At 59.6% G+C, this 138,976-nt stretch overlaps 3 protein-coding genes and 1 long non-coding RNA gene across 5 annotated transcripts; 1 reads left to right on the plus strand and 3 right to left on the minus strand.

The window, feature by feature from the left end:
• Positions 1-5,396: 5,396 nt before the first annotated feature.
• On the minus strand, positions 5,397-15,594 carry C14H8orf90 (chromosome 14 C8orf90 homolog). Its single transcript, XM_052652045.1, is given in 5 exon segments — positions 5,397-5,519; positions 5,668-5,827; positions 10,258-10,577; positions 10,579-10,934; positions 15,510-15,594. Coding segments are annotated over 5 exon segments (1,044 nt in total).
• A 13,083-nt stretch (positions 15,595-28,677) lies between these two features.
• On the plus strand, positions 28,678-81,849 carry LOC128059643 (maestro heat-like repeat family member 5). Its single transcript, XM_052652046.1, has 32 exons — positions 28,678-28,816; positions 30,507-30,652; positions 31,525-31,653; positions 33,954-34,113; positions 35,601-35,653; positions 43,009-43,116; positions 43,398-43,514; positions 44,108-44,227; positions 45,204-45,350; positions 45,966-46,088; positions 46,892-46,971; positions 47,182-47,323; positions 48,246-48,276; positions 48,383-48,416; positions 48,859-48,970; positions 50,410-50,514; positions 52,027-52,162; positions 52,479-52,645; positions 57,573-57,722; positions 58,622-58,776; positions 69,280-69,436; positions 70,638-70,819; positions 71,342-71,344; positions 76,664-76,804; positions 77,265-77,379; positions 78,078-78,221; positions 79,155-79,331; positions 80,120-80,275; positions 80,811-80,933; positions 81,021-81,123; positions 81,443-81,517; positions 81,752-81,849. The coding sequence occupies exons 1-32, from the start codon at positions 28,678-28,680 to the stop codon at positions 81,847-81,849; spliced, it is 3,828 nt and encodes a 1,275-aa protein (XP_052508006.1).
• A 2,407-nt stretch (positions 81,850-84,256) lies between these two features.
• On the minus strand, positions 84,257-94,645 carry PTP4A3 (protein tyrosine phosphatase 4A3). Its single transcript, XM_052651486.1, has 6 exons — positions 94,507-94,645; positions 91,095-92,032; positions 88,503-88,595; positions 87,231-87,361; positions 86,619-86,693; positions 84,257-84,914 (listed from the first exon to the last, which is right to left on the minus strand). The coding sequence occupies exons 2-6, from the start codon at positions 91,197-91,199 to the stop codon at positions 84,797-84,799; spliced, it is 522 nt and encodes a 173-aa protein (XP_052507446.1). The 5' UTR covers positions 91,200-92,032; positions 94,507-94,645; the 3' UTR covers positions 84,257-84,796.
• A 12,420-nt stretch (positions 94,646-107,065) lies between these two features.
• On the minus strand, positions 107,066-109,274 carry LOC128059531 (uncharacterized). Of its 2 annotated transcripts, none has more exons than XR_008200597.1 (3): positions 109,129-109,274; positions 108,855-109,013; positions 107,066-107,459 (listed from the first exon to the last, which is right to left on the minus strand). It is a non-coding gene; the product is annotated as an uncharacterized LOC128059531 (long non-coding RNA). The 2 variants fall into 2 exon arrangements; XR_008200596.1 differs by having other exon boundaries at positions 107,066-107,783.
• Between the last annotated feature and the right edge of the window lie 29,702 nt (positions 109,275-138,976).

The following is a 138,976-nucleotide window of genomic DNA, read 5'->3' on the forward strand; positions in this document are numbered from 1 at the left end:
GCTACCGACATGCATTTGCTCATTAAGCAGGAATTTTTTTTTATGGCGACAACACTGCAAATAGCTCTTATTAAAATGCTCAAAACACCATCTGGTCCTTCGCTGAGACTCCAAAGCGTTGCGGAGGTGGCCCCACACGCCTGGAGACCTGGAGATTCCCAGCAGGGATGGGGGCAGGACCAGTTCCAGCTCCCAGAGTTCTCTGGGGTCCCAGTCGGCAGTCTCAGATCCCTGCCTCTCTTGGTCCCACACCACTCTCGTCTCACAGAGGCTCGGCGGCCGGGAGACCTCGCCCAGATGGCGCAGCTAGTAAGGGACACAGCTGGGTGTGAGCCTGAGTCTCTCTGAGGCTGGGGCTCCGTGCGGGAGGCAGGAGGTGAGGAAGGAGCCGGGCCACCCCAGCAGCACGTGGACCAGGGGCAGGGGAGGATGGAGGCGGAAAAGCTGGGCCATCATCAGGCTGCAAGGCATTTAAGAAGGGACACGACCGCCTGGGGCCTGAGGCCTCATGACCATGGGCTGATTGTCCACACCGGGTGCCCCAGCACGGAGAGGGCTGCCGGGCCTCTGGAGTGGCCCTGGGGGTCTGGGACCTGGGCCATGCCTGGCGGGCTCTGCTGGGTGCCCAGGCAGGAGGTTTTGCATTTTCATCCTACCTGGCGGCTCTCTGGCTCCAGAATGGCTGGGGCCGGGGCACCGTTGCCAGGAGAGCCAAGCATTGCAGGGCCCGCTAGGGGGCCACCCGCGTCCCAGCACGCCAGCTGGAGAAGGAGCAGGGAGCCAGGTGAAACCAGCCCAGGTGGGAGCGGGGCTGGCTGCCCGCCCTCTCACCCTTGGGGCCAGCCCCTGCGGCCCTCCTTGGCCTGCTCCCTCCTCCCTCTGCCCTGCCCAGCCCACCTCTCCAGCCTCTGTCAGCCACTAGGCCAGCTCCCGGCTCCAGGCCCCGTGCCAGAGTTACAGACGTGAGAGCCACTCCCGAGCTTACCCCCAGGACTCAGCCTTCAGGTGGTGTCCAGGGGGTGCAGGCCACCGCCTCCCCACCCACACCCACAGCAGACATTGCCAAGCCACCAGGGCACACGTCTGGCTGCACAGAGCACTTGCTTCAGGATCTCAACACGTCAGCAGAGCAGGCCTGCACCCATGGGCAGCATCAGCCACGGTGAGGAACCTGCCTGCAATCCCCCCAGGGACGGGGCATGGGTCAGCGTTGAGGGCAGAGGGGCTCCGACCTGGGCCTGAGGTTCTAGTCCAATGTAGGAAACCTCAGAGCATTTGTTTCGGCCTCATGCACGCAGACACGCAGCACCCAGCCTTGCCAGGAGCAGACAGCCATGGGGGAGCAGATCCCTCAGAGTGACAACAGTCCCGGGGATCCCAACCTGGACTTCAGGAGGATCCACGGAGGCTTCCTGGAGGAGGTGTGCAAAGTGAGCAAGTGCAACGGGGAGACCACCTGTGCCCGAGAGGTGGACAGGACTGAGGTGCTGGGTGCCCAGTGGGGGTGTGGGGGTGAGAGATGAGTCACCAACCCCCCAGGGCCCTCAGTAGACGGGGGCCAGGAGGACAACAGCTGCCCTTCGCCTTTGAGCCTTGGTGGTCTCCGAGTTGCTCACCCAGGAGCACAGGCTCAGAGTGGGGAAGACAGACCTGGGTGGGGCTGGTGAGAGGTTCTGGGACCAGCCAGGAGGGAAGGGGGAGACGGGAGGGGAGGATGCAGGAAGGGCCACAGAGCCTGTGTCCTGGCCCCCAGCCCCCAGCCCCTCCAAGCAGCAACTTCCGTACCTTCAAGGGGGTCTTGTGGACACAGTCCCAGCTGGGCTCGTTCTCAGCTCAGGAACCTCAGGAGAGCCCTTTAAGCCCGCACAGTCTCAGTGTCCTCATCAATAAAATGGGCCTAAAATCACAGAGCTCAGAGAGTTTGGGGGGTGGGCAGAGGGAGTAGGGGGGCTTCAGGAACTTTGAAGATCTTTGTGTTATTTGTGTACAATGACCACAGACACTCAGACAAAAGCCTGCATACGCACAGAGGCATGTGCACACACACATACACGAGCACGCACACGGGCCCACATCTGCACACACACACACGGGCACAGACACGCGGGTACGTGTGTGTTCAGCCTGTGCCCACCTGTTCTCACGCCCCAGTCTTCACAGGTGTGGCCTCAGGCAGGATTAACAAACATCAGACGCTGTACTCTAAGAAAATACCGATCAAATATTTCAGTTAATAAGCTGATTTCAGGCCCAATAAGAATGAAAACACAGAAACAACGTTCAACACGTGAGACGTGCAGAAAGCCCTCAGTGCATCCTCTGGATCCGGGGAGCCCTGGAGCCCACAGCTGAGGCCCACCCCTCTCCTCCCAGATACACCGCCCAGCCCAACCTTCCCAGTAGTGAACCTGGAACAGGCTGGTCCTGGTGGGCAAGCTCCGAGCTGGGCCTGGGGGGTCAGCGACCAGGGATCTCCCTCCTCTGCTCCCTCCCCAAGCAAGAAGCAGCAGTTTTTAGAAAGTGTCAACTTATTCCCAGCTGTTGTTGCCAAAAAGGGAAAAAAAAAACTCTCTTTGGTTTCAAGGAAACTCACAACAACTTCAGAAAACCGCGTGAACATGATGGATGCGTTCATTCCCCTGAATATTCAGCAGAGGCCAGAGGCCCGCATTTGTCACACGCGGTTTGGAGCCGCTGGAAGTGGGCCGGGCGGGCCAGGGCCCTCGTTGGGGCCTGGCGTTGTTCCCCCGGGGCCAACGCCAGGCTTCCTGGAAGGCAGCGTCTATTCTCCCTCTTCATTCCCAGGAATAATGGCTCTTGACATAAACGACTCCCGCTAGCAATTAGCGATGATTAATGTAGAACTCGCTGCAGAAGTGGAGGAAGTTCGCCCGGAGGGGGTGGGCGAAGATGGCATATTCATGGGTTTGTGACAAACGCATGTGGAATGGGAGGCAGGTGCACCTGAGGGCTTCTTCCAGTGCTCTCGGGCCTGGGAACCAACGGAGGCCAGTGTGTCCAGGGACTGATGACCGGGCTGGGGTCAGAGGACGCAGGCGCCTTCCAGGAACGCTCGCCCACCACAGACCCAGCTGCCCAGGGCTCCAGGTGGGAGCCCTCAGTGGCCAGGAGAGACCAGCCGTCCTGCAGCCAGAGCCCAGCTAAGCTCGGACGCATGCCCACCCTTGCCTGCAGTTACAAGCTGACCCCACACAATGCACCATCCCTCGGTCCCACAGACGAGGAGACCAGGGACCAGAGAGGTCAGCGAGCTTGGCTGGCCTCGGCTCAGGGCCATGAGGGGAAGCACAGACACTGAACCAGGAACCTGCTGGTTGCTCTGCCCGCCATGGTGGCAGACCTGAGTCTCCCCAGCTGGGAGACTGGGGGACGATGGGTCTGGCCTGGTCTGGGGCTGGAACGCTCTGGGGCGGGCCCTGCCCTCTCTCCTTGGGCCACAGGAGCCGGCAGAATGACCTGAACCTGAATGTCAGAACACCCTGCAAACTTCTGGCCCCCTTGCCCTCATTAACACCACCCCTCCGTCCTGGCCTATCCCCAGGATCCCCATTAACTCCATCACGCCGGGGGAGAAGGGATGCTGGCGGTCAGCTCCTCTTCTTAATTTAATTTCAGGGCTCGTTAGCATTCAGTAATTAAAGGCCATGAGAACACTCAACACCCCGGCAACAGCCCAGCACTGGGGCCTCAAACAGGCCTCAGCATCTCCTGCTGGAGACAGTCCCTGCCCCACAGAGATAAACCAGCCTCAGGCCAAGTGACAGAGTGCCCATTTCACAGATGAGAAGCCTGAGGGCATACCAAGCCAAGGGACTCCAAGTGCTCCAAGTGCACACTTCCTCGGGCATTCAAACATCTCAGCCAGCACCAGGCAGGTCCTCCTCCTGTGCTGAGCCTGGGTCCCCAACACAGCCATCTGAGTCCTCCACTGAGCTGAGGCTGCTGCCACCATTGGGGTCCCCCAGGTTCCCCAGACGGCCTCCTCTCCAGCCTCCCTATCCCAGAGCATAGAAGCTCCAGCTCTCCCTCTGCCCCCGCCCAAACTTTGGGCCTCCTTGACACCTCTCCTTCTCTAACCTTCAGGAAATTGCGCTGGAGCCGCACCCCTCTCCCAGGCTCCTCTCGGATTTCCAGCGCGGCTCATCTGGATTACTGCAATTGCCTCCAGCTCTCATGGGCTTCCCTGGTGCCTCAGATGATAAAGAACCCACCTGAAATGCGGGAGACCTGGGTTCAGTATCTGAGTCGGGAAGATCCCCTGGAGGAGGGGATGGCATGGCAACCCACTCCAGTGTTCTTGCCTGGAGAATCCCTTGGAGAGAGGGGCCTGGCGAGTCGGACACACCAGGCGATTAACGCTTCCACTTTTCAGTGCCTCTGTGGGACCCACGCCCAAAGCTATTTTCAACCCATTGCAGCACAGTGATCCTTCTAGACCAGTACTTCTCAACCTTTCTTTCACTTTCTGCCCCTCAGCACCTAAGGAGTCTTTCGAGACATGTTTTCCTAGTTTGCCCCCCATGAAATTTTAAGACCACAGATGAACTGTGCAGCTCTGTGTGAGTACTTTATGCGTAGCTGTGCTTCAAACCTAACAAGTAAGATTTCTTCACTGAAATCTTAAGAACCAGATTAAGAACCACCCCCCAAGAACCAGATTTTCCCCTTGGGGGTGAAATCAACACCACCCCTATGAATGCATGCTTTAAAGAATTAATAAGATGCTGCCATTGCTCAGATCCAAGCCCACCATGGAACAAGCCAAAGTTCTGTTAATTCTGTCCTGACCCCACACAAGAAGCCGGTGTCCTTCACCTCCTGGGCTCCGCTCCTCAGAGTCTGCCCCCCACCCTTCTTCCCTGGGGGCTCTGATCTAGTGCCTCCCTCCGCCACCTGCCTGACACCCCTCGAGCCTCTCGGCAGCCCTGGATGGCAGCACTCCCAGCCCCACACGCCCAGGGCAGGTGGCAGAGCGGACAGCCCATCTGAAAAGGAGCAACAGCAGCTCAGGACCTCCACGGAAAGCAGCACAGGCGACTGAGGAAGGGCCGGGAGGACAGCAGTCCCTGAAGGAGGGCAGCGGACAGCGAGGGTGGCCCACGCCCTTCCCCTGCCACGGGCCCCACAGAACCTGCCTCCACGAGGCCTGCTCACAGCTCCCTCATCTTGTTCTACAGGGTCTGGGGCCGGTGACCTAGGCAGTCACACTCCAGGCCCGGTTTAATGCTCCACTGTCATCATCTTGCCATTTTCCTGATTTTGAACAAGGGCCCCGGGTCTCATTGGCTCTGGGCCTGCAGTCTCGCCTGCAGAGGCTGCATCGGTCAGGAGGCGCTAGACCATGCTGCAGAGGTGGGGCAACAATGGGCGATTTCTCATGCTTGCTGCAGGTGCCTCCGGGACGCAGGACGGTGGAGGAGGCACTGTCTCCGGAGCCGCGGGTCATGGGGCAGAGGAAGGAAGGACTCTATGAGGGTCTTGTCCCGGCAGGAAGGCTTCTGGCCGAAGAGACGCATGTCACGATGACCAGGACTCCCTGGCCAGCACTAGTCACAGCCCCCACCTAAACACAGGGGGCTGAGGGAGCAGCCCCCACACAGGGAAATTCCAGAGGCAAGAGCAGGACACACTGGGTGAAGTGCATACACCAGGGACCGCAGGGAGCCGCTCGGCCAGCCCACGGCCCCGCTCCGGAGCCAGGGCCAAGGCGGCCCTGACCTGGGCTGGGAGCTCTTCATCAGGCTGGCTCCCGCCAGCCTCCACCCGGCCCTCTTCATTGTCATTCCAGGCTGAGCACAGGCCGCATCTAAGGGGGAGGGACGCAAAGTGGTCCTCGCAGCAACTCAATTAATCCTCCATCGGAAATTCTAACACGATCAATTTGGGGAGCCGGCCGACATCGCAACACAGTAATTAGGAACAAGTTTCAACTCCCAGCTTCCTTTGAAGATTGTAATTGCAATTAATTAAACATTCTCACTGTTCCTCAGAGTCTGTTCCCGAGGAAACTGGAGCAGACGCAGGGGGTGGAAGGACCCTGACCCCTGTTCCCAGCAGTGCAGGGATCAAACGGGAGCCCTCTCCTTGGAATATGGAAGGACATGGCGTCTCCAGTCTCCCTGGGAATGCTGTGTTGGCAAGGTTAGAGGGAACCTGCCTCGGGTTCTGAGCTGACACCCCGACTCCTGTCCTCCCCCAGGGACCCCCAGGATGCCCAGCCTCCCTGCTCAGCAAGCTGAGAGCCCCCAGCACATTCATAACATTCAGAGCAGCCCCGACAAGCAGGTTCTAGGGACAGAGTTCCCTCGTGACCACTGACAAGGTCACACCCTGCCCGCGTGCTGCTGCACCAGCGGTGATGTGAATGAGCTGGCAAGGCTGCTGGTGCCCCGAGGGAGATGTGAAGAGGAGGTGTGCGCTGGGCTCCAGGGTGGAGAGGCAGGACAGAGGAGGAGCAGCCACCCTGGGTTAAGACAAGGGGACAAGGCTAGCTGAAAGAGAGTGCACAGTCCCAGTGGAAACAGCTGGCCTCTGTGGGCTGTTGCTGCATGCCAGGCCGAGCCAGGGGCCTGAACAATGAGCCCTCCCACCTCACCCCCAGCGGCCTGCCTGGAAGCACCGTGATCGTTGCCCCCACCTACCACTGAGGACCTGAGACCCTGGAGAAGAGGACCCAGCTTTCTAGCAGAGGTACGTTGTCTCCCGGAGCCTGGGAGGCAGCCACTGCCCACCCCAGCAAGCACCAGGGCCCAATGTCACAGCAGTCAGCCCCTGACACAACACCCACAATATTCAGTGCAGACCACCAGGCTTGGTTCTTAGAATACAGCGGAATCTTCCGGCAAGTCAGAGGGGGTGAAAGGGTCTGCAACATTCAAAAGAAGGTGTTTCTCTCCAATTTTCAAAAATAATTGGAAGCATCATTTTTAAGATTTTATCCCCTCAGCCTAAGACTCGAAAGCCAGTCCAGGATAGAACAGTGAGGCCAGAAGGCACAGGCACAGCACCTGGGAGATCACACCCAAGGAAAGCTAGGGCAGAGAGGCACAAGTGGGCTTTGGGCACCCTAGCAGCCAGAGCAAAAAGGCCCGGGGAGGGCTCCATGGCGCTGTCTGCAAGGAAGGCGGCAGGACGCCCTGCGTCCGGGAGGGGCTGCCCAGACACTCATCCAAGCAGAGGTTCTGGGTCTCCCAAGGCCCCACCCACAGGTTTCTTGATGCAGGAAGTCTTCCCACACTGAGTGGGTGGTCAGGAGACAAATCAGATGATCACTCTTGCTTCACATGAAAGAGTAGAGGTCCCGCTGTGGCCATTTCTGACCCAAGCTTCTCTCCAGTAGCAGCGTACTTAATTGGAAGAGAAAATGTGTGATTTAGCAAAAAAACGTCTGCCCAAGGACCATACCCCAGGGCTCACACCTCCTGGCTGTGATGGACATAGGAGCCATCTCCCCTACATCGCTTCCATTCCCCTCAAGCTGATCCACCATGCTGTTCCTGGCCTTATTCTTAGAATCCAGTCAGGGTAACCCCACCCCTGGTCATAGGGATTGGTTCAGGAAACACATGCCTAGGTCAGTCAGTACAGGATACTCTCTGATTTAGGACTAGACACGTGACCCTACTGGACCAATAGGCCATTCAGGGAAGCTTCTGGGGGCTTGAGATGGATCCTTTCTCCCATGAGAGCTCTGGGAAGTCAGTGGCCTCTCTCCTTGTCAGTGGCCAGGCAGACTGAAAAGTCAGGAGGTGCATCCGGCATGGTGCCATCATTAAGGAAGCTAGTCTGAGGGCTAGATCCAACCTTGAGCTCCTGGATCAAACTACCTGAATCTCAGTTTATTTCTGGATCTTCCGGTTACATGAACCATTCTTTTTAACTTTCTGCCATTTAAGCCCGTTGAAGCCAGGCCTTTTGTGGCTATAATGTGGAGTTCTAGTAACATGCTGGCTTATGCTCTTGAGCATGTCCCTTCCCCTCTCTAGGCCCCAGGGCCCTCTTCCACCCACTGACCTCATGGAACCACAGGGAGAATGAAGATGCAGTATCCATGAAAGGGCTTTGGGACCCTAGAGTCTTGTGGGGAAGATTCTAGAGTCTGCCCCATAAGGGGAAGGCTATTCATCAATGAGAGCCTCTTCTTGCTCATTGTGCTATGGCCTTGCACTCCCTGCTTCCAGTCCTGTGACCTTTGAAGCTTTTATTTTTAATTGCTCAGCCTTTGCAGTCTGTCCCCTCTGCCTGGAGCCCGCTCCCCAAATGTTCAAGTGATGGGTGCTCCTCACTCTTCCAATCTCAGATGTCACCTCCTCCGAGAGGCCCTCATGACCACTGTGTTTGAAACGGGACCTATCCTTACTCATTTGCTTCATAGTACTTGCTGCTGTTTTTATTTTTTTTAATCATGTTTGTTTTTAGTAGGTTACTTATTGGGTTACTTATCTTTCTCCCCTAGGTCAGTACTTCTCAAACTAGCGGTGGTAAACAGCCACATTTTTATTTCCAACATGTCATAGACAAATACTTCCGTGTGTGTGTGCTCAGCTGCCCAGTCGTGTCTGACTGTTTGCAGCCCCATGGACTGTAGCCCACCAGGCTCCTCCGTCCATGGGATTCTTCGGGCAAGAACACTGGAGTGGGTTGCCATGCCCTCCTCCAGGGGAGCTTCTGGACCCAGGGATCGAACCCGCGTCTCTGATGTCTCCTGCATTGGCAGGCGGGTTCTTCACCTCTAGTGCCACCTGGGAAGCCCCGATACTTCCATAAACTACATTAAAAATACATTTCTAGAAAATTTTCTATTTAAGGAATATACTAAATATAAAGTCCAAATTCTTATCACACTTCACACTTATAAAGCTACTCTGGCACCTTATAAAAGTTTCTAAACAGTTCCTCCCCACGTATGCTGTTTTTGGGTGAAGTGCAGGCTTGGTCCCCTCACCACAAGGGAGGCAGAGCTTAAACACTGGCTTCCCCGTCCCGGAGGCAGGATGGCGGTGTGGCGGTCCCCACGCTGCCTCCCAGGGTTCTCAGAGGGACTTCCATCCACCTGCAGGCCTACCTAGCTACACAGCACGCCCCTCACTGGCTTCCTTCCCTTCTCTGTCTCACCTCCTCACTCCCCTACCTATGTTTCCAATGGTCACCTCCTGCATCAGTCACCTGCGCCCAAATCCATGTTTAGGGCCTGCTTGTGGGGAAATCCGAACAATTAGTATTCAACATAGGGATACTGATAGAATCCCTACCCCGTCAGGATTCACACACATGAGGATTGCGGTATAACCACCATACATCTCTATAAAATTAGAGAGATGGCCCACAAGTAGAAAGGAATCTGGAACAGGGTCAGAGGTCTTGAAGAGGGAGGCTGAGGACCCCTCTTGCAGAGCCTGAGCCCCTGTCCTCCAGAGCTGAGCATTTCTTGTCACTGGTTCTCCTGCACACCAAGCAAGACTTTGGAAAAACCATCTCTGCCCACCACCAGGAAGCTATAAATAACTCCTGGATTAGAAGAAAGGGGGAAAAAAAATGCTCTGATTCCATCTGTACTTGAGTAAGAAGGTGCCCTCCAGCCCCCTGCCTCGTGCTCGCCTGGGATCCAAGCCCCCAAAAAGAGGAAGGCTGGGCCTTGGCTGGCAGGTGGGAGGAGAAGGTCACCCGGGTCCTGCGTCCAGCGGCTCTGCCCAGCACCAGGAGCCCACGATAGACTGGCCTCTGCCAGAGCTTCTCACCTACAGTGGGAGACACCCAGGATGAGGCCAGGTCACCAACGGCCTCAGCCGATCTCTCAGCCCCATAAGAGGGGTGGGGGTGGGAGTGGGGGCAGGAGGACCCTCTTCTCTTCAGAGCCCGCACAGAGGGCCGGTAGGAAAGCAGCAGCCTGGGGACTGGGCTCCCGGTGTGATGTTTGTGTCCTGCACCTGTTTCCCCATCACATCCTCCCTGCCCCTCCCCCACCCTGCGCTCCAACTCCTGTGTCCCTTCCCTCCCATCTCTCCATCCAGGCCCCACCCCCGACCCTGATGCCCCTCTGTCCCAGAAGACAGGACCCCTGCTGAACTTGCAGCCACACAGGAAACAAATCGCAGCTGCTCCCGGAAGCGCTGGGACCCAGGGTCCTCACCTGCAGCATGAGGGTGCTAATGCCCACCAAGAGGCTGTGACCCGGGTCCCAGAGGGCCATCCACCCCCACTATCCCAGGTCCTCTCCCCCGCGCAGCCGCTCCCGGCCTGGCCAGCCCATCCTGGCTGTCCGACTTCCCGCCTTGATTCATTATCCACTTGGGACAAAGTGGACATCCCACACCACCGCGGACCCGGCCCCCGGGGATCTGCCTGGCACCAGATGTCCGCCCAGGTGTGTCTGGCAAATAGCCTCGGGGCGGGAGAAGCAGAAGCTCTGCACACTTTATTGACAAGCTCGGGGCCGCGCTAGCCCAGCCGGGGGGCGCCCCCGCAGGGGGAGGCGCCCTCGGGCCCCGGGAAGGCGCTGCCTGCGGCGGCGGGCACGGGCGCCAGCAGCACCAGGCCGGGCCGGGGGCCGGCGCCCGCGTGCGCGTAGCTCAGCGCCAGCTGCTCCAGGCGCCGCTTGCGCAGCGCCGCCTGCGCCGTGCTGTGCAGGGGCCGCAGCAGCGCGGGGGGCAGCGCGCCAGGGCCCCGCAGCAGGAAGTCGAAGCCCGTGCGGTCGTGCGGGTCGTAGAACAGCGGCCCACGGGCCGGGTCGGGCCCCGGCGGCCAAGCGAACGGGAAGGGCAGCGTGAAGTCCTCGGTGAGCACGCGGATGGCGAAGTCGTCCTCCTTGCCCAGAGCGCGATAGGCGCGCCCGATGCCGCGGAAGTGCGCCTCCCACAGCTGCGCGTCCCCGCCGTAGATGTCCGGGAACGGGGGCTCCTGGGGCGCGGCGGGGCCTGCAGGCAGGGATCGCGTAGCGGTGGGGGATAAGCGACTCCCACAGCCACCCGCGCTGAGCCAGAGAGGCCAAGGGGGGCCACGTGGAGACAGAGAGGGGAGGGGTACCGGAGAGGGAGGCTAATTTCCAAGGACAGCGCTAAGGAGCTGTGAGAGGCAGAAAGGCCCGGAGGGGTGTGTTAGAATATAGCCACTACATACTGCTACTGCTGCAGCTAAGTCGCTCCAGTCGTGTCCGACTCTGTGCGACCCCATAGAGGGCAGCCCACCAGGCTCCCCCGTCCCTGGGATTCTCCAGGCAAGAACACGGGAGTGGGTTGCCGTTTCCTTGGGCGGAAAGTTCCAGAAGGGGAGGAGTCTGGATAGCTTGACCGGGACCACGCAGAGCCTGCTGTGGACCTGGGGTCATCCCCAGAGAGCAAGGGTGACCTGATGACTCTTAGTGGAAAGTGGATCCTGGGCCTGGGCAGAGGATGAACCACGGGGGAGGCGGAGTGGGGACAGAGCCAGGTGAGGGTGAATTCAAAAGAGGACTCAGCAAGGCGAGCACGGAGGGGCCAGAGCTGGCCTTGTGTCAACAGATGGAGGGAGGGGGGAGCCCTGCCTGGGCAACAGGGATCTGGGACCCAGGGGGCCGACCAGCTTGACCATCTTCACTGGGGAGAAGGATCCGGTTGGAAGCTGGGCTGGTGCTGTGTCCGTGGGACACCGCCCTCCCCCCTCACTCCAGGAGCACATTTCAGGAGAAATGGGGACATGTCTGATCGCTGACTCACACATGGATTCCCAGGAGGCGGGGGTCTGGTGAAATCCAGGGGCCCGCTCTCAGATATCACCTGTGTTGCACCCGTGAGGCCCATCCATCCATGGCCCCAGGCAGCAGCCCAAGCCGCCACTCCAAGCCCACACCTTCTATGAGCTGCTAGGAGAGACCCTTCCCCCCTGCCCTCTTCCTTCCTTCAGCAGAGTGCTTAGCTCTGGGGGTCCCGAACTCAACAATGCAACCATGGGCCCTCCCTGGGTATAGATAAGCCTCTGGGGACACAGGACCAACTGGGCAGCCTCCTTGGAGACAAGGCAAGACTCGGGGGGGAGGAGGGGATGGATGAACCCATACAAGGCTCTGAACGTGAGTTCTCAGGTCCTCCCCTTGCACCCCTGTGAGGGGCAACAGCACTCAGAGTGTTTCCCTGGTGGGAATGCAGACACAGAGAGACCCGCCCTGAACTGATGGCCGTAGGTGCGCTCCACCGTGCCACACCCTCCTGCTAGGAGCCCCTGGACCATGACTCTCCTCCCTTGTAAGTACCCTGGGGCATCTACTGTGTGCCAGGCTCTGCCACAGCTGTGTACAACACACACTCGGCTTCTCCCAGGCCAGGGACAGGAGCCAGCAGACCTGGGTCAGAGGTCCTTCCTTCACCTGGGAGAGCCTGGTCTGGGTTCTGGATTCCCTGAGCCTCAGTTTCCCCATCTGAAGAATGGAAACAGTTGAGCCTGTTCTGCCATCCTTGTGGATGAGAAGGTCATGAACCTTTGTGAACCTCTTTGTCAGTGGGAAGTGCCTTCCTAGCTCAGCACCAAAGCGGTTGCTTCCAGAGCCACAGCCCCAGGTAGGAGAGGCCGTGGACCAGCTCTGAGCAGGGTGTGAGGCCAGAGGGGCCGGGTCAGGGCCCACTGCACTCAGCACCTTGGACAGGTCTGAGGCAGCCCTGCAGGAGCCTCAGGTTCTGATGGGCAGCATGGCGGTGCCCCCACCCCAGTAGCCTGTCCTGTCCACCGGGACACCTCCTCCCTGGAGGCCTCCAGGGTGAGTGGCTGGAGGCACGGCACTGCAGTGGTGCCCACACCACTGGCCCGGCCTCACACTTAGTACCAACAGGCGGGTGGGCTGTGGGCAGAAGCTTTGGGGTTTGCTATGCACCCGGGGTGAGGAGAGGAGAGTTGTGGAGAAGAGGGGAGGGCCCCGGGGGGGCAGGAGAGGACTGACCACCCCGACTGGCATTTAGCCAGGTGGGTCTGGTGGTTGCGGAGCAGACAGGTGAGGGGTAAGGGCCACCACGCAGACCACAAGGCAGCCAGGGCAGCAATCCAGGCAGAGGGGCTGGGGCTCAGCAGAGAGAAGTGCTCGTCTACATGTGTCTTGAGGGTGGAGCCCACAGGCTCCTGATGGAGGGGCTGGTGGGGGAAGGGAAGGGGAGCAAAGGGAAGGCACATGGTTTCTGGCCTGAGCCACTGGAGGAAAGGAAGCCCCATGTACTGAGAGGAGCAACTTGGGGCTAGGGGCTCAAGAGTCTAATTCTGGACCAGCGATGCCTTCAGACAGACCGGGGAAGAGGTGCAGAGCTTGGGCTTGAGTCTGGGCTTGAGGTAGAGTGGCTCCAGGCTGAAGACAGACAGACCAACTCCTGGAAGATGATGGCATTTAAAGCCTGGTGGTCCGGTAGTTGGGACCCATGCTCTCACTGCCACAGAACTGGGTGTGATCATGCGAATAGAGAGGGAAGAAGCCTGAGAAGCCGGCCTGGGCAGGTCAGGGAGAGGAGCTGGAGCGGCAATGATGCGAGAGGAGAAGGGGAGCCTGGGGCTCCGGGAGTGAGCCGGGAGGGGGTCCTGAGCCCCGAGCTGCCCCTTCGAATACACTGCATGTAAGTCTCTCAGTCGTGTCCAACTCTCTGCCACCCCAATGGACCGTTGCCCACCAGGCTCCTCTGTCCATGGGATTCTCCAGGCAAGAATACTGGAGTGGGTTGCCATGCCCTCCTCCAGGGGATCTTCACAATCCAGCGATCAAACCCACGTTTCCTATGTCTCCTGCATTGGCAGGTGCGTTCTTTACCACTGGCACCACTTGGGAAGCCCCTGAGCTGCCGATGGGTCATGTCAAAGGGCACCTGAGAACTGACCTCAGGTTCAGCAGTGTGGAGGTCACCCCCAACCCTGACCAGAGCTGCTGTGGCCAAGCCCAGGAAGGAGGGACTGGGTCCACTGCATTTCAAAGCAAACGGGAGGGAAAGACCGGGAGGCAGCATGTATAAATAACCTTTTCCAGGATTTTTGCTAAAAATGGGGAGCAGAGAAATAGGGCGGTAGCTACAAGGGAAGTGGGGTCAGGAGACAGGATGTGTAGCTGCGTGCTTTTATGTCAGTGAGAAAGATCTCGTAAAGAAAAAATGTCAGGATGCAGGAGAGGAGGCTGGAGAGGTGCTGGAGTGATGGCCGCGGGCAGGAGGCCAGGCTGGGCCTCGGCTGGGAGTGGGTGCTTCATGCAGGGGGCAGGCGGGGGAGCACGGGGCCCGCGGGCCCAGGTGCAGGTGGGCGGCCGCCATGCCCAGAGCCTGTGGGGGTCCTCTTTCTCCGTGAGAGCAGGAGCAAGGCCAGCAGCTGAGTGTGCAGAGGGAAGGAGGGTGGGCGCTGGGAGTGGGGGTGCAAGGCGGTTGCTGGGAGAGAGATGCCGTGGAACCCTGGCGCAGAGCCCCCCCTGCAGCCAGGAATGTAATGGGAGCGTCAGCCTGGTTGACTTGATCCCCAGCTCCGCTCAAGCTCAGCTGTGCGGGTGCCCGCAAGGAGTAGGCAGAGAGCTGGGGCGGGGGGGTGCCATCAAATGAGAGAGGGCCCAGGGCAGGAGGGTGTGGTGCAGGTGTGATGATCACTGCAGAGCTGGATGGGGGCATGAGGGGGGGACAGGGCGGGGAGGAGACAGGAACTGGCTGCAAACAGTGGACTACGGTTCTGCCCACAGAGTGCTGGAGTCCTGGTCCCCAGATCAGGGTCAGCACCGGGCTACAGTTTGGATGCTGGCAAGGCACGACCACCGCGTGGGTGGCTGAGGGACACGTTTCTCAGAGAGGCATCTGGGGGGCTGAGGGTCCAGGAGAAGGGAGAGATCGCCCATGCCATGGCAGCAGAGGTGGAGAGAGGGTCAGCGTCCAGGCCCCCAAATCCAGGGGGTGAAAAGGGCTAAGGGCCCTCCCTGTGTGGGCAGTGGGCGGGTACCTCCTTTAGTTATTGCCGACCACGTGGCATGTGGGGTCTAGTTCCCTGACCAGGGATAGAACGCACGCCCCCTGCATTGGGAGCGCAGACTCTTAGCCCCTGGTCCACCAGGGAGGTCCAAGAGTTTGTACTTCTGAGGACCTGGGACTCGCCCTGGGCTTTTAGGGAGGTGGGGGAGGGGCCGGAGAATGAACTGCAAGGGCTTCGGGGAGTGAGGAGGACCCCGGCCCACGTCCCAGCTCAGGGTCCATGGGCTGCAGGACAACAAGAAGGAGAACGGTCAGGGGATGAGGTGCTCGCCTGCCCTGCCCTGCCCTGCCCTGGACCCTGGGGAAGCCCCCAGGAAGAGGTGGGGTGCCCTGCCCTGCTGTGTGACCCTGCAGAAAGCCCCTAGGAAGAGGTGGGGTGCCCTGCCCTGCTGTGTGACCCTGGGGAAAGCCCCCAGGAAGAGGTGGGGTGCCCTGCCCTGCTGTGTGACCCTGGGGAAACCTCCCCCAGGAAGAGGTGGGGGCGCTGCCTTCTCTCCCACATTCTCAGAGCCCAGCTGCCATGAGCACCCCCTTCTCCTCTATCCCGACCCCCTCCGCGTGTCTCACCTGGAGTGGCTACAGGACACGGGGGTAGACCTGCCGGGCTGGGGTCCCCGGAACAGGGGGAAGCCATGTCAGCAGCCTGGGGTCAGGCTTGTTTACCTGGCTGCCCAGGAGACTGGGGGAGGGGCCTTCTGGGGAGGAGAGAACCTTGCATTTAAAGTGACCCCACCCGGAAGTGCCCTGGGGCTCGGGGGAGGGTCAGCAGGCACGGGGGCCTCTCCCCTGACCCCCCACACCTCACCTGGCCCTTCTCAGGAGCCGTGGGGAACCCCACCGTGGTGCTTGGAGACCTCCACCCTCACCCCAGTGGCCCGCCCGGGCTAATCCCTCCCTACTGGCTCTGAACCTTGGAGGACAGCCTCCAGCCCTCCTCTGGAAGCCCTGGGGAGCGCGTTTTAGATCCACTAACAAAACGACGGGGCCACGCAGGACACAGAGAATCCCCCTGTGTTCCTCAAGCTGGCGAGAGGGGAGTGCACGGCTCCCTCCTGCTTGCTCCCGTGTGAGCCCACAGCCCAGCTCCTGACCCTCGACAGCCAGGTGCTCTGGGCACAGGCAGCTGGGGACCGTTTCCTCCATCAGGGAGCCCTGGGTCCCGAGTGCCGGTGGCGGCCCTGAGAAGCGGTGACCGGGAGCCCAGGTGGCACTAGTGGTAAAGAGGTAAAGAGTGGTAAAGGGTCCTCCTGCCAATGCAGGGGACGCAAGAGACGGACGTGGGCTGGATCCCTGGGTGTGGAAGAGCCCCTGGAGTAGGAACTGGCAACCTGCTCCAGCGTTCTTGCCTGGGAAATCCCATGGACAGGGGAGCCTGGCGGGCTACAGTCCATGAGGTCACAAAGAGTCTGGCACAGCTGAGCACACACACAGAGCCCCGCCTCCCACCCACCGGTGCATCTGGAGCCCCTGGCCAGGAAGGCGCGGCCTGGGACGTGGGGGTGGCCCGGTGGGCGGGAGCACGGCCAGCCCTTGGGCCTCAAAGGCAGCCGAGGGATGCCTGTGTCTCACAGACCGGCCTGCTTCCCAAGGTCCTGTGCTGCAGCCACACGGGCCACCGGACGCCAGCTGTCAGGGCAGACGTCATACCAGCTCAGCCCAGCCCGGTGACCCTGGGCGGCCGCTTGCTATCCGCATGGTGGGGACAACACAGGAGAAAAACCAGACGCTGACATTCTACAAATGGTCACTGAACACTGCGGACAAGACAGGCCTGTTAATAGCCACTCAAGCCCTGCGTAATAGGGTAACTGCCAAACCATGGTAACAGAGAGCACCTTCAATAAGGTGGTGCCGTCCAACCGTCCAGGCCCACCTGCCGCCATCCAGCCCGTCCAGGGCCCCAGGGCAGGCCAGGCTCCTTCCAGCTGTGGCTCCGCCCCTTGAGGCGTGGTCTCATCCACTGTCCTTCCTCAACCAGGAAGAGGGTGGAGGACCCTCTCCCGCCAGCAGTTTCCCTGGTAGCTCAGCTGGTAAAGATTCCTCCTTCAACGGGAGAGACCCTGGTTTGATTCCTGCGTCGGGAAGATCCCCTGGAGAAAGGATAGGCTACCCACTCCCACTCCAGTAGCCTCGGGCTTTCCCTGGTGGCTCAGATGGTAAAGAATCTGCCTGCAGTGCAGGGGACCTGGGTTGGGAAGATCCCATGGAGGAGGGCATGGCAACCCACTCCAGTATTCTTGCCTGGAGAAGCCCATAGACAGAGGAACCTGGCGTTCTGCAGGCAGAACCTGGTGACCATGGGGTCGCAAACAGTCGGATACGACTAAGCAACTAAGCACAGAAACTGTACTTCACTTCTCAAGTGCCCGGGAGAGAATGAAGTCACCTGGTTGCTCCTGGCTGCAAGGGAGGCTGGGGAATGTAGTCGCAGCTGGGCAGCTGGGCGCTCAGCGTTCAAAGGGACAGCTGCTGGCCGGCCTGCCTCCCTGTTTAGGACAGACCCAGCGCGCAGTAGTCCAGGCTCCCCCTGAAGCACGTTGTACTGTTTGCTAGTGCTGCTGTGAAAATCACCATAACGTCAGTGGTTTAAGATAGCATCACAGGGATGCTACCCCCACGGCTCCCGGGGGGAACCGGCCCCTCCCTCTCCCTGCTCCTGGGGGCTGCCAGCATCCCTTGGCACCCACCCCCCCAACCCCCACCCTTGCCCCTGTGGGCACAAGGCCTCCTGTTCTGTCTGTGATAAAACTCCCCCTACCCCTCTCCATAACTATGCATGTGGTTGCTTTAAGGGACCACCCAGATAATCCGGATAATCTCCTCATCGGAGGATTCTTAACTTAATCACAGCCACAAAGCCCTTTTTCTTTGCCATATAAGGTAACAATTACAGGTTCCAAGGACTGGAACATAGCTCTCTTTGAAAGGCTATTATTCAGCCTAGCTCCAGGCCCTAAGGAACAGGGCCTGTTCCTGAGCCCCAGAGGCTCCCAGAGATGACCACTTAACCTGAATCACCCTGAGTCACCCAGGGCTGGGAACTGAGGGGGTTGGCATGGAGAGGGGAAGAAAGAAGCAGCCTGCGTAGCAGGACAGGAGCTGGGCTGCTGGGCCCTGGGTCAGGCTCCCGGGACAGGAAGAGCCCAGCGCATGGGAGTGGGGCAAACCCATAGTTCCCCAGCCCCCACCTCAGGGAGCTCACAGCCTAACTGCACAGAGGGTAAAGGTCAAGTCCATGAAACAGACACCGGTTGGGATGAGGATGAGAGAGGAAACTGTCAGGGACCCGTGGGGTGGCAGCGGCCGGGGTAACTCCCGGAGACCATCCCGTGGTCAAGGTCAGCCTCTTGGAGAAATGACACTGACGCTGAGTCAAGACGGATGTCACGTGGAGGGAGGGAAGGAGGGTCTGAGGACGGGCCCCTGCAGACACCCTGGGGCGGCAACGAGCACAGTACCCCGGAGCTGAGAAGCTGCCCGGAGGGGCCAGGCAGCTGCTGAACAGTGAGTCAAGGGAGGGACACTGAGGGACACTGGGGGCCTTCTGCAGCCTGGGGTCCCCACCCAAGCATTTCTGCCTCCTCCATCTCCACGGTCACCTCCCTTCTCAGCAGCTTGGCGCCACCCCCCACCCCCCTCCTCGCCGGTTCCTCCACTGCACAGAGGGAAGGGCAGAGTGAGGGGGCCAGGCTGAGCGTGGCGTGGGCACAGGCTGCTGGCTGTGGGCAGGGCACCCGTCGAGGAGGAGGGGCGGGCAGGCCCCCGCAGCCCAGGCTCCCCACATAATCCCCTCCTGGCGCTGCACCGCCTCTTGGTTATTTTTAAAATCTCATTTTCAGAAAGTGGAGAAGAAAACCTCTTTCTTTGGCCTTTTTCCCCCCTTTTTTTCTGTGAAAGATTAGGAGAGGGGTGTGGAGGGAGGAGGGAGCCTGGAAGAGCGGGAGGCACCTCTGGCAGCACGCCCACTTGGGCGCCAGGGCCTCTGCTGACTGCCCCCCAACCCCGGCAGCCCTGGAGACATGAGGCAGGACCCCTCCTTGGGCGGCCAGGTCTCAGCTGCTGCCTTCGCCCAGTGGGCGCGTTGTCGGAGCCGACTTTACACTGGAGCAGAGCAGGGTGGAGGCTCCGGGTGTCCACCCTCATGGGGTGCAGGGCCTGTGGGGAGAGAGGGCAACAGAGATCCGCCCCTGGGCTGGGAGGCTGGGGAGGGGCAGGAACTGCCTGGAGCAGGGCCGAGTGAAGGGCAGGGAGGGTTCTAGAGGCAAGGACTGCACACATGGGCAGAGCCCGGTGAGCCTGTGTGGGCTGGCAGGACATGGGCTGACCTCAGGGACAAGGGAGCCCGAGGGCCCGTCAGGCAGGCAGCCTCACTGATGTCCCACAGGACACTCCGCAGGGGAGGACCTCCCTGAGCCTGGAGCCCAGGACTGGACTCCCAGCTCTGCTCCTGAGGCTGGGCCAGCTGTCTGCCAGCCTGCTAAGTCGCTCCCAGTTCTAATCCTATGGACTGAAACCCACCAGGCTCCTCTGTCCATGGGATTCTCCAGGCAAGGAGACTGGAGCGGGTTGCCATTTCCTCCTCCAGGGGATCTTCCCAACCCAGGGATCAAACCCGCATCTCCTACACTGCAGGTGGATTCTTTGCCCCTGAGTCGCCTGGGGAGCCCTGAGCCTGCTATGTGGTGGCTTAAACACCTCGGGAGGGTGTCAGGTGGTCTGATGGAGCCACTGTGCTCCTGGGAACCCATCCTCAGGGGCGAGAATTTGTCTGCTGGTCACCTCCCATCAGAACCCCAGCCGGCACCACTCCACCTCCCAGAACTCAAGAGTTCCTGTTGAACCAACCTCTTCAGGGAGGATAAATGCTCTGGGAGCCCAGAGAAGTCAGGAGTGGTGTCTCAGAGGAGGTGACTTGGGCTGGGGTCCCCAAGGGCGAATAGGAAAGTGCAGGATTTTCTTTAGGAAAGCAGGGGTGTGGAGGGGAGGAAGTGACACCAGGTGAAGACCAGATTCATGTGCGTGCAGTTATGGCTGCAGGTGCAGGGATGGGCCGTGCAGGGGGAGAGACCGGGCTCAGCTCTTGATGCAGTGGGGATTTACAGCCAAGGAGCAGGACGGAGGGGGTGGGGGCAGTCAGTGGGTGGAAAATAACTAGCAGGAGGTATCAGGAGTAGGGAGAGTCTAGCTAGATCCACCTACCAGGGTTCTCAGTGGAGGCAGGCCAGGTGCTCACACCTCACCTGGGAGAGAACAGAGGATGAGGACCCTGAACAGAGGCAGGGGGCGCGGGACAGGGGACAAGGAAGGGGGGGGGGGAGGGTTGTTCTTGCTAGAACTGCACTTTATGAGTAAGGATGGGCCCAGGAGAAGTTTCCGGAGGCTGGCTAAAGTTTGGTCTAGCAAAGACTCTTTGTCAAGGGCATTCCAGGAGGAAGGCATTGCAGAGCCTCAGAGGGCTGGCCTGGCTGTGGCTGGGAACTGAGGGGGTTGGCATGGAGGAGGGCAGAAAGAAGCAGCCTGGGAAGCAGGGCAGGGGCTGGGCTGCCGGGCCCTGGGTCAGGCCGGTCCTCTCTGGGGCAGTAGCAGCAGCCTCCTCCCCTAAGGGTCCAGGCTGGAGCCCGCGAGCCGGAGTGTGCCAGGGGCCTGGGCGGTGAGATGCTGAGGCCCTCTCCCCCTGAGTTGCCATCTGCGCTCAGAAGGGCTGTGGCCCCAGGCGAGCCCATCTCTGCGGGAACGCCCCACCGGCCCGCCCCTCGGGTCCCCCGTCTCGAGTCCTGCCTGGGCCCGCAGCGCCATCTGCCGGCGGGACGGAAAGGCTCGGGCGAAACTGGCCCAAGGCCCCTGGGGACGGGGACGGGGACGGGTATAACCCTAACCCTAACCCTAACCCTGCTGAGTCGCTAAGAGTCGGACACGACTGAGCGACTTCACTTTCACTTTCACAAACCTGGCGGAGGCGAGTGCGCGATGGTCCACAGGCCTCGTGCTCACCCTGGTGTGAGCTGTGAGGGCCTGGTTTTGAACCTGGCTTCAGCGTTGGCTGCTGGGTGACCTCCAGCCAGTTCCTGACCCTTTCTGAGCATCATCCCGATCGCAGGGAGGTGAGCACACCCAGCCTCCAGATTACTATGAAAAGTGGCCATGAGGCTGGGAGCACACACGCGGCAGAGGTGGTTCCCCCTGGCGCTGAAGGTGCTCCCCAGTTCCTGACAGGTTCATGGGGAAAGCAGGCGGGCGGCATGACCCAGCCGGAGACCTGCAGCCCTGACATCGCACCGTTTTCAAACGTGGTGAAGGGTAGCACGAGATGGACAAGGATCAGACCCCAGGTCACAGTGTCCCCTGGGGCTGGCACCTGTCCCCACAGGAGGCTCATCCACTCCCACCCTAACATCCAGGCCCCCTTGGACCCTGCAGGAACAGGAGTGACCCCCACCAAGCAGCTCATCCATTGTCCATCTGGGGCTTGCTGGAAAACCTGCCTGTGGAAAACCTGCCTCCTTGTAATCCAGGTACATTCCAAGAGCCCAGAAAGTCCATGGAGAAGTTCTGGGGCCAGGACCCAGGAACCGACCCCCCCACCCTGGCTCATCCCCTGGGGGCCAGCCTCTCTCTGTACCCTACTTTCTCCTCCCTTCTGCCTGGAGCCCTAAGGAGGGGTGGGCAGCTATAGAGAACCCCAACCCGATGCTTCCCTCTTGGCCCCAATTCCAAATTCCTAAGGGGAGGAACTGGTTGGCCCACCTTGCCCGGTCAGCCTGGTCAGTGTCCAACAATGGTTCACCAAAAAAGAAAGAAACCAAAGGCCCTGATTGCAGCATTGCCCACAACCGTGGTGTAAAGCCTCCCACCATGGCTGGTCCGCTGCTGCTCCTGTGATGGACAGCACACAGAGTCTGGCAGAGATGCGCGATACCGCCCCATATACAGACAGAGACACATAGATAACCTCTAGGACACAGGTGAGAGTAAAATGTATGCAATAAGCAAGAAGTGATGAGCTTGGGGCACGTATTACCTCTGTTTTCATTAGCGTCCCTTCCACTGTAGGCTGCTATGGTGGTATTCAACAAGTAACCCTCAACATTGCTGTGCATTTAAGCACTAATCACACAAGTCTGTAGGCCACCAGACAGAGTGGCTATAGGGGGCCACCCTGGAGGCGTGGGGGCCCAGCCCTGAGAAGGGTCACTGTGACAGCTGTTCTGGGAGCTTTGTGGGATCCAGTCTCCCAGGGACCCTCTGTCATGATTCATGGACCCAGTTTTCAACAGTCCCTTTCACAGTGCTGGAGGATGGGAGAGGGCGGACCGGGCTACGAACAAGACTGCCCCACATGCCCCCATCAGAGTGAGCTGAGCCAAAGGCTTGGGGGAAACCCCATCCCCCAGCTACCTGGATGAGCAGGACCCTGCCCGCCCCTCACTCTCAGCCTCAGGCTCCTCCCCACACAGGGTGCATTTCCAGGAGCCCCATCTCATGGGACATCCTGAAGTTAAGCTGCAGTTAGCCCTGGTGCAGCTGCCCACCGAGTCAGACAGCCATGCTGTGTTGAGCACCCATCTCTTACCAAGTCCCTTTCAGGGAAAAGTGATTTAAGTCTCAGAACCAGCTGGGGAGGGGGCATCATCATCCCCTGTTTCTAGAGGTCACAGCCTCGGAAAGGTCATCTGCCTGGCAGAGCCAGAGTGGTGGGGCTGACCTCCGGAGCAGCTGCAACACCCCGAAGGCCTCGGCGGTAGGCGGTTGCTGTCTGTTGACTCTGGTTTCCTGTACATGGCCAGGGTCCCATACGTGTGTGTCTCCAGGACACAGGAGTTGTAGGCACAGCACAGCTGCGAGGACGCCTTGAGATCAGGGCCGGCTGGGCTGGGGGTGGGCACCCACCAGCAGGTCCAGACACCAACCGTCCGCTGCCTGGGGCCCCCTCGCCCCTCCACACAGGAGGACCCTGGGGCCTCCAGCAGCAGACTCTGCTGACAAGGGTCCCTGTTGGGAGCCCTGGTCTGTCTTCACGACCCAGCTCCCCTGTAGCCATGCGATTGGACCAGGGGACCACAAGCAGGCAGCCGGCCGCGGACCTGCCCAGAGGGCTTCCCCTGGGAGGCCATTCAGTCCCAGCTCTGCCTGCTTCCGGCACGGAGCACACAGTAAGTTATCCGTCACTGTGGAACAACTGCAGGCTCGGGGATTTAAGACTCCACGCGTTTACTGCCTTGCAGCCTCTTGGGTCGGGAATCCAGGCGGGCTTTAGCTGGGCCTCCTGCCTCGGGGGGTCTCCAGGGTGCAGCATGGTGTCAGCTGGATCCACAGGTGTCCGGAAGGAGACAACTAAGAACCAGAGGTGGAGGGGCACGCCGAGGACATAGGTGTACACACACGTGCGCACACACACACACGGGCTGTGCCCAGGACACAGTGCTCGATTCCACAGCCCTGTCTTTGGCAAGGTGCCGTGGGTGCTGCAAGCATTGTGACCTCAGGGGTGAGGTCAGGGCTGGCTGGGGCGGGGGAGGGGGAGCCCAGAGATAGAGCTGCTCAGCCGGGCATGAGGAGGGAGTGGGCAGCACCTCCAGACTGCACCCCAACATGGACGCGCAGCATCCAGAAAAGCCACACAGCCATGCGAGCACAGACAGGACCTCCTCAGCCAGGTCCCAGAACCCCAGGTCAGCCCAGCGCCGGGCAGGGGCCCCCCGCAGGGCAGGGCAGCAAGGGGCGGGCCCCAGGACGGAGGGGTCCTGCAGCGTGCTGGCAGCCGCCTGGAGTGGGAGTTGGGGGTGGACTCCCACCTGGCAGCCCTCAACGTGGTGGAGAGGAGGCTGGGGGCGGCAGGGCAGGGCAGGGCAATGGGGTGCAGGGAGAAGGGGGGCTCGAGTTCCAGCACGGCCTTTGCCATTACACTGCCTGTGGCTGCCGATGCTTGTGGGGACCAGCGGTGTGAGATGGAGTGGACGGATGGACAGACAGTGGGCACGCTGTCCCTCTGCTGCCCGGAACCTCAACCTCGTCGAGAGGGCGCAGCAGCCTGTTTCCTAACAGACTTGAGGGATATGCACAAAGGGAAGGTCCTCTGTGGCCTTTGGTCCAGGGTCCCCCGCGCCCCAGGTAGGCGCAAGGGCAGCTCCGTCTCCTGAGTCCAGCGGCAGGTCGGAAGCTGGCGGGCAGCCTCCCTCTCCTGGTCCCCAGCCCCCCAGGCCCACGGTGTGCTGCGTGGGGACTGGGGCACATCGGCTCTCCAGGCTATCCCTGGGGGGGGGGTTCCCAGGTGAGGTTCTGGCCTGTGCTTCCGTGGTCGTGTCTGTCCCCGAGGGAGCTGCCCGACCCGCCTCGGAACGCAGCTCTTCTGTTCTGCACCGTCACTTCTGCCCACGTGCTCAGGCTGGTCTCCCCTCTGCCGCATCTCGCTTCATGTCCAGGGCGAGAAAGCACTCCCCCTGCAGCTGTCTGCTAACTGCGTTCCTATTCTCCTGTCTTTTAAATACACTCAGTCCTGGTCGCCGCGGGACTGGGAGGCAGGTTTGGAGTGAGACACAGATCTCGCTTGTGGCTGTGGTCAACCCTGACCGACCAAGCCCCCTCCAGGGTGCAGGAGGGGCCAGGCTCAGCGTGAAAGGCTGAGCCCTCCAGGAGCAGCATGGGGGTGGCTGGTTTTTTGAAAGGCCGTAGGAAGGAGGGGGCTTCCCAGGTGGCCCTGGTGGGTAAAGAACCCACCTGCCGATGGAGGAGACTTAAGAGACTCAGGTTCGATCCCTGGGTCAGGATGATCTCCTGGAGGAGGGCATGGCAACCCACTCCAGTGTTCTTGCCTGGAGAATCCCATGGACAGAGGAGCCTGGAGGGCTGCAGTCAATAGGGTCACAGCAAGTCAGACACAACTGAGAGATTCAGTACGCACGTAGGAAGGGGGACCTTCCAGGAGGGGCCGTGCGTGTACTGAGCCCCAGTGGTCACACCCCTGGGATGCAAACTTTGGAGTCGGAGCCGGTCTGAACAGACGCTGTCCTGCAGAGGCTGGGTCCTGGGGTGGGTCGCTGAGCCTCTCTGTGTCTCAGCACCTCGTGGGGTTGCTGTGAGGACACGGCAGACAGGATCAAGCTCCTGACACAAGCCCATCCTCGTTGGCAGCGGCGGGGGCTCTGGTGAGGTGGGCGGTGGGGCGAAGTACAGCCCGGGAGAACCCCCTGCTGACCACACAGTCACTGGTCCCCGGAGAGGCAGATGGCGGGGAGGGGCAGAGGGAACTCAGGCTGGACATGGCCAGGGAAGGGACAGGCCCCCACGCTCCAGGCGGGAAGGCCAGCTGGGAGGGAAGCTGAAGGTAGCAGCTCCAGGTAGACGGGAGGACGGTCCCGCTGTCCAAGGCTGACCTCGGCTCCTCCCAGGAGCACACCCCCAGCAGCATCCACTCAGTCGGTCAGGCACTGGGCCTTTGCCCAGGGCCTTCCCTGGGACACGCGGGGGACCCAGAGACAGGCAGCACACCTCCAGGGGGACTGGGAAGGAAAAGGCCCAGGGGTTGGTCAGTGGAGCCGCCAGGGTTCCTGTGAGTTCAGGGGGAGCCAAGGAGGGCCATCAGTCATCAGGGAGCCGGAGGACACACCCCCTACTCTAGGATGCGCTGGCCATGGAGAGCAGGCTGAAGGCGACTTCACGTGGCCCCCACAAGGGGTCAAGGAGGACGGGGAAGGGGAGGACACATGCCCTGGGCAGACAGGAGAGCGGAGGCCCAAGGTCAGCCGGAAGGACTCGGGCAGCTGGCCCGGTGCAGAGGCTGCAGAGGACAGACCGCCAGGATCCCAGTGAGCTGGAAGGGCTGGACCCAGAAGAGCCCGGCGGGGCTGATGGCTGCTCTGGACACGTCACTCCACCGTTCTTTCCACAAACATTTGCTGAGTCCCTGCGAGGAGTACCAGGCCCGGTTCCAGGTGTTGGGGACACAGCTGGAAATGAGACATGAAGAGCCCTGTCTCCTGGCTTGCATTCCGGTGGGGGAGACAGCAATAAACACTAGACAGGGCCCAGAGGATTATACAGGGCTACAAGGTGGAAAGGGCCGTGGGAGGAAATCGGCGGGTTAGGGAGTGGAGTGTGCGGGGCGAGGGCCAGATTTTAAAGAAGCTCATCGAGAAAAATGCAACTGAGCAAAGAAGTGAAGGGGGGCGAGGGGCTGAGCCGAGCAGTGCTCTGGAGGGAGGGTTTCGCCAAAAAGGAACGGCCAGTGCAAAGGTCCTGAGGTAGAAGTGTGCCCGGCGGGTTCAGAAGTAGCGGGAGCCCTCTGCACCTGGGGTGGGTGGAGTGAGCAAGAAAAAGCCAGTAAAAGGGACTTCCCTGGTGCTCCAGAAGTTAAGACTCCGAGCTTCCACTGCACGGGGCATGGGCTCGATCCCTGGTTGAGGAAGTAAGATCCTGAATGCCCCCAAAGATCCTGCATGCCACGGGGCATGGCCAAAAAGTAAATAAATATTTAAGAAAAAAGGAATAGAAGGAAATGAGATGAGGGATCATTTTTGTTATTTCTTTTGTTCTTGGTTTGTTTTTTTTTAGCTATGTTGTTGTTCAGTAGCTAAAGTATTTCTTTCTTATTTAAATGCAGTAAAAATTCACCCTTGTTAGTGTCCAGTTCTACACATTTTTTCTTTTCAATTAATTTAATTTTCTGGGGGCCATGCTGCACGGCATGTGGGATCTTAGTTCCCTGACCAGGGATCAAACCTGCGCCCCCTGCAGTGGAAGCTCCAAATCCCAACTGCTGGACAGCCAGGGAAGCCCCAGTTCTAGATTGGGACTCATCCAGTGATGTATCCACTACCACACACAAGCTACGAAACAGTTCCATCTCCCCCTGCAAATTCCCAGTGCCCCTTTTCATAATCAATCCTCCAGCAACCCCGCTATCCCCAGAAACCACTAATCTGTTTTCTGTCTGTATAGCTTCACCTTTTCAGAATGTCACAAAAATGGGACAAGGCAGCACATTGCTTTGGGGGTCTGGTTTTTTGCACACAGCGTAACGCGTGTAAACCTCCTCCATGTGGCCTCCTTCGTCAGTCCCTCCTCTCGTTACTGCTGAGTAGAATTCCTGTGGGTACTGAAATAAAGTGCAGTTTTTTTGTGCATTCACCAGTCGAAGGACATTTGGATTTTTTTCTGTTTGGGGTTATTATAAAGCCATGGTAAACGTCTGTGTACAGATTTTTGTGTGACGTTGTCATTTCAGTTCAGTAAATGCCTAGGAGTAGAACAGCTGAGTTGGATGGTAAATGTAGGTTTTACCTTCTCAGGAAGTACCAAACTACCCTCCGCGCTGGCTGTGCCATTTTGCATTTCCGCGGGCAACTATGGAAGCTCTAGTTACTCTGCCTTCCCACCAGCACTTGGTATTTTCTGGTTTTTCTTTGCTCCATTCCAGTAGGTGTGTACTGAGATCCCACTGTGGTTTTAATTTGTTTCCCCCGTGGGGAATGGTGTGGAGCAGTTTTTATGGGCTTATTTGCCATCTGCTTTTCTCCTTTAGTGGAATGTCATTTGAATCTTTTTACCTGTATTTTCTTAGGTGGTTTGTGTTTTGTTCATAAGGAATTTATATATTTCAGGCCTAGTCTTTTATCAGGTATGTGATTTGAACATTATTCCTCCAGGTCCAAAGCTTATCTTTTCATTTGTTGTAGCTGTCTTCCAAAAAGCAGAAATTCTTCATTTTGGTGAGCTTATTTACCAGTTTTTTATTTTATGGATGGTACCTTTGGTGTCGCACACGGGACTGCTTTGTGCAACTCAGGATCACAGAGATTTGCTCCTACATGTTCTAGAAGTTTTAGAATTGTAGGTTTCACTTTAAGTCTGTGATCAATTTTGAGTTAATTAATGTTTGTAGTGAGATATAAATTGGGGTTTATTTTTCACATGTGCTTATCCAGGTATTGCAGCAGTGTTTATTGAATAGACCATCCTTTCTTAATTGAATTACTTTTGCACCTTTACCATAATACACATGGGTCTTTTTCTAGACTCTGTAGTTTGCTCCGTTTGGTTATATTTCTGTGCTTTCATCAACACCACACTGCGCTGATTACTATAACTTTATAATAAACCTCCAAATCAGCAGTATCAGTGCCCCAATTCTTCTCTCGAAATTGTTTGGCTATCTTCATTCCTTTACTTTTCCGTATAAATTTTAGAAACAATTTGTTGGCTACTACAAAAAAAAAAATGCTTCTGGGATTTTGATGAAAATTGCATTGAATATTTAGATAAATTTAGAGAAAATAGACAACAATATTGAGCCTTCAATCTGTGAACATGGCATGTCGCTCCATTTATTAAAGTCTTTGTTTCTTTCAACAGTATTTTATATTTTACAGTATATAGATCTTACAATTATTTGATAATTTATACCTAAATATCTCATGATTTTTAGTGCTATTGTTTATAGTATCTTTTTATTTTAATTCCCAGTTCATTGCTGGTACACAGAAACATGACTGATTTTTGTATGCTGACTTTATATTTGCCAATTTGCTGAATTCACTTTTTAGTTCTGGTAGGGTGTTTTTTAGATTTTTGGAATTTTCTATTTAGATAATACCATCCTCTCGGCCTCTACAGCACCTCCCTCCGTAAACAAACGGGGCCATTCAGATGCATACACCCAAGACCTCTGTTCCCTTTCAGAATCTCCTCCCACATCTCTGAATTCACAAAGAACCAGTCCTACATGACGGGACCTCAGAATTCTGCCCATGGGGACAGACAGAGGCACCCCACCACCATCCTGCTCTGCAAGTCACAGAGCAGCCAGGCCGCCCTGATGCCCAAGGAGCACAGGACGTTCATCGAGGAAGCCTACAACGCAGGTGACCCCCGGCCCCGGGACTCCGTTCCAGCAGACCCCATCAGTCCCTCCACCTGAGGAAGTCCTGGGGACGAGGGCCAGAGCAAGCCCACCCTCTAGGACCTTGGGGTGTCTAGAGGCGTGGATCTGGTGCAGCTTTCAGCAGGGCCTCCCGCGCATCCTCTCTGGCCTCTTCGCACCTCCTGAGACACCATCGGAAGCCCAAAATGCCCTCTCTCAGCCCTTCCCTCCACCCTCCTCCAACACCTTTCCCACCCTGGAGCCTCAGCTCACACCTGGCCCTCTCACTGGAATGCTTCTCCCCTCCTTCAAAGGATGACCTGCCTTCATCCTTATAGGCAAAGCTAAAATGCCACCCTCTCTGGGAAGCCAGTCCTGACTGCCTCTCTGTCTTAGGATTTATCACCCCTCCACCCACTGTGTGCCCAGGGCCTTTCAGACAGCTTCCCCACAGAACGCAAGTCCGCTGATACTGGGTAGGGCTCTCCTGGGCCGGAGGCTCCTTCAGGACAGAGCCGGGCCCTGACTCCCCTTGAGCCGCACACAGTCTTACAATAAATGAACACCACTGCAGGTTGGGTGACTGGATGGAGGATGAAGGGGTGAGGAAAGAACAGATGGAGGGATGGAAGGATGAATGCTTAATTGATCAACAGATAAATTAAGGGTGGGTGGATGGGTAGATGAATTTTTAAATGGGTGAATAGTGAGTAGATGGATGGATAGATGGATTTAGGAATGGAAGGTCAGATGGACCAAAGGTGGATAGATGGATAAATTTATTAATGGATGGACTGATGAGTGAGCATAAGGATGAGCAGGCAAGGTGGGTGGACCGGTGGATTGATGGATAGAAAGACATTGATAAACGTATGGGTGGATGGACAGATCGACGGACACATGGATGATAGATGAATGGGTAAATGGATGGGTGAAAAGAAGAGTCAACCAGTGAATGAATCGAGTACCACACGAGCGAGCGAGGATGCATTCCCTGCTTGCTTTCTTGCTTGCGATCTTCCCTTGAACCTCAGAAGGATGGGCAGAGCGGTTAGGAGCCCCAAGATCTCCCAGTGTGTCCCCAGCCCCAGCCCTCCCTGCCCGCCCCAGCCCCAGCCCTCCCTGCCCGCCCCAGCCCCAGCCCTCCCTGCCCGCCCCAGCCCCAGCCCTCCCTGCCCGCCCCAGCCCCAGCCCTCCCTGCCCGCCCCAGCCCCAGCCCTCCCTGCCCGCCCCAGCCCCAGCCCTCCCTGCCCGCCCCAGCCCCAGCCCCAGCCCTCCCTGCCCGCCCCAGCCCCAGCCCCAGCCCTCCCTGCCCGCCCCAGCCCCAGCCCCAGCCCCAGCCCCAGCCCCAGCCCCAGCCCCCCGCCTGCCCGCCCCAGCCCCTGCCCGCCCCAGCCCCAGCCCCCGCCCCAGCCCCCGCCCCAGCCCCCGCCCCAGCCCTCCCTGCCCGCCCCAGCCCCAGCCCCCCCTGCCCGCCCCAGCCCCCCCTGCCCGCCCCAGCCCCAGCCCCCCCTGCCCGCCCCAGCCCCAGCCCCAGCCCCCCCTGCCCGCCCCAGCCCCAGCCCCAGCCCCCCCGCCTGCCCGCCCCAGACCCCGCCCCAGACCCCGCCCCAGCCCCGCCCAGCCCCGCCCTCCCCTGCGGGTGCACCGTGGCCCCCACTGCGCACCCACCCACACGCCTTTTGCCTCAGCCATCTGCTTCAAGCTGCTCCGGGACCTCAGTGGTTCAGACTCCCTCCACCTGAGGTACATCATCAAGAAAATCAAGAGCATGGCGTCCGGGGCCCCCAACCTGGTGCTAGAAACCATCCACGACTACTTTGTAAACAGCCAGCAGGTGAGGGCTGTTCGGGCTCTTCAGGCCGGGCGTGGAGAGGGGAGAGCAGGGATGGACCCAAAGCAGGCTCAGACCTTGGCTCCTCCAGACAGCAGAGCCATGATTTGAGGCAAGTCCGTCTCCCCATTGGAGAAGGCAGTGGCACCCCACTCCAGTACTCTTGCCTGGAAAATCCCATGGAAGGAGCAGCCTGGTGGGCTGCAGTCCATGGGGTTGCGAAGAGTTGGACACGACTGAGCAGCTTCACTTTCACTTTTCACTTTCATGCATTGGAGAAGGAAATGGCAACCCACTCCAGTGTTCTTGCCTGGAGAATCTCAGGGACGGGGGAGCCTGGAGGGCTGCCGTCTGTGGGGTCACACAGAGTCAGACACGGCTGAAGTGATTTAGCAGCAGCAGTCTCCCCATGTGTCCAGCGAGCCAGCAGCGGGTGGGTGGAAAGTAGACCAACATGTGTGGACCATCCTCTGAACAGGCTCTCGATAAACTATCATGATTCTCAGAGATGAGAATGCTGAAACTTAGAGGAGGGAAGTGATTCGCCTAAAGTCACAGGGGAGGGATGGTTGGGTGGATGACTAGGGGAAAGCTCTATCTGGATTTTTTAATGAATGGATGAACTGGTAGAATGCTCTTCAGACCCCCTGGCAGTTCCCTGAGGATGGGGGCAAGTATTTACTCATCTGTCTCTGCAGAACCTAGCTCAGGGCTGTTCACAAAGGTGTTGCTGCATGGATGGCCAAGTGCGTCCACTATGCTATCTCCTCGCTGGCCTCTTTACGCGCCCCCCCCCCCCCGCTGTTCCCATGGCGACTGCCCACTTAATCAGACCCAACTCGTCCCTGAGCCTGTGTCCACCCTGCCGCCCGCAGATCTCCACCCGGCACAAGTTCCGGCTCTTCCACGTCCTAGGGGCAGTCATTGGAGCCAGTGAGTCCCTGGAGGAGGCCTGGGAGAAGTCCTTCATGCAGCTGGCCCTGGAGAACATGACCAAGTCCACGGTGAGTCTCCCCCCACCACCCACCCCCAGCAAATAGGCCATTCCACAAAGGCTTCTGGGGTGCAGGCAGCTGCTCCAGGGACCCAAAGAATGCTGGGAATGCCCAGCCTTGTGGCTGACCAAGCGATTCTGCCCATTTTCTCATTTTCTTACCACCAGCCCCTTCAGAGGGACAGCCTCATGCACCCACTTTACAGCAGAGAAAGGTGAGTCTCAGAGAGTTCTTGGTGGTCTGTGCATCCCACCCATTCCGCAGGCAGTACCTCAGCCCTTGGCTGCCTGCCTCTGGGTCCCCGCCTATTGAAGACCACAGGTTTGGACCTGGACTACACATCCCCCAGCAGGTGGGGACAGGCGCTTCTCCAGGTGCACAAGCTGGTCCAGGACTCACAGGGAGAGCAAGTGCCTCCTGGCGCCTCCATCCTGCACAACGCCTAGCACGTGCCTGGCTCTGGGTCCAATTTAGCCTCTGTACTGGGCGGTCCTGCATCCTTTCAGTCCAGCTGCTTGGGTCCTTTGCTTCTGGAAGACGCTTCCCTGATTCCCCAGGACATCGTCCCCTGTGTTGCTCTGTACTAGGCTTCAGGAACGCCTGACTCTCAGACCCAGAGCTCTCCATAGTTCCTCATACTCTCATCCCACCTCTCTTTTTCCATCTCTCTGTCCTTCATTCTCCTCTCTGAGGAGCCATCATCTTCCAGATCTTTGACTGCATTTTCTATGTATATCCATGAGCCTTTAACTTTCGAGAGACCTTGGTCTTTGTCCTTAGAAAGTTCCCATTTCATCCTGTTAATAGCTTCACAGATTCAGTGTCTTCTCTTATCTCTCAGGATATTAACGGGACTGTTTTGCTTCAAGTTTTCTCTCTCTGTTTGGCCTCTGTTTCCTCTGAGTAGCTTTTCTCTGGGTTTCATCAGGTTTGTGGTTTTGGCTATGGTTTTGGTCCCTCCCGCATCCGTGGCCTTCTCTGTGTGGCCATCTGCCTGTGCTTAGGATCTGTTGAGGTGCTCTGGGCACACAGGTGGGTGGTGAGGTTGGGGGTCCACTGCAGAGTTATGAGGTGAGCCTTCTACTGTCCTCTGCGTTTCCCCTGTCCCCATATCAGCACCTCAGTGACATTCCTCTCGGGCCATCCAGATCTCCCAGGGAAGCCCTGATATGGGGCGCAGCCCCATGCAGCAGAGTGGAGAACCTGACCCAGGAAGCGTCTGTCCTCCGCACTTGCAGGCCTGGCCTCCCCGCCCAGAGACCCTCAGCCTGGCCTCCAGAGACCCTGCGGGTGTGCAGGGTGGGGGAGGGATCTGGGCGCTTGACTACTTCGCACACACTCCGCCCTCTCCCGGCCTCCCTAGCTGTAAGCATCTGGGAGACACACCCCCCAGGATTTCTACCAGATCACGTGTGGTGTCAGTGGAGGCCGGTACTCAGCTTGCCCTACCGCCAGCTTAGCACTCAGCCCAGTTACCTCAACCAGAGGGGTGGGCTATTGCCCTCGGTAAAAATCTCCTAAATGTAGAGTACTTGAGGTCCTTTCCTGAAAGAGCAAAATCAGATTCAACCCACCATCTTAACAAGAAGCCCTCATAGTCACCCTTTCAACAAATCATAAATGATGTAACGATTTCACATGATGACTCAGACAGCGCTGAGAAAAGCCCTGGGTGTGCAACACAGTGCCAGACGGTCTGAGGCTGCCCCCCGAGTAGAGCGTGGTGGGCCTGGCTGGGGTGCAGGGAGGGAGAGGTGGCTGGCCAGCTGGGCCTCTGCCCCCAAGATGCCGACACTGACTCCTCAGGCTGGAGATCTCGGGACAGAAGCAGAGACTCTGTTTCTGAATCCCTGGCTGTGGGATTCTAAGACTCCAAGGCTGTGATGTTGCCCTGAGCTCCCAGGAGTTCCGGAAAGAGGTGACATCGAGTAGAGCCTTCAGGATGCGTGTCCAGAGTGTAGGCATTGGAGCGAGCTTTCAAAATGGACTAGCGTTTGGATAGGCAGGGCAAGTGGGCAGTGTTCCAGGCGGGAGACACAGCATATGTGCAAAGGCTCAGCAGCAGGGACAATGACGATGGGTTTCTGGACCAGGAAGAGGCCCAGGGATGTGGACATTCACATGTGATCCTGAGTCCAGGGGATAAGCCTCACCTTCACCCGCCCACTCTGCGTGTCGGGTTTCCTCAGCTGGTTTTCCATCCAAAACCTGGGTTGACAGTAGCTGTCTTGCCCACCAAACCAGACCCCGTGTGTGAGATGTCAAGGCTCCATCTGACCACCCACTCTTCCTTTCCGCCCCCCACCCAGGAGCTGGAGGAGGCCTACCAGGACGCGGCCAGCAACGTGCTGGTGGCCATCTGCAGGCACTCGTGGCAGGTGGTGGCCCAGCACCTGGAGACCGAGGTCCTGTCGGGCGTCTTCCCGCACCGCAGTCTCTTCTACGTGATGGGCGTCATGACCTCTGACGGTATGTCCTGCCCTCAGGGCCTGGACCCGGCCACTGTCTGTCCGCAGGCCAGCAGGGGGTGGGGCAGGCCGTGCAGAGAGCAGGAGGGGGCCGGCAGGGCTGCTGACCGCAGGACACACTCGGGACCGAGCATCAGCTGCACAAGCCAGACGGCCACAGGCTGCGGCCGGACACCCCCACGGCCCATCTGTGCTGCCCGTCCTGACAAGGCCACGCTCCTGCCCTCGGCATTTCAGCCGCCCACCTGGACACAACCAGGGCGGAGTGAGGAGGCCCCAGGAGGAAGGCCTGCACTGCCTCGTGGTCCGTGGTCCTCTCCGTTGGTTCCCGGCAGACAGCCAGGCCGAGCTCACAGACTGTGCGACAGGCCTGGGCGCCCAGCTGCACGTCGCAGGCCCGGGAGGTCCATGTCTCTGTGCCTCCCCTGTGGCTGCTGCCTCTGAGCCACTGGAAGGGCCACCTTGGATAGTGGGGGGTCTCTGAGGACCCCTGGGGAGGACTCACAGGGGGAGGTCTTACCAGGATGAGGCTCAGCTAACACTCTGAGTTCCTGTCGTGTACCCAGCTCTGCCATCGGGAGCTCACAGCCTCACCAGGGAGGCAAACTCCACCTTTCATCAGTCCCTCACTCATTCATTCACAAGCATGAGCTGAACTCACTGCTGCCCAGCTGGGGAGGTACTTCTGCCCTGGTGGCCATCAGGGAGGACTTCCCGGAGGAGGCAGCCAACTCTGAGCCATGCCTTGCATGCCATGAGTAGGGGTTTGAGGAGGAAATGGTGTGAGTACACCTCCGGACCTCAGGGAGGAGCTAGTCAACAGCCTCAGTGAGGATGGGGGCAGGGGGTTGAGGTCAGGGGGAGAAATGGGTGTGGTGGGTCTGCTGTCTCCAGGGCGACCCAGAGGGGAGGCCTCAGAGGCTGTGCTTGGGAAGAAGGCTGGGAGGAGACAGGCCTCAGCTTGGCTCAGCTTGCCAAGCCACCTCCCCTGGAGCTGACAGGCTGGGTGGAGGTCCCTCTGTGCCTCGGGTCAACTCTGAGACTCCCCCAGAGCAATCCCCGGTGTGGCCCCTCTTTCTGAGGTTGGGTTTCCAAAGCTCCCTAAAGGCTTTCCAGCCCCACAGTGTGCCCCTCTCTGGGCCTTGTTTTCCCACCGTTGAGGAGATCCAAGGACATCCCAAGGGGCTATGCCCAGCAGGAACCCTCTATACCACTGTCAGTGAGCCTGAGGCCCAGAGAGGGAAGTTGACCCACCTGAGGTCACACAGCATGGATGGCAGGACCACGACTCCAGCCCAGCGCTCTGGACCCCCAGGTCCAGCTCACCATCCTCGGAGCTCACCCCTCAGGGAGCCAGACAAACACAGGACAATGTAGTCCTGACTCAGTCATGACCAAGGGATGGGGGACACGGAGCCCAAGACCCAGCCCTGGCCGTGGACCCAGGACCTGGCCTCCAGTGACCACCACCTCCACTCTCTCCCCCAGAGAATCTCTTCAAGGAGAGAGAGAAGGCTGGCTGGGAAGAGCAGTTGGCCAAGGTAGGGAGGGAGCCCAGCCACGGGGGCCTTCTGCGGGGATGATGGGGGGCGAGGGTGGGCACCCGCTCAGCCCTGGGAGGGCGGAGGAGGCTCAGGACGGGAGGCGGAGGGCGGGCAAGGCTGGAACCAAGGAGCAGCAGGGTCCCTGGGAGTCAGGATGTGAACCTGTCTGTAGACACCTGGCATAGAGCAAGTGTCCAACGCACATAAGGCCCTTCCCGCCCATCCTGGGGTCTGGGTCCATGGCTGAGGGGCCCAGGGAGGATGCGGAGGTCAGACGGGAGAGCAGAGGGGCAAGGAGGAGGGCGGTGGGGCTGAAGTTGTCACAGTGCGGACGGGTGTCACGCTCCAACCACGCACCACATGGCCAGGAGAGGGGACTCCGGGCCCTGGCAGGCCTGGATTCAAGTCCAGAATCAGCCAACCACAGCTGTGTGTCCTGGGTGACCTACTTTGCCTCTCTGTACCTTATTTCCTCCTCTATCAAATGGGGGTGAAAGTACCACCTCCAATGCTTGCTGTGAAATGACAGGAAATAATCTACACCATGTCTGGCTCTGTGCGTGGCAGACAGGAAGCCCTTACTCACTGCATTAGTTATTATTATCATATAGTAGCAGCAGAATGGTTGTAATTAAATAGCATTTAGTGGAAATAACACCACCAGCAGCAGCAATACAGGTAATTAATAGAAAAATAAGACAGAAAATCACTAAGTACATAGAAGACTTCAACAACATAATTAACCAAATTGATCTAATTGACGTTCTTTTCAAATATAAATGGAACATTCACCAAGACAAATCGTTTACTGGGCCATACATCAGGTTTCAATAAATTTAAAAGGACTGAAATCAAACAGAGTACATTCTCTGCCCAGAACGTCAATTAGAGATCAATACCAAAAATATATCTGGAGAAATTCCAAATATTTGGAAATTAGACAACACTCTTCTAAATAACCCACAAGCCATAGAAGAGATCACAAGGAAAATTAGAAAATATTTTGAAATGAATGGTAAAGAAAGCACAATATGAAAATTTGAAAATTTGTGGGGCTCAACAAAAAACAATGCTTAGAAGAAAATCATATTTGTAATGCCCATATTAGAAAAGAAAAAAGATAAAATCTACTATCTAAACTCTATTTTAAGGAGCCATCCCCCAAAGTGCAAATTAAGCCCAAAGTAGAAGAAAGAAAATAATAAAAAGTAGAGGAAAAATCAAAAATTTTTAAATGGACAATAGAGAGTGAATAAAATCAAAAGTGGGTTTTTCAAAAATATTAATAAAATGATAAGCTCTTTGATAAGCTGATCAAGAAAATAAAAAATATTCATTATCAGTAAAGATGGAATATCACTGAACAACCTTTAAACATGGAAGAGTAATAAAATATGATTCCAATAAATTAGGCAATTTAGGGTGAATAAACAAATTCCCTAGAAAACACAAACCACAAAATTGACAAGAGAAGAAACAGAGGATCCGAGTAGCCCTGGATAAAAGAAACTGGAGTCATATTTTATAAACCTTCCCACAGGCTTCGCTGGTTAATTCTATCACAAGTTAAAGTGTCAGTCGCTCAGTCATGTCTGACTCTTTGGGACCCCACGGACAGTAGCCTGCCAGGCTCCTCTGTCCACGGGATTCTCCAGGCAAGAATTCTGGAGTGGGTTGCCATTCCCTTCTCCAAAGCATCTTCCCAACCCAGGGATTCAACCTGGGTTTCCTGCTTTGCTGACAGATTCTCTACCATCTGAGTCACCAGGGAAGCTCATCACAAGTTAATGCAGAAATAATACCAATTCTGTCCAAATTCTCTCAGAAAATAGAGGAAGAAGGAACACTCTGGAAACCATCTGATGAGGCCAGCACAACTCAATACCAAAGCCAGAAGAAGACATTACAAGAAAGCTACAGACCAATATCTTTTATGAGGATGAACTCAAAAATATTTAGCAAAAGATTAGCAAGAAAAACCTGCCCTTTTGTCCACCCGCCTGGAATCTCTCGCATCCCAGAGACCTTGTCAATAGGTGTGATTCTCAAAACCGCTGACGCCTGATAATGAAAGTCCACCTGTCACCCTCTCTGAAGGTTCAGAGGTGGGTCAGAGTTCCAACCGTCGATCCAGCATTGGTTCTCTGGGCAACTCACCCTCATCCTGGGTGGAGAGCCAGGGGCTCTCGAGAAGTGGAACCAGGCTTCTTGTGAACAACAGAAGACACCCGTTACCGCTCTCCTCACCTAGGAAAGGGTCTCAGAAGCTCTGTGCCAGAAGAAGATGGAGACCACGTGTATATTTTTATTGTAAGTCCCAGTATCACATTGAGGAAGGCTCTTCACGGAGCAGGAAGAGGAGGAAACGAGCGTCTGTGGAAGCCCTGCCACTCGTGCACCTAATGATGAGTGAGTGACACCTTCCCACTAAGATCAGAATGAGGCAAAGAGGCCCACAGTCTCCACTCCTGGTCAACATTGCACAGAAGTCCTAACCGGGGCAGTAAGGCAAGAGACAGGCAAAAACAGATAGATGGATTACAATAGAAAATGAAAAACTATCTTTCTTTGCAGACAACATAATTGCATACACAGAAGATCTCACAGATTTTTAAATTCTGGAACTATTAATTACTAATAATTGAATTCAGCAAGATCTCAGGATATAGAATCAATATGCAAATGTCAGCTGAATTTCTGTGTACTAACAATAAACAATTGCAAAATTAACTTCTAAAAACCTATGACTCGGTCACATTAAAAACATGAAAGACTCAGACAAATTTAACAAACATATGGGCAAGATCTTTACAAAACACTGCGAAAAGAAATTAAATAAAACCTAAATAAATACAGATAAATGATCATGGATAACAAGAGTCAATAATCTTAAGATGTCAATTCTAAAAATTGATTTGTGTATTGCCAGTATGATGCCAACCAACTTCATTATAGAATTAAAATCCATCATTTAAAATTTTATATGGAAATTGCAAAAGGCCTGGAATAGCCAGAACAATCTTGAAAAAGAGCATAATTATAAGAATTACACTAGCTGACTTCAAGATTTCCTATATAGCTACAATCAACAAGATAGAATTGACAGAGATAGAATAGAAACACCAACATAAAACCACACTTACGTGATCGATTAATTTTTTTTTAATGGTACCAAAGCAATTCAATAGGGAAGGTCTTTTGAACAAATGGTTCTGCAACAATCACCTATCTGAGGGGTTAAAAAGAACTTTAATGCCTGCCTCGAACCATTCACAAAAGTTAATTTGAGATGGGCCCAAGGCCTAAATATTAAAAAACAAAAAAACTTCTTGAGGGAAACACAGGAGACAATCTTACGTTTATCTTGGGGCAGGTAAATATTTCTTGGAACCCAGAAATCACTCAGCATAAAAATATTTTTAAATGGATAAATTGGATTCCATCTGAATTAAAGTTTCTGCTCATCCCACAATACTATGAGGAAAGTGGAAAAAGGGAAATCAGAGACAAGAAGAAAATATTCACGAGACATATCTCTGACAAGGGATTGTATCCAGAATAAGTGAAGAACTCTTCCAAAACTCTGGGAGAAAAGACAAACAGCCCAACTGCAAAAGTGAACAGAAGATTTAAGTAGGCATGTCACAGAAGAAAGCAGATGAATGACCAAAAGCCAAAGACACAACGGTCAGCATCTTGAATCCTCAGGGAAATGTCAGTTAACATCCGGGAGCAGCCTCCACCCGCCCACAGACAGACTTCAAAGGAGAAAGAAAGGCTCGGCCAAATGCTGGTGGGGAAGTGCCCGCTGCAGATGGGACAGGGAAACCTGCTTGGAAAACTGACATTTTCTTATACAGTTAGGACTCGGGAGTTCCACTTTTAGGTACTAACCCCAGAAGCATGAAACACTCGTATACAAAATTACACACAGAAGCATGTTCCCAGCAGCCTTATTCCTAAGAGCCTCAGACTAGGAACAACCTGTACCAGGCAGACTCATCCCCTCCCAAAGACCTGAAATCAATTACTTACTCACCCACCTGAGGAAACTGGAGAAAGTTTTAGAGCGAGTTACACTGAAGCTGAGTGGCAGAAATGAAATAACGAAAGTCAGAGCAGAAACAGAGGGGTCACCTTGAACAAGCGTGCAACAGCACGGCGAATCTCAAACACACGCTGAGGGAAAAAAACACTAGACACGGGGCTTCCCCGGTGGGTCCGGTGGTTAAGAATTGCCTTGCAGTGCAAGGGACATTGGTTTGATCCCTGGTCTGGGCAGATTCCACATGCCCAGGAGCAACTAATCCCAAGTGCCACAATTACTGAGACTCCTCTCTGGAGCCGGCGGGCCGCAGCTATGGAATGAAGCCCATGCTTCTAGAGCCCAAGCCCCACAAGCAGAGAAGCATCTGCGGTGATAAGCCCATGCACCACAATTAAGAGGAGCCCTCAGCTAGAGAGAGCCCGCTCGCAGCAGTGAAGGCCACAGCCGAAAAGCGAATCGACACGTCTCTGTAAGAAATATCAGACACAGGAAAAGCACACACCGCACGATTCCAGTCATGCGAAATTCTAGACGAGGCAAAATTAACTTTATGGCAGGCGAACTAAGTCAAACCGGTCTTGTGGGGATGGAGATTAACTAGGAGTGAGCATGAGAGAGCTTTCTGGGGCAGTCAGAAGTGGTCCAGATATTGACAGGGTGAGACATTACTTTGCCGACAAAGGTCCGTCTAGTCAAAGCTATGGTTTTTCCAGTAGTCATGTATGGATGTGAGAGTTGGACCATAAACAAAGCTGAGCGCCAAAGAATTGATGCTTATGAACTGTGGTGTTGAAGAAGACTCCTGAGAGTCCTTTGGACTGCAAAGAGAGCCAACAAGTCCATCCTAAAGGAGATCCGTCCTGGATATTCATGGGAAGGACTGATGCTGAAGCTGAAGCTTCAATACTTTGGCCACCTGATGCGAAGAACTGACTCATTGGAAAAGACCCTGATGCTGGGCAAGATTGAATGCAGGAGAAGAAGGGGGTGACAGAGGATGAGATGGTTGGATGGCATCACCTACTCGATGGACATAACTTTGAATAAGCTCCAGGAGTTGGTGATGAACAGGGAGGCTTGGCGTGCTGCAGTCCACAGGGTCACAAAGAGTTGGACACAACTGAGCGACTGAACTGAACTGAGACAGACATACGTTTGTCAAAATTCATTGCACTACACACTGATGATACATGTGTCTCACTGTAAGTTAAATAGACCTCAATATTAAAATATTTAAAGCTTTAAAGAAAATTTTGGAAACATTCAAATTTCAAAATATTTCAAAATATAAAAAGAAATATGGGGCCCACCTTATATATTCTGTAAACATTCTTAGCAGAGTCTAGGACTGATGCAGAATCAGTTAGATGACTATCTCTGCTATGGAAACGTGCAGAATTCACACTAATTCCCATAAATAGTGTTGTAGCAGTTTGGGCTCCGCTTTGGCCACCAATTGCTGGTACATCCCGCCATGAAAAAAAGAGACACTGAAGGTTTGGAGGAGGGGACAGAAGACCCTGGTGCTTCCAGGAGGCTGGGGTTCCCTGGGCATTCAGCAGACACCTGTCCAGTGGGCGTATGGGAGAGCCACCCAGGTCCTGCTGCACCCCAACAAATGGACCAGGTGTGGGGCACGACTGGGGCAGACAGGCTCCTCTGGATTCTGCCCTGGGGTGCGTGCGTGCTAAATCGCTTCGGTCATGTACCTGACTCTCTGTGACCCTATGGACTGTAGCCCACCAACCTCCTCTGTCCATGGGATTCTCCAGGCAAGAAAGTGTAGGTTCCCATGCCCTTCTCCAGGGGATCTTCCCGACCCAGGGATCAAACCCGCATCTCATCCTTCCTGCATTGGCGGGCTGGTTCTTTACCACCAGCACCATCTGGACAAGCCTTGGAGGAGTGGAGATGGCCAATGTGCAGTGAAAGCATTAGTCACTCAGTTGTGTCCCACTCTTTGCGACCCCAGGGACTGTAGCCCGCCAGGCTCCTCTGTCCAGAGGAATTTCCAGGCAAAAGTACTGGAGTGGGTAGCCATTCCCTTCTCTAGGAGATCTTCCCCACCCAGGGACAGAGCTCAGGTCTCCTGCATTGTAGGCAGATTCTTTACCATCTGAGCCACAAGGGAAGCCCTAGGCTAGAGCAGTTTCCATTTCCAGGTCCAAGGGTGCATCACCAGAGGGCGTGCAGACAGTCCTGCCTGCAGAGGGCGCCCTTGTCTCCAAGTTGGCCCTGCTAGGGCTCCTTTAGGGTAGATCCCCAGAAACGGAATTAATTGGGGAAATGGATGAATTTCCATAAATATAAACTATAAATTTTAGTTAACATTGCCCAAACCTGCACTTTAATGTGATCCAACCACCTCCAAAATGTGGTGCTTTTACTATTTCTCAGTCTTGGCCAAAATGATACATCATCCTAATTTCCATTTCTTAAATATTAGTAAGGTTGAGTTTATATATCTCCATTTTTAAGCGGATTGTCATCTTTTTCTTATTGGTTTTAAAAAGTGCTCTTTATCAATGATATTAACTCTTGGCAACAAATCATAGAAAGAAAAAAAAACTACTGTGTCTTTCAACTTTATTTATGGTGATTTGGCTAAACAAACTTCTTGAAATGTTTATCTTCACATTTACCAATCCTTTTCTCTTTTAAGGTATTTGGGTTGGGAGCATAATTAAAAGGAGTCTCTCCATCAGAAAAAAATCTTAGGATCAAAATCTTAGACAACTTGTACTGTGGAAACCAGGAACACTGAAAACAGAGGGGCTGTGTATTTATCATCATAAAATGAGGCATTGTTAGGGCTTTTAGGACTTGATGTTTAAGAGGGACTTCTCATTCATTTGATCATTGGTTAATTCATTCCTTCATTCAAAAATACTAACAGAGTGTCAACTACTTGTCGGGCACTGTAAGGGGCTGGTGAGACAGCAATGGGCAAACAAGACCAACCTTGCCCCCCAGGCACCCACACACTGGTGCAGCCACCTTGAGGGGACACGCCACTGGGCCTCTATGACAGCCGAGCCCCGGCCCAGCCCTGGGGACATGGTCAGGCTCCTGGTTTCTAGCCCCTCCTTGACAATCTCCAGGGAGGAGCATCTTGAAGAATAGGTTTCTCGTCCCCAAGGGCGAGCAAACAAGTCAGAGAGTGGGCCCTGGAGCCTCAGGAGAGGGAAGCGGGGAGGAGGACGGCGGAGTCGGGACCCTGAGCGGGTGGGGGCGGGCCAGGCTGGGGGAGACTCACAGGGTGGGGACAGAGACCCTCTGTCCGCCCACCCCCATCTGCTCACAGATGGCCATCAAGTCGGTGCCGTTTCTGAACACGGAAGGGTGGTCCAAGGAGCTTCTGGGGGCACTCACCAGGCCCAACCGGACGCAGCAGGAGCAGCCCCCGGAGAAGGTGGGCCACTCCCACCCCTGGTGCCCACTGCAGAGGCCCAGGGCTCTGTCCCTGGGCCCCACGCCCAGAGCAAGCCCCAGGCCCCCGAAAAAAACAGAGGGCGGGGGCCAGGCGGTAGGACTTGCAGCCACACCCTTGATGCTTCACCACCAGGCCAGGGATTGCTGGTCACAAAGCAGAGGGGCGAGGGGGCCTGCACCAAGGAAGTGGCAGGCTGCACGGTGGACAGGGGTCCAGAGAGGGGGTTCAGGCTCAAGACAGGAAGCTGAACGCTTCCCCAGGCCTTCCTGTTCATCTACTATGGGCTGATGCTTCAAGCCGAAGAGAACGGCACCAACGTCAGGACACACCTGAAAACCCTGCTGGAAACGTCCCACCAGTGGCCCAAGCAGAGGGAGGTAAGGCTGTGGCGGCCACTCAGCCAACTGCCTGACCCTGACCACAGGGTTAGCCTGAACCTGGCCACACTCCAAGCCCTGACCTGAGCCCTGACCCTGGTCACTCTGAGCCGTGACCTGAGCCCTGACCCTGGTCCCACTCCGAGCCCTGACCTGGTCCCACACGGAGCCCTGACCCTAGTCACACAATGAGTCCTGACCCTGGTCCCACTCTGAGCCCTGACCTGGTCCCACACGGAGCCCTGACCCCGGTCCCACTCCGAGCCCATCACAGCTGTGTCCTCTTCTTGTCACCTGGACCCTCATTCCCCGCTCTGGCGCGGGGCTTGAGACCTGGGGGTGGGGAGGCAGCGGTAGCAGGGCTCCACAGTCACCTCTCCCCCCACCCTACCCTCACCTCCAGCCCTCATAAAGAGACACCCCACGAGGCTCAGCTCAGACGTGTGTGTCCTCCCAGGCTGGTGGGAGGCAGGTGCCCTGTGCCCTCGGACAAATTCCCTCCCTCCCTGGGCCTCAGTTTCCACACACCCAGGTGAGGAGTAGGCCGGATCCTACCAGCCCACCTCAGTGACCCCTGCCACCCGCCCCCACAGGGCATCGCGCTCACTGTGGGGCTGGCCGCCGCCCGCCACCTGGACCACGTCTGGGCTGTCCTGGAGCAGTTTGGCCGGAGCACACCCATCAAGTGGAGCCTGAACAGCTTCTCCCCCAAGGTGCTGGCTCTCTGGCGGCCGGAGTCCTGGATTGCTGACAGGGACGCTGAGCCTCCATGGGGTGGGGGTTCCTGGGGCCGATTAGGGGGAAAGGCTGTGGGCCGCGTCCCCCAGCCTCCAGCCCACCTCTGCAGCAGCGGCATGGCCCCCGCGCCACAATTTCCCCCTCCTCGATGGTGCTCCCTCTTTCCCATTGGGCTGCAGGGAGCCCAGCTGTGAGGCCAACACGGCAGGGGCTCCGGGACAGCTCCCACGTGGCTGCCTGCCTGCCGAGTGGTGGTCAGTGGCTCTTTGATCCTGGGCCTTGTCCAAAGCAGGAGACAAGGGCCCGAGGCCAGCCCCGGGGAGCTCCCAGAGCGGAAGCAGTGGCAGCAAGAGGCGAGCCAGGATAGGACAGAGGGGGGATGAGTGAGACCCAGGACCTCGGCCGAGGTCCTGCCTCCTCCTCGCAGTGCCGCACCTGGCGGGTGGTAGAGCAGTGGCTGGGGCCCGAGGCTCAGACCCTCAGAGAGGGTCTAGACACTGGTGGGCCGCAGGGTCATGGTGTTCTCAGGGGACGTCGAGGGCCCCCACTCTCTGGTCTCACCTGGAGCCAACACGCCGGGTGCCCCATCACTGTCTCTCTAGGTCCAGACAGGCCCCCTGCAGCCTGAGGTGGGACAGAAGAGGGCCAGGTCCTGGGCCCCTGGGGAGGGGCCACCCCAAGGCCAGAAGGGTGAGGGGCTGAGACTCCAGCCCATTCTGGCAGAGACAAGCACCCCCGGGTACACCTCCGAGTGACCCCATGAGACCCAGCCCACTGCCCCTAGGGAGACAGCCCCATCTCCCCTATTTCCTTGTGATATAAACTGCGGTCCGCCCTGCCTCCAGGCCCCTGCTAGTGCCTGGGGTACCTCCCATCACCACCCCCCCAGGGGAAGGCTCAGCAGGGCCCCCGTGCGCCTGACCTGCCCCGCCTCCACCCCACTGTGCCCAGAACTCGGGGGACCTGCAGTGGAAGTGGGCGAGCAGCACCATCCTCCTCGCCTACGGCCAGATGGCGGACAAGGCCAAGGCCCAGATCCTTCCATGGGTGGACAACATCCTGTCCCGGATGGTCTTCTTCTTCCACTACAGCTCCTGGGTACGACCCCCGGCCCACCCCAGAGCCCACCAGAGCGGGGTCAGGATTAGACTCCCAGGGCCCCGGAGCCCACCAGAGCCGGGTCAGGATTAGACCTCCCAGGGCCCTGGAGCCCACCTCCCCACCCCACCCCAGCGTGGGCCTGGCCTCCTCCTCATGCTTCCCGCCTAATGCTTCATGGGTTTTCGTGAGGATCCCAGCCCTCTGCCTCCCCCCAAAAGCAAGCCCTGGGTTCTCACTTGGGGGAACTGGATGCCCCGTGATGACAGTCCCCTGACCCTGCACCCTGGGAACAATGAAGGGCCAGGGAGCCCTATGAGGCCACTGCACACTTGATCCTTTGGGCCTGGGGTAGCCGCATATCATGAGAAGCTGGACACTGGGCTCCTTACGGCCACCTCCTGATGCTTAAGCATCATCAACTATTCACATTGTTAAACAAAATCACATGGGTCCCCCCCGTTCCGAGGCCTATGCAGCCCCAGCCGGAGGTCTCTGCTGTCCCCCCATCAGCAGCGGCCCTGCTGCCACATGTGACGGTGGCCCTCCTGCTCTCCCACCCCTCTGGTACTCCCACTCCCCGACCTGCCCCCTTGCTCCACTGTCTGACCCCAGGACGAGACCCTGAAGCAGAGCTTCCTCACGGCCATACTCATGCTGGTGGGGGCCATCAGCCGCAACGAGGGTGCCCAAAGCTACGAGTTCTTGCAGGTGTCCGAGCTCCTCGAGTGTCTGATGGTGAGTGCAAGGTCCTTGGGCAGGGGAAGGGCTTCCCGGGGATGGACCAGGCACCCCCCTCAAACAGCAGCACTCACAAGAGGCACCAGTGGAAGAGATGGGCCAGCTGGACTTCTAGAGCATGAGCAAGCCCCTCACAGGTTTTCACACCTAGAAGCACATCCACTGCCCTCATGTGACTCACTCCCTACAGTGACCCTAAGCTGGCCGAGGACATCCACCACACAGCTGACGTGGCTGAGACCCGGGAAGGCCAGCACCATCCGTTCTGCCAATACTGACCTAGCTTGCACCACTAGTTACTATGGGTTTGGGCCTCGCAGAACCTGTGGGATAGTGGAGGAAACTCACAAGTGATAAATAATTATGCAGTAGCAATAACAAAAATAACAGTCTCATTTGCTGAGCCCCTCCTGTGACCCAGACACACTGCTTTGCATGCCTTGCTTCCCACCTAACACAAGGGCAACGGCATCATGTTACTTGTGAATACACAAAGCTCAGAGCAGTTTGGAGGTGTGTCCAGGGTCATGCGAGCTCGTGTGTGGGTAGCTAGGATTCAGGCATAATCCATCTGATTCTGAAGTCTATTCTCTAATTGTCTAAGGTGGCCAGGGGGATGTGTGTGGGGGGAGGTGGTCAGATCACAGAGGCCCTCCTGTGAGGATCCAGAGCAGAAGCAGAATCCTGCAGGTTAGAGGGGTGCTGGGCACCCAGGCTTTTAGATGGGAAGGAGACTTGGTGTCAGAAGTGGAACAGGCCAAGGTATGTGGAAAGATTCAGCCTTCACCCGGGATTTGCAGCTTCTGATGGAGAAGGAGCCCCAGGACACGCTGTGCACCCCGACTCGCCAGCAGACCATTCACATCATCTCCAGTCTCTGGTAGGCTCCCTGGCCCCACACAGTGCTTTGCTCAGCATTCACCATCAGCCTCACAGCTCAGGCTTGGCGCCCCTCAGGACAACGAGGTGGGAGACATCAGGCGTCAAGGCCCTCCTGGGCAGGGCTAGGGACCTGAGCCAGCGCAGGCCACCGTGGGAGGCAGGTGGCTGTCTTATGGAGGCCCCCGCCCTCCCCGCCTTGTCCCCACAGTAAGCTGAGGCCACCGCTGGACTTGGAGAAGAAATCTCGGCTTCTGTCCATCAGCCTCCGCAGCGTGATGTCCCTGCCGCTGCTGGAGGTCCTGGAGAAACACACCTGCCTCTTTCTGGAGCCACCCAACATACAGGTGCAAGCCTGGCATCTGCACCCCTTCCGGAGGGGGCCCCCGGGGAAGAATGTCCAGTCCTGCATACTGCCCTAGGGTTAGGAGGGGGAAGCTGAGGCACCCGCCTCCCACTGTAGGCCAGGGCTGGGGGTTGCTTTTAACTGTTCTGAGCCCACCTGTAAAAAGGGGATGATGATCCAAGAGCTAGTGGTCCTTAGCACTGAGGCTGAAAGGAAACCCTGGGTGTCCCACGTGAGGAGCAAAGCAGCGCTCTGCACATAGAATGGGTGGCCCCCCTGCCTCTTGCCGGCACTGAGAGCGTGCGGCTCAGTGTCACCCACGCCGCTACTGCAGCTGGTCTGGTCCTACCCGCGCTAGTGGCTGCAAGAAGGAGCTCTGATGTGCGCTCCACGCCCCTGGCCGGCCGCGCACCCTCTCAAGTTCTGTGCAAGGGAAGCCGCACTGCGGGCAGATGCCGGCCATTGCGGGCAGCCGCCACCGGGGGGCGCGTGCAGCCTCACGCGGCCCCGCCCCCGCCAGGCGTCCCGCCCACTGCAAAGGGCAGGCAGCCGGTGCTAACTGAGCACCCGCCAGGCGCCAGGCCCACCCAGCATCTGCGTTAGCTCAGCTTCCCAGCAGCGACCCGTCCAGAGAGCGAGGGAACCAGCTCAGAGAAGTGGAGGTGTCGGGAGGGAGAGGCAGGGCTAATCTCCACCCCTTGCTCCTGGACCGGGCTCTTCAGGCCAGCTCACCAGGCGGAGTCCAGGATGCAGCCAGCAGACAGGCAGCTTGGGTGTGAGTGACAGTGAGGGGCCTCCTAGACCCAGGGCGACACCACTGCAGCGGCTCTCCAGAAGGGGGACGTCTGCCTAGACTCCAACCCTGTGGGAGTCCAGGGTGCCCGGGTTACCACGTGATGACCCCACGGCCAGACCCTCAGGGAGTGCAGCCAGGAGCCAGGCGCCGGGCTGGGGCTTCCTGTTCGTTCTCACCCTGTGTCCACGTCCACCCTGACAGGGGTCTGGCTCCAGCCCAGTTCTCAGGTGGCAAAGGTAGGCTCAGCGAGCTGAAGTGGCCCCCAGGGAGCTGACGGCCGGCGCCCCAGGGCTCTCCTCCAGTGGATACTCCCTGTGGCCCTTCCCTCCCTGGGCAAGCCTGATTCGCCAAGCTGCCAAGATTGAGGGTCTCCTGTGTTTGCAATGCAAAAGGAAAACAAGGGGCCTTTGTTTAAACCGTTTTTGAGAATTTCAAGATGGCAAAGGCAAAGCATTCAAGTAGACACGAGAGCCTTCCGGGCCAGGTCTTGAGTGGGTTACACGCTCGTGAATCTTCTCAGCCATCGAGAATCCTGTGCCCTGGGGCAGGCCCCAGACCACCCATGCTCCACGGCTGCCCATTGGGGGTCCTAGGAGCCCCTTCCTGGGCATGATGCGAGCTCGCTAGTGTGCAGCCCATCCTGGGGAGCGTGCAGGAAGCAGGCAATGGGAGGCTGATGCACATAGGCCCCCCAGGAGGCCTCAACCGTCCCTCTGGCCCTGGGGCTCAGCTGCCCCCTGACCTGCTCCCCGCCCCGCACAGACACTCTACAAGGAGACCGTGGGGGCCCTGGAGCAGATGCTGCAAACCTTCATCATGCAGAACCCCACAGCCGAGGAGCTGCACTTCCTGCTGTCGGTGAGGGCGCGGGGCAGTGCGGGGAGGAGACAGGGGGCAGAGAACGCAGGGCCTGAGCCAGGCATGGGACTGGTCTAGACGAGGGCTGTCCATCTCTAGGGATCACTGCAGTTTAGGACAAGTGGGGCGGGCAGGTGCAGTGAGCACAGCCTGGTGGCAAGTGAGCCAGGTAGGCCACAGCAAAGCAAGTTGGTGAGGGAAGAGGCCGTGGCCCTGCCCCAGAGGGACCTGCCTTCTTTCCTACTGAGAGAATTGCCCCTGCAGCAGGTTCCCAGCTTTGAGGGCGTCTCCCAAGCCTACCACCCCCACTCTGTCACTGCCCAACAGAGTCCTTCCCTGATGGGAGGGAGAGAAGCCAACAGAGTCAGGGGAGGCCCAGACAGGGGAGGCTGCCTCTGCCGGGAGGGTGGAGGTCAGGGCCAGCAGGCTTCTGCAGAGGAGGGGCGGAGAGGGCCACGGGGCAGACGGCATACAGGAGCAAAGCTGAGCAACCCCAGCAAGCATACTGGGCCAGAATGGAGGGAGGTTCTGCATGGCTGGAGCCTGGGGTGGGCGCAGAGGTGGGGGCAGTGGGTCAGAGTGAGGTTAGGTCAGCAGGGGCCAGGCCATCTCAGGCTGGGGCCCCAGTGGAGCTGAGGGGAGCTGCTGCAGCAGGGACTGCCTATCTGGGGTGCACAGATGGAAGTCGGGGTGGGGTGTGTGAGGCCGGCCAGGAGAAAACGTTGTCACAGGACACAACTGAGTCACAGAATCTCCCAGCACTTCATCCTCACGCAGCGTCAGATCATCCATCCCCGTAACAAAGAGGCTCAAATGCAGCTTAAGAAGTGTTCAACCTGTCTCAGTATGCGTTTGCATTTCTTTGTAACTCTGTGCCTTTATGGTGTGCACAGAAAAGCATTGTTCTGGAAAATATACATTGCAGAGAAACAGGTTAAGAACTTGGCGCCTCAAAAGACTTTCAGCAGGAGGGGCGTGTCAGCTACAAGAGAAAGAATTAACACCTCCTCTTGCTTGGTGGTTCAGACGGTAAATTGTCTGTCTACAATGCGAGAGGCCTGGGTTCGATCCCTGGGTTGGGAAGATTCCCTGGCGAAGGAAATGGCAACCCACTCCAGTACTCTTGCCTTGAAAATCCCATGGACGGAGGAGCTTGGTGCAGGCTACTGTCCATGGGGTCGCAAAGAGTCGGCAGACTGAGCGGCTTCACTTTCACTTTCACTTGGGAGAGGGATTAGCCGAGGCAGTGAAAAGAGACGAGGAAGCCTGGATAGGGGGAGTGGTAGACGCGAGGGGGTGGGACTGGGAGGGGCCTGAGCCGAGGGTGTGGCCTGGCCTTGAGTGGGTGTGGCTTAGGGTGTGGTCTGTGCTGGGGGCGGGGCCTGTCGGGAGCTGGGGTCCCAAGCGGCCATTCCCCTCCCTGCCTCCACCACCTGCAGCACCTGTATGTCTGGCTGGAGTCGGAGAAGGCCCACGAGCGGCAGCGGGCTGTCCACAGCTGCATGGCCCTCCTCAAATTCCTGAGCCATAACCTCTACCTGGACGTGAGTACCATCTCTCCAGCCCCAGGCCCACACCCACCAAGCCGCCCTTCTCCCCAAGCCTGCCAAGGCGCATGGGGTCCCTACCCCCAGGACAGGAAGGATCCCCGAGTCCCCTGTGGCCTGGCCAGGCCCTCCTCCTCCTCACACACAAGGAAACAGCCAGGGTTGGGGGTTGGGGGGGCCCCAGCTGAAGGCTGAACCCAGGCTCCCTGAAGCCTGACCCAGGACACTGGGCTTTTGCCAACGCAGCTTGAAGCCTCAGGCAGGTTGTCCACCCTGATCCTGTCCCTCAGGGAAATGGGAGGAAAGGAGTTCTCCTCGGAGGGACACAGTGGGCGTCAGATGGAGACTGTGAGAATGCCGCCCTGCCCCAGACTAGGGCAGGCAGCTTTGTGCGGAGCAACCACTGTCCCTCTGCCCTCGTCTATCACCATCTCCATCATTTCACGGATCACAGCTTAACCACCATCTGTCACTAACGCCCTTGGGTTGAGTGAACATCAGCACGCGTTCAGGGAGTGAGTGGTTCTGCATTTATCAGCCAAAATCAGCATCGATTCCTCAGGGAGACTCACAGGGAGATGAGGAAATTACTTCCTCAGCCTGGTGCCCAACGGGCGTGCCTTTCTGATGAAGGTGGACAGTCAGGCGGGCGGCTGGGAAACAGCCACGTTCTGCCAAAGGCAAGCTTCCAGTGTTCAGACCCCTCCAGCACTCCTTTGGTGGGGAGGACCCCTCTGCAGGGGTTCAAAGGGTCTTCCATTTACTCAAAATCAACTTCTGCAACATAAGACTGGGTCTGGGAGAGTCAAGTCAGGCACTTGGCTAGGGCACACTTGTGGAGGCGCCAAAACATTCTGCAAGCGAGATAAATATTTTAATAGGATGTTTTAAACAACCAAATCAGCAAACGGCGGCCCTTGGGCTGGCCACCTGTTGTTGTGAATAAAGCTTTATTGGAACCGGGGCTGGGATTAGGGTGAGGTGAGTGAGGCAAGGTCATGGACATGCAGGCTCAGATCCTGTCTTTATTTAAAATTTTGAAACTTTTTCATGACAGATTTTTTAGCATTCATTTGATTTTGATAAATATTGCATTAAGATAGTTTTCTCTTGTGTCCTGAGCTTTTTTTGGCATCCCCTAACATTTTGTCTGGGGAGCTTCCCCAGTGGCTCAGTGGTAAAGAATCCGCCTGCCAGTGTAGGAGACACAGGTTTGATCCTTGGGTTTGATCCCACAGGTTTGATCCTCTGTCCCTGGAGAAGGAAATGGCAACTCACTTCTGTATTCTTGCCTGGGAAATCCCAGGGACAGAAGAGCCTGGCGGACTCCAGTCCATGGGGCTGCAAAAGAGTTGGACACAACTGAGCAACTAAACAGAAACGTTTTGTCCAGACCTGAATCCCAGTCCTGCATAGAGTTTGAGGGGATCCTTTCTGACGCCAGCCATGCTGGGGTGAGTGTGTGGCTGCTAGGATCTGCATAAGTGGTTCTCTGCACTCTTACTACAGCCCAAAGAGGACTTCAAACGAATAGGGCAGCTGGTGGGCATGCTGGGGATTCTGTGCCAGGACCCGGACAAGACTACCCAGTGTTCCAGCCTGGAAGGGGTGGACCATCTCTACAAGCTCCTCATGCACCAGAGAGGTGAGCCTCTGAGGGTCCCCACAGAGGACCCGCTCCCACCACAGCCACAGCCTCAGCCCAACCCATGCCAGCACTCCTGAACCCAACTCCCGCCAGACCTCCCCCAGACCTCCCCCAGGCCCAGCCTCTAACCTCAGCCGTCAGCACAGTCATGGCTTTGTCCTGCCCTGCAGACCCACTGACTCCCCACCCTAAACTTGGACCCAGGCATGACCCTGACTTCAGCTGACCCCACTCCACCCACTGCAGGTCCCGCCCTAGACCCCAAGCCTGCCTTTGCCCACCCTCACCCCTGCCCCATCCCACCCCTGACCAGGAGGAGAAGCTTCACAGGAGCAAGCACCGGCCCCCCAGGAGTCTCCCCAGGCCAGCAAGGAAGGAGCCCTGCTCTGGAGCGGCGGGGACCAGGAGGCTGCTCCGCCCAGCCCCCAGGAGGTGGCACTCTTGAAGGACCACCAGCCCAGCAGCTCCCAAGTCATCAAGGTCAAAGCCTTTAAAATCCTGGGCAGATCTGGGTGGGGGGATGTGGCCATGCTCTGCTCCGACCCCTACCACTACCCCTCTGCTGGAGCTCCCCCTGGGGCCAGGGTGTGAGTATTAAAACTAAGGCCGGGATCTCACCTGCATCTCTGGTGATTAACTAGAGCTTTGGAGGACCATGTCTCCTGGGAAGGAGGAGTTGGGGGAGGAGGGGCTGGAGATAGACGCTGGAGTCAGCAGCGCAGGCTTGAGTCTCAGCTCTGTCTCTCACGGCTGTGCAATCTTGAACAAGCTCCTTCTGTCTGAGTCTCAGTCTTCCTCGTGAAATGGGCAGAGTGATGCCAACGAAGTTCCAGCCGCCAGGAATTCCTAATAGACGGTTCTGGCTGGCTAGCTCCCGAGGTGGGCATCCTCTGAGGCACCGAACAGTGTCCTTCTCGGTGACCCTCTGCAGATACAGCCTCGACTTCCTCACTTTCCCAAGGTTTCTCCCCATCCTCTGAGAGCCAAACCCTCCTCCTTTGAAGGCATAGCATGTCTCCCCTCTTCTGCTGTCATCTGACCTCCTGCAGCCAGGCCCTCCTTAGTCAGTGGCCTGGGGTGTCCAGCAGCTCCCCAGCTCCGTTTCGTCATCTCAGTGAGATCCCGAGTCTCTGGGACCGTCCGTATCTGTGTGAACCTTGCCTTTTCTGAAGATGAGCGAGGCTGGGACCCCGGGTGTGGGCTGGATGCTGGCATTGGCTGGACTGGCCGAGTTTCCTAGAGCCTCATGTTTGGAGTGGTCAGTTCATGATGTCTCTGCTATGGTGGCCCCTCTTGCTGTTGAACCCATGACTAATGAAGACCCCTGTACGGGGTGTGTCTGTCAGTCTCCCCATTAGACCTCCAGGCCAGAAGTGGAGTCCCACCTGGGCCCAGCACAGGCTCTGGTGGTAGAACCAGGCTTCAGTAAACACCCATTCAGTGGAGTCAGGCTGAACCAAATGATGAAGTGGCAGTACCTGGCTAGTAGGTGCCCAGTGGGTTTTGAATCCAGCCCTGTCTGACTCCAGAACTGTGCTCTCTGCAGCTGCAGTGGCTGTGAGCCCACTGAGGCCAATCCGGAAAAGTTCAGTAGGGAAAAACCTAAAGCCCTGGAGCCATCAGTTGTCCAGGGCCAGGATGGGGAAACCAGGCAGGGCTTCTGTTTACACCTGAGGACCTGGACTAGGGGAGGAGACAGGGCTAGAGGGAGGGTTCCTGGGGCCAGCTCAGAGGCGTCCAGGAGTTAAGGGGTCCCGGAGCACTGGGGCTCTCAGGTGGACGGAGTGATTAGGCATGTAAGAGTCCAGGACCTGGGAAGAGCAGTCTGCCCCACTCTGCATGGTCCCCAGCACACAGGGATGGGGCACTCGGCTCAGCTTCTCCTTGAACAGGAAGCAGTGATGGACAGAGCACCAAAAGGGGAGAGGATGGGAGGGTCTGCTGATAGAGGCATGATGGTTCTGAGAAGGTTTGGGGTGGAGAACAGACCTGGGTTCTTGTCCCAAGTCTGTCCTGCCTTCCCCATGTGGTCTTGTAAACACTATAACTTCATCGCTACCATGAGCCATCTCCACCTTCACCACCACCTCCAATAGCATTCCTGTCACCACCGTCACTACCACCACCACCATCCCCACCAACAGCACCAGCACCACCACCACCATCACTAACAGCACCACCACCATCACTAACAGCACCACCACCATCACTAACAGCACCACCACCATCACCACCATCACCATCACCACCACCACCACCATCACTAACAGCACCACCATCACCATCACCACCACCATCACTAACAGCACCACCACCACCACCACCACCATCACCACCATCACTAACAGCACCACCACCATGACTAATACCACCACCATAACCACAGAACCATCATCAGTGCCACCTCCAGCTCACATTTTTTCATGCCCTGGGCTAAAATAAGATATTCACAAGTACTTAGCAAACCTAAGATTGTAGTATTCTGGGATTCTGAGAGTCTAACTATCATTCCAGATTGAATTTCTTCAAAAACATTCTAATACTAGAACTTTAACTAAAATTTACCATTTTAGCAAACAGTTTTAAGTGCAATCTTAAAACAAATGATCTAACCAGATTTATATAGTAGTCTAATATTCTAACACAAAAAGTTACTTTTAGCTACAAATATGCCTGTATGCAGGTTAAGAAGCAACAGTTAGAACCGGACATGGAACAACGGACTGGTTCCAAATTGGGAAAGGAGTATGTCAAGGCTGTATATTGTCACCTTTCTTATTTAACTTATATGCAGAGTACATCATGTGAAATGCCGGACTGGTTGAAGCATAAGCTGGAATCAAGATTTCAGGGAGAAATATCAATAATGATATGCAGATGACACCTCCCTTATGGCAGAAAGTGAAGAGGAACTAAAGAGCCTCTTGATGAAAGTGAAAGAGGAGAGTGGAAAAGCTGGCTTAAAGCTCAACATTCAGAAAACGAAGATCATGGCATCCGGTCCCATTGCTTCATGGCAAGTAGATGGGGAAACAATGGAAATAGTGACAGACTTCATTTTCTTGGGCTCCAAAATCACTGCAGATGGTGACTGCAGCCATGAAATTAAAAGATGCTTGCTCCTTGGAAGAAAAGCTGTGACCAACCTAGACAGCGTATTAAAAAGCAGAGACATTACTGACAAAGGTCCGTATAGTCAAAGGTATGGTTTTTCCAGTAGTCGTGTATGCACGTGAGAGTTGGACCATAAAGACAGCTGAAAGTGAAAGTGAAGTCGCTCAGTCGTGTCCGACTCTTTGCGACCCCATGTACTGTAGCCTACCATGCTCCTCCGTCCATGGGATTTTCCAGGCAAGAGTACTGGAGTGGGTTGCCATTTCCTTCTCCAGAGGATCTTCCTGACCCAGGGATCAAACCCGGGTCTCCTGCATTGTAGGCAGACACTTTACCATCTGAGCCACCAGGGAAGTCCCTAAAGAAAGCTGAGCGCTGAACAGTTAATGCTTTTGAACTGTGGTGTTGGAGAAGACTTTGAGAGTCCCTTGAACAGCAAGGAGATCAAACCAATCAATCCTAAAGGAAATCAGTCCTGAATATTCATTGGAAAGACTGATGTTGAAGCTCCAAGACTTTGGCCACGTGATGCGAAGAACTGACTCACTAGAAAAGACCCTGCTGCCGGGAAAGATTGAGGGCAGGAGGAGAAGGGAATGACAGAGAATGAGATGTTTGGATGGCATCACCGACTCAATGGACATGAATTTGAGCAAGCTCTGGGAGTTGGTGATGGACAGGGAAGCCTGGCATGCTGCAGTCCATGGGGTCACAAAGAGTCAGACATGACTGAGAGACTGAACTGAACTGAACAAATATGCCATTAAAATTATCCTCACCTTCTAATCAATAACTGGTAAACTAACATTCTCACCAACACTTTACCAAAATTTTAGAACAGTAAGAGTCTGTTAATAATAAGTATTCTAACATTCACATATTTTTATATCTAATGTACATGCAAACATCCTAACAGACTTTCAGACATCTCAACAAATAACCCTGACATGCCCAGGAACAGTTTACCATCCGACCATCTTTGCAAGCATTAATGTCCAGTCAGCCTTCCCAAGTATGACTCTACCACCAGCATTCCGTCTTCCTTTGGTTTCCAGTTGCTCAGAGTCAGAGCTTTCCCACAGAACTTTCTGGAAGGATGAAGTGTCTGTATCTGCACTATACAGGTGGCCACTGTCCCTGTGTGATGACTGAGCTCTTGAAATGTAGCAGTGTAGGGAGTTCCCTGGCGGTCCAGAGGTTAGAGCGCAGCGCTTTCTCTGCTGGGCCCAGGCTCAGTCCCCGGTCAGGGAACTAAGATCCCTCAAGCCAAGCAAGTACAGCCAAAGTAAAAAAAAAAAAAAAAAAAGTGGCTGGTGCAGCTGACGAACTGGATTTTAAATTTTGCTTCGTTTTCTTTTATGGGCTCACCACGTAGCTTGAGCTACGTAGGATTAGTTCCCAATCCTACACCGTAGGCGGTGAGCGTGCAGAGTCGTAACCGCTGGATCACCAGGGATTCCCTGAATTTTTCGTAATTAAATTTAAACAGCTTGGAATGGCTGGTGGCTACCATATTGAGCAGCACTGCTCTAAGTCTTTCCAGAAGGTTCCACCTGGGCAGTCTCCCTCTTGGAGACTGTGGTCTGAGGCTGTGGAGCAGGGATCCCACCCCCGACCTTGCATTCCCCGAGAGTACCCTCATCCCCCCAGAGTGGCTCAGGGTCTGGGGTGGGAGGTGACACCCACCCCCCTGGACACCCCCTCCCAGGAGAATGTGGGCAGCAAGCAGAGTCGGACTCCCCAGCAAGCCCTGCTAGGGCATGGGAGCCCTGGGTTCTGGACCCAGCCTGGCCCTGCCTAGCCCTCCCAGGCGCCGTGAATGAGGGCAGCTCACCTGCCTTCCCAGGCCTGGGGCTTAGTGAAGGTGACCCTGAAGATCCTTCGAAGATCTGAAGTTGAGTTGCTCTTGGTTAAAACTCTGTGAGAAGGGGAGTGGGGACAGACGAGGTGAGGACTGGCCAGAGGAAGGGCAGGGTCGAGGCTGGCCGGGTCAGGCGTGTCCCAGAACAGCCCTGAGGTCTGAGAGAGGAAGGGCACCGTGCCCCCGCCCCTCTGCTGGTCATCACACCCTCTCTTCCTGCCCCTGGGCTGTGGCTGCTCAGAGAGACGTGCAGGAGAGCACACTGCCAGACGGGTGCCCTTGCTGGGGCCCCAGAGGGGTGGGGCTCAGGCACCTGCAGTGCTTAGAGACTTGGGGAGCCTGGAGCATTGAGATGGGGTACGAGCGCAGCCAATCAGGCGGGCGCCCAGCGCCAGGGACCACGGTGACGGCGCCTCCCTCCCACCGCTACAGGAGGTCATGAAGCATCTCACGATGGCAGAGCTGACCGACCTCATCTGGACGGCCGTCGATGGCCTGGGCTCCACCAGCCCCTTCCGCGTGCAGGCGGCCGCCGACATGCTGCTCACTGCCATCCAGGAGCACGGGGCCAAGCTGGAGACTGTGAGGGCAGTGGGGCCCCCGTGGAGGGCCCACCAGGATGGGGCAGGGGGCAGGGGGCAGGGGGGGAGGCCCAGCATCGGCACCCAGGGGCTAGAGCCGCGGGTCCCAGGTGGCGTCCCCAAGCTTGGGCCTGAGGGGGAGACCCAGACCCCACCCTCTGATGGGTGAGTAAATGCAGGACGGAATGGCCCACACAGGTGTCCCAGGGCCCTGGGGGGTGTTTGCAGGGTCTGGGGCAGACATGGGCTGATGGAGCGGGGACAGGATGGGAGTGGGGTGGGAGAGGAAAGCCCAGCCCAGACCCTCCAGGAGCTCTGGATCTGACTACAGACTGAGGAGGAGGAGCAACGCAGGGCCCTGGGGGGACTCCCAGGTAGAGGATGACTGATGCCTCAAGGGGTTGCTCTTGGAGCCAGGCATGAATGAATGAGTAATGAGACCCAAAAGTGCAAGGGGAGGGGCCTGCCAGACATCAAAGCAGCAGGTACCAAAGTGATGGCAGGACACGACGTCGTCTGAACAGAAGGCAGACACCCCGTGTCCCCCCAGCCCCAAGACGGGGGCTAGACGCTCTAGCCCCTGGGTGTGTCTGAACCTTCAGTGACTGGGCAATGTTTGGACAGACTTGGACGACCCCAAATGCTGTGCAGATGGTGCTCTCCCCCTGTCAGCCCGGGGGTCCCCTTCTGACTCGTGTCCAGGGCAGAGAAGAGCCTCCCTCGTCAGACCTCCCTCTTAGAGCCCCCAGGGCAGGGCTGTGCATCCCCCTCAGGAGAGCACTCTACCTGAAGGGGCTCCACGCCCGTCGGGGCAGCTCCTGCCTCCCCATCAGGCTGCCCGGGGCGGGGCCTGGCCCCCTGCCCAGACCAGCCCTCCCCCCATACTCCCTCCCCGCACAGGTTGCCAGCTTGGGCCGGGCCATCCACCTGCAGCTCTGCTCCATCCGCATCCCCCAAGCCAAGGAAAATGCCCTGCAGGCCATCACCCTGCTGGCCCGGAACCACACCTCCGAGCTGGTGGCCGCCTTCCTGGACTTCTCCATTCCGCTGGACAGGTGCCCAGCCCTCCTTCCCTCCCCGCCCCAGTGCCCACCGTCTTCCCCCAGGCAGAGGGCAGGATCTCTGCACCCTGCCTGCCCTCCTGCTTGCCCATGAACAGGGCTGGAAGCCCCGAGGGAGCACTTATCTGTTCATTTACTGTGCCCCTCCTGGGGCCACCCCTGGGGAGGCACCACGCACTGTCCCTTCTCTTGGTGACCCCATAAAACACCCCGCCCAGCCACCACCACCCATCACCTGGTGGAGAGGGGCCCGGGATCCTGGGTGCTCCCGGCAAGACCCCTGTCAACACCAAACCCTCTCCCCGCTTCCTGCTCCTCCAGGGACCCTCACCCTGCCCCCCCCCGCCCCCCCCGCCAGTGGCACCACAGTCTCCAGGCCCCTGAGCCTGGAAACAGTACTTTAGCTCTAAAATCCCAGTTCTGAATCCCAGGTCTTCAGTCTATACCACCTGCTTACCCAGCCACCACGCACCTGCCCTGGGTCACTCCTGGAACCTTGAGGTTGTAGCTCCTGGTCGCCAACACGCTCTCACTCGCTCCCACGCCTTGATCTTGGGGACACCAACATCTTTGGCTTACCCTGATGCCTCAACACCTGGACCTCCTCTCCCATCTCCCTCAGCCTCCCCCTCCCCCAGTCGAGGCCTCGGCTCAGCCACCTTCGGTTTCAAGCATCTGTCCCCTGCCCTGACCCCCTCCTGCCTCACTCCGGATGGTACCCACCCCCGACCAGTGAGCCTCTGCCCTCCGGGACTCCACGTTCACTGCCTTGCTCACCTCCTCACGGCCCCTCCCCTGTCCCCACCTCCCTCCTTGCCAGCATAGAACCTACCTTCCGGTGTCAAAGTAACCCCCTGAACACACCCCAAGCCCCTTGGCCCCTTTGTCGCACTCAGCTTGCAAAACTCAACTGGCTCCGCCTACTTCGTGCCCGCACCTGTGCAGCCACATGCGGGAAGGAGCGTGCCGCCACCCCCTGAATTCCCAGCCACACATCTCCGCGGAGCCCTCGGGGCGGCCCAGAAGCCACATTTCCCCACCCCTCCCCTCTCCTCGGCCCCCAGCACCTCTGCCCCCGCCTCACACGTGGCCACTGACCTCGCGTCCATACCCCTGAAAAGTCGGAAGCTGCCAGAAGAGAACTGTCACAAGCTCCCGACACCCAGGACCCTGTTTCCAGAAAGATTTCTAATCTTCATATGGAAGGGATTTTTTGCTTTTATTAGCAGTGTCTAGTGTTATTGCACTGTGATCAGAGAATGCCATCAAATATTTCTGGTTTATGTAATTTACTGATCTTTTAAACAATTTTTGTGACTATTCTATGGGCGCTTGAAAGGGTGTTTGCTTTTTTTTCTATTATCAGGTGTAGGACTTGATATAAAGCTTCACTTTGTCGATCTGTTGTTTAGGTGTCTTCTGCATCCTTACTTAACTTGTGTCTGTTTGATCTGCCTTGTACTGAGAGTGGTGTGTTAAAGTGTCCTGTTATTAATATGTCTCCGTCTGTGTCTCCTTCCCTCGCCTGTGGTTTTTGTTAATACTGCATAAGGTTGTCATGCTATTTGGTGTATACATATTCTTAAGTGTTGTGTCTCCTTTATGGGTTGTGCCTTTCAGCATTAAAAAGTGACCTGCCTCGTCACATGCAATGCTTGAAGGGCTTGAATTCCATTTTGCTATCAGAATCACGTCCCGCACTTTCCCATTTTCCCCCATTTGCCCAGTATTCATTTGTCCATGCTTTCATTCAACCTTTCAGAACCCATTCGTTTTAGGTGTCTTCCTATATACAGCGCATAGTTCAGTCTTGACCTGTGATCAAATTGGAAATCTTTTTAATAGATGAGTTAAGTCCATTCGCACTTGTTGATGCGACTGATGTGTCAAACCTCAGTTCTGTCATAACATTTTGTAATTGCATGTGTTTTATTTGGTACATATTTTTCTATGGCATGGGTATTCTTTGATCTTTGGCTCTTTTCTTTATTTAGGAAGAGTTGTATTTTTGTTCCAGCTGTTACCTTTGTACTCCTAACCTATTTTAGTGTCCTTCCTCCCTTGTTTTCTTAACTTTTTAACATCTGGTTTACCCATTTTTGCTGATACCCTTAAACTCCCACCCATGCCCCCATGGAACAACCAGTGAGATTATTCATCCCTATCCAGCTGTGTTTTCATGTGCACAGTTCTTGGTCAACATTTGCACTGTACTCCTCCCACGCTGGTTTTTAGTGAGTACACACACTCACCCCAAGTCCCTTTGCCAAAGATTCTAGGTCATCCCGTATCTTGACTAAGTTAATGCTCTGACAGTTTCCTCAAGAAGGCTCGTGGGTTCAGAATGCCCTGGCTTCTTTTATGTTGAAGGTTGTTTACTTGAAAGGTGGCTTTGCTGAATATAAAATCCTTGGTTCACACTTTCTTTTATTAACTTTTGTTTTTTGGTGTGTGGTTGTTTTTTTTTTTTTTTTTTTTTTTGGCCACACCATGCAGAATGCGGGATCCTAGGTCCTGCAAGGATTGAACCCAAGCCCCCTGCTTTGGGAGCATGGAGTCTTCACCACTGGGCCGCCCGGGAAGTCTCTAAGTGATTTTTTTTAGTGCTGCTCAGTTGTTGCCTCGCTTTGTTTTTGAAAAGCCTCCTGACAGTTGTTTGGTTTGGCTTGGTTTGGTTGTCTTTGTAAGTTATCTTTTAGCCTGGAGACTTTGAAAATTGTTTTATCTTTGAAATTCAACAATTTTACTAAGAAATGTCTAGATTAGACCATTCTGTGTTCATTTTCCCAGGTACCTGATAAGTCTTTTGGGCATGTAGAATTAAGTCTCTAACATTTCTAGAAAGTTCTCTAGGTTGTAATTTTTCTCTTCCGGTTTATTGAGACATAATTGGACATACAGCACTGGTTAAGTTTAAGGTGTACAGAATAATGATTTGACTTACATATATCATGAAATGATTACCACAATAATTTAGTGAACATTCATCATCTCATATAGATACAAAATAAAAAGAAAAATTATTTTTCCTTGTGATGAGAACTCTTAGATCTCCTTTCTTCGTAACTTCCACATATAACATGCAACGGTGTTAATTAATCATGTTGTACGTGGCACCCCTAGTCTTCTTTATCTTATAACTGGAAGTCCTTTTGACCACCTTCATCTAATTCCCTCATCCCCACCCCTCGCCTCTGGTAACCACAAATCTGGTCTCTTTCTATGAGTTTGTTTGTTTTGAAGTATACTGCTACTGCTAAGTCGCTTCAGTCGTGTCCGACCCTGTGTGACCCCATAGACAGCAGCCCACCAGGCTCCCCCGCCCCTGGGATTCTCTAGGCAAGAACACTGGAGTGGGTTGCCATTTCCTTCTCCAATGCATGACAGTGAAAAGTGAAAGTGAAGTCGCTCAGTGGTGTCCAACCCTCAGCGACCCCATGGACTGCAGCCCACCAGGCTCCTCCGTCCATGGGATTTTCCAGGCAAGAGTGCTGGAGTGGGGCGCCATCGCCTTCTCCTTGAAGTATAACTGACCTACAACACTGCGCTAGTACCTGATGCCCAACATGGTGATCCTGTGTTTCTGTACATTTCATAATGCTGTCAGCATGCAAAGGTATTACCTGATCACTGACTGTATTCCCCACCCTGTACATTCCATCCCCATGAGTTATTTTGTAGCTGAAAGTTTGTACCTCTTGGTCTCCCTTGCCCACTTCTCCCTTGGTTACAATTTTAAATATTGGTTCCATGCCATTGTTTTTTCCCTTTTTCAGAGGCTCCAGAGATTCACGTCTTCCATTTGCATGTCTTCCTTTTCCACTTCTTTCTCTGCGGCTCTTAGTGCTTCTTTTAAACTCATCTTTATTGTCTTGGTGATCTTTCTACTCTTCCTCAATGCTCCTTTCTAAATTTTCACTTGAGTCGTATCTCTCTCGAGCACTTTATAATTTTTTTTTCACTTCTGAGTTCAGTCAACTCTTTTTTTCCTTCCTTATTAGAGGGTGTTCTTGGTCCTTTTTGAATTTATAATTCAAGGTGGTTTTCCATGTCTTTAAATGCTTGCTTGAGTATATTGACCTGCAGGAGAGGTGTCGTCTTACACTTTTTTCCTGCATCATGACTGTTTATCAGGGGAGGAATTTTCTTATTGGATCTGTGTTTTCTGTTTTCCAGGGAAGGGTTGCAATGACTCTGTGAATCTGTTAATTTTTCTCCTGTTTATATACAACACTATTGGAGTGTTTTGTAGGATTTCAAGTTCAGTGGCACCCTCTTCTGTCAGCATAACAAAGACCAGATAACTTAGCAGAGTTTTAGTTTTGGTGGGAGATGGGAGGGTTGTGTGTCTTCCACTTTCGAGGGTGCTCTTTTCTCTCGTGCAGGTCCTTGAATTTTTCCCGTTTCACACCTCTACCTTTCACTAACCAATTTCAAAGGGTACGTCTGTCTTTTCGGCCCTTTCTTTCCTCCCGAAGCTGTGTGTCTCGGAGGCTGCCCTTCAGACGAGCATCCTTTTCGGTCCCTTGCCTGGGATCCATGCTTTGGTTTCCTTGTTCTCCTTCTTTTTGTTGTTTCGTAGTCTCAGACTTAAGATGGACCTCGTCTTCCTGAAGGTAATTCAGATCAGCTCCGAGCCCTGTTAGCAGCTCCCGTCTCCTCTTCTCTCTGGGGTTTCTCTCCCCCTGCCTTTGTCTGCCGCAGAGCTTTGTGGAGGAGCAGGGGCGAGTGAGAGGCACTGCAGGCGGGGCTGCATAGCCCTCTCCTGCTCACAGCGTCCCTCAAGGCACTCCGTGGTGTGGTGTAGCTTTGCTTTTCCTCTTGCTGCGTGGTTTCTCGAGGACATTTTGAGAGGTGAGGGGACCCCGGCAGCCACCGTCGTTCTCAGCTGCTCAGGTCTATAGGTCAGTTTTACCCATACTGGAATTTATATCTTGTTTCCTCAGCGCTAAGAAGCACATTTTTCATACATCAGCATCTATGCAGTGTGAGCACATTTTACACTGATGGCACCTTCACCTGGGCTGACGGGGGTGGAAGGGTTCTCAGTCACCTGGGGGCACTCTCAGCCGGAGACCAGTGCAAATTTTAAAGTCCTTGCTGGAGGGTTTTTGGGGGGCCCACACTGGTGGTGTGAATTCAGAGCCCTGTGTAGGTTTTGTGTTTCAGATTCTCAGGCGCACCCTCCTTCTTCCCTTCACAGGCTGAGCAAGCACTGGATCGTCTCGCTATTTCTTCCTGCAGGACAGGCTTTTTATCTTTTGTTTTATCCTGTTTACCTTGTACACACAGCCCATGGGGTCCAGCCTTTATGATGGGGTCCCTATTATACTCCCATCTTGGATAGCTTCCCTTTCTTAGGAGCACATGAAATAACGGTGGTGTGTCCTAAAAGTATCAACAGAATTGTGTGATTCATGCCCCTCCAGTAGTCTTTTGTTGTCTGGTTTGGTTTTTTCCCCCCTCAACATTTTGTGTTTAAGATTCATCCCGTTATGTTACACATAGTTGGAGTTCATTCACTTTGAGTTGCCGTGTCTTGTCCCATCTTGGTAAACACTAGTTACCCTTGTTAGTGTGGACAGACATTTGAGTTTGGGTCTGTGCTTAACACTGCTGTGAAGCTGCACATACGTGTGTCCTGAGACACACCCACACTCAATTTCCTTGTGCAGGCATGTCACTCACCTAACATGATGCAAAATACTCCCAACATGCTTAAACCACCTCTCACACCCACAGTATTTTTATATATGTAGTTCCTGTTACTCCACGTCTTCACTGACACTTAACATCAATCTTTTAGCCAACCATCAAAATTTTAGTCAGTCTAAAATTGGGTGGTATTAATCATGCTGCTGCTGCTGCTGCTAAGTCGCTTCAGTCGTGTCCAACTCTGTGCGACCCCAGAGACAGCAGCCCACTAGGCTCCCCCGTCCCTGGTATTAATCATATTTCCATGTTAATTTTCATTCTGCTGATTAAGTAATGAGGTTGTACATCTTTTCATGCAATTTTTGGCCATTGGGGCATCTTCTTTGGGGTGCCTGTTCAAGTATCCTCCAGATTTTTCTGTTGGGTTGTCCCTCTTTTTCTTATCAATTTCTAGGGATTCTTTATGTAATCTGGATACAAGGTCTCTCTTGATTATTATATTACATGTCTTCTCCCCTTTGCAGCTTTCCTGTCTCTCCCTCACTCAGTCCTTTCATGAAGAGGCATTCCCAGGTCGCTCATTTATTCTCAGCATTACCTTATAAAAGTCCTAGAGTGTGGGAACTTCCCTGGTGATCCAGTGGTTAAGACTGCTCTCCCAATTCAGGGGGCCCTCAATCCCTCTTCAAGGAACTAACATCCCACATGTCACATAGCCAGGCAAAAAAAAGGCCCTAGACTTTGCCTTTCTCATTCAGCCCGCCGACTGCCCAGCTGAGAGCCGTGTGCAGGGCCCTGCCCTCAGGCTCTCTGCCTGGCACTGCTGCCTGGGCCAGGCAAGCACCCAAGGTTCTCATTCCTACAGCTTTAGAACGATTCACCTCCCTGATCCAGAAAGCCTCCCCCTCCTCCTGCTCCTCCTCCTCCTCCTCCTGCGAGGCTGTCCTGGCCATTCGTGGCCCTTTGCCTTTCTCCGTACACTTCAGAATCATCACCAAGCCTCCTCGTTTTCTTTTTCCTCATTCACCCTTGGGCAGCTAGTTTTCTTGGATTGGCCCTCAGAGCTGGACTGGGAGTAACCCTTGCTTTGTCACGCTCACCCACCCTGGCTCTCAGCGTAGCCAGCTTTCTTTAATTTAGTTCTTTACTTAGAACAGGGATTCTTCCCGGTAATCAAATGCTCACCTGGGAGGCCATCATCCAAACAAAAGCCAGGGCCCTGGTTATGAGCTGCACCTAAGGGCCAGGCTGCCCACCCTCACTGGCTCCATCCCCTGCTCACCGACCCAAGGGTCTCCATTCTTTTTCTTTCATTTTATATAGTGTGTTTGCATCCAAACATATTCCTAAAACATTTTATTTGCAGTTTCTATAATTTATATAAACAGCATCATGATGCATATAGTCTTTGAAGACTTTTTCCACTGGCCTGATATTAATGTAGATTTTTAGGTCTAGATTCTCTATCTAACCTAAATCTAATAACATCAGTTCTTCTTTCTTTAGGACTGTATTGTCTCTTTCCACTTTTTTTTTAATAGACTTTTTTTGGAGCTGTTTTAGATTTACAGAAAAATTGAGCAGAAGTTGCAAAGTTCCCATCTACTTCCCTCTCCTGCCAAGCTCTTTTCTTGGTAACATCTTGCCTCAGTGTGGTAGGCTTATTACACTTGATAAACCAATATTGATATATTATCGTTAACAAGTCTATAGTTTACATTACAGTCCGCTCTTGGGGATGTACATTCTATGGGACAAATGTGCAATGACGGGTATTGACTATTATAGTATCAAACAGAATAGCTTTGTGGCCCCAAATCCCCTGTGCTCTGTCTGTTCATCCCTCCCTCCCTCTAAACCCCTGGCAACCTCTAATCTTTTGAGTGTCTCCATGGTTTTGCCTTTTCCAGAACGTCATAGAGCTGGAATCATCCTATGTAGCCTTTTTAGGTTAGCTTCTGTCACTTTCTGATAGGCTTTCAGGTTCTTCTATGTCTTCATGTCAACCACTCTCACCCCCTAGGAACTCTTTCTTTCTTAGTTCTTTTGTGTTGGGGGCGGGAGTGTGAAACGATCCCCACAGTAAGTCTAGTCAGCAGTCATCCTCACTCCTAGTTACAGATCTTTGTCCTTGTGACAAGAAAGTGTAAAGCCGCAAAAGTTGGAGAGATGCAATACAGTGTTAACAGTTGCAGTCGCCCTGCACTGTGCTACATCCCTGTGATTCATTTCCCCATTTCACCTACCTCCGACTCCTCACCTCTAGCAACCCCCAACCTGTTCTCTGTAGAGAGGAGCTTGGGTTTTGTTTCTTTGGGTTGGATTTTGGTTTCATTTAGATTCCATGTATAAGCAAGATCACGTGGTATTTGTCTTCCTGTCTCTGATTTATTTCACTGAACATAATACCCTCAAGGCTGAGACGTGTTATCTCAAATGGCAAGAGTTCCTTCTCTCTTATGGCTGAATGATATTTGATTTTATGCACACACATAGACATACACGTATACATAGGGCTTCCCAGGAGGCTCAGTGGAAAAGAGTCTGCCTGTCAATGCAGCAGACATGGGTTCGATCCCTGGTCAGGGAAGATCCCCTGGAGAAGGAAACAGCAACCCTCTCCGGTATTATTGCCTGGGAAATCCCATGGCCGAGGAGCTTGGCAGGCTACAGTCCAGGGGGTTGCAAAAGAGTTGGACATGACTTAGCAACTAAACAACAGCATGTATGTGCCTGCTGATGGGCAATTATGTCTTCTCCATATCTTGGCAATTATGAATATTCTGAAGGAGATCAGCCCTGGGATTTCTTTGGAAGGACTGATGCTAAAGCTGAAACTCCAGTACTTTGGCCACCTCATGGGAAGAGTTGACTCATTGGAAAAGACTCATGCTGGGAGGGACTGGGGGCAGGAGGAAAAGGGGACGACCGAGGATGAGATGGCTGGATGGCATCACCGACTCAAGGGATGTGAGTTTGCGTGAACTCCAGGAGTTGGTGATGGACAGGGAGGCCTGGCGTGCTGCAGTTTATGGGGTCGCCAAGAGTTGGACACGACTGAGCGACTGAACTGAACTGAACTGATGAACATGGGGGCTCACATATCTTTTCAAATTAGTGTTTTCATATTCTTCATATAAATTCCCATAAGTGAAGCCATATGGTGGTCCGATTTTTAGTGTTTTGATGAATCTTCATACTATTTTCCATAATGGCTGCACCAATTTACATTTCCACCAGTAGAGTATGAGGGTTCTATCTTCTCCACATCCGGGCCAGCACTCATTATTCCCCGTTGTTTTGATAATAGGTGTGAGCTGACAGCTCATTGTGGTTTTGATTCCCATCTCCTTGACGATGAGAGACGCAGAGCATCTTTTCATGGGCCTGTTGGCCATCTGTATACCTTCTTTGGAAAAGTGTCTGTTCAAATCCTCTGCCCATTTCTTAATTGTACGGCGCGGGGAGCTTTTGTTTATTTTTGATATTGGGTTGTGTGTGTGTTTCATATGTTTTGGATATTAAAACCCATTTTCATAAGCATGATTTGCAAATATTTTTCCCATTTACTGTGTCACCTTTCATCTTGTTGATGGTTTCCTTTGTTGTGCAGAAGCGTTTCAGTTTGACGCAGTCTCGCTTGTTGATTCTTGCTTTTGTTCCCTCTGCTTTTGGTGTCAGATCCAAAAACTGATTGCCAGGACTGATGTCAAGAGCTTCCCGCCTATGTTTTCTTCTAGGCGTTATACAGTTTCAGGTCTTACATTCAAGTCTTTAATCATTTAGAGTTAATTTTTGTATTTGGGGTAAGATAGAGGTCCAGTTTTATTATTTTGCATGAGGCTGCCGTTTTCCCAACACCATTTGTTGAAAAGACTGCCTTTCCCCATTGTATGTCCTTGGTTGCTGTGTCGTAAATTAGTTGAGCACGTCTGCGTGGGCTTATTTCTGGGCTGAGAACACTTACTTAACGTGGCTTCCAGGCCCACACTTGCCTGACCCTCCCTACACCTCCCCAGCTGCTACTGCTCAGCCTCCTGGCTCCTTCCTCCTGTCCCCTGACCTCTTAGCTCAGGGATTGAAGGGCTGACCTCAGGCCTCATCTCCACTTACAATCCTTCCCTGATGGCCACACCCCAAGACCAGGCGGAAAGACCATGGGACTAGACATGCCTGACCTCCAATACCAGCTCCTAGTTATGAGGCAGGGCCCTGATCAGGGCACATCTTATCTCTAGTCCTCAGTTTCCTCACATGCAAAATGGATACAAGGACTCTGCAAAGCCCTACACACACCAGTGACGGCCACTAAGTTGGCCCAGGTCAGGCCCCAGGGAGCTGGTGGTCCCCAGCAAACCCAGGCCTAGAAGGAAACGGCCACTGTATGGCAAGCCCTAAAGGCTGAGCGGAAACAGGCCCTGTGAGGAGGCCCAGAGGCAGGAGAGGAGGGAAGGCAGAGATGCTGGAGGTCAGAGGGTAATAGCTTTGGGTATCAGCTAGACTTGTCCTGAGTGTACTTAGGCATCATGGAGGGTGACAGAGTCCGCCACTGGGATGAGAGGGGCCTGAAAGAGGGAAGACCCAGGACCACGGGCCAGGGCAGCCAGCCCCACCTCTGCTGCAGCCCCCGGGCCACACACACCGCTGTCCAGGCCCCAGCCCTCACGCCCCTCCCCCATCTCACCCACCCAGCCTGCCAGGGTTCAGCTCAGGACCAGCCTGGCTTCCTCCCAGGCACCCCACTGCAGGCACCTGAGGCCCTGGGCACGGTGGCTGCTGCTGTGACCCAAGCTGGGCAGGCCAGAGTCTCAGCGCTGCCTTCACACCACCCTTTGCCTGCAGCCACGCCTTCCGGTTGTGGAGGGCCCTGGGTGCCGAGCAACCCGTGAGCCACCTGGTGCTGGCCATGCTGCTGGGCTGGCTGCAGAAGCGGCCCCTGCCCACGAGGACCAGCGGCGGCAGCCCCCAGCCCAAGAAGGCCTACCTGCGCTCCCTGGCCGTGAGTCTCTGCCCCCACCACCCCAGATGCCCTCCCAGCTGCCTTCTCGAGTGTGTTCAGTCACACATGGGTGTGAGGCACCCACCGCGTGTGCCAGGCCCCGGGGAGGGGGAGCCCCATACTCAGGCTGTGAAAGCCCTGTCCTGTCCAGCCTGGCCTGGACAAGAGGGCCTCCGACGTGGCCCCAGCTGGGAGCTGACCCTGGGTCCAGGCCCAGCTCCCCACTTCCCAACCGAGGGCCCTGGACCCCTCCAGCCAGGTGTAGGCAGTGAGGAAGGGCATGGAGAGATTCGTGAATCTGCCCCCATACTAGGGTTCTGGAAGAATCTTACAGGCTGCCTCCAGCGGCTCCCACCCTCCTGTAGAAGTCCACACCCACTCCCCACCCGCCCCCCAGCTTTCCCCACAAGCCCAGACCCTGCTTGCACAGTCCCCGGAGCAGTAGGCTCGTTTCCTAACCTGCTTCACCTGGGCTGGACTCTGATGGGGCTGCGGCTGTGCCCCAGCCCTGTTTGATCCAGGGCTGAGAACCCACTCGCACCCCCTATCCCCCTGAACAGTGGACAGAGCCTCCTAGGCAAGCTGCTGCCCCCAGCCGAGGGGTGTGACGGCCACATTCGGTGCCCAGGAAAGCCCACCCTGTCTCCATGTCAGCCCTCCATCAGCCCGGCCCCTCGACACCCCCAGACCTGGACCCTCCCTGTTGGAAACCAGACTCAGCTTGGGGTCAGCAGGGCGGCCTTCCTGGGTCCTGCCCTCCTCTTGTCATCCCCTCCACCTTGAGAACATTCTGGATCCAAGGCCCCTCTCCAGGTGTGGGAGGCCCTGGGGCTGCTGTCTGGTAGCTCCCCCTTCGTGTCTCCCCCACCCAGCATTCATTCAGGGGCATGTGCCAGGCCCTGTGTTGGGGGCATTGCAGGGAGCACAGCCCACGGGGCGGAGGGGCCAGGCAGGAGGCAGTGACTGAGGACAGAGGGCAGAGCAGACAGGTGGGCTGGAGGACCCGCCTGCAGGGCCAGCAATGGGAGGGGTCGGGCAGGGAGCATGCAGGGTCCAGAGAGTGGGCCGCGCCCCCGGGAGGTACGTCCCAAGCAGGGACTTGGCTGTGGTCCCGGAGACAGCAGGCAGACACAGGGAGGCGAGGTCGGCAGTGGGTTTTGTGGGAAGGCTGGCCCCTCAGCATCCCCTGCCACCCCTGCAGGCCATGAACACACTTCACGAGCTGCAGTTCGCCCGCGAGTTCAAGCAGGCCATGCAGGAGGCCTTTCCCGAGCTGCTCCTGGCCCTCCTATCCCAGACGCACTACCTCCTGGAGCTGAACCTGCCCGAGGAGCCCCAGCCCGGCAAGGCGGCCCAGGAGACAGCCCTGTTCGGCCCCCAGAGGTAAGTCCCGGGCCCCAGAGAGGCAGTGCATGGGCTTCCCAGGGCTGAAGGACAGAGCTCCACAGCCGGGCAGCTTAGAGCCGCAGGCGGGTATTCTCGAGCGGTGCCAGAGGCTGGCGCTCCGGATCCAAGGTTGGCAGGGCCGCGCTCCTCCAAAACCTGCAGGGGAGGTTCCTTCCCGCCTCCTGGGTGCTCCTGGCTTGTGGACGGCCCCCTCCGGTTTCTGCCTCCAGCTTCACCGTGTGTCTCTGTGTCTCGATTTCTCTCTTGAGAACGTCAGTCCTGGTGAACTAGGGCCACCCTACTGACCTCATTGTAACTTGATGCCATCTGCAAAGACCCAAATGAGGTCGTTTTCCCAGGTACCCAGTGTCAGGACTTGGGTGGTTTCTGGGGACACAGTTGGATCCCCAACAGATGTGATTCCAAACACAGCTGCCTTCAGCAGTCAGCGTGGAGGGCAGGTGGGTGTCCCACTTCCTTGGACTGCAGGTGCCTGGCAGCCAAGACGCCCGGTGACAGCTGGCCCACAGGGACTCCAGGGGCCCGCACGGTGCACCATATCTTACCCAAATGTGGTCCCTGCAGGGATTCTGAGAGATGAATGTTGTCTTCCCCTTTGACGGATGAGGAAACAGGCTCAGAGCGAGCCAGAGGCTTCCCCGAGCCACACAGAGTGTCTGTGCACTGCTGACCTAGAACTCGTACAATGGCAGCGGTGTCTGCCCAGCGGCCACTGAGCCCTGCGGGCAGATGCCCCCCAGGTGCTGTTGCACAGGGTGCTTGACCCTGACACCTTTTGGCTCTGATGTCGCGGACAGTTGTCAGCCTCCCCACGCCCGCACCTTGACCAGTGTGGACAGGACTCGTGTGGGAGGCTCTGCTCCCCACCCCTCACTTGGGTGGTGCCACTGGCTGGCCGCCTGGCCTTCCCCTGCACGAGGGCGCATCTTGAGAAATCCATTAAGCGAGTCTTTAAAAACCGCTGGGGCCAACTCTTCATTTGTTTGTATTACGATGTGCTTCACACAATTTGTCAGTTTGAACAGCTCTCCCCAAGGCACATCACTGAAAAAAAAAAATGTCACTTCTCTCATATTGCTTCTGAATTCGAATGTGCATAAAGTTCTTTTTTATTCAAATCAACCATGCAAAATGCATGAATCTTCCCTAATAAGCTAATAAAACGTTCTCCTCCCTGAAATAGGAGGGTTAGGAGAAAGCTCTGATGAACCACCTCCATCCATCAGCTTCTCTCCTCTGCCCCCATGGGACCAGCCTCCACCTGTTTCTCCCCTGCCCCCCCTTGCTGCCCTCCACCCCAAGTCAGATCAGGCCTCACCTGTGCTTGGAACCCTCCCTTCCTCTGCCCCTTCTTTTAACTCCGAGAAGGGCCGAATCCTTCCAGCGGTCCAGTGGCCCTGCATCTGGCTCCCCATTGCCTCCAGAACCTCATTTCCTGCCACACACCCTCATCCTCTACACGCACCCTCTGCTCCAGCCTCAGCGTCTTCCTGCCATTCCTCGCCCCCAAGCGCCTGCCTCAGGGCCCTTGCACTTGCTGTGCCCTCTTCCTGGGACGTTCTTCCTGACAGCCTCACCTCCTGTGGCTCCCAGCCCCCTTCTGTACAACAGCGGTCCTGCTCCCCACTGTTATGTTCTCCCATCTACAGCTGTCATCTGTGCCCCGTATGATGGAGGCTCTGGGGAGCAGTGACATCTGTCTGTCTCACGCAGGGCTCTCCCCCAGAGAGCAAGGGTGTCTGTCATCTCACTGGGGGGCCAGGGGCCTTCTGCTCAGACCCAGCTGTACCAAGATGCTCCCGCACCATCAGCCCTCCCCCTCCACCTCTCCGGTCTTGGCTTCTCTCTGGGCCGATTCTTCCAAAGAGCAGGGTGGGGGCCCAGCAACCACAGAACAGACCAGCACCCTGGGCTCAGTCCCTCGGCCTTGATGGGCCCAACTTAGCTCACACACTCTCCCCTGAACCAATCGCCTTGGCCGCAAGGGCAGGTGGGGCTCGTACTAAGCAGGTCTGGGTCCACACCCTCCCTGGAGCTAGGATGGGACCTGGGCCCCCTTCCCAAGAGGACAGCTGCAATACTGGTACAATCCCCAGGGACCCGAGAGTGGGGCAGGCCAGTCAGCAGCGATGCTGGTCAGCCATGAAGGATGGTGAAGAGGTCTGCAGCTGCTCCCAGGCCTCAGAGGGCGGGAGAGGCCTCAGAGTGTAGGCGGAGCACTGCAGTCCCAAGTCTGACGCCTGGAGGATGCAGAGGATCGAGGGAGCCGGGTGCCGAGGAGGAATCTGGGTGCAGCTGTTGAGAGGCCCACTGGCCTGTGGTTGCCCCTGAGAGTATGGTGGGGAAGGTTTGCAGCCATACCTGTTTCAGCCATGCAAGACTCAAGGCAGAGTCAGGCTAGTCCTGGGCCTCTGAGATTCCTGGCATCCTGCTGAGCTAGGCTGGCCCCTGGGACCAACAAGAGAGGGTTTGGTTCCACTTCATTCCAGGGCACAAGCACCCATTCCAGCCCTGACTGTGGGACCCTCCCCTTCCTGTGCATCTCTGATGAACAGAACCCCTTTCTTGTAGAGACATTTCCTGCTTTGTTCAGTTCTCAGCCAGCTCCTTCTCAAGTCGATGTCCATCCTGCCCTACAAAGGACTTCTCATCCCTCTTGTTTCATCCATTATGGGCTGAGTCTCTTTAACTCTAATGGAGCATCTCATTTCTCCTCATTCCAAAGACATGCCCATCAACCACTTAGAGGTATAAGCCAACATATTTCCCTTTTTGCCTGGCTGCCAGGAAGCTCATAAATAAAGTTCAGTTCAGTTCAGTCGCTCAGACGTGTCCAACCCTTTGCGACTCTGTGGAGTGCAGCAGGCCAGGCTTCCCCGTCCATCGCCAACTCCCAGAGCTTGCTCAAACTCATGTCCATCAAGTCGGTGATGCCATCCAACCATCTCATCCTCGTCATCCCCTTCTCCTCTTGCCTTCAATCTTTCCCAGCATCAGGGTCTTTTCCAATGAGTCAGTTCTTCGCATCAGGTGGCCAAAGTATTGGAGCTTCAGCTTCAGCATCAGTCCTTCCAATGAATATTCAGGACTGAATTCCTTTAGAATTGACTGGTTTGCTCTCCTTGCAGTCCAAGGCACTCTCTTGAGAGTATGTAAAGTTACTGTTGAGGAATCTCTCACTGTGGCACAGGGTGCTTCCTTTTGTTTCTTCCTGATTAGTCTTCAACTTAAAGCGTTAAGTTTAATTTAAAGCTCTTTTATTTAAAACTGTATTCTCGGTCCTAGGTTTTAGCAGTTGACAAGTAACAAATCAGCAGTGAATAATGACGTGCTGTGTGCCACCTGGATCTGAGATCTAAGATCTCCTCCTAACCCTGCTGTGAGCGCTCCGAGCTGCTCGCTGGTCTCACAGCCTTGGTTTCTTCTTCTGTGGGAGGGGCTGGTCCCTCCCTAGGTGTTGGGAGGGTCAGGAGCAGCAGAGGACTTGGCAGCCTCTATGCTAGGGCGACCCTGAGCAAGTGGCCGACACTCTGGGCCTCAGTTGAGGGTTGGAAGTCAGGACCCCAGCCCACCCGTCTTCTCTTGGATTTGTCTAGTTAGGATGCTGTGGTCTCCGGCCCTAGGGGCTCCCTGATTCCTCAGACTCACGGTGAGTTGAGATGTCACAGGGAGTGAGCCGGGATCTCTGAGCAGGGAGGGATGGATGGGGAGGTGCTACGTCCCAGCCTGGAGTCCCCACAGTCCTGCTCGGACCTGCCATCTTCCCTGCCCTCAGCCTTGGCCGCCCTCCCGCTCTGAGGTCGAAAAGAGGAAAAGATTAACAGACCATGGATCATTCGCTCGATACTTGCTAAGTGTACCGGAGGCCCCACTCTTAATAATGAATACAGACGGCACGTGCTGTGTCCCTGACCGTGCTGTCAGCAGAGAGGCATCCATGCGCTCAGGAGCTCAGCTCCGTGGAAATGCAGACAGGGTCCGGTGACGGCCTGGTGACGATGCCTGGAGAGGGCCCTGAGGAGAGGCAGGTTCTCGCAGGGGAAGACACAGGGGCGCCCCGGCCTGTGGGTCCCTGAGGTCCGTCTCTGAGCACAGACCTGAAAGACGGTTAGAGGTCACCGTGTGGGGAAGGAAGGGCAGACAGCCTTCCAGGCAGGGGGACCCCAAAGTGGAAGGTACAGGAAGGAGGGGACCCTGAAGTGGGGGGAGCCACGGGGGCTCCACGCCGAGGGAGTGACAGGACCTGGTCGGCACTGGAGAGATGTAGAAGCCTAAGGAGACCCCACACTGCCTCCAGAGGCTCGCGTCCAGCGGGGGGGCTCCGGGTGGAGAGGAAAGGCCCCGCCCCAGTCCCTCATCTGCCTGGGGACGCGTCCCGGGGCACTGACGCACAGGAAGCCCCAGCTCCGGGTGGACCCCGCGGGCTCCCCACCTCCGCACCCTGCCCTCCAGCCCCCGCCTCATCTTCAGGGCCCTCTGCCCCCCGACCCCCGGGGCTGCAGGAGGCAGGGAGGGAGGTCCTGCACGGCTGGCCTTGGACCCCAGGGGCTCTGCCGTCTGCTGGTCACGGGGCTGCGTGGGTTTCAGGTGACACAGGTCCTGGTGCAAGGCCAGGGGTCCTGGGCTGGGGGTCGTGGTCTTTAGGGCCCCACAAGGGAGGTCATTCACCCTGAGAATCAGCAAGGGAGCCCCAAGGACGCCCCACCAGCCGGACGCCCTGGTGCGGCTGTGGGGACACAGTGACCCCATGGTGCCCTGGGACCAGAAGATTCCAAGAGTCCTCACACAACAGACAAAATGCCACTGCGCCCAGAGCCCCTTCTCCCAAAGCCATTGTCACTCCGGCTGAGACCAGTGACATGGAAAACGCAGCCTCTTCTTGGTGGCACGGCTTGGGGCGAGAGGACAGGCCCGCTGACATTTGTGTGGGCGCCACCGGGGACTCACGGAGTGGCATTTCATCCCTTCATGTCGGGTTTGGCAAATCTGATCGGAGTGGCTCCTGGTCAGAGCTGACAGCCTCGCTCCGGGGGCCGCTCACAGGTCCAGGGGAATACACCAGGCACGGGGTGGCTGGGCAGGGAGACAGACCACAGAGCTATTTCTGGGCCCTCGACCCTGCGGGGCCTGGGGCAGCCCTGGGCCTGTGGCTCGACAGCACCGTGCAGGCGTGGAGCCCGGAGCCTGGCTGGACTCTGCTTCTGCGGGCCCTGGCCAGGCTGAGTGCGCAAGACAGGGCCCCCGGGCAGCAGAGGCCCTGACCTGCACACGGTCTCACTCTGCTGCAGTCTGGCACACTGTCTTGAGCCCACACAAACACGCCACCAGCAGAACCCGGTTTCCCGCATCTTCAGGGTCCTGGCACTCGCTGGGCTCCCGTAATGCCATACCCCGAGCTGCCCTCCCACCCCATCCACTCCCCCTGCATTCTCAGCCCCACATTCACAGTCTGTCAAGGCTCAGTCAGACCCCCTCCACCCTGCAACTTGGGGAACCACTGGTCCCCTGGTATCTCTACTTCTTTCTCCAGCCCTGTCCTCTCAGCCTCAGCCCTGAAAAGCTAGCTGCAGGCATCTCCCACTGACCTCACACCTAACCTATCTGGAGCTTCCCCCTGGAACCACCCCCCTCCCAGGACAGCCCCTGCCCATCCTACACCCCAACATTTCTGCTGAAGGAGGGCAGGAGCGAGCTGCCCCACGGAGGCTTGGTGGTGCCAGGCCCGGAGCAGAGACGGAAGCCAGGAGGCACCTTTCCACCCAGGGCAGGGGGGCACTCTCCCCGGGGCCGAGGCTGCCCAGTGACCCCTCTGCTCCCCAGCAGCACGTCGCTGGAGGCGCTGAAGAGCCTGCTGTCCACCACCAGGCACTGGCAGGACTTTGCCCACATGGAGCTGCAGGGCGCCTGGGACCTCTTTGCCACCATCCACACCTACCCACAGGGCGTGTGCCTCCTCGCCAGGTAGGGGCAGGGTGGGGCCAGGGGAAGGGGCCCATTCTGGGTCATCCCTGCCCAGGAGGCTGGGCTACAGACTGCAGCGAGCCCCAGGGCCTGCCGTGAGCACAGCCCCAAGGACTCACGCACGTGCACACTGGGCGCCGGGTACAGACGGCGCGGGCTCACTGGCACACCCTAGAAGCCTAGAATGCAGACCTCTTGCCCGACGCCTAGCCCTCACCTTGGCCGGAGGCTCCTAGGGGACCAGGGCCAGGTCCACTCCCCTGTCCATCCCACGCTTGGCCCACACCTGGCAGCCAGTGGGTGGCCAGCGGGTGCAGAAGGAGCAGGAGAAGGTCAAAGAGAGGCATGCCCACTCCGCTCAGCAACACTTCTGGCCGCCGGGCCCCTGGGTTGGGTGGTGGCGGGAGGGTGGACATGGGCTGTGCCCATGAGCCCGGCCCGCCCTTCACCCTGTGCCCAGGGCCATGGTACAGAACCACTGCAGGCAGGTCAAGGCGCTGACCTTCCAGCTGCTGCCCAACCTGCAGAGCCGGGAGGAGCAGGAGAGGAAGGCGGCCATCATCATCTTCACAGAGGTAGGGGCCTGGGGGGGGCCCCTCAGGGACAGCCTGCACCCTGTCTCCAGTTGAATCCACCAGGACCTCCCTTGACCAACAGATTCCTCACACCCCGCCTTCCCACTCCCAGCTCCTCAGGGCCCACGGTTTGGGGGCTCCTGGTTTAGGTCCCTCTCCACCTGCATCCTGGGGGACCGTCTTTCTACTCCCCCAGCCCTGATGTCTTGGGGTCCTGCCCCTGGAACAGTGAAGCTGAAAGGGCAATGGCTGGAACCAGACAGGCACTGGGTATACCGGGCCCTGGGGCTGAGAGCTGGGCCACGGCCAGACAGGGTGGGGGCCTTTGTCATTTCCATAATGGACAAAGCCTGGTGCGACTCCACACACCACCCCTGTAGTAACATCTGGCTCTCCCTGCATGGGACTGGGTCTCCAGGTGCCCCATGAGCCAGGCTGTATTGAGTATGTTGTTCCCAGCTTCGCTGTGTGACCTCAGACAAGGCTCTTTCCCGCTCTGGGCCCATTTCCCCAGCTATGCACTGAAGGATTGAAGCAGCTTGGCGTTGGGTTTAAACACTCATTAACCAAGATACCCGGAGAGGGGCAGGTCAACCGCCCTCCCCGAGCCCCAGCCTTGGTCCTAGAGCCCGGCTCCCACAGACGCAGGCCCCCTACGAGAGGCTGCCAGGCCTGACCGCCTGCCTGGGGGCCCCTAGTTCCTCTACAGCCCCACCCTGCTGGAGGTGCTCCCCAAAGAGGCCGCCCTGTCCGTGCTGGTGCGAAGCCTCAGGGACCCCAGCCCCGAGATACGCGTGCTGAGCCTACAGGGCCTAGGAAACATTCTTTTCCACCCAGAGAAGGTAAGTGGGTGCTGGGAGCGGCGATAGACAACCCATAGAGCGGCCGGGCGCACAGGGCCTTTGTGTCCTTCCCGTTAGAAATCTGCTCTGCTGGTCCAGCCCATGGTCAGACCTGCGTCCCAGCACCCAGGTGGTGCTCAGAGAGTGTTTGTGCTGTTAAATGACTCACTGGCTGAAAACAAATCTAATACTGTAGAACCAAACAGAGTTTAGGAACCCAATGAAGCTGCCGAAAACTTGTTTGAAAGTTGCAAAACCAGCCTAGCTTGCACAAGGAGTCCCTGATAAGGTCTTTGACAATAGAAACTGTTCATTTGCTGACATGTCACTTCCTGACAGTTCATCCAAACAGTTCACACTGCACCTGAGAGGAGCAGAAAGAACTTGCGGAAAAGGAACTTAGCTTTTCCTTTTTAAAGTAATGTAAAACTGGGAAATGGTCATTGCCACTTAGAAGGTCTGGGGTCCCCACTTCCCTGCAACATGAGATGCCAGGGACTTCAGCGGCCCACCCAACCAAATTTGTCTTGTCTGGCCCCCAAGACCTCTCTGTCCCCTGGGGAAGCCAGGAATGGGGGCAAAGGCAGGGTAGGGCGGAGGAGGGGAAAGTTGGTCTCCAGGACTTGGTGGGGGACCCTCTGGCCAGAAACGGGACAGACAGGAAGGACCTGGCAGCTGACTGACACGGGTTAGCGCTCCCCTGACCCCAGGAGGACCCCAGGGTCTCAGAGAGGGGAAGCCTGTCCCATCTGTCCACAATTCCCGGGGGACAGACCAGGGCTAGGAGCACGTCTCCCTGGACGGCAGAGCCAGGGCGAGATGGAGTGGGGTGGGTACAGCACGCGCACCCAGGCGTGGATGGGGGTCTGGGAAGGGACCTCAAAGGGAGCCAGCCCGGAACTCGTGGCCCACCGCCCCCCTCCCCCCCGACAGGGAAGCCTGCTCCGCGGACAGCTGCCACCCTTCCTCAAGGGCTTCTTCCAGAGCAGCGGGCAGGTGCTGGTGAGCATCATGGGCACCGTGTCGGACGTGCTGCACCGCCTGGGTGCACACAGCACGGAGGCCCAGGGCCTCAGCATTGCCATCAACGCCCGCTCCTTCTTCGATGACGTGAGTGCGCCCGGGAGGGGCGGGCACCCCATCTCGTGCCCCTCCAGTGCCTCCCCCCACTCCCTTCCTCGAAGGCCACTGTCCCACTGGGGCAGGGAGGTGGAGGGGCAGGGCAGCTCCCTGGGTGCGTGGCATGCGTGGCACAGGTGGGCCGGCCAGGAGCTGCTGCTGGCACTCGCCCTGCACCTTCAGCTGAATGCCACACCTTCATCTCAGCCCCACGTGTCTTCCCCCTCCTGACTCATCAGCCCCTGTGGATTATAGATTCTCCTTCAGGGCAAGTCAGAGGGATAAGCCCGCCCTCCCGAGTCAGCATCTGGGTTATCAGGATGCCACTGTAGGCATGAGAGGGATGAGTGTAGGTCCCTGAGGATGGCCTGTGACCCTCCCCAGGAGCCGGCAGAGCTGGGAAGCACAGCCCTGCCCCGAGAGGTGTGTGAGGGGGGAGGCACATCCCTGCCCCAGAGCCCTGTCTGAGCGAGGAGGCCGAGTCCTGCCCAGAGCCCTGTCTGAGGGGGGAGGAGGCGCCCAGCCCCCAGAGCCCTGTCTGAAGGGAGAGGCGCAGCCCTGCCCAGAGCCCTGTCTGAGGGGGGAGGACAAGTCCTGCCCAGAGCCCTGTCTGAAGGGGAAGCTCATCCCTGCCCTAGAGCCCTGTCTGAGGGGGGAGGCTGAGGTCTGTTCCTGGAGCCCTGATGAAGGGGTCCTGCTGAGGGTACTGGGCCCCACGTCCCACCGGAGTGGAGGGTCCCAAGGTGGGTCTGGCTGGGCTCCGAGACTCTGCCTTGCAGGAGCGGGACGAGGTCCGGGCAGCGGCCATGGCACTGTTCGGGGACCTGGTGGCGTCGGTGGCAGGCCAGCAGCTGGGCGGCCTGCGAACCCAGGTGCAGCAGACCATGGTGCCCCTGCTCCTGCACCTGAAGGACCACTGCCCCACCGTCGTCACGGTCAGTGCCCGCGCCAGGCCTTCACCTGCGGGGCTGGGGCCCCACGGTGGGCAGGGGGCTGCTGAGAGCCAGGGACAACCCCTGGGCCGCGGGGCCAGCCCCCACTGGGTTCCTGCTCCTCCCCGTGTGCACACGTGCACTCACACGTGCCCACGTGTGGCTGTGCGTCTGTGGTCAGGACACCGTCTGTCCTGCTCACTGCTGCGTCTCCAGCGCCGGGCATGTCCTCAGGCGCAGGTGGTTCATTGAACTTGAAATATGGGCTGAGCCCTACGTGTGCCAGCCGGTGCCCCACACCAGGCCACTAAGACATGCTCAGCCTTCCTGCAGCTCCCGGCCACTGGGGGGATAAACAAGCAGCCAGTTTCCAAGCGGGTGGAGACTGAACACTGCCTTCAGTCCAGGGGGCCGTGGTGCTGGCCAGGGAGGCTGGTGCGCTCAGAGTGCAGCCTGAAGGCAGCAGGAAGCAGCCCGGAAGCCCAGGCAGCTTCCTCGGAACCGCCGCCCACGCCCAGCCCTCCCTGCCGTCCCGCAGCAGGCCAAGTTTGCCTTCTACCGCTGCTCCGTGCTGCTCCACTGGCGGCCGCAGCACACCCTCTTCTGTACGCTGGCCTGGGAGAAAGGCCTCAGCGCCCGCCACTTCCTCTGGAGCTGCCTGGTGAGGGCCCGCAGCGGGGAGGGGATGGGAGGCTGGCCACCAGGTCCCCACTCTGGCCCCAGCGAGTGACAGAGACGTGCTCCCCAGATGAGCCACAGCCGGGAGGACTTCGGCATCCACTTGGTGCAGGCCCTCAGCTACCTGCACAGCCGCCACCACCACATCAAGACCTGGGCAGCACTCTTCATAGGTGAGCGGGGCGGGGGCCGGGCTCAGGAACGCCCAGGCCTGCCCTGCCTGAGCACCCGACCCTCACCCTCGCCCGTTCCTCCACTGCGGCTGGAACGTGGGTTCTGCTGGCAAGCGAGGAGAGGGGCGAGTGAGGGCGTCTCGGGGTGTTCAGTTCTTTGGGCCAGGCCCTTCTGTGCTCTGGCCCTGTCTTTCCAGCCGTCCCTCACACAGGAGAACTCCTTCCCTATGCCAGGGAGGGGGGAGAGGGAGAGAGGGAAGCGGGGAGAGGTTCAGGAGCCCCCTCCCACTGGCCGCCATGCTCCTCGTCTGTCGCGCAGGTTATACCATCTGCTACCACCCCCGGGCTGTGTCCCAGATGGTCAGTGACGTGGACACAAAGCTGCTGTTCTGCAGTAAGGGAACATCCTTACTCCATCCACCCCCATCCGTGTCAGCAGGGAGCATGGGCCCCCAAACACAGTGGGCAGGGTAGGGAAGGGGGAGCACCCAGGCCTGGAAGGCCGAGGAGGCGGGGTCTGGGTGCCCAACTGCCCCCACCCCATGTGGGAAGGAGGGTGCTACTCCACCAGGGCTATGGGCAGACGGGGCGTGGCGGGTACCTCTGATTCATCCCTCCTTTCCTGGAGCTTTTGAGGATCTCAAAAAGAGCCCTGAACCCAGCATCCGAGACTTCGCCAGCAGGCAGGCCTCCTTCCTTCAGAAGGTGGCAGCCAGACCACGGTGACCTCCAGCTGCCATCCCCCCCGTCCCCCTCCCCCGTGCCCACTGCACCGCGCAACCCTTTCCTGTCTGCACAGAGCTTGGCTGCATGACATTTTTCCATTTGAAAGAAAGATCTAGATTCAACAAAGAAGTGTCACACCTCTGCGCTCCCTGCCCACCATCCCATGGGCCCCCCGGAGACACTGGCAGGCCAGGAGATGGGCCTGGACCGTGTGTCCCCCAGAGACAAACTGTGAAGTCTGGGCAGGGACTCCCACTTGTGGCCACCAGGTGGCTTCCCAGTGACCAGAGCCCAAACCACGGCCTGCCGATGTCCTGGGTGCTGAGTGGGCACTCCCAAGGCATCCACGGCCCTTGGGGCTCACGGCTGAGTGGAGTCGCTCACCATGGCGCCCCCGCAGGTTTCAGTCTGTCTCCGGCGTAGAGCTGGTCACTGGGAGGCTGATGGTGGGGAAGAGGTCCCTTGGCTGGTCTCCCTCTGCCCAGGGGACTCGAAGTCACCCTCCACCCCCGTCTCTAGCCTCCTGAGCCCCGTCAGGGCTGGCACTTGGAGTTGGCAGCAGAACCGACCTGGCTCAGTCAGATTTTCCAGGTGGGCTTGGCCCACCCTGAATGACTGAGGCGAGGGTCTCAACACTCTGAGCCTCAGCTGTCCCATCTGTAAAATGGGTAGTAAAACCTTCCTCCAAGACCCCTTGGAAGGTTGAGTCCAGAAGAGGTCCCCAGACTCCAAGGGAGCCCCTGAAGACCCACCTGAGCTCCGGCGGGTCTTTCCCCTCCCAGCCTTGGTTTTTCCACTTGTGCAATGGCGGGGTGGGCCCTTCCCTTGCCTGAAAGAGCCTCCTTGCTGGAGTCCTCCCTAGGGCCTCCCCCAGCTGGCCGCTCTCCAGCAGGAGGTCCAGCCCCGCCCAGCCTACCCCCTGCCTTTCCCCCCATGTGCCCTCCCAAGCCCTCCCCACTTGGCCCAGGCAGAGCTTCTACCCAGACAGCTCTCTCCACATCCCCCACCTTGGGACCTCCACGTGACCCGGCCCTCAAGAGCCTGCCAAACAAGGCCCCCCACCCCTCGTCAGGCTGTCCCACCATTCCCCATAGACTGTGAGCCCCTCGGGACAGGCCTGGGGTTGCACCCAGGAGGCCTCACAACTTGGATGGTGGGTTGAAAAAAATACAGCAACTGCAGACTCACTGGTGGTGTTCAGTATGACCGGGGAGAGGAGTAAAAGACCCTGGGCAGAGCTGGGGCCCCTGCCCACCCATCTGTGAGTCTCTGAAGGGCGCCACTTAAGGAGGGGCTCTGGGTGGGTTTGGCTTTTCACAGCTCTCCATTTTGTCCACGGGCCCCTGTGGGTGCCCCCATCCCACTTCTGCTACAACCCCTGGCTGGGAAGAGGGTTCCCTGAGCCCAGCTGGGTGGGGGTTGCCATCTCCCCTAAAAGGGAGACTTCCCTGATTCCCTCCAGTGGGCAGTGGGCAGTGGGGCCTCCTGCACATCCCCCTGCCTCACCCCAGTTCATCCTGCACCTGGGAAGTCTGGTCTTAGTAAAAGCCTGGAGCTGGCTAGGCCTGGGCCCCAGAGGCTTCTGCAGCCAATGGTGACTAGATAAACCCCCGGGGGGAACCGAGACAAGTGAAGCCTGAAGTTGAGGGAGCACAGGCCTTACCAGCAGGGTGGAAGGCTCTAGACCCGGGCACACAAGAGGTGCCCCACTAACCAGCAGCAACAGGTGACTGCCAGGCTGGCCACAGCAGGCCAGGGGCAGGAGACAGGGCCCTGAGTCCTGGTGGGGGGACCACCATCCCACCCGGGGAAGGCACAGCCAACCTGACCCAGGGAGGGGCCAGCCCCCAGCTCTGCAAGAGCAGAGAGCTGCTCACGGAGCAGGGCAACATCCGTGCCCTCCAGCAGGCCCAGCCCCCAACACACTCTGACCTTTCACCCCAGGAACCCCGGGGTCACCCTCCACCCCTCCAGCTTCCCCTCCCCGCCCTGAGGTGAGGAGTCGGCATGTCCCTCCACCCCAAGCCCAGTGGGCATCATCACCCTCTCCCTTCTCTGGGCTTCTAAGACTGTAGTGAGGACACTTAGTGGGGGGCAGGACAGGGAAGCCACCCCACCGGACACATGGCCCAGAAGAATTACCAAGTGACCCATCCTGTCCCTTACGGGGGCAATGCCGGTGACCTGGCCCCCAAAACAGCAACAGGGCAACTGGGCAGAGCCCACTCAGGCCTCAGCCCCTGCTCTGTTCAATCTGGGACAGCTCCGCCTTGAGCCAGGGAGTGCAGGGACCCAGCGTGGACGCCAGGGGGTGGCCAAGCACAGCCGGCAAGAGGGAACGCGGCCCGCAGCATCCCTGGGTGCCGCCAGCCCCCCAAGGCCACCCACACCCCGTTCTCCAGGCACATACAGCCACAGGGTCTGGTTTTATTGCCTTTGAGTGTCCAGAACACCTGACTGCCCCAGACCCAATAATTTAAGGTGCCAAGAACAGGTCAGGGTGAGGGGCCGCAGATGAGGGGCTGGGCCCAGTGGTTAAAAAATACACCAGCCCCCAAACAAACAGGCCAGGAAGGAGAGCTGCCCGGAGGCGGTGTGGGCAGGGCATTAACAGGACAGCCAGGGACACAGGGCGGGGAGATTGAGGGGATTAAGCCTCAGAGGGACAGTGAGGGCTGAGGGCACAGAGAGACAGACACGCAGGCAGAGACAAAAGGAAGACTGGACCAGACAGCGGTGCGCACGCATGCACACACACACACACACACACACACACACCTGGCGTGGACAGAGAGGGAGGGAGCAGAGACAGAAATCACCCACGAGGGGTGCGGGGGGCGGGCTGGACGGCTGGTGGCGGGTGTGCCCGGGGGGCTGGGAGCAAAGGGCAGAGGGCAGCCGTGGCGGGAGCCCTGCTGAGCCCACGGCCAGGTGCCCAGGTCCTGAGCTACATGATACAGCACTTGGTCTTGTGCGCTTGGGGGTCCTTGAACCGCAGTCTCTGCTTCGGCCGGTATTTTTCCAGGTAGGTGAGCTGTTTGCTGTTGATGGCTCCGCGCCGCTTCCTGGGCAGATGGGACCAGGGTGGGGGTCAGGTAGGACCCAGGCTCGGCCACCCGCCCTGCCCCAGAGCTGCAGGCCCCAGAGGCGAGAGGGGCTGGAGTGGGTCCCCGTGACCCACAGAGCCCTCCCACCTCTGGGCCTTTGCCCGGGCTGTTCCTTCCGCCAGAATCACAGTCACTGCAGCCACCGCTGCTGCCCTTCAGGTCACCTGGCTATCGCTCCTCCAGGCTGACCGCCTCACCTCCCCAACCCCAAGGTCCCCACACTCCAAGGCCCGTGTGTTTACCTGGGGACCACCCCCAGAAAGCAGAGCCCGCGGGGATGGAGCCTGGCATGCCGGCTGGCTGGGAGGGAGAGGAGAGGAGGCGGGAGGTGGCCCTCAGGTGCCTCGGTGTGGGGGTACCTAGCACTGCCCACCAGGCACTTCCAGAGGTCACCTGTCCCCACCGCCCGTGACCTCGGACATGGCCGTGGACTGGCTCTGGTCAATGATGCATGGGCCAGGGAGGAGCAAGCCTGCGCTGCTCTGAGTCACCAGGTTGGGCCCAGCCCCCAGTCACAGGCCTTGGACTGGAACTAGGGAACCGCGGGCTCAGCGAGGTGCATGGGGCAGAGCTGACGGTGAAGGCCCGGCCCTTACCCTGGGGCCGCCTGAGATCTGTGCCAAGGCACAGAGCTGCACACAGGCTCACGGAGAGAAACCGTGTGTCTGGTGTGTGTGCACACGTGCCAGGGTCCCGAGGAGGCCAGAGCTCCTGCGGGCACACGCAGGGCTGGCCACCTGCCTGGTAAACAAGCCGGCCTCTGGGAGAAAGAGACGGCTGTGCCCTGGGAACTGTCGTCGGGGGGGCAGCACAAGAAGACACCCAGGCACGGACTGTGCGCGTGTCTCACACACACACACACTCACAGTGGGCGGGCTGGGGGCTGGCTCCAGCCCTCTGTGCCCACCCCACTGCCCCTGCTGCCACCCCGGGGCCCTGCTCCACCGGGGCTCCTTTCCCAGGGGCCGCGGCAGACAGCAGCCTCCTCCCCGCAAGGAGAGGAGGCTGGGAGACCACCATGGGGGCCGAGAATGGGGCACAGAGGGCCCAGGGGCCAGGGCTTCAGAGGGCAGTCCTGAAAGATCCTGGGGTGTCAGCTGTCCCAGCGGGGGGGTTGGGGCAGGTGGGGCAGGTGGCACTGGGGGGGGTCCTTTCACTGCTGGGCTGGGTTGGATGGCTTCTGCGGGTTCCTCCTCTCCCAAGAGCTAAGGGGAGTGACACCCCACGTCAGGAGTGCTGGAGGCTTAAAGAGGTGTCTGCCCCAGCTCCCTGTGTCAGAGATGGGTTTGGGGCAGCCTGTTACTCAGCACTGCAGGGCCTGTGCAGACTGATGTACCCCAGGCTCAAGGAGCCATGGGCCCCAGAGAGGGGACAAGCCAGGCACTCTGTGTAGCCTCTCCTCACCCTCTGCTCCCAGTCCGGGAGCAGACCACACACAGAGACCCGTCCTCAGTCGGGACTAGGCAGCCTGAGAGGTGCGCTGGTACCACAGCAGGAGGCTGCACTGAACTGGGGAAGGCCTCAGAGGATGGCACTGGGACAGGGGTCAGCAGTGCCTCCTGTCAGGGCCCTGGGCCCCTGCAGGGTAGGCAGGGAAGGATAAGAACCCCCTGCACCCAGACCCCGAGCACCCACCAGCACCCTTCCCCACCAGCCACTCACTGTCGGATGAACTGGATGGCGTCCTCATACTTCATCCCGCTCTCAATGAGGGCCAGCGCCACGAGGACTGGAGCCCTGGGCAGACGGCAGGGCCAGGTCACCCAGGCCCAGGCACCCACGCCCTCCCCAACGCCTTCCCCCTCAGGGCCTGGGGCGGCCCAGGCTTCCCCAGTGGCGCTCCCGCCCCATGGAGGGCACAGGCTCTGCCTGCACCTGCTGTGTGGCCCCAGGTGGGCAGGGCCACCTCTGTGCCTCAGGCTCCTCGTGTATAAACGTGTAGGTGGGAGGGCTGAAGGAGAGAGAGCAAAGTGCTGGGCTCAGGTCTGCCCATGGATGAGAGCTTGACTCTCGGTTACAAATCGCGTTCACGTTTCCCATGACTAGCTGGCGGGTGTGGGGTCTTTGTGTCTGGGGAGGGGCAGGGCTGTCAGCTCCTTCCCGCACGAAGTCCCAGCCACAGCAGTGGGGAGCAGGGTCAGACTTTAGGAAGGACTTCCGCCCCCCAACCCCCGGAAGGAAGTCTCGTGATGTGGGCTCAGCACCCACACCCGACGGCAAGCCAGGCCAAGAGGTCCCCAAGTTCAAGCCAGCTGCCCTGCCCCACTGGCTCACCGCCCCAGGCCGGCCACACAGTGCACAGCCACGCAGCTGCCAGGGTCATCACAGAACTTGCTCTTCAGCAGGCTCAGCCAGTCCTCCACCACTTTGCCGGGCGGGGGCGCCCCATCATCAAACGGCCAGTCCTGCAGAAGGCAGCAGCGCGTGAGGACCCCCAACTTGAAGGTGGGGTGAGAGCCGGGGCCCAGGCCAGCCTGCCCAGGGGCAGTCTGACAAGCAAGGAGGATATCGGGAGCCCCCCGAGGGTGACAGTCGGGGCAGAGGCCCCAGAGAGCGCCCCCCTGCAAGGCTCCTCCCCATCGTCTCCTCCAGGAAGCCTTCCCAGAACACCCTGCTCTTCTGGGGTGGGCAGCTGCGGGAGCCCTACTCCCCCTCTCATCAGTCCACGCTGTGGTTCTGGACTCACCCAGCCTGAGCCGTTCTGGGCCCACAGACCCAAGGGGCCTGGTCCATGAACGTGGCTGACATAGGCCTGCCTGTTTCCCCAGCCCCCAGCACAGCGGCACAGAGCAGGCCGGGCCCAAGGCTGGAGGCAGCGCTCTTCCCACGGAGCACATTCATGGGGGACAGAGAGGCCACCCCAGAATCAGCACCGCTTGGCAGCAGGGGTGCATCCACGTGTCCACCAAGGCCAGGTACCCGGGCATCTGACCCTGTTCCCAGACTTCAGATTCAGCACCCCTGGAGGGCCCCTGGAGGGCCCCTGGAGGCCACGGGTCTGCCTGGCAACTGCTTGTCTAACCTTAAGCCCTTCCTGCCGCAGGGGAGGCGTGGGAAACCCCTGTGCTCCGGGTTACTTTACAGCATTCACTTGGTGCCCTTCAGGCACCCCCACTCTAGACGGGAGGACCCCGGGTCACTCAGCGGGGAAGGGGCAGGCCTGTCCGCCCCAAGGCTCTGGCTCGGGGGCCTCCCCACAGGGCAGGAACCACGGGCCCTTCCCACGGGGCCTGCTGCCTGGACGTCGGTCCCCACTACCAGGGACCAAGGAAACCGCCCCAAGGGTCCCTCCCTGCAGCCTCCGGAGAGCCTCCCCAGAGACCTGGCAGGTGCACCCAGCCCACCCCAGAGAGGCACCCGCTGCCTGGCAACAAGGCCCCCAGACGAGCGAGACGGAGAGGAGCCCAGGGGCCGCGCCGACGCTCTGGAGATACAGCCTGCCCACAGACAAGGCGGGGGCAACCGGGTGCGCAGCAAGGCCACACACGCCTGCCTCCCCGCCCAGACCCGGCCACGCCCCCCCACCCCACCACACGCGGCCCTCACCACAACCGTGATGCCGTCCTTCTCCAGCGGGGCCTTGTCATAGGTCACCTCACACACGCGCACCACGGTGGTGGCCCCGTACTTCTTCAGGTCCTGGCGGGGAGGGAGGAGGGAGACAGGGCTGGGCAGGGGACCCCACGGCCCTCTACGGGACAGAAAGGCTGGGGCCCAGCGTGAATCGCCAGCGGCTCACGGACTTTTGGGCTCAGGGACCTGTGGGGATGGGACAGCTCTTCCTGATGCTTCTGGGGGCGAGTGTCCCTGAGCTTGCCCCACGGCAGGCAGGGTGACCCACCCACCTGCGTCACCACTGAGGCATCACAGCTGGGAGCCCAACTTCCAGCACAACCTCCCTCCTCTTGGATGCTCAGGACCCCAGAGCACTCCAGCAACTTCCAGACCAAGCTCCCGGGTCCCCAGGCAGGGCGAGGACACTACAGCCCACACATGAGCCCCTGTGTAGTCCTGCTCTGAGCAGCCCTCCCAGCCCAGACTGCAGGGACAGATCCACCCCGGGGCCAGACCCCGCATGGGGGCCTTCAGGGTCTGAGGGGAGGGGCACCTCGGGGAGGGGAGGGTGGGCACCTGCCCAGAGGGCACCCAGGAGTAAGCCCCAAGCTACCCGGGGAAAGGTCAAGGCAGTTCACAGCCAGCGCAGGGATATTTATACGCCGGGGTGGGGGCGATTCGCTGCATGGGGTCCACGTGCACCCACCCCCACCTGCTCCCGGCAGCTATTTTAGGAGCAGTGAGAAATCAGCCGCTGGACCTTGCTCATCATGCGACGGGGACACTAGACACAGAGAGGAGAGCACAGAGCTATTCTGAGAATGCGGGGAGCAGGGGGCGGGGCGGGGCAGGGGCGGGGCAGGGGCGGGGCAGAGCTCTGAGCCAAAGGGGCACCTCAGATTCCTCTGGGCCTGCAGCCGAGGGTGCTGCCACCCAGACCAGGCTGGGCCCGGACCTCATGACAGACTGAGTGCTGACACCTGCCCCACTCTGAGCCCTGACCCTGGTCCCACTCTGAGCCCTGAGCCTGGTCCCACTCTGAGCCCTGAGCCTGGCCCCACTTTGAGCCCTGAGCCTGGTCCCACTCTGAGCCCTGACCCTGGTCACACCCTGAGCCCTGAGCCTGGTCCCACTCCCTGAGCCCTGAGCCTGGTCCCACTCTGAGCCCTGAGCCTGGTCCCACTCTGAGCCCTGAGCCTGGCCCCACTCTGAGCCCTGATCCTGGTCCCACTCTGAGCCCTGAGCCTGGTCCCACTCTGAGCCCTGAGCCTGGTCACACACTGAGCCCTGACCCTGGTCACACCCTGAGCCCTGAGCCTGGCCCCACTCTGAGCCCTGAGCCTGGCCCCACTCTGAGCCCTGAGCCTGGTCCCACTCTGAGCCCTGAGCCTGGTCCCACTCTGAGCCCTGAGCCTGGCCCCACTCTGAGCCCTGACCCTGGCCCCACTCTGAGCCCTGACCCTGGCCCCACTCTGAGCCCTGACCCTGGCCCCACTCTGAGCCCTGAGCCTGGCCCCACTCTGAGCCCTGACCCTGGCCCCACTCTGAGCCCTGACCCTGCTCACACTCTGAGCCCTGACCCTGCTCACACTCTGAGCCCTGAGCCTGGTCCCACACTGAGCCCTGACCCTGCTCACACTCTGACTCCTGACACTGGTCACACACTGAGCCCTGACTCTGCTCACATTCTGAGCCCTGACCCCAACCATGGGCCATGCAGGGGGACAGCCCTCCTCCACAGGGTCCCCAGCTCAATGTCTAGAGTCCAGGCCTCCCGACGGCAGGGTGCCGACTGCCTCCCTCCATAGTCTAGCGTCTACACAGTTGCTGAAGTCCTCCTGTGCCCAGGCCCCTGTTCAACCACGAGGAGCACTCAGAGGGGCTTATATCTCGCTGCAGAGGGAACAGCTGGAGGTCTGGGGTCACAAAAGGCGCAGCACACAGTCACAGGCTCTGTAAACAGTCAAGGAGCACTGCAGAGGCCAGTCTCCTCCAGCAGCCCCGTGGAGAACGGCAGGCTCTGCAAACATTTGGTCACGTCTGCCGGGGCCACGAGCAGCAGACAGCTCGCCTGCTGGCTCTCGGGGTACAGTGGTCACTCTCTCCCGTGGCTGGCTTGGACTGCTGCCCAGCCCTTCCTCACACAGATACCTGTGCCGAGAGCTCCCAGGAGCCCCTGGAGCCCATGGGCTTCCCGCAGCCTGGGCTGGCTGTGAAGCTGGCCTTCATGCCCTGTCCCCACTCTGCTTTCTCCAGGCTGTCTAAGCAGCCGGTCCTCTCCTGGGGGGACCACCACCCTCCTCTCCTCCTGCTCAGCCTCTGTACAGAGGCCAGACGGCCAGCAAAGGGCTGCACCAGCCACAGGGACGTCCTGAGGATGCGAGGCCTGTCTCACCTCCTACCTCTGCACCTGTCTCTGCTCAGGTGGCACGGGTCCCACTGCCCACCCCGCTGACCCCCCGCAGCCCTCACACCCCAGCCCCACACGCACTCTCGTGTGCCTCTCCCAGGGGGCCTGTCATCCCAAGCTCTCCTCTCACTCGGAGGCCCCCAGCCTCGCCATGAGGCGTGCCAGATGCTCACCTCGATGAAGCTGCTGAGGGTGGCGTTGGTGGGGTTGTGCGTGATGAGGAAGCGCATGTTCTTGTAGCTGACCTCCACAGGGGCCGGCCGGTTCATCCGCGCCATGGCTGCTGCCCGCAGACGGGGCTGGGGACGTGAACGCAAGAAGGGCCCACCACCCCCCAGAACCCGAGGGGCACGAGATCCCTGTGCTTGTCCGAGAGAGAGAAAATGCTTTAAAAAAAAAAAAAAAAAACCCTGCCCCCCAGACCCCGCACAAATATTGTGCAAATACTTGGGTAGGGGGAGGATGCTGCCCGGATCACGGGTGGATGATTTAAAAAAAGAAAACCCAACACTTGACAGCACAGAACAAAAGAGCCCCCAGAAGTAAAACAGGCCGAGTCCAAGCTCCTGCCTCTCAGGGCTGGAGGATTACTAGTGGGCAAAAGCAGAAATAACAACCACCAAAAAACTCAGCAAAGAGAACTTTAAAAAGCCCAAAGTGAATCCGGCTGCCGAAGCCGTGGCCAGCGCTGCGCCTGTCACCGGGAACACCCCCCTCGGCATCAGTGGATGGCTGGAGGGCCACTCTGCTGCAAGGCCCCAGACCCCAAGGATTAAAGGCAGAACGAACTTGAAACTGAACCAATGGGGCTGCCGTGGGGTGGGGGTGACAGGCAGCGGCCGCAGGCGGACAGCGGGCGGCAGTGACACGGGGCCTCCGTCACGTTACCCCATTGGGGTACGGCGAGTCCTGGAGCGGGGCGGGGGGCTCAGGCCACAGAGCCAGCCCCGGGCCAGGCAGCAGGGGCCATGAGCGGGCGAGGGCAATGGTGAGGCCGGAGGCACGGGGGCCTCAGCAGCGGGCACGATGCAGATGCTGGGCGCGGCAGTACTCAGGGCTGCCCCCTGAGGGCCTCTCCATAAATCCCAGGCTGGTCAGCCGCAGGCAGTGTCTGGGGAGGGGAGAGAAAGCAATGAAAAGGGGTCCCGGCTCGTGCCCCTCCCTCACCAGGCCTCGGTTTCCCTCTCAGGAAAACCACAAGTGTGCTGAACCCCAACACACGATTTCAAGGCATCTGTGGTGACAGAGCCACCCCCCGAAGCCCGGGCCCCTCCACAACGCCCCGCCCCTGCAACAGACGGTCAGCCCCGTCCTCCGCGGAATTCCGGCCTCTGTGGGGTCTCTGAGCCCAGATCACTCTGGAGCAGCCCAGGTCCTCAGGGCAAGGGGCTCCAGCACAGAGGCCAAGGTGACAGAGCACAGTGGGGGTGGGGGCGGCATGGCAGCCCCCCTCATAGACACGAGCCACCTTACACGTCTCTCAAGGGCTCCCCCCTGGAAACCGGAGACTCTGGTCAGCCTCTGCCCTGGGCCGCTGTCCACCACTCACCCACAGGGCTGGCCACAGGATGGAAGCAAACAAGCCACTGCCCCCCAGGAGCTCAAAGAAGCAGGCACAGCCCACAGGAGCCCACAGGCCGGGGCCGCCCGCCAGGCGCTTGCCAAGGTGGCGACAACACGGGTGGCCGGGACTGGGGTCCCACCGTGACAGGGCCTCAAGGAGGGACATTGCCGGGCCCCAGATACGGCCGTCAACACCTGCAAGCCTGTCTCTCCCTCTCTAGGCCCCAAAAGGCCAGGGCCAGGGGCCCCAACAGGAGCAATGAGCCCCACTCCCACCCCCACGGACAGGCTGGGAGACCTTGAGCACGTCACTAGCCTCAGTTTCCCCATCTGCAAACTGAGGGCCCAGAGAAGATGCCCCCAAGGCTCCTCCAGCACAACCCAGTGGTCAGCAGACCCCTCCATCCACTGGGCTCAGCCTGGCCCCGCCGTCAGAATCCACACCTGCTTACCGGGCAGGTCCTTCATCCACCCACCCAACACCTCTTACCTCTGCCCTGCCCAGCACCCCCTTCCCCAGCTGCCCACCAGGCCGGCTGGGCCCCTGGAGCCTCAGCCCAGGTGCAGACCAGTCCTGCAGCTGGGACCCGGACACGGCGGGGTGGGGGCGGCGGGCGGCTCCACGGCTGCTCCAGGCTCACGCTCTGCCCCTTGCCCAGTTCAGGAAGGTTACGTGGGGGTCCCCAGGGAGGGGGTCAAAGGCAGGGAGAAGGGACCGCACACCACCCCAGAGCAGGCTTCCGCTCGGAGTACGGGCAAGGAAAGAGCCAGCCGCCAGGCGCCTTGAACAGCACGCGAAAACCTGCCCTCCTGGGGCTGTGGGAGGTCCCCATGCATGCATGTTTACAGAGGGAAGGGAGGGAAGGGGCCCAGGGAAACCACAGGACGACAGGCCTCTCCTAAGGGCCCGACCCGCCACCTCCCCACCTGCTGGACACCTGGGGAGACCCCATGGGCAAGGGCAGACGGCCTGACTCTCCTGCCAGTGACCCTGGAGAGCCATGCCACAGTCCTGCCCATGTGAAACCTGTCACCTGCATGCAGGGGCCTGGGGTCAGGCTGGCTGGGGGCAAGGATCAGGGCCCTAGATGGAATGGGGTCAGGGTCTGGGCTGAGGCAGGACCAAGATCACTGCCCAGCTGGGCTGGGGTCTTGCCAGACACCCCACTTGTCTCCTCAACGTCTAGGGCCCCCACCCCCAGGTGAGAGGGAAACAGTGAAACCCTTCTTGCTGCCCCCAGGCTGTCCCACCGGGCTCAACCAGGCCTGCGGCCTCCCCCTGGGGCAGAGCCCCCCTTCCTAACCACACCACCCCCACCTTGAGGTCACCAAGCAAGTCCCCAGGCAGGGCTGAGCCAAGTCCACCAGCCAGTACCCCTCACGCCCACCCTCACCTCCACCCTGGGAAACACGAGCCCTCCTGGAAGCCCAAGGCCCCTCCCTCTGCCTTCCTGCCACTGACCCCACACCGCCATCCTGGGGCCCCAGCTGCCCCACAGCCCCGCTCGAGGCTCTAAGCTCTCTGCTATGTCCCTGACAGTCCTCCTTTCCAGAACCATTAGGAGAGGGCCCCGCCTGGCCCCTGTCCGCAGTCGAGTAAACAGGCCAGGGCGGGCTGGGGGACCTTCCAGGGCCCTGAGCAGGCCAGGCCCGGGAAGAGCTCCCCGTGAGAGTTCCCAGGCTCAAGTCCCGATGACACAGCTGACTGAGGAGCTGGAGTTTGACTCCAGAGGGCTTCCAGAGTGCCAGCCTCCGTGGACCCGGGATCCTCTCTGACATGGGGGAAGGCTGCAGGGCCAGGGTTCATGGGGGTCCCAAGAGAGCTAAGGAGGGGTTGCGTGGGAGCACCGTGCCCAAGACCTGCCGGGAGGGCGCGGGTGGGGCGGTGGGCGGAGACCCCCTGTCCCGCAGCGCGCACCGTAGGGTGCGGGAGGGGCTCGTTCCAAGGGCACGGCTCCCTCCCTCCCGGAGCGGGGCTGGGGTCCTCCCGGGACGCCCCCCGCCCTCGCGGCCTCGGCTCACCGGCGGGCCAGAGTCCTGCCGCTGCCTCCATTCGCGCGGGACCGGGCAGGGCCGGGCGCGGTGGCCGAGACTCAGTGCACCGGGCGCGCCGGCCTCCCCGCGGACGCCGGGTGGCCGGGCTGCGGGGGGGCTATTTATAGCGCCCGGGCATCACGTGGGCGGCGTGGCCGTGACCAGCGGGCGACCCTGCTGGTAGTGACTCCCACACCTGCCGCCTAAATATAACCACAGGCCAGCCCGCACGCCGGGGCAAACAAAGAGGGCTGGGCCGGGAGAGGAAGCGCCGGCGGAGGAAGGGGAAACGCAAGGGCGGGGGCGCTGCCCGCGCACCCCGCCTTCCTCCCACCGTGCCCTGAACCCTCCAGCGGCTCCCCCAGCAGGGAGCGGGCGCTGCCCCAGGTCCAGAGGAGCTCAGCTTGAGCCGGGGCCCGGCAGGGAACTCGGTGCAGGTCCGGAGGGCGAGCTTCCTTTGGGAATGGAAAGGAGGGTGCCCCGTGGCCCAGGTGGGCTTCAGAAGCTGACGCCCACAGGATGAAGGATGGTGACGGACACCTGGTCTGGCCCTGCTCAGAGAGCTGCCCAGCTCCCCAGCCTCAAACGCCAGGACCTCTCTACTTGCTGAGCACCTGCCGTGTCGGTCACTGAATCCTCGACACACCCCTGGGGGTGCTGCTGTCGCTCCCTCTTCCCCAGTATGCAGGTGGGGAAACAGGCAGGGGGACACTCGAGGAGGCAGCTGTCACCCAGGGAGGGTCTCCACCTCTGCTCATCCTCCAGTGCTCAGTGCAGACGCCCCCTCCCCAGGAGGCCCTCTGTGATGGGAAACCCTCCCCTGGGCCCAGGCCTGAACCCCCAGCAGGGTGCTGGCTTCACCTCCTGGAAACACCAGGTCAGGAACACACGCGCTCCCCAGACTGTGAGCCCTGAGAGCGCACAGCTGCGCACCGCAGGCAACCGTGTACCTGCCCCAGCCAGCTCAGGGGCCCACGGAAGGGGGTGGAGCAGGGTGGGTAGAGCCCCCAGCACACAGGGTCCCCAGAGGCCCTGCCTCGCTGGGAACCCGGCTCTGAGCCCAGCTCCCAGCCAGCCAGCCTGGCCCCTGCAATCATCGGTCAGCGCCGCAGGGGCGGGGTGGGAGGAACTGGCCAGGGGCCCAGCCCAGAGCAGGGCCGGGTCCCAGGCTCTCCCCACACACATACCCAGAGTGTCAGCCAGGCCCAGGGACCCACACTCCCCCACCCCTGCCAGGCGAGCAGGCAGAGGCGAGGAGAGGACAGCCGTGTGCAGAGCAGAAAGGCTGGCCGGAGCCCTGCCCCAGCCAAGCCAGGTCCCTGCCACCAGCTCAGGAGCCCCGGGGCAAGGGCTCCTCCACCCAGAACCAAGGTGGCCTCAGCCCAGGACGCCCATTCCAGTGCTCTTAGGTCCCAGCTTCCAGCAGCCTCTTCCTACAGGCCAGCTCTGGGCCCTCAGGGCCCCACCAGTATCCCATCTGGACAGCTTCCTGAGCATTTGTCCCCTCAGACACCGTGGTGGATGCTGCACGCCATGAGCAGAGCCCATCGGCCACACTGTATTAATAAAATAGCAGCTCAGAGGGGTCGAGGGACTCAGCCCGAGTCACACAGCCGACAAGCAGAAGAACCAAAGTCGAGCTGAGTTTTGCTGACCTCCGGAGACCCTCACCCTCTGGAGAGAGGACCCCTGGGCAAGCTGCTCTCCTGCCACGTCACGCTGCATCCCCATCCATACAAGCTAAGAGGTCCCATCAGCTTTGTGGACCTGCACCCAGGACCCAGAGCCCACCAGGCTGCTGAGGCCGCAAACTAGCACCCCTGTCCCCCCCGTCACTGGGGGCACCCGCTCTGGCCAGGCCTGGGGGGCACCTGCTGGCCTGGCATCATCCCAAGCCCTTTGGAGAAGTCTATTTTTATCAGGGCAGGAGCCATTCCTGGAATCCTCCCAGACAATCCCAAGTCCACTTGCTGCTTGGGGGCGGGGAGGGGACCCAACAGGCCGAGCCCACACCCACCCCTGGGGAGTCTCCCCAGAGCCCTCTGCTCCTGTGTCCACAGCACCGAGGATCCGGCCCCCTCACTGACCAAGTTCAGCTGCCTGCCCTCTCTGCAGCCACAGGCCCTTCAGAGCAGTTTCCCCACCCCCCAGGGAACGTGTGTCCTGAAGGAGGGGCTCAACTCCACCCGCCTCCTCCGCACAGGGCCTGGCACTAGGAGGCCCTCCACTTGTTGTGGAAGGAACAAATGACCCAACGTCCTGGGCAGAGCTCCAGATCTGGGCACCATCCAGAAACCATCACGGGATCGCAGCCCCTGAAGTCCAGAGGAACCTCAGAGGTCACCCGCGCCGTCTCATCACCAGCTTGCACACCTCTGGTGACAGGGGGCGGGGGGGTGGGGGGGCTCGCTGCTCTTTGGCGGCACCTTCCATGCTGGGCAGCTCCCCGAGTTATGCATCCGCTCCTTCTAGGGCCTCCTGGATGGGCCCCAGCAGGAGGCACCCTGCAGAGCAGGCGCTGTGGAGGGCAGAATTGGAGGATCGGGTGGTCAGGGAAGGCTTCCTGGAAGAACTGGCCAGGGAGGGTGACAGGCATGCAGCTCATATCTGGAAGCTCATCATCAGGGTTCAACCAGCTGCCCCGACTCCCTGTGCGACCTGGGGCTGTCACTTGCTCTCTCCAGAGCTTGAGACCTCCTCTGTAAGTGGTGACACTGCCAGGAAGGGAAGCCACTTTCCAGTGGTGCCAGCTCCAAGCCGGTCAAGAGGTGCCCAGGCTCTGACCTGGAAGCAGAGCTGTTAGGAGCAGGCTTGAGTTTCCACCCGGGGAAGGCACCTGTTCTCTGCCAGGATCTGGGGATAAGAAGAGGGCTGCAAACACACTGCCCCAAGACGCTGCACAGGGCCACCCTCACCACACCGGGTTTAACAGTGCCTCATGGACTTGGTGCACGCTTGCCAACCCAAGTGGCCGGCACCCACATGCCATCAGCCCCCAGCACGGCCCGGGCAGGCCACAGTGCCACTGTGGACTCAGAAGCAGGCAGGTGGGTGTGGGCGAGGCTGCTGGGCCCTGGCCTGGCCGTCACCAGTGGTGGGCACAGAGCAGGCAGCCAGGTGAGCCAGACCAGGCACCTCGGGTCTTCTGAACCCCATGGCCACCCCGAGTCCACCAGGCCCACCCGAAGCCTCCCTGGTCTCAATGGCACCACCGGGCAGGCACCCAGGTGAGGGGTTTGGCCTCCCCACAGCCGGGCTTCCGGGGCCCTGGCCCTCCCCACCTTGGCCTCAGCTGGCCTGGCCTCACTGTGCGGGGCCTGGGACCTCCCCTGAAGGGCGCAGCGCGAGAGGAGAGGGCAGAGGACAGGCAGAGGGCCGACTTGCCCACGGGATCTGGGGTTGAGCCTGACGCTGTCTGGGACCACCCACCCCTGGGGGCCCCCGCTCCTCATCGGAAAAAGGTATGACAAGCCCTGCCCGGCCGGGACAAGGGCCCATGGGCACTAATGGCTGGAAAACGGGGCCCCTGTGGCCAGCAGGCAGCAGCTCCGACGAGGGGACAGGGCAGCAGGGGAAGCAGGACTGCCAGGAGCCCTGCCGGTGTCACCTCTGCCCACCACAGCGTGGGCCCCCACCAGAGCCAGCCCCCCTCCTGCATGCTGGTCAGTGCTTCCTGCTGGGGGCCCATGGCGGGGGCACGTGCAGGGTCAGTGGCGCGTGGAAGAGGCGGCTCCAGCTGCCCAGGCAGTCTGCCTGTGCCGCCACACGGTGACACCTGGCCGCAGCTCATCCCAGGGGCCCGCACGCGGGGGACTGTGCTCTGGGGCTGCCTGCCTCTGCCCGAAGCCCCACCGTTCGCCCGTCGCTGACCAGGACCCCCTCCCCAACCTGAGGTCTCAGCCCTGGCTCTGAGCCCAGTCTGGTGCCCGGGTCCTGCCTGCAGCCTCCCCTGCTCCCACCCTGGACCTCAGAACTCCTCCAAGGGGGACAGGGGAGCCAGCACCCGTTCATTCATTCATTCACCCAATTCACAAATGTCCACTGAGCATCTTCCTCCACTGCTGCGTGCTAGGCTGAGGTTGGGGACACAAGGGAAGAAGTCACCAGTAGATGCAAAAAGCCTGCCCTGCCCTCTCCTGCCCCACCACCACCCCGATGGGGCATCTGGCCACCCCTCTGCACCCCAACCCCCACCCTAAGAAGCCACCTCCCAGACTGCCCAGCACAAGTGGGCTGGATAATACTGTGGCTGCCCAGAAGGGCTGGGAGTGACCCCCAAACCCGTACAGGTGGCATTACTGAGCCTGGGGTCACTGCAAAGAGACCTCACTCCCCCAGTGCCTCAGTTTCCCAGGCTGTCACCTGCAGGGTTAGAATGTGGCATTTTCACAGTGCCAACTGTCACTGGGCTACCAGGTCCCACCTGGACAACACAGGCCAACGGCCCAGCCGCCCCTCCCCTGGCTTACACCGGGGGAGCACCACCCCCCTACAACTGCCCCCTGGCCTCTGGGGGTGGACACTGGGGGGTCAAGAGTGAGCAAACCTCCATGACCCCAGGTTGGGTGGGGGTCAGTGGCAGGACACACAGCCAGGCAGTGGACTGAGTTAGACAGAAAGGACGCTGGTGGGGTGGGGGACACGAGGCCTCCCAGCAGGCGCGGCCTTTGCACAGAGACTCAGGACGCACACGCACGGCACAGGTCCCCAAGAGGGGACACGCCAGACCCCCTTGAGCCCTGCAAGAACAGCACGCCCTATCTCGCACTGCTTGCCAGTCCAGGACGTTTCCACCACCACCATCGCCCTCGCCTTCACCCTACACACCCCCCACCTGAGGAAGACTGCGTGCCCCGTTCCACACAGAGGCCAGACGGAGACGCAGAGCAGAGCTGAGACATGGGTTCCTTCTCTTCACCCCAGTGAGTCTTGGAAACCTCACGGTGGGGAGCCTGGGCCCAGGGGCGTGCTAACACAGACAAGGCCTTCAGTGCAACCGCAGCAGTGGCCCAGCAGCAAGCATCAGCATCAGCAGCTCCGCGTCCTCAACTCAGAGCCCAGCAGCTCTCGGGCTCAACACAATTAGCACCAACCCCTCAGGGGGTTATTAAAACCCAAGGTAATAAGGGCTGACAGTCTAAGCTGCCACTCATTAACAGTAAACATTAACAATGGTAGTTACCGCCTGTCGAGAACCTGCTTTCTGAGGAAGCCCTAAGATAGCTGGAGTCAAAGGCCAGGAGGTCCTCACTTCCGGGCTGGGGGTTCCGCCTTCCTGATCTGTTTGGTACAAGGGGGCTGGACAAGGCCCAGCTGGTCACTGTGAGGCTCAGAGTCCCAATCTGCATTAACAGCCACACCAACCACAGACGCACGTGGGTCAGGCTGTCGCCAGCCCCAGAGCACCCCCTAGGGCACCTGCTGACCGGGTGACCCAGACAGCCCCCCTCACCCCGCCTGGCAAGGACTGCCGCCTCCTTTCACTCCCCAGCATGGTGACACATGACCAACCATGTGGTCACTGTGTCGTGACCCTCGTCTAACAAGAGAGGACACGGGTGCAGGGGGTCTCAATCACTACTCAAGGGGCAGAAGAACCAGGCTGTACACCCCCCCACTGGCCCTGGGGCCTTGCTCTGCACTGTGACCCTGTCTCTCTGCCGACTGTGTGACCAGCGGTCCCGCTCACCCTCACCCTGTACCACTGAGGCAGGGGTGCCACGCCCCAGAGGCCCAGGGCGCACAGCAATATCACAGGGCCTGGAAGGACAAGGCCCCCTCACCCCATTGGACGGAGGAAACCACTGAGGCTCCCCACTGAGCCATAAGCATGAGCAGGAAGGCCTGGGGACCGCGAGGCCCATGGTCTCTTGGGCTCTGCCCCCACGGTGCCCACATCCCAGGCCCCACCCACCTGAGCCTGCCGGGAGCCCCACACACTCACTCGCTGTCCCGCGTCCTGAGTCCTGGAGGCCTGCAGAGACCGCGCCCCCAGCCCAGCTTTATCCCAGGCCTGGCCTCCCGCCCTCCCCACGTCAAAGGCCCTGGGACCGCCCGCTGGCCCAGGAGGCGGGGGCTCAGGCAGGGGCAGCCCCGGAAGGATCCGGGCTCCCAGGGCGGGCTCCCAGGGCAGTCCCAGCAGCCAAGCAGGGAGGTGCGCGGGGGGGGGGTGGGGGGGTGGCACGACACAAGTCGGAGTTCACGGCGGGCACCCCAGTCTCGGGAAGAGGGCAGGAGAGCCCCTCCCCCGTGAGCCAGGCTCTGGGGCCCACTGGGGGCAGGACAGTCCCCAGAGCCTTGTAACCACTGGCAGGCAGAGCTGAAGGAGACAGGCGGGGCAGGTGGGCGGCAGCAGAGCAGTGGGGAGGGGTCAGAGGCCCAGCCCGGGCCTGCAGCTGGCAGGGTGGGCACTCTGAGACACAGCCTGGGGGCTTCCCAGGTCTCTGGCCTGTCTTCTCACTGCCTGCTGTGGCTGGAAAGGGGCTCCCGGGGCCCTTCCCTTGCAGAGGGGAGCTCACTGCACCTCCAGAGAAACAGCCCAGCCCTCTGCAGTCTGCCCCCCACCTAAGAAGTCCCCCAGGAACCCCCGAGCCTACTCAGGGGGCAGCCAGGCTTGCCCAGAGCCCCCTCTGAGCTCAGTGCTCAGCTCCTCCTGTCATCCTGTTTTCTCCACAAGGAAGTGGGGGAGAAATCCAACAGGCAGGCTAGCCCACCCACCCAGGCCTGGGGCTGGCTGCAAAAGCACTAAGGAAGTGGGAACCCCCGCCCGTGGGGGAAGGGCTGTTCCTACTTCCCAGGGTCAGGGTCACTTGCCCCTCCCCCACCAGGATGTTGCCCCAGTCTTGGTGACATCAGGAGGGGTGGAACCCACAGGGCTGGGGTGGGGTGTGTATTTCAGGCTCACCCAGCCCCCAGGCCTGTACTTCTTGGGGGCAGAGGGAGGCCATGCTCTGCTTGCACCCCTCCCGGTGCGCAATGGGGGCAGTTCCTACCCTCTGCCACACATTCGGCCGCCCATAACCTCCCCCTCCCTGTCCCATCGCTAGGTCCCCGCTGGTTCCCACCACCCACCACCCCAGACGGAGGCCCTTCCCCAAGGGCCTGTCACCCAGGTTCAGCCCATCGTGACTACCCAGTGCCTCGGCCAACCCCCAAAGCCCTCTTCAGCAACCCCCCAGCCCTCTGGCCTGACGCTGCCTGGGTCCCCCACACAGACATGGGGTGTCCACCGTTCTGGGCCCAGGCCTCCCACCCACCGGGGACCTTGACATCTGTATTCACACAGGCAGCTGGGCTGACCTGGGCGGCTGGGAGCGGTGTTCTGTAGGTCCTGCCAGGCCCCGAGGCTCTCTGCTGGGAGAGCCCCCCAGCCCCAGCAGGGGTGGGGTCTGGTTATCTGGGATGCAGAGCCCATCACGCTGGGATTCTAGACAGGAGGAACAGAACTTCAAGCCTGCCCTGCGCTCGGAGTTAGACCTGCACCCACAGCCCTGGCATGCTCCTCCTGGGCCCCGTGGGGCTGGCACCGACTCCTGGCACCATGCCACCCTGTCTCCAAGGCCCCTAAAGGCCGATGCCCAGAATGGGCCTGGCTCCGGGAAGGGCATGGAGTTTCACAGATCCACTTGACACTGATGGCCCCTGAGAGGCCCACACCGCCCCCCCACCAGCGCAAGCCCCTGCCAGGAACACGGAGGCCCCAAGGAGGCCCCTGATCCTGGCCTCCCGAGAGCTGAGCGCTCCCCAGGCAGAGCCCCAGCCCCTCCTATTTCACGAGCACATCGCTGGGACCCTCAACAGGCAGAGGGACCTCTGGGCTCCCACGCTGGGGCCTCAGAGAACATGGGTGGGAGACGGGGCCTCACAGACGGTCCATGTGGCCTAACAGGCCTCACTGCCCGAGAGGAGGCTGCCCTTGCCCACCAGGATCAGCTGGAGACCCCACAGGGGTCCTCAGCCGGCAAGGGGACAAGGCCTGCACGAGTGCCCTCGGCGCAGAAGTCCTCCTCCCCTGGCTGCTGGGTGCCCTGGGCCCATCTCCTCCCCTTTCTGGGCCTTGTGAGCCAGCAGCCAGGCGCAGGACGAGAAAACAGAACCGCACAGAACCCACAGAGCAGCCATGCGGCCTGCCGGGCGGGGGCAGAGTGCGCACACGATTGGGTTCCAGCAAAGCCCACCCTGCGGGATGGATCCTGATCAAGCTGGGCGATGGCCCCCACCCCCCCTCCGTGGAGAAGGGGCTATGGCTAACTCCTGGGGACAGTGAGGGGACAGGGTCCCTGAGGGTGGGTAGGAGAGTCTGAGCAGAGGAGAGGGGCTCTGAGAAGCAGCCAGCACCCGGCAGGCACTCCCCTCCCAAGGGGGAGCAGGGTCAGCTCCCCCCAGCACCCTCAGGCAGGGCTGCCAGTCCCCTGTGCCCACCCGAACCCTCTGCACCCACCAGGGAGGTCGGGAGCTGAGCTGGCCCCTCCTCCTTCAGGACCCTGGCAGCAGGGTGCCAGGGACCTTGGGGGCCCAGGGTCGAGTGGATCTTGAAGCATCAGGGTGTGATGGTCACTTCTGTCCACCCCCATACCCAGGAGCCTGGCCAGAGCAGGACCCCCTGCCTGGGTCACTAGACAGGAGATTGCAGCCCAGCTGAACCCAGGTCCATGGGCCCCCCAGCACCCCCAGGCCACCCCCAGCCACTGCCCAGCTCACCCCTCCTCTTACCTCCCATGCACGTCCCAACCCTGGGCCCAGGGTCCAGGCCCATAAAGGAGGAGAAGGCCGGAGGCCCCTTCCACATACTGGCCCCACACGGAGCCCTTGTCACGGGGACCTCCCCACATTCAACCCCAAACTGGCGCTGGAAGGCACCCAGCCCCCCATCATCTGGATCAGGAAACCGAGGCTCAGGCCTCACAGGGCAGCTCTGAGGGGCTGAGCCAGCATTCCCGGCCAGCCCAGGGTGGGCACTTCTGTGTATTTTCTCCTCCAACCAGGCCCCGGAGAGGAACCTGAGGCCCAGCCTCCGCAGACTTTGGGGCTCCAGGAGGCCCCGTCACCCGGAGCCTGCCCAGTTCCCCCTACCCCACCCCCGCCATGTGCCCAGAGCGCAAGGCCACTGGGGGTCAGGCGGGCAGGAAGGGGGCGCGAGATCATGGAGGTGGCCGGGGCCCTTGGCCAAGGCCCTGGTGGACGCACGTCAGAGGGGCCTGCAGGAACCGCGGGAAAGAGCGCTGACCTGGCCTCGGGAGGCCACGTCCAAAATAACCAGCCCAGCCACCCTGCAAGGACTCGGCCGGGCGCACGTAGGCCTCTCAGCCCGGGCGCTGCCAAGCTGGGTGCAGAAGGTCATGGCTATTTCTGGGCCAGCCTGGCAGCGAGACGCAGCCCCCCAGTGCCCCCAAAGAGCCGGTGCAAGGGGACAGCCCAAGCAGGTCCCAGCCGCAGGATGCGCGGCCTCTACCTGGGGCAGGGGTCCTGCCGGGGGACCCCACGCTGTCCCCTTCCAAAAAGCCCACTGGCATCATCAGCATGTCAGGGTCACGCTGGTCTCATTGGGCAGTTCCGGGCCTTCTCGGCCACAAATCCCTGTGCTGGGCCCTTGGCCGCACAAAGAACCATAGCCTCCCGCAGCACGCGGGGCTTCTGCTCTCTGCTCTCCAGCAGCTCCAACCCTAAGTGCACAGGGGAGGCTTTGACTGTGGCCGGAACCCCCTGTGCCCACACAGGCACCCCCTGCCCTGCCGGGCCACAACCCCAGGAACGCCTCGTCACACACAGCCTCCAGCCTGGGGCTCCGCCTGCCTCATGCGGGTCAACACCACCACCCCCATAACTTTGCGGGTGCCAATGATCGTCTGACTGATGGGAACCTGGGGCCCAGAGAGGACGTGAGACGCTGAGGTGCAGCCTCACTCGAACCCCCAGGCCAGGCACGTTCTCCGTGGGCCAAGGGGAAGGGGACGGTTCCCTTTCATCACCCCAGACCCAGGCTTCTGTCCACAGAGTCTGCCCCTCCCAGCAGAGCACAAGCTTGGGAGCCTGCCCCGGTTCCCACCGTGGCTTCCCCACTGCAAGCTGTGTGCCACTGGGCACATCTCTCAGCCTTGCTTTGCCTCAGTTTGTTCATCTGTGAAACGGGTTCACTGGAAGCTCATTCCACATGGAGCTGCTGCTGGCTGTTCTCCTGGGTCTGGAAGGAAGCTCCCCTCCCGAGCAGCCTTGCCTGAGTCCCTGGGTGCTCCCACTGTGCTGGGCACCCACGGGGGCTCTGACAGGACTCTGGGATCCCCGGGAGGGTCCACGTTCAGGGTCCTGATTCTCCCAGTGGTTCGTTGGACACTTGAGAGGACTTCTTCCCGCAGGGTGACTCGGAGCCCTCATTTCTCTACACACGGGGCTATCTGGAGGCGGGCAGTCAGCAGCGCATTTCCAGAATGTTTCTGAAGCCAGGCACTAGCAACGAGGCGCCTCCCAGAACCCACCTCAGCAACAGCAGGCTAGGCCAGAGGAGGGCCCCAGCCGCGAGGGTCCGAGAGCCTCCAGGCCTGGTGGCCCGTCCTGCTCGCCTGTGTGTCTGGGAGCATCTCTCTGAGCCTGGGCCCCGTCTGTGAGGACGGACGATGAAGACTGCGGGCAGGGCTTTGAGGAGTGCGGCGGGCAGGCCACGCTGGCAGTCACTGCGTGGCCATCACAGCAGGGCGAGGGCCGAGCACGCACTCCTCCCCTCCCCCGGGTCCCCACCTGGGCCATGCCATGGCGACAGTGACCTGAGGGTGGCAGGATTAGCTCCTGGATGCAGGGGTCCCCTTCCACGAGAACGGCCCAGACGCCCAGCCCGGGAGGGCAGCTGGAAGGCCCCAGCCGCGGGGAGCTCAGCGCCCCCGCCAGCCCCACCAGCCCCAGCAGCGCGGCTTCCCCAGACAGAGGCAGCAGAGGCCAGCACCGCATGTCCGGGGCAGCCGGGTGTCAGGACCTGGGCGCCTGCACCCCCAGCTTAAGCACCTGCTCAGCTCCCGGAGAGGGAGCGGGGACCCATGGGGACAGAGGACCCGTGGGAAACCCTCCTCTCCAGGGCTGAGCCTCCTGCGGGGCTGAGGTGCCTTCCAGCCTGGGGTCTGCACCGGGCCCCAGCTCCCTTGAGGGGCTCTGGGCATGGCTGCGGGCCAGCGGGCAGCCTCAGCCACCCCACCCCTCCCTGCCCAGCGGCTGACTTCAGCCCCTCTGCCTGGACCGCACAGCACAGCTCCACAGCCTCTGGGAGGGGCTGGGGGCAGAGGCCGGGGGAGCTGGCCTGAGGGTCGCCCCCAGGGCCCAGGGACTTATCTCCACCTGGCAGCATCATGCCAGCCATTCCCACAGTCAGAGGAAGCAGCGGCCCACAGGCCTCCTCCAGAGAGCCAGGCCAGGACTCGGAGGGGACGCCGCCCGCCAGCACCTTGGAGGCCGGGAGGCCCCTGGCGACACCTTCTCCAGGCCGGGCACGGACGCCCAAAGTCAGACAAGCAGGTCCTGCTATACAGCACAGGGAACTCTACTCAATATCCTGTGCTAAACCATAAAGCAAAAGAACGTGAAAAAGAATACGGATGCGGCAGGCTTCCCTGTGGCTCAGTGGGTAAAGAATCTGCTTGCAGTGTAAGAGACCCAGCTTCGATCGCTGGGTTGGGACGATCCCCTGGAGAACGGAACGGCTACCCACTCCAGTATTCTAGCCTGGAGACTTCCACGGACAGAGGAGCCTTGCGGACTACAGTCCACAGGGTTGCAGAGTCGGACATGCCCAAGTGACTAAGGAGTATATACATACGTATAAGAGCCACTTGGCTGTACAGAAGAAACAGTAAATCAGTTAGACTCCAATTCAGTAAAAATGCCCAGGGCCAGATGGGTGTGAGTGCCAGGCAGCCCCTCCTCACCAGACCCAGCAAGGCCGATGTAAAAAGAAAAATATGGGCAGGGACAGACCAGGCAGGGGACACACTTCAGAGGCCACCAAGCGGGCGCCCTCTTTGCTCCATCTGACCCCTTGGCGACACTGAGCGCCTGCGGGGACCTGGGGGGCAGAGCACAACAGGGGCTGCCCAAGTGCCCGCCCAGCTCTGTGCCCAGGCCCCTGGGGCACCCTGCCGCCTGGGCTCTGGGACCAAAGCTGGGGAGGCACCGACAGATCCCAAACAGAGAACACAGGCCCCACGCCGCAGGGGGATAGGGGTCCTGGAGCAGGGGAGGGGCCTTTGTGTGCAGGTATCGACCTGCCCCAAGGCCATCAGTCCCCTATCCACGCAGACCAGGGGCAAGGATGCCTACCTGTGCTCCCGCACCTGCTGGGCCCGGCGTCCCGACAGCGAGCAGGTGCTGCTTCACTTTCTCCTGCAAGAGTGGACCGAGCCCCTGCCTGCTGGAGCCCTGGGCCAGAGCCGGGTTAATCCTATTTGCCAGACTAACTGTGAGTCTGCTCAAGCCAGGCTGTGTAGGGCAGGGGAGCTGTTTAAATTTTTTTTTTTAATGGAGATAAAATTCACCTAACGTTCCCCCTTTTAGCTATCTGAAAGGGCACGCTTCGGTGTTTTTTTTTAGTACAATCACAGTGTCGTGTAGTCATCACCACCACCAATTCCAGAACATTTCCATCATGCCCTAAAGGTACCCCACGCCTGTCAGCAGGCACTGCCCATCCCCCTGCCCCAGGCCTTGGCAATGGTGAATCTGCTCTCTGTCTCAGTGGATTTGCCTGTTCTGGACGTTTTACACAAACGGAGTAAATCACGTGTGGTCCTTCACATCGGGGTCCCTTCACTCTGGATAACGCCTCCCAGGCTCACCGACACTGTCAGGTAGATCAAGACGCTGAGTGACGTCCGCAGTGTGGAGAGAGGACATGTGGGTCGTTCCCAGGTCTGGTCTCACTTCACCCACGGGGACTGAGCTGCAGCACGTTGCCAGGAGCAGGGCTGCACGAGAGGGTCCGGGTGACATGGGGGCCACACGTGGCAGCGCCTGGTCAGCTCCTTCCCAGGCCCACCAGGCTGCCCAGGTCACTGGGCAGGTCCTGGGGGGACAGAGGCCCCAGCAGCTGGCCGGGAGGGAAGGGGCCTCCAGGGTCCAGGCAGGACAGGGCTGGCCTTCAAGGAAGGGGAAGGTCGGTCAAAGCCTTTTAGAAGTTAAAAACATAATTGTCAGACAAGTGGTGACCACGGGTCTAAGATCTATTCCATCTGTGATGGGACTGGCAGGCGGCAGTGCTGGTTGAGAGGAGGATCCCTCGATTCCAAGTGCTAAAACCAGAGAGGAGGAGAGAGACGGGAGCTGTTCGACAGGGCAACGCCACCATCCGTGCCAGACAAAGCGGCACGTCCAGGAGACTCCCCCACATCCAGGGCAGGTACAGACGTCCCGAGAGAGCTGGACAGCACCCAGCAGTCACAGAAGGGCACGCCGACCCCCTTCTGCTTAAGAGATCCAACCAGGCGAATGGGGGCTGGCGTCTGGGCGGAGGGCACGGCCTGAGCAGAGGCCTCAAGGCAGGCAAGGGCAGGGTCCCTAGGGCGGGTGGGCTTGAGGTGGGCACTGGTCCTCGGAGTCGCCAGAGGGATGAGGGGGTCTCTGCGATCCCAGATCCAGGCATGTCACAGAGTCAAGCGCGAGGTGAGGGTGAGGTAGTGGAAACTCCCCAGAATCCCTGGCCGGGGGCGAGAGGACTGCCACGCGTGGTGAGCTGGCAGCACCTGGGCCCAGGTAACTGAAGCCACCTGGGGTGACCAGGACTGGGGAGCATCTACCCAGAGCCAGTCCCCTGCTGGCATCCCAGGGCCCCCACGCCACCCCCACTCCCTACGTGGTGAAAGCTGAATCAGTCCTGTCCGCCTCGGCCAAATCACACCGAGGGAAACACGGCATGCTTACGGCTGGAAGGAAGGCCCCCCGCCGTTTCCGTCCTCCTCTTCTCGGGCCTCACCTGTGTGCTGCATAGAGGCGACTCTCTGCAGCCCCACGGACTGTAGCCCACCAGCCTCCTCTATCCATGGGATTCTCCAGGCAAGAATACTGGAGTGGTTGCCACTTCCTTCTCCAGGGGATTTTCCCGACCCGGGGATCCAACCACGTCTCCTGTGTCGCCTGTACTGCAGGTGAATTCTTTACCGGCTGAGCCCTCGAGGAACTGCCCTCCTGCTATTACTGAATCACACCCCCAGACCCTGCCTCTGGCTCTCTGCGCCCACGGTGAGTCTGTCCCCGCACCATCCTGCACCACCACCAGGCCTCTGCCTGCGGGTGCCACCGCCCCAGGACTCCCTCCTGGCTTTCCTGCGCCTCTGCAAGCCCCACCTCCTTGGAAGCCCGCTCACCTGCTCACAAGCTCTCACTGAGCTCCCACAGGTGCCCTGGCTGTGCTGTGGATCCCAGGGCACTCTCGGGGAGCAAAGCTCAGCTCCTCACATGACAGTGAGTTCGGCCACAGCAGCCCGGGGATGACCCTGGAGGCCAGACACCCGCAGAGCACAGCTCTAGCAACGGAAAAGAAGAGAGGCCCTCAGCTGCCAAGGAGCCCCAGCCTCAGCTGGACCCCCAACACACTGGGAAGCCCCCATCTCTGACCCAGCTTCCACCCAGGCCCCTCACCGAAGGGCAGGGCCGTGGAGCCCCGCTTCACAGGCCATCACAGAGCGCACCGCATCCAGGAAGACACAGTCTGGGGGTCCTCGGCTCAGTGTTCCCTAGCACCCCTCAAGGCTTCTCCCATTTCAGAAACCTCTCGACGAGCACCGGAGAACCCAGCCTCAGCCTCTGCCGCTTCCCAGCGTCTCTTAAAGGGAGCGCCCCGTGCTCTGCTGCACTCAGTGTCTCGTTACAAGGCAGCGGAGCAAGGCCAGCACTGCTCAGATCTGGGTCAGCCACACTGCACCTCTGGGAGGCACCCACACCCCCAGGGCGGCTGCAAGGCTGGGACACAGACTAGCAGGCCTGGCATGAAGTAGGTGCTCGGGAAGAAGGGTCAGGGATCCTCCTGGGCCAGGCCCGAGGCTGCCTGTCCTAGGCCCATGGGTGCCCCTGGACCATGCGCCCTGGTCCAGGGCTGGCTGGTGGCCACGCCTCCCGGCAGCGGGTCCTGCATCCCAGATCGCCCGAAGCCCTGGTTCTCACGCTCACTTCCTCGGGGTGGGGAGTGGGGGCAGGGCATGATGCGCTCACCCAGGCCCTGAAACCCCAGCCCCCTCTCTGGGAGCCTGTGCCCACAAGGACCCGGGGCAAGAGCCTTTCACTGGGAGGGGGGTGAGGGGGAAGGACAGGGAGCCAAAGGCGGGAGACGGGGAAGGGGGGCGGGAGCAGAGCAGGAGGCCCGGCGGGGATGCCCCCTCGCCTCCCCAGGGCTGGCCAGACAGGGGCGTCTGACCCCGACCCCAAGGGTCCTTCTGAAAACAGGAGGCCAGGCAGGAGCAAGGCAGCCAAGAACATAGGACGCAAAGGGCCGGCGTCCGTCCTGAAGCCGGGCAGGCCTGGCAGTGTCCGTGGGAACAGAGCCCGGGCCCGGCCAGCCACACTCGGGCCAGTCAGTGGGCATCGGGGTCGCGGCAAAGGCTGGGGCAGCTGGGCATGTCCCGAGCGGCGGGAGCCCAGGCCCCAATCCTGCCCCAGCCATGTCCAGACCCGCAGGCTGATCTGGGGCTGGGGGTGTCTCGTGGGGGCCCTGGGGAAGGCTGGAGGGGCCGTGAGGGGAGAGAGAAAGGGTCGGCAAGGCACAATCACCCCTACCCTCACCATCCACACCCCCAGACCCCGCCGGCGCTCCCCCCATCTCCTGCCTCCCCTCGGCCCCAGCCTCCTCATGGCCAGTTCTACCTGTAGCCTTCTCCCTGCCCCCTTAGCCACCTCCCTGGCCCTCAGCTGGCACCAAGTGTCTTCCTCTGGGTTAGGGGCTCCTCCTCCAGCTCCCTGGACCCCCACCTCCCCTAACTGCACGCAGCCCACCCAGGGCAGAGGCCGCAGCGGCGTCGTGCATGTGTGGAGACCGTGATGTCGTGGACTGTGGCCACACTGGACCACAGGTGGGGGACGGGGGAGGCTGACAAGCCGGACAGACGGCTGGACACTCTGATGAGCAGCTCATTGTGCACTCCAGCCCGCACGCCCCGCAGGCTCTGCCTGGCTCCGTCCTCCACGCTCCCTGCCCCCCACACTCCACCCGGGGACCCCCAGCCGCTGGCTGTCCTCACAGGCCTGGGGGCCCCTCGGGACGGCCCTTCCGGTGACTTCCTGCCAGGGAAGCTGGGGGGAGGGGTAAGCAAGGCCTCCAGATGGCTTCCTGCGGGCTGCCCGCGAGCGTGGGAACGGGCCAGCCCCGGGGCCATGGAGGAGGGGAGGGCTGCGCCCTCAGCAGAGCACCTTCTGCCCCCCTCCCTGGACGCCCCCTTTGACACCTCCTGACACGCGCACCTCCATCTACGGAGCGGGACAGGCCCCACCGGTGGGCCAGAAGCAGGGCCTCCTGCCCACCACGGCCCTTCCTTATCAGGCCTGCCCGCCTGCAGAAGCAGGGACCCCTGCCCCATCTGAGAGGCAGGGGACACCGAGGCCAGAGAGGAGAGGGTCCCCGGGGCGCGATGAGTCAGTGGCTGGGCAGAGGCGGGTCAGCCCCCACCTCAGCACGCACCTGGAGGCTCCCCATCTGTAAACGGGGGGACGACAGTCCAGCTCCAGGCCCCTCAGCAAGGACAGCCCAGCCCCGGCTCAGGAGGCACCCGTGATAGCACATCTGCCCCTGGACCAGGGCCCTTGGTTCTGGAAGACCGGGCAGCGACAGCCACTGCCGCCCAGCTGGCTGGGAGGACGAGGGCCGCACCTGGACCCGCACCCCTCCAGCCCACAGCGGCCTCACGACGGCCACTGAGGAGCTGCTCTTCACTCAGGCCCTGAGCCCCGGGGAGCCACCCTCGCCCGGCTCCCCTCCAGCCGCTGTGATGACCACATCCGTCAAGCCCAGGTGGGATACCATTTCCTCTCAGAAGACCTCCCTGATTTCCCGTCCCCACACAACCTCAAAGTCTGGGGGATGCACGCTGCAGGAAGGTGACAGCTGTCCCCTGCAGGTCCTCCTGTTCACCCATGGTCCCTCCCAGGGTCAGGACCACCTCTCTCTGCCCTCTCCCATGCCCCACGGGGCCAGTGCAGGCCTGGCAGCCCCTTGAGGGGCACACGAAGGCAGGAATGAGTAGGGGGGCAGTGGCCTGCGCCCCCTACCCCACTACACAGCAACCAAGCTGGTGGTGACAAGGCAAGAGGGGCGCACCTGAAGAGAGGAGTCTATCACGGGGGTGCTGATTCATAAAAGGGTCCATCCAGGCCCCCGGGTGCCACCAGGAGAGAGGCCCGCAGTCAGCGGCGAGGGAGATTCAAGTGAATAACTGCACATTATTCAGCAGCCTGTTCCTGTGTAATCCAGCACAGGCCCAGCAGCCCAGTGCTCAGAGGAGTTATGAACCTCCTGGGCTGTCTGAATTTTCATGAGGAGCCCCATCATAAGGAGCACCACCAAGTCTGTGCTGAACACTAACACGGAGCACGGTTGAGGTGATGCTCCATCCACCCCCGACGTGAGCTCCTGGGGCGGGCAGTACCGTCAAGGTAGGGCCCCAGGCCCTCTCTGCCCATGCCCTGCACAGGGTCAGGCCCAAGAGCACAACTTGACAGGCGAACGGAGGCCCCCCAGACGGCCCCTTCCGAGGTCGCAGCCTTGGAGACTTAAAGGGCTAGTCTGCCGGGCGGTCACACGGAGCAGACGCACGGTTGCAAGTGGGTCGTTTGGCTCAGGTGGCTCCAGCTAAACCGCCAAGGCCACCAGCTTTGTCTTGACCCCCATCCAGTCTGTGGTGGGGTCCAGGGTCTACTCCGAGCTCCCCATTCTCTACACAAGAAAACTGAGGCCCAGGAAAGGCAGAGGCTGGCCCAGGGTCACCCAGAAGCCTGGCAGAGCTGGGGCCATGGCTCTGGGCTCCCTAGGGCCGTGTGGAGGAGACAGCGAGGTCTTGGTGGGAAGTCCCAGGCACCCTCGGGCACCCCCTGAGCTCCTCGTGGCAATTCCCAGCAGATGCGCTGGTGGGCAGCTAGCCAGAGAGAAGTGAAGGCCAGGAGAAGGCCCAGCAGCTGACCCCGTGGGGAGATGAAAGCGGAGGGAATGTTTGGCTTGGCAGGGCCCGGGCTAGGAAAGGGAGGAGGAGGGCCACCCTAGCTTCAGCAGACGATACCCAGGGACGCCAGCGGGCACAGCAGAAAGGCACACGGCTGGGTGCGGGCGCAGGGCCGGCAGCAGGTAACCCGCCGCAGGGGGCCGCCGCGGAGCTCCGGGTGGGGTGGCGGGGAATCCTTCTGGCCCTCCCACGCCTCTTCCAGGAAGCCTGAGTCACAGGAGGGCCCCGGGGCCCGGAGAGCGGCCGGGAGCACCAGTCCCACGGGAAGGGGACAGGGCAGGGCCGCCCGCCTCCTCCAGCTGGGCCAGCCCCGGCTTCGGGGTCTGTGCGGCGAGTGAGGCCATGGGAACAGGCTCAGGCCGCTCCCAGGAGGGGCTAGGGGGATGGAAGAGCTGGTGACAGCGGGTCAGAGCCCCCCTTCCACAGGAGGGGAACTGAGACCCCAGAGGAGAAAAGTTGGCTTAGAGCCAGACAGTTAATGACTTGTTATCAACCAAGGGGGGCTCCAGGCAGGCAGGCCTGGGTGCCGGGGAGACCCACAACCGCGTGCACTGACCTCCTGGCTGAGCCCCGTTCCAGCACATCAGCGCCCCGCCTTGCACCAGAGACCACCCCACCACCCTGCTCTAGAACACTCCATGGCTCCCGCCGCCCCTTCCCTCAGAATCTGAGTCAGGAAATGGAACCAGGGCACAAGGCAGCCGCAACCTTCCACCTACCCGCGTCTGCCATGCTGCTTCCTGCCTGGGGGACGTGGGGGTGCACACACAGAGCACCAAGCTTCTGAGGGCGCCGCCCCCCTTGACAACCTCAGATCCGATCTTGGCCCCTCATTTGCGGGTGCAGGATGGAAACCCAGGGCGATGACATCCACCCCTGGATTCATCCAGGACTCAGCCAAGCTCTGGGCAGGCACACAGTAAGTGCACAATAAAGGCAGTGGCCGGGAAGACCCAGGAGAGAGAGTGGGTTCGTGGCTCAGAGGCCTGAGAAGGGGAGACAGCGGGAGGAGCCACGTGGGGCTCAGGTCTGACCACTGGACGAGTTCCTCCTGATGTGCCTTCCGGAGGCTGCAATGGCCGAGAACAGCAGAACCCCCGGCCAGTCATCCTGGAGGATCACCACCTTCTAGAAACGAGCGCTCTGGTCTCTGCAAGGCTTGAGCTGCCTCCCTGCCCGCCGAGGCCTCTGGCACTGCGGCTCGGTGCTCATGTCCAGTGTACACACCCTCTGCCTTGTGAGGGCTGGCAGGGGACTCACAGTCCTAACAGGCCAGTGAGGGGCCAGACCCCAGGCCAGGCCAGACCAGGGCCACTAGGCCACAGAGGGGTCACTGTAACAAGTCCTGGGCCTGGCCGTGGCTTCCCCCCACCCCTGGCCTGGGCGGCACTTCCAGATTCCCAACAGGAACCCTTTCCAGCCATCCAGGGGGACTCGCGGCACCAGGTCAGAAGTGGCGTTGGACAGAGGGGCTCCCCTTCCTGCACCACCACTGCCTGGGGCCCCTGTGACCTCGGGAAGTGAAGAGGCTCAGTGAACTTTGGCCTCTCGCTGCAGGGCAGGCGGACGACGACTCCCGTTGCTGGGGGACAGACCAGGACGGACGGAAGGGGCCTGGCACTCAGCGGGCACCGACACACCCCAGTAACCACCTTCTCCGAGGCTCAGCTTCATTACCTGGAAGGGAGCCACCACCCCTGCCGCCCGGGCTCCCAGCGACAGGAGACTCTCTGGCCCTGGGGACGTGAACAGAGTCTTGTTCCAGGGAAATGGACCTGCCCTCATACCCTCCAGCCTTCGGAGGGCCCCCGGGCCTGGAGTCCTGGCCAGGAAAACAGCAGGATGGAGAGAAAACAGCAGGCCAAGCCCTGCGCCCTCCAGCCAGCCCAGCAGCACACCCCACCGGCCACCCAAACACCCAGCCCTGAAGGTCGGGTGCGTGAGAGCAGGGCCACACGTGTACCCTGGTCCTCAGTGCCTGCAGCGTGGCCCCTGGACGTGTGCGTCGTGGGCATACACAGCCTCATCGGCCACTTGGTATCACTCTCCCAAGTGAGAGAAGCGTATGGTGAGGCGGGGGACCTGAGGCGGGCTTGGGGGTCCACCATGCCCAAGACAGGACAGCCACGCCAGCCCCTCCTAAGGCTGCCCTCTGCCCCTCACCAGCCCCCAGCCCAGCTCCACTTCTTCCTGGCACTGTCGCCACCTGCAGGCATGGGCACTGCCACCTCACTGCCAGCTCCACGGGGCCAGAGCCAGGTCTGCCCTGTTAACAGCTTATCAAGGCCCAGCACACAGTAGGCACTCAAGTGTTGGTGACTCTGTGAGACGGGAACGCCACCTTGTGGCTCCACCAAGGACCATCACTCAGACAACAGACTGGCGCACCATCACTCACCCCTCAGTCCAGCACAGTGCCTGGCACAGACTGCGTGGCAAGCACTGCGGGGCTGTTGGCGGAGGCCAGCTCCCCGAGGGGACAGTGTGGGGCATTCTCTCTTCTTGAATACCTGCAGTGAGGGAGGCCTGGGTGGCTGTGGAGAGACCCCCAAGCCCACCTCCGGCCCCCTTTACTCTGCACAGCAGCCTGTCGGGTAGGGCCACCAGCATCCACTTCACAAGGGGGAAAACAAAGGCCCTGGTGAGGGGCTGGACATGACTCAACCTCTCTGGGGCTTTATTTCCTCATCTGAGAAGCAGACTTAATAACCTCATGGACAGATCTGAGGAGGTCACTGAGGCAAGGTGCCCACACAGAGCTGCAGAGGTGGGGTCCCCATCCAGGCAAGGCCACAGGCACCCTGTGTCCACTGACCGCCCTCTAATCCACAGCCCTACACGGCTGCAGCCTGGGACCAAGGACCAACTGGAGTCTACACCTAACCTCCCAGGCACTACTCACCACCACCTGCTGGGCTGACCACAAAGCCCACCAGCCAGGAGGGGAGGCACAGTGCCTGCCCGCTGCCCAGGGCCAAAGTGCCCAGCACACTGTGACCTCTGGCCTGGACCCCACTCACCCTCAGACCCGTGATCAGGGTCCGGCCTGTGAGGTCACCACACCCCACCCTGGTAAGGCCAGGCCCAGGGCCATAGCTGCTCTGCGGTCATGGAGCTGACATGCCACCCACCCCAACTCCACCGGCCACCAGCTAGCTGCCCTGGAGAACACAGGGGCGTGCCCCCGAGCCGCCTGGCCAAGGCTGGGACTGCTCTAAGCTGGGGTACTGATTGGACAGATGAACCGCTGCCAGGCTACCAGCGCCCACGCGGTCTGAGAGCCGGGGCTCGCACGGGTCCCCAGCACCTGGAGCTCAACCTGGGCGCCAACCGCGGGGCCGGGAAGCCCCGTGGGGTTTGTGGCGGGCAGGGGCGCTAGAGACCAAGTGCCCCCAAACTGTGCGGAGGAGCAAACTGAGCAGGGGGTTGGGGGGCGGCACGCGATCCCCGGCGCTGCTTGGGGCACAGGGACTCCGGATGAGGGTCTTCCGCCCCCGGGATCAGGAGCAGGGACCAAGCCTCCCAGCCCGGCGTCCACCGCCCGCCACGGAGGGGAAGCAGCGGGGGGCGCCCCGAGCCGGCCCCCCACCCCACCCCGGGCTGAGAGCTGCACGTGGCAGAAGCCCGGGCCCTCACTCGCGCCGCCGAGGCCGCGGGCCGCTGGGGTCCCGGCCCCCCAGGAAGCGGCCCGCCCTCGGCCCGCGCGCCCCGCCGCGCGCCCGCACCGCGCGCGCCCCCGCCCGGGCGGGCGCGAGGAGACTGACCTGGCGGTCCGGGCGCCGGCTCCACGGGCGGAGGGCTCGGGGCGCGCGTGCGCGTGCACGAGCCTCCAGCGCGCGCAGGCGCGGCCCCGCTCCGGGCGCGCGAGGCCCTGCCCGCCGGGTCACGTGGGCGGCGCGGCCCAATGGGAGCGCTCCCCACCCGGGGGCACCCGCGGGCGCGCGCGCGCGCGCGGGCCCCAGAGCCCCGCCCGGGAGAGAAGGGGCGTGGCCGTGGGCTTTGAGCGCGGTCCGGTCTCCCTAGCAAGCCGGCTGCGGCAGGACGGCCGGGTGGTTAGGGGACCGGGGTAGACTCGACCCCGAGGTGAAGCCGAGGCCGAGAGATGGAGTCCGGCGTCCCAGGCTTTCAGGAAACTTCTGGAGTCCTGGACTTTCCCCTGTGTCATTTGGGGCTGAGCCCCACGCTCACAGGCCGGTTGCCGCGAAGACGGGGCATGGAAAAGCAGTCACCCCGCCCGAGGCTTGGGGTCAGACCGGGGCTTGAGGCCTCCAGACTGCCCCTAATGCATGCAGCGGGCTGGGACCCCCAGGAGATCTTAAGGTGCCCCCTGGGGGACTGGTGGGAGGTCCCCTTCTGGATCAGCCCTTCCTAGAGAGCTCACGGCTCCAGCAGTTGTGACTAACGGAGGAGACCCAGCACAGAGAAGGGAAGGAGAGGTGGGCGTGGAACCGGGCTGGAGGTCTCCTCCGGACCTCACACTCTCCCCACCGTGTCCCCCACACCAGTCCATGGACACGCAGCCCAGTCAAATGCCCAGCCTCTCCTCGCAGACCCTGGTGCTGCCTCCGTTCCCCAAGAAGATGCCCTCCTACCACCCACCCACCCGCAACAACACCTGGACCCCAGGCCCCCAGAAAGGCAAGAGTGAGCGCCCATCTTTCTCTGCAGAGTCCTGCAGGGCGGCTCCCGGGCCACCTGACCCGGCACAGCCTCCCTCCTCCAGCCTCCCGCCCAGCCCCCATCACTGCCACAGCCTGACACCTGCGTGCAGCTCCTCCCACAGGGCAGGGTCCACCCACCGCAGGGCCCTTGCACTTGCTGTTCTTTCTGCCTGGGAAGTCTTGGCCCCAGAACATCCCTGGGGTGCTGTCTTTCGCATGTGGTCCCTCTCAGCTGTTGCCTCCTCTGAGAACTCAGTCTCTGCTGACATCCCCTTCACTCAGCCCCACAGTGCCTCAAGCTCTGCCAGAAAGTCCCCCGGAGGAGGTGGTCCAGGCCTGCCATAAGAACCGCAGAGTTGGGGCTCCCGGTCCTTGGTGCCTTCGGGCAGGGAACAGCGGGAAGACCGTGTTGTCAGGAGAGGCAACATCTGGCTGTATTCCAGCTGGGAAGTCCTGGGAGCCCTCCACTGCCGTGAGAGCTGGCCACCCACTAAGGCAGCCCATTTCCCATAGCACTGTGGGACTTTAGGGTCCATTTCAACTATTGATTTTCCTTTTGATGTTTATCTTGACCTCACCAGAGCACCTGCATCCTGCAGGTTTCATACGCTTCCTCCCCTCCTGTCCCAAGTCTCAGGGCGGGGGTTGTCCCCAGTGCCCTTTGTGTGGAGCCCTGGGTATGGTGTTCTTTGTGGGCTCCCAGGCTGGGGTCTCTCTCACTTCCATGTCCCTGGCATCAGTGTGGGACCCTGAGGAGGAGGATCCCAGAGTTCAACTCCCCAGATGTTCGCTGAACACTGGCCTCTTGCAAGGCACTTATGCCGTCTGTCCGGCCAAGCCCGCACCTCACCCTGCAGCAGAGGGACCGCCACCCTCATTCTGCAGGTGAGGAAGTCGGAGCTCAGTAAGGCAGAGCCGTGGGAATTCCCTGGAGGTCCAGTAGTCGGGGGCTTCCCTGGTAGCTCAGTCAGTAAAGAGTCTGCCTGCAGTGCAGGAGACCCGGGTTCGAGCCCTGGGTGGGGAAGATCCCCTGGAGGAGGAAATGGCAACCCACTCCAGGATCCTTGCCTGGAGAATCTGACAGAAGAGCCTGGTGGGCTACAGTCCACGGGGTCGCAAGAGTCAGACATGACAAAGCGACTAAACCACCACCACCCAGTGGCCAGGACTCAGCCCTTTCACTATCAGAGCCAGGGTTCAATCCTGGCTTCGTGATGTGGCCAAAAAAAAAAAAAGGCAGAGCCGAGCCGAGACTCAAGCTCAGGCCTGGGGAAGCCAGAGCTGGCACCACTACTGTGAGTTGAATGGGCGAGGCTAGAAGGGAGACAGCTGAACTTAATTCACAGGCGACTTCGCAGTAGAGACGGTTGGCTCAGAACTGACCTCCTTTACATGGGAACAGGGCCACAGAGGTGGCAGGTGAGTGACGGAGAGGCAGAGTTGAAATCTCAGCCTGAACTCCTAATGCCCAAATCCTCCCTGGGATTGAGGGTCCCACACTACCTACCCCCAATCACTGGACCTGCCCCCCCACCACCAGCATGGCTGCCAGCTGGGGCAGAGGACCTGAAGGGGAACTGGGTTAGGACGGGAGAGGGCCCCCCAGGGCTACAGGATTAGCAGATTAGCTCCAAGGAGGACAAAGATGAGGTCAGTGCTAAGTGGATTTCCAGAAAGCAGCCTCCAGGCCAGCAGGCCCAGCCCCAGAGGAGGCAGGGCCCTGAGGAGGGGCCGGCAGCCAGCTGTGGTCAGTGGGCAGGCCCCCCACCAGTGGACAGACCACAGGTCTTAACCTCTTCCTGCCTCTCTCCCCTCATCTGTGATGGGGTCAGAGGGACAGCTCCATCTCTGAAGATGAGGCTGGATGCCGGCTTGGCTGCTCCTGGCACTGAGCAGGTGCTCAGTACATGTTCTTAGGACGCTCCTTCCAGAATAGTCTTCAGGCCCCAGCGTCAAACATGAGCAAAGGAAAAAAAGAGCTTCTTGGGGTTTTTTGTCTATTTGGCTGTGTCGCACAGCGTGTGGGATCTTAGTTCCCTGACCAGGGATCGAACCCTGGTCCCAACTGCATGGTCCTGCATGGTCCATGATCTGCTTGTCCCCAGCAGTGGAAGTGCAGAGTCCCAACCGCTGGACAGCCAGGGAAGTCCCAAAGAGCTCCTGGTTGAACATTAGGCCAGGTAGATGCAAACGCTGGCTGCAAGGTATAGGACTAGAAGAGTAACTTGGGACTGGCCTCTGGTGGCCTCCTCACACCCACTTTAGACCCCAGAGGCAATGACACGTCCCGAGTCCAGTGGAACTCCCCCACCCCAGACGGTGCCCCACCCCCAGTGTGCACACCCAGGACAGCCCTCACCTGAGGTCCTCCCCAGCCTCCTTCCTGCAGACAGACCATCCCCAGGGTGTCCAGAACACCCGCAAGGCCCCGGAGGCACCGAGAGATCTCCACAAGGCCCCTGTGTGAGGGCTCTCCCACCCTTACCTGGGGCCAGCCGGGTGACCCTCCTGCACCCAGGTCCCCACCGCGGGCTCTGCTGTTCCGAACATAAAGAGGAAGCCAGACTTGGAGAACAGGGCCTTGAGGGTTTGTGTCTCTCGTTCCCAGATTTCCAATGACACAGTCAAGTTGCTTAAATAATAAGACATTTTTGGGGGGAGAAAAATTAATGTTTTATTTCTGTTTACGATGGTATAATTTACTACTTGGTATAAATTATAAATAACTTATGAGAAAAGAGAAAACATCCCTTATATCTAGAAAATAAAACATTAAAGAACTATTGTTTTAGTCACTCTTTGTGATCCCATGGCCTGTGGCCCACCAGGCTCCAAACGATGAGACATTTAAATGGGCTTCCCTTGTGGCTCAGCTGGTAAAGAATCCGTCTGCAATGCGGAAGACCTGGGTTCAATCCCTGGGTCAGGAAGATCCCCTGGAGAAGGGAAAGGCTATTCACTCTGGTATTCTGGCCTGGAGAATTCCATGGATAGTCCATGGCGTCACAGAGAGTCAGACGCAACTGAGCATAGCTCAGCTGTAAAGAAAGCTGAGCATCAAAGAACTGATGCTTTTGAACTGTGGTGTTGGAGAAGACTCTTGAGAGTCCCTTGGACTGCAAGGAGATCCAACCAGTCGATCCCAAAGAAGATCACTCCTGAGTGTTCACTGGAAGAACTGATGCTAAGGCTGAAACTCCAGTATTTTGGCCACCTGGTGCGAAGAACTGACTCATTGGAAAAGACCCTGATGCTGGGAAAGACTGAAGGCAGAAGGAGAAGGGGATGAGAGAGGATGCGATGGTTGGATGGCATCACCGACGCAATGGACATGAGTTTGAGCAAGCTCCAGGGGTGGTGATGGACAGAGAAGCCTGGCATGCTGCGGTCCATGGGGTCGCAAAGAGTCAGACACGAGTGAGCGGCTGAACTGAGCTGACTGATGCTGAGAAACAGTCACCTCAAGCTTAGTAGCTTGAAACAGCAAAGACCACTCGTCCTCTCTGGGCGTTCGTGGGGGCAGGCTTTCCGACACTTAGCTGAGCCGTTCTGGGCGAGGCTCTCTGGGGAGGTCCACTGTGGCCACCATCATCTGCAGGCCCACCTGGGGTACTTGGCGACCTCCGGGTCAGTCCCTAGTGTCCCCAGGGCACCTGGTCAAGCCCTGGCCTTTGCACAAGCTGTACCCTCCATCGGAGAAGGTGCAGCAGAGAACCAGTGGCCCGAGGATCCAGTCCACTAGGGGTCTCAGCAGTGAGGAGGCCCGGACACCCATCTCACCCGTGTTCCCAGTAACTTCGGGGGTGGTGAAGGCTTGGCATGGATTCCTCCAGTGCTGGCCCAGAACAGGCATCAGGTGCACCTCATGGGCGCCCCCTCGTGGTGCCTGTGGGCACAGCCAGCTGCTCTGGAGTGAGACCCGGCTGCTTGAGCTCAGCCCTGAGGTTTTATTGCTCTAGCTAGTGTCCCCGACACGACACAGCATATTAAAAAGCAGAGGCATTACTTTGCCAACAAAGGTCCGTCTAGTCAAAGCTGTGGTTTTTCCAGTAGCCATGTGTGAATGTGAGAGCTGGACCATAAGGAAAGCTGAGCACCGAAGAACTGATGCTTTAGAACTGTGGTGTTGGAGAAGACTCTTGAGAGTCCCTTGGACTGCAAGGAGATTAAACCAGTCCATCCTCAAGGAAATCAGTCATGAATATTCACTGGAAGAACTGATGCTGAAGCTGAAACTCCAATACTGATGCGAAGAACTGAAAAGTCCTTGGAAAAGACCCTGACGCTGGGAAAGATTGAAAGTTGGAGGAGACGCGGACGACAGAGGATGAGATGCTTGGATGGCATCACTGACCCAATGGACATGAGTTTGAGCAAGCTCCAGGAGTTGGTGATGGACGGGGAGGTCTGGTGTGCTACAGTCCATGGGGGTCACAAAGAGTCGGACACGACTGGGTGACTGAACTGACTAAATGACTGACTGTCCCTGAGGGTGGTGCTTATGAACTGGGAGGCCTACAGTTTCATTTCATGCTGGGCTCTGGAAATTATGTCTCTGGTCCTGCCCAGCCCCTCCACTCCGCCCTGGAGACCTGGGACTCCAGAGAGATGGCAGCAATGAAATATGCCGGCAGGAAACCCACCACTCAGTTCAAAATGAGGCACAGAGGGGCCAGGCCACACACCCAGGGGCTGGCACTGAGCTTCTGTACCCCCAGGGGGGGACTGGGATGGGAAGAGCAGGACGCCGTCTTGGCCGAGGCCCACTGAGCCCCGCAAAGCTTCTGCACAACCCTGGGGGCGGCCTTTCATCCCAGTTGTTCGGGGTCCCCAATGTATCTGAGTCTGTCCCCACCACCCCTGTGGGCCCATGGACAGGTCTCTCTCTGTCTCCTCTCTACCCCAGGGCCCGGAAGGCCAGCCTGGTATAGGCATCGGGAAAGTGAAAGAGTTAGTCGCTCAGTGTCTGAGCGTCAGAACCCCTGCCACACAAAGCGCCCGCAGTCCACCCAAGAGGGCCTGTCCTTTCACCCTGACACAGTGGGAAAGGCCTGGCTCAATGTATCGGCCCCTCAGCAACCGAGACCCAGCGTGGCTAGAGCTGGGAGCCCTCTCGTGTGCGTGGTCAGGGGGCCCCGGCAGGCCCCGAAAGGGTCACTGCACCCCCACAGGGGCCAGCACACAAGAGGCGGGGGCTCAGTGCCTGTGGGAGGCAGGATGGCAGTCTCTCCTGAGACTAGGTCAGGAGGCTTCCTGGAGGGGGAGACATCCCCCAGAGCCCTGAAGGGGGAGGGCGGGTTTGTCCAGGTCAGGGTGGGGGCTTCAAAGGCCTGGAGGAGGAAGGGACAGCCAAGACCACCAGCAAGCCAGCTGTGACAGCTGGGGGCCCTGCAGCAAGACCACCAGCTGCATCGCAGTAAACTCACCCCCAATGTGGGAAACCCCCAGGGTAGGTGCCCCAGTTCCCCGCCCTCAACACAGGGCTCAAAGTCAGGAGCTCCTGACAGTATGGGGCAAGCGGCTCAGGGAATGGGATGGTGCAGAGAGAGTCCAAGGGACCCCAGGAGACAGAGGACAGCGGGGCAGCTGGCCAGCCATCCAGAAAGTCAGAGGTGGGTAAGAGCTGGGTGGTGGCCCCGGGGCGGTGGGAACTGTCCAGCCAGGTCTCCACAAGCCTGGCCTGTCCTGACCTGCAGCGTGAGTCCCCCGGGGGAGCCTGTGGGAGACAGAGGGCAGCCTAGGAACAGGTGGCCCCGTGTCAGAGTCATAGGGTCCCCAACAGTGACACTTCCCATGAGACAGCAGGTCCGAGCCAAGCAAACCTGATGAGTGTGAGGGTCCTGAACCCTTCCACACACAGGACAAAGCCTGCATGAATCCAGAGGCTGTAGGGGGCCACCCTCAAGGCTCCCCGAGCCTGAAGACGCCCACCATCCACATTCGGGTGTGTGTCCGTCTTCCAGGCCCCCGCCCCCATCCTCAGTGTGAGGGATTCAGGAGTGTGAGCCCAGCCCAGGGGCCGGAAGAGCTTCGGTGCCTTGTGGGCCGTGGCCACCAGGGGGCAGCACGACTCTCCGACTGTCTGCAGCTCCGGGCGGACTCTCTCAGAGCTCCAGGACACGGGGCTTGGGTCGAGGGAAGACCACACTACTCATTACAGAGTCCATCTCGGGCTGGCGACGGCTGCGCAGAAGGCTCTGTGGGGTGCCTGGTACCCCAGGAAGCTGCCAGTGCTGAAGGTATGGCCTAGCAATGTGGTGAGCTCCCCGCCACGGGACCGCGCAAGTAGATACCCCGTGCTGAACCTCTCTGAGGTTCTCAGCTAGAGCGTGCAAACCGCAGAGCCCTCACTGACCCTGGAGCTGCCCACAGCTCAAGAGTCTGCACCCACATCATCACTTAGCAGGAGAGCCCACGGGGACATCAGCTGGGGTCCCTGGGGGGCAGGAGGGACCGCCCCCACCTGCAGGTGGTCCTACAGGCCCCGCCCTCCGAGGGTGGAGACACTCGGGGTCTAGCTGACTTGAGGAGGCTGCGCGGGGTCCCGGGGTAGGGAGGGTAGGTGCAAAGGCACAAAGGTGCAGAGGCACGGGGCAGGTTGGGGACATGAGGCAGCTGGCATCGGGACTGGGGCGCACTGTCAGAGGTGCCCAGACGCCTCAGACGCCAGGTCACGTGCCCGGGCTCTGCAGCACAGGACGTCCTTCCTGGGCTCGTGAGGCATGTTCAGGACAGCGGCTGGCATCTTCTGAGTAGTCGTCACGTGCTGGGTCCTGGCCAAGCACGTTTCCGGCTGCATCTCCTTATCCCCCACTTGACAGAGGAGAAAACCGAGCCTCAGAGAGCGGCAGGAACATGCCCGGCAACAGAGGAACCAAGGCAACCCAGACCCCCAACGCCGATGCTCACTTAGCCACCCACCTGCCTGGGTGTAGAAGACACACCCAGATGCACCCTGTGAGAGATGGGGACAGAGTGAGGGTGAGGTCCCAGGGCGGGGAGGAACCGAGTGGGTTCATTATGGGATGTGGGGGTGGGGAGACTCGCACGTCCCTTTAAGACTTAGAGAAGAACCGTCAAAAGTAGACCCCACTCTTGGTGAGGCAGTGAACGCCCCGGTCTTGGAGGTGACCCTCTGGAGGCTCCTCTGAAAGCAGAGGGGGAGGAGATGTCCCCCATGGGGGAAACCAGCCTGCTGTCTTGGGCACAGCAGCATCTGAAACTCCTTTTGGGGAATTTTCTTCGGCGCGATTTATGAGGGACAGGAAGGACCAGGCGCCACCCAGCTCCACCCCGCCTGTGCCCAGACACGGCGTTTGGCAGTGGGTACCCTCAGCTGGCTCTGGGCCCAGGGGGAGGGGCTGCCCGCCAGTAGACGGAACCCCCTCCCCCTGGGCGCTGGGGGAGGAAACTGACCAGTACCGTGTGGTGCTCATCATTTCTTTAGCAGCGGATTTCTTTCTGCAAATAAAACTCCCCAGGAAGCTCAAGTTATCTCTCCGAATCTATTCATGGCTAAGCGAACTTCAGTAGAACACCTGCTGCGTGCCAGGTCAATGCCAGGAGGAGACGGTGACGGGGGACGATGCCGGGTGGCTGGGTGGGCATCCCCCACGCAAGAAAGAAAAAAGCCCTCACGCTCCCACACGTCCTGGGGGAGGCTGGGATTGTGAACATGCCCGGGTCTCAGGAGGGAAACGCAGGCCGGCACGGACAGTGACTGCAGAGGAGAATCCGTGCGATGAAGGAGCTCTGGGGTGACGCCCAGGTATGCGCCCCAGAGGCCGAGCCCAGGGACTCAGACCAAACCTGGCCTCCAGCGGCTGCCCCGCTCAGGAACCCCCAGGGGGAAGCAGCACAGGTGGTCTAGCGCGTGGATAGAGGGTAAACGCAGCGCGGCCCCCCTGCCGTGGGACATCCTTCACCACCAGAAGGAGCGAGGCCTGACACAGGAGACCACGGGCGTGGACCCTGAAAGCCTCGCGCTCAGTGAGACAGGCCGGATGCCGAGGACCACGTGTCCTTTCTTGTACAAGCAGGGTCCAGAACAGGCCAATCCACAGACACAGACAGGACGGGAGTGGCCGCCGGGGCTGGGAGCGGGGAGTGCTGCTTCAAGGGCACAGCGCTTCTTTAGGGGTGGTGCAGGCTGTCTAGATTTGTTCTAAACAAAGGTGATGGTTGCATGACGCTGTGTATCAAGCACCATGGAATCGCACACTTCAGCATGGCTAATTTTAAGTTCTGTGAATTTTTCCTGAATAAAAGCAAGGTGGACACTGTGGACCAGGTGGAGGAGGTGAAAGTGGTCAGGGAGCCCCTCCCAGACTCGGGGGTGGGGGCGTCACCGTCCCACCCCCCGACACTAGCCGTGGCCATGACACCAACTTCAGCCCTGGGACCCTGAGTGGGTGACGGGGGCACTTCCAGCTGAAGCATTTAAGAACCAGCGAGCAGTCCTGTGGGGGTGGATCCCGACGCCTCCCCCTGGGGACCACGGTGTCTACATGCGACGGCAGAGCCTCTGTCGCCCTCCAGGTGGGTCCCCAGGCCCCCAGGGAGCAGGAGCAGGAGTCCCACCCCACCTCCCCTGACATGCTGTGAGTGGGAAACGCACCTTCAGCAGCCGGGCCCCTGGGAGGCGGGGTTGTGCGTGGCTGCAGCTGGGCCCCGCCTCCACTGACCACTCACCCACTCTGGGCAGGGCACATCTGGGCAGGCCCTCGATGAGGCCAGGGGTGAGCCAGTGCAGGAAACCTGAGGGAACACCGGAGCCAAGGCCCTGAGGCAGATGTGTGCCCAGTGTGGTCAGGGAGGGGCAGGGAGCCAGCAGAGGGCAGCCCAGAGGCCACTGCAGTGAGAGGCCTCAGCCCCTGGGGCTGTCACTGTAAGGGGATGGGAGCCCTGCGTCGTTCTAAACAGGGAATGGCAGGGTTGGATTTAAGCTCTGGGAAGATGCTCTGGGCTTGGTGGGAGACAGGCACTTTGAGCAGCAAGTGATAGAAACCAGCATGACATGGGCTTCCCCAGGAAGGAGAGTCAACATAACAGGAAACATGAAGGGAAGGCGAGCTCCCGGTACACGTTGATCAGGGCTCCGGCTGTGCTTCTCTGAGATTCTTCCCTGCCCTCCCTCATTCTCAGGTAGGGCATGACCCCCTCATGGTCACAAAAAGGCTGCCTGCTTCTCCAGCAACAGGAGAATGCCCAGAACCTCCAAGGCTGCCCAACCCTGAACCAATCACTGGCTAGGAGGGAGGGTAGGTGATCTGTGATTGGTCAGAGGGTTGCACTGTGGAAACCCCCGACCCAGCCACACAGAAAGGCCCTGGGAGCTCAGAGCCTCAGGAGTCTATCCAGCTCTGGCTCTGCTTCGCTCCCTGCCATGGTTCCCCATTCCTGCAGGGCAGAGCCCAAACTCACGAGCATAGCTCCCACCCATATTCCTAGATTATTTTATCCCTACAATGATCCTGAAAAGTCAATACAACTATTCTCTTCCCGCTAGGGGGTGAGGAAACTGAGCGACAGAGAGGTTAGGTAGCATGCCCCAGGCCACACAGCAGGTAAATGAGGGAGGCCCACAGCTTCCCACTCGACCTGCTTTCTGGCCACCCCTTCCTTGGATGGTCACAGCCTGGCATCCTCTCTCTGCTAGTGACGCATTTCCCGCCACCTCCTCAGTCTTCACAGCCAGCCAGTTCACATGTCACCTCCTCCAAGAAGTCTTCCTGGGCTCCACTTCTAGGCAGTAGGGACCTAGGAGCCTGGGGCCAGGATTCAGCCTTGCCTCTGGCCAGCTGGGTAATCTGAGCCTCTGAGAACTCACCTACGCAGCAGGGATGGTGACAGAGCTGGGACACTATGTGAAGTGTCCCCTGAAGCCCCCTGTGTCCCCCTCAACCCTTGTCTCCGGTCAGAATAAGCTCAAGGCCTCCCTCCTGCACCTGGAGTTTCCGCTGACAGTCCAGTGTAAACACAGGGAGGTGCAGGAGAAGAAGTGTCAGCCAGCCTTAAACAAACCTGCTCGACGGGCCGGAGACAAGGAGCAGGCTGGCGGGTGGCGGGGGCTCTGGCTGGAAGGATTGAAGGATTTAAACAGGATTTGATTTACAAAAAGGAAAAAATAATTATCTGCAAGGTTTCAAACAAAGTCTGTTCTTGAATAGATGGAGGGATGCAGGGACGGAGGAAGGAGTGGGTGGATGGATGGATGCATGGAAGGGAAGAGATCACACCGTCCTGAGACTAACCTCAGGCAGTAGCTAAGCGTCAGCCAGAGTCTAGGATGAAAACTGGGAGATAAGAGGGCTGCCAGTCAGGCATCCACTCTAACCAGCGTCTGTGGGCTGGCAGGAGGCAAGGTTGGTCCCATGACAGTCACACCTGGTGCACATCAGGATCCTGGGGGGCCTTGCAAAATGCTGGTGCCCAGGCGCCTACTCAGGCCACTGAAGCCAGCCTTTCCAGGGCCTGACCTGGGCATCTGTATTGGATCAAAACTCCCAGGTGATTCTGCTACACACCCACATATGCCACCCTGCACGGCCACGAGCTGAACCTCAAAACACATCTGTTTCTCACGTGCTCCTCCAGCACCAAACACTGCTGCCCCCTTTGTGCAGAGGGGAAAACTGGGGCCAGGCAGACCCAGTGACTGACCTCAGGTGAAAGGCAGAAGGACTAGGCTTGGAGCTCAAATCTGTCATCCCCAAATGTCCCCATCACCTCATCTGAGGCCCAGCCCTCCGTCTCTCCAACATCCTGACGGACCAGGCAGGGGGCAGAAATCAGCCCCAGGAGGGTCCCCAGGCTCGGGGCAGAGGCACTCCACAGCGGCGGCCCCAGCCTGTCCTGGCTCTGACTCTGACTCTCAGTGTGACTCCAGGGGCGGCCCCTCATCTGCAGAGGCCGGGCCACACCCCACTCTAACCCACTCGGGGCCTCGGCGCCCTGACAGCTCCGACAGACCCTCACGACACACATGGGCAGTTTCACACACAAATACTGGGCCTTCATGGATCCACTGAAACCACCCAGGACCCCAGACTCAGAACCCTGAGTCAGAGGATTCAACCAGAAGAACAGAAGACTCTAAGAACTTCCTCTTACAGAGCGTGTTTTTGAATTACCTGATTGCCCACCTGCTCCCTCAGGTGCCTGGGGGAGACAGAGGCTAGGCCGGTGGCCCGCACCTAGAGGCCCTGCCTGTGGTCTGAGGCCACTTCCCCACCCATGCCATGCCCAGCCTGCCCCCTCCCCAAACCACCACAGGCAGGACAGAGCAGACATCGCTTCTAGACATGGGCCCGCTGGAGCCCAGCTCCCGCCCCAGGTCAGGGAGGCCCCACCCAGAACTGACAATCAGCTCTGACCTCACCAGTGGGGTCTCTCCTCCCTCCCCACTAGGAGGCCCCACCTTAGCCTCCCTGCTGCCCAGGACCCACTAGGGGCTGCGGTTGGGGAGGGGCTCTCCATGGAGCCCCCGGGCTCTGCCCAGCCCCTAGGCTATGGCTTGGGGCGGAGGAGGTGGACGGGGGTCTCCGGTCTCCTTTCCCAGGGCCTCCAGGGCAGCCAGCCCCCTGCTTTTCCCGTAGTGAGGTCTACGTGTAAGTTTTTCGCACAGAGCACTGCAGCTCACGGTGCTGGGGGACAGTGGCATTGCATCAACTCCCAGCTCCCTTCTCGGCGGGGGGAGACAGTTCTGTCACCCAAGGGTCCTGACGCTGAGAGTCTCCGAGGCCCTGCCTTCCCAATGGCCTTCCTGCCCCCAGTCATCAGAGAAGAGCCGGGGGGTGTGAATCCTGAATCAGGCTGCTTCCCACCCAGGCCTGCCTCGTGGTGACTGGTGCTCCCACTTGCTTGTTTCAGCCACAGGGCGGGGAAGGGGTTTTTATCTGCCACAGATGCATTCCTAACTGCTTCACTTTGGTTACGGGTCCTTGTGAGGAAGCCCACCTAGGCCCGGAAGCCGGGATGGGCTCCGTTCGTGCCAGAGATGCTGCCATCGCTGCAGCCACCACTGCTCTGGTCAGTCACCACCAGCATCACCGTCAATGTCATTATCGCCATCCCCGTCGTGTCCGCCTGATCCGTGGCTGTAGACCAGCCTCCCTGCCAGAGCGCGCACTCTCACACCCCCCAGCAGCGAAGGGCCCGATGTGGAGGGTCTGGGCCAAGTACCCAGGATGGACACTGAGCTCGCGTCCTGAGAGCAGGTCAGGGAGGAGCCAGAGCCTGGAGGCCCCTCGTTGGAAGGAAAGTAGGGCACGGGCCCAGGCATTCAGTTCAACCCTCGTTCCCTCCCCTGACTTGCCCAAGGTCACCCAGCAGGAGATGGGAACCAGATGCTCAGCCACCAGAAAACACCCTTGACCATGGGCAGGCGTCCTGACAGCCTGCAACCAGGCCTTGGCCCCCACCCTGCCTGACTCTCTCACTCTTTCCTCAAGCTTCAACCCACGCCCAACCCCTCCCTCCCGTCTAAACACCTTCGAGGTCTGGCCTCCATCCTCCTGACATGCCTTGTAAGCAGGAAGTAGCCAGCAGGTCCTCCCAGGCAGATGCTAGACACTCCCAGCAACATGGGAAGGAAGGGGAGGGCTTGGGAGGGGCCTCCCTTAGGACCCAGCGCCCTCCCCCCACTCCCCATCAGAAGGTGAAACCTCCCTGGGATGGGCGCAGGGAGGCAGGGCACTGAGGTCACAGCAACAGCTGTGGTGTGTGCTCAGGTGGTGGGTGGCACATAAGCGGGCTGGGTGCCCTGACTACTGACCCCTGCCAGTGAACGAGCCCTGGTCCCACCCTGAGTCCTGACCCTGGTCACACACGAATGTTGATCCTCTTCGCAGACTGAGACCTCACCTGTCACACAGTGAACTGCAGCCCTGGTCACCACTGAGCCCTGACCCTGGTCCCACTCCAAGCCCTGACCTGCACAGCCCTGCAAGCTGGCAGCGAGGGGCTCGCCGCTCCTCAGCGCAGGCGAGCAGGCTGAGGCTCAGGCTGCGGAGCCTGGACCTGAGCCCAAGTCCTGGACTCTGAGTCTGGCACTGTGTCTCCCACCCACCAGAGCCCCCGAGGGCCTGGCCAGGGCCCTGCGGGGGCCACACCAGAGAGGCCAGCCTCTCCTGGGCAAGTGCCCTGAGGCCAGGGGCAGAGAGGGTGTGCCCAGTGCTGACAGAGGGCTCGGGCTGGCGAGGTTGGAGGGCCAAGCTTCCCTGGAGGCCTCTGAGAAGACAGCTCAGCACAGAGCGATCAGGGGCTGGGGGGTGCCTCCTTAGTGGGAGATGACTCACTGCACCCCCACAGCAAGGCCAGGGGTCCTGTGGGGCAGGGAGCAGACACCCCACCCCCAGGGCAGACCCCCACCCGCCCCAGGTCAGTTCTCTGCAAAATGCAGGGGGCAGTCAGATCCACTGCTGCCCCTGTGAACACTGTGGGCCATGTGCTTTTGGCTCCAACTTTAGAAAGACAGTGAACACACACACTCTGTATGACACGACACCGCCGTGGGGTCTGGGGCTGTCCCTGCACAAGCACGCTGAGATCCTCGAGCAGCAGGAAGGGTCAGGGTCACTCTGAGCAGGACCCTCTCAGACCCTAGTCCCGTCTGCTGGTCACGGCTGAGGGGCTCTGAGTCAGACTCGCCCGAGAGCTCACCCATTTCCGAGCAGGCTGGTCTCCAGGCCCTCAAGCAGGGGCTGTGAGGACTGTCCCGCCGGCGCCTCTGTCCGGCCGCCTGGTGGCCGCTGTCCGCCCACGCCCTGGCACCCCACCCCCAGGGCCCTCCCCACTCACCAACCCAGAGAACTGGCACCAACTTTCTGGAAAGCCACTGTCCTGGCCAAAAGAAACAGTGCCCCTCCTCCCGTTCCCACCAGCTGCCCGCTCCTCGGGGCAGTGGGCAGTGGAGGGTGGGCCCCGTGGGCAAGGACTCTGCCATCCTCCCACCACCCTCAGCCAGGCTTTGTCCCTGCTGCCCAGGTGGACAGACCAACGCAGGGAGGGGGCAGGCTGGGACATGTTCAGGACGCCCTCAAGAGGCAGGGCCCAATCCCAGTTCCCCCCACCCACCGTACCCCGTCAACGGCAAGGAGGGGCTCGGTGCAGGGAAATGTGAGGGTCACCCCCCCGAGTGCCTAGTTCAAATCCTGGCTCCACCTGCCATTAGCCGGGTGGTCTCAGGCCCCTGCCTTCTCGGAGTCTGTTTCCTAGCCTATAAGAGGGAGGGGCAGTACTGACTGTACATCCCACCCCACCCCAACCCCTTCACGGACCAGAGACGGCCCCCCGGCCCCTGGAGGAGAGGTCGGGGTGTGGAGCGGGGGGGGGGGCAGTCAGGAAGAACAAGAGGAAGCTGCAGAGGGAGGGGAGGGGGTCAGCCACCAGGAGGAGCACCCTGTTTATAAGAGGGGTGCAAAGCACTCTGGAAGGCCCCCTGGGGAAGCTGGGAAAGGCAAGAAAGGGGGCCAAGTGCTTTGTGATGGAGCCAGGCCAGCCTGCCTGCCCATTTTTTAAAATGAGTGGGCATTTGCATTTATTGATCTCCTACTATATACCCTCACATATACTGAGCATCACAGAGAAAGAAACAAGTAAAATTCTGGCCTCATCTGGGAGAGCTGAACATCCAGATACAGACCGAGGTGATGCGGGAATCCAGACAAACAACCCAGGCCCCAAGTGCCCTCAGAACCCCGGGGCTGAGAGAAGCCAGCCAAGGCAGGCTTCACGGAAGAGGTGGCCTCAACGCTAGGGAGGACCTGGACCTAGAGAGACGTTGAGAGAACAGTGAGGGCAAAGAGCTCACCGCCGCCCACGCCCAAGACAGTGAGGGGAGGCCCCTCTGTCTCAGGGCAGGGGGTGGAGCCTGGGAGGGCCTGGCCTGGAACTTTCGACCCCAGGCTCTTTGACAGGACAACATCTCTGTTGCTGTAGTTCGGAGTCAGAATCCTAGGATCAGTGATGTCTGGGGTCTGGGGTCTCTGCCCCCTCCCCAGCGGCCGTCCGTGCTCCGGCGTCCCAGCGCTGATACCACGCAGCAGCTCCGGAACGTGCCCGCCCAGGCTCTCTTCCGACCCCTCACAGGGATGGGAAGCTCACCGCCCTCCGTGGGGGATGGTGGACGGGGCTGCTGCAGGGGCTCTCCCCTCACAGCCCTGCTCCCACTCCGGGGCGGGCGAGCAGAGCGCCAGTGTCCAGGGCCACCCTCTAAGTCCCGCGAGCAGGCAGAGACAGACACAGCATGCTAGTCCCACGAGGACGCCCAGAGGCCGGGAAGGGCCGAAATAGAAAGCAGGTCCCAAGGCCCTGCGGGGGATGTGGCCGGCTCTTGACCCGAGGGGGCTGGTCCAGCGCTGCGGCGGGAGCCAGCGCTCAGCCCAGCCCTGGGCTGCCTTGGTGGACAGGGCTGATGACAGGGCCCTGGGCTTGGGAGAGGCCTGGAACCCGCACTCCCCGGCCTGTTCCCGGGATGTAGGGAAGTCTCCAGCGTGCCCGGTGGATGGTTCCAGAAGCTTCCTCAGAGGACGCAGACCCGCTCAGCAGCGCAGTTTCAGACCTGGCCAGCTGCCTGGGCTCAAGCCCCAGCCCCACCCCTTCCCAGCTGTGTAACCTTGGCCATGGACTCCTCTCCATCAGACAAGGATGTGATAAGGGTTCCTCAAGGAGGGGTTGGGGAACACAGAAGGGCTCCACCCGTGCTGGCACTTCGGAAGTTCTAGATACACAGCAGCTGCTACGGTTGGGCGCCATCACCGTTGCTTGAGTGACTGACCCCCTAGACCTGTCTTCAAGCCTCCGGTCATGATCCAGCAGTGGGTCAATGCGGTGACAGCTGGCATGTCTGTATCACAGTGCGAGGGACTTAACGGGGGACGGGCAGGGCCCCCCGACTCATCCCCAGGCCTCCATGGACTGGGGCTCACACCTGTACCAGCCCCACCAGAGCCCCTTCCAGCTGGGGCCAAGTGTCCCGAGGAGGCCGTGGGGGAAGGAACGGAGCTCCAGCCCCAGAGAGACCCCCTCCCACCCTTTCCCATGCCCCCAGTAGCCCCTGCATCGAACAGACCCAGAGCACCTGCCTCTTCCTCCAGCCCAGGCGTCAGCATCCTCTGGGGGTGGGAGCTCCCTGGTCCCCACCCTGCCTCCCTGGGGCCACTGCATGAACCTGGGGGAGGCTGGGGGAGGCCACCTCTCCCTGCAGGGGTGGGGGAAAGAAATGAGCCAATCCTCAGGTGTGGGCTGGGAAGGGACATGCGGGGGGCTCCCATGTACAGTGGCAGCCCAGCTTCATCCGCTTGTCCCCATACACCCTCCCTCAGTGTGCCCCCAGGCTCCACCTCCATCCCATCCCTGCACTTGTATCTCAGGACTGGCCCAAGAGCCAGGGCTGCCGCACAGGAGTCCAGGCCTGCTTCCCACCGATACCTGCGGCAATCCATTCTCTGCGTGGCTTTAAAGGGGTCTCTGTCACTCTCTGGGCCTCAGTTTCTGCACCTGTAAAAGTCGAAAGCGGCCCAAGATGAGCCTCCAAGGGGCTCTGGGTAACAGCGGGTCCTGGAAGAGTAGCTCAGGGAACCAAGGGGGCCAGGAGCGGTGGTCCCCACGCCTCAGAGCGCGTTCCCATCCTCACCATGCGCCAGGCCCTGCTCGGCGCCCTGGACATGTCCCAGGTCCACTCATCCAGCCCCAGCAGCCCTGCTCTGTTTAGGACACGGGCTCGGGGGAGTGGGGCATCTCAGATACCCCCTCCTCACCCCTGTCACCCACCGAGAGCCCGCCTGGGTTTCTCCAGCTCCCCACTGGCGGCTGTGGGCCTGGGGCGTCCGCACCCGCATCCCACATGTGGTGGCAGGAGGGGGTACTTTCTGAGAGGAGAGGGACCTGGCCTGGGGCCTTTCACAGGCCTAAGTGTCCCCACCTAGTCGGGGACACCAAAGGTCAGAGCCCAAAGTGAGGGGTCCGACCGGGCTTAAAGCCAGGGCTGCCCAAGGATCCCCAACCCAGACACACCACCCCCAACGCCCCACATGGGCCTCCCCTGTGGATGCTGGGCCCTGCCCAGGAGTCCGGAGCACAGGAGGGGGTGTGCGGCCCTCGACCTCTAAGGAAGGCCCACCTACCCAGCCCCAGCCACCCTCCGTCTTCTCGGGATCACCCCTGCCCAGCTGGCCTGCCCCCCTCCCCGCAGGCACCCTGGCCCCACCCCCAGGTCCTCCCGCAGATCCACCCGTGGGTCCTCCCGTGGGTCCTCCCATGGCCCGGGCTGAGGGAACAGAGGTGCGGTCTGGCGCGGCAGGCCCCAGGGTGCTGACAGCTGAGGCCTGGCTGTCGCCCTGTGTCCCGGCCTGACCCCCCGTCCCTGCTCAACTGCTTCTGCGACCTCATCCCCCAGAGCAGCGGGTCCCTGGGGGTCATAAGCCCTAAGACACCGTTGCAGAAGTTTACGATCCAGCTGCGAGGGTAAGGGGGCTTCTCTGGGCTCGGGGGTGGGTCTCTTCACTAGGTTGGACTTTGAGGGGCAGTCACACATGAAACTGTTCCCATCCCATCCACCAGAAGGGGTCTCGACCCCTGACCCAGCTGACACGTGACCTCTCACCCCAGACACAGACAGCCTGGCCTTGAGCCAGGAGGTAACAAGGGTGAGATCGTCCCTGTGTACTCACCTCCACTGAGGGCCTCAGGGGGGTCACCCCAAGCTTCGAGGGCTCTGGCACCCCCAACCCAGAACCCTGGGGTCCTGCAGAGGAGAGCTCCCTGAAGCAAAGGGTGCGCCCCGGCCATCCACAGCGTTCACTCCTCTCAGAGACCCTCCCTGAGGTTTCGTGGGGAAGCAGCCTTCCTGGGCCCGGGGTAGCCCCGCCACCCTCAGCGCGGGCACGAGCCCCGGCCAGCCTGGCTGGTGACTCAGCAGCAGTCGGCCATCTCCAGCTCATAAAATATGCCCCTCGGATGGCTCAGCCCCCCCACACCCCCCACAGCCTGGCTGGCTCCAGGGTGCCCGCCCCCCTGCTCCCACACAGAAACAACCCTGAGTCCACACTGCCCCAGCCAGACCCAGGCTGCCCCTGCCTTGCCAGCCAGGAGCCAGCACCGACCCCTGGGCAAGGGACTTGGATGGGCCAGGGGCTCCCGCCTCCCTCTGGGCCTCAGTTTCCCCTTCTGAGGCAGACGTGACTGTGTTCCAAGGAGACCATGGTGCTCTGCGGGCTCAGCCCTGCTTTAGTGGCGCGCCTGATTGAGGGTGGCAGGGAAACTGCTCCAAGGACCACCCTCTCCCAGAATCTTCCAGAGCTCCCCGCTGCCCTCGGAGTCAAGTGCCCCATTCTGGTCCCCAGAGGGGCGGCCGTGACCCAGTGTGGAAGTCCTCCGCTCACTCCCAGCTTCATGGCTCACCCGGCCCTCCACTCACGGGGACCCTGGCAGGCAGGTCCTGCAGCCTGAGGGCCTCCCCTTCCTCTGCCTACCCAGGCTGGCCGCCTCCCGTCACCCCTGCCTCTGCCGGCGCAGTGCTGCCCTCCTGACCACAGCAGGCCCCCTGCCGCTGGTGCACTGCAGCGTGTCCCCCACCAGATGCAGAGTGCGGGGACCAGAGCCGGTCCCAGGCCTGTGAGCCCAGCGCCCTGCCCACAGCCAGCTCAGTGGGTGTTTAGCCAAGGGGTCTGGGTGGGTAGGGGACAGGAGGCCAGAGGAGGCGCTCAGCATGTCACAGACTTGGCCCTGAGCCCTTCCTGACCTTGACCCTGAAAGCATGACCCTAGCCTGGCCGCCAGCTCAGGGCGTCTGTCCAGGGGAGGCCCCTCCCAGAGCAGGCCGCCCGGCCCCCCGGCCCTCAGCACACTCGGGACTTTCACACACCCCGACCCTGCATCTCTGCAGCACCCGCAGAGGTTGAACCAAGGTACACATGGCCCCAGGCTGGTGCCGGCCACATGGACACACCCAGGCATGCGTGTGCCCCCATGAAGCCACATTCGCCCCCGGAACACACGCACGTGGACACACAAAGACCCGGACAGCGAGTGTTGAAACCCTTGGTCAGAAGAGCAGACGGCGCTGGGGAGAAGGCAGAGGCAGGCTTGCGCGGGGCCACCAGGGCGGCCGGGGGCACAGCCCTGCCCCTGTCCCTCAGACAGAAAAGCCGTCTGTGTGAGCCCCGCCACAGCACACGCGGCACCTGTGGGTGCCGGCTGTGCTCCCCGGGCCGGACACCGGGGGCAGAGAGCCAGGGCTGCTGCTGCCCTCCCTGCCCTTCCAGGGGGTGCAGCCGCCACGCTGCCCTCTGCCTCAGTCTCCTCCCCTGTCTGGCCCGAGGCTCCCTCCCCCAGGGCCCTGGGACCAGGCTCCTCAGGGGGCTGGCCGGGCGGGGAGGCAGCCCGCCCCACCCCGCCCCGCCCCCGCCGCCGCCTTGCCCAAAAGGAGCCCCGAGCAGGGCATGACGTCAGGCCCCAGGAAGGCGCGGTCGGTCTGCACAGCCTGGAGTAAGTGGCCCGTGGAGCTGCAGCGAGAGGCCAGCTCCTCTGCCAGCCGAAGACGGTGCGGTGAGTCCCCCTCAGGCAGGCGGGGCCTCTCCTCCCTGAGATGAGATGAGGTGGTCAGTGAAGGGTCCTCACGCCCCAGGCAGGCAGGCAGGCGGTGGGGCAGCTGCGGAGCAAGACTGGGAGGGAGAGAGCTCAGAGCTGGCAAGGGGCTTTGAGGTCCTGCCCTGCAGGGAGCCATTGTACAGACAGGAAAACTGAGGGCGAAGGTAAAGGTGCTGCAGCGGACCAGGCTGGGTGAGGGCCTGCTGCCCTGAGCCCCTCGGAGCTGCGGGGTTCAATTCCCTCCTCTGGACTTCCTTCCTTCCTTCCTTGCCTCAGCGCTCTCGTGGACATCTACTGGGAGCCTCGATTTCCCCGTCTGGGTGGCCCCAGGGGCTGGGCCAAGGAAGGGGTTGAGGAACCCCAGAGGCACTGGATGAGCCCTGGGACCATGGCCACCGCGGTCCCCCTGCTGGGGCAGGGCTGAGCTTGAGGGATCTGTGGGGACAGGCTCCACACAGGGCGCACCCTCTGCCACCCCGCAGCGCAGGTCCTAGGCCCAGCCCGGCGCTGCCCTCCCCTCAGAGGGCTGGAGAAACTGAGGCCTGGGGCCCGCCCAGCCCCCAGCGTGGACCTTGCAGCTGGCACTGCCCCCGCCTGGCTCGCCGGCTGTGCCTGCCCTGAGAAGGCAGCAGAAACAGGGTCCCGAGGGGGGAGGGCCGGTTGGGAACTGGCCCGTGGCCAGGGCACTGGGCAGGGCGGACAAGGAGCAGCTGTGCTTCCCGGGGCAGCACTGGGAACCAAAGGGACTGGGCTGGTGGCAGCGCGCATGGCCCTCGGACGGGCGGCTGAGGCTGCCTGGCGGCCCCCATATTCTTCCGCCAATATATACTCACTCTCAGCCAGAGGGTTGCCAGGACACCCCGAGCCCTCATGGCTGCGTGGCCGTGGACAAGTGGCCGCCTCTCACTGAGCCTCGGGAACAGCAGAGGCTGCTGTTTCCAAGGCCTGACGTGTGGGGGAGGGAACCCGACGTGTCCTGAGCACCTGCTGGGAGCCTGTCCGCGGTGGCCTAATGCGATGAGGTGTGCGTGCCCATCTTACAGATGAGGAAACTAAGGCTTGAAGAGCCCAATGGGGCTCTCAAATCATCCGCTGGTTTCTTAAGCCACAGCCCAGGCCCTGGCCCTCACGGCACTGCTGGTCCAGTAGGGGAAAAGCAAGAAACAAATAAATGTGAAGCAGTCGGGTGGTGAGAGGGCTGCACAGGAAAGAAAGCAGGTGGAAGCTGAAGGTGAGCAGGTGGCTGGGTGGTCCAGGAGGACCTTCCAGAGGAGGTGGCACTGGGGCCTGAAGCACACTGGGGGATGCCGAGCCTGCTCTGCCTGCCGGCTCTCAGCACCCACTCCGTGGAGCTCTGAGCACAGGAGCCTGCTCCCACCTCAGGGCCTTTGCACCTGCTGTTCTCATCCCACCGCCCAGAGTGCTGCCTCCCCAGGTCCTCCTGAGGCCCTTCCTGTTCCTGACCAGTCAAAGTGGTCCCCCCAGCCACTGTCTAGCCTCCTCCCCCGACCCCGCCCCTGGCTGTTAGCTCCATAAGCTGGAACCAGATCTGCCTGAGGTCCTCTGGGCCCCCAGCACCAGGTTCAAGGCCAGGCCTGAATCCTCTGAAACATGTGTTTCTCACAGTTCCCCTGACCTTGCCACTGAGCTGTGTGGCCTGGAGCAAGCTGCCAGAGCCCAGAACCCTGAACCTCGGAGCCCCTGGCACAGTGGGCCCTGGGGAGCCTCCGGTGGCATGCAGCAGGCGCAGGGCAGAGTTCAAAGCCCAGCCCCTCCACACCCAGCTGGGCGACCCCAGATGGGCCACCTAACCTCTCTGTACCTCAGTTTCCCAACCAGCAAACTGGGGCCAGCCACACCAACATGGGGGCACCTTGGCAGGAGTTGTGAGACCCTGGAAAGGGTCATCTCAGAGACAGCCCATGAACTGTGGGGTTACGGCTCTGCCCTAGTAGAGGGGTGTCGGGAGCCCAGGAGGGGGTTGTGGGTGCCAGGAGCCTTCAGCAGGTGAGACAGGCAGAGGTGGTATGCCAGG

This window comes from Budorcas taxicolor, chromosome 14, assembly GCF_023091745.1.
Source record: "Budorcas taxicolor isolate Tak-1 chromosome 14, Takin1.1, whole genome shotgun sequence".
Taxonomy (NCBI): Eukaryota; Metazoa; Chordata; class Mammalia; order Artiodactyla; family Bovidae; genus Budorcas; species Budorcas taxicolor.

Bases quoted from the DNA above. Each gene is read 5' to 3' on its own strand.
- PTP4A3 (XM_052651486.1), bottom strand. From the start codon at position 91,199: ATGGCGCGGATGAACCGGCCGGCCCCTGTGGAGGTCAGCTACAAGAAC. The intron at 86,694-87,230 runs GTGAGCCAGTGG...CCGTCTGCCCAG, and splicing joins TGTGTGGCCGGCCTGGGGCG to GGCTCCAGTCCTCGTGGCGC. The intron at 84,915-86,618 runs GTGAGTGGCTGG...CCATCTGCCCAG, and splicing joins GCCATCCAGTTCATCCGACA to GAAGCGGCGCGGAGCCATCA.
- LOC128059643 (XM_052652046.1), top strand. From the start codon at position 28,678: ATGACGGGACCTCAGAATTCTGCCCATGGGGACAGACAGAGGCACCCC. The intron at 76,805-77,264 runs GTAGGGGCAGGG...CCCTGTGCCCAG, and splicing joins GGCGTGTGCCTCCTCGCCAG to GGCCATGGTACAGAACCACT. The intron at 78,222-79,154 runs GTAAGTGGGTGC...CCCCCCCGACAG, and splicing joins TTCTTTTCCACCCAGAGAAG to GGAAGCCTGCTCCGCGGACA.